At 38.9% G+C, this 144,179-nt stretch overlaps 1 protein-coding gene across 1 annotated transcript; it reads right to left on the reverse strand.

Annotated features, from left to right (window-relative positions):
- Positions 1-64,235: 64,235 nt before the first annotated feature.
- On the reverse strand, positions 64,236-105,403 carry BPNT2 (3'(2'), 5'-bisphosphate nucleotidase 2). Its single transcript, XM_007538830.3, has 5 exons — positions 104,762-105,403; positions 90,293-90,455; positions 83,313-83,408; positions 73,310-73,471; positions 64,236-71,562 (listed from the first exon to the last, which is right to left on the reverse strand). The coding sequence occupies exons 1-5, from the start codon at positions 105,146-105,148 to the stop codon at positions 71,291-71,293; spliced, it is 1,080 nt and encodes a 359-aa protein (XP_007538892.1). The 5' UTR covers positions 105,149-105,403; the 3' UTR covers positions 64,236-71,290.
- Positions 105,404-144,179: the final 38,776 nt, after the last annotated feature.

Here is a 144,179-nt window from a genome sequence, read left to right on the forward strand (position 1 = left end):
ATCCGCCGACCACAACCTAACCAACGCAATGATTGCCACCTGAACATGCTTCACCTCACACTGTGTCCAGAGACTTCAATTGTTGAATGACAACCCTTCAGCTTCATTACTCAGGTGAGACCTTTCCTTTTATAGTACACTCTAATTTCATCTCAGGTGGTTCACTTTCTAACAAAGTCCCAAAACCTAGATAAACACAGGTTTCTGTGAGAGAGAGCTTATGTTCACACGTATCCATAAACTACTGCAAAATATATACCTGAAAGCAGAAGTACACTAGAGTTTACACTTCCTCTCCACTATTCCAAGCTTTGGGTTCATGATTGCTCAACAATTTGTTTGGCTTTGTATGTTAACTCTCTTTTCAATCACCAGGTTCCAGATGCCATCAGGATGCTAGCCAGGCTTCCCTGGATTGAAGACCCCACCAATGTGTCCTGGAGCTCAGCTTCCCCAGAGACACACCCTACTAGGGAAAGAGAGAGGCAGACTGGTAGCATATACCAACCAGTCAACGTCCATGTTCAGCGGGGAAGCAATTACAGAAGCCAGACCTTCCACCTTCTGTAACCCTCAATGACCCTGGGTCCATGCTCCCAGAGGGATAGAGAATGGGAAAGCTATCGGGGGAGGGGGTGGGATATGGAGATTGGGTGGTGGGAATTGTGTGGAGTTGTACCCCTCCTACCTTATGGTTTTGTTAATTAATCCTTTCTTAAATAAAAAAAATTAAAAAAAAAAAAAAAAGCAGGATCTGACCAAACTGTAAGTAGGGCACCAAAGTAAAAACCCTGTGGTGAGGGGTAGACATGCTGCTTCCTGGGCCAGTGGGGGTGGGTGTGGGTGGAGGGATGGGTCTCAGTCTTTTGGTGGTGGGAATGGTGTTTATGTATACTCCTAGTAAAATGTAGTCATATAAATCACTAGTTAATTAATATGAGAGTGGGAAAATTAATTGTATGTCTAGAAGTTTTTTAAAACACAGACTGAATCTTTTTAATATATAGGCTGTGTATTTGATATGCAGACTCTCTCAAAAGCCTAGACCAAATAGATCAGAAGCAACAAATAGCACAGCTATATACAAGATACTGGGTACTGTACAGCAAACCCTAACAAAAGGACTTTTCAAAGTTAACCCAATTACCAAATAATGTGATGATAACATTAACTATCGATTGTCTTTTTGAACCCTAAGACAGCAGGAACCTCACATCTCCACTCTAGACCCTATATTTCCCCCAGGCCTGGAACCCTTGGATAGGGCCCTCTTTCCCGTATGCCTCTCCCAATCCAAATCAATTAATATTGCATCTGCCAATCACAACCTAATCAACCTAATGATTGCCACCTCAACATGCTTCACTTCAGACTGTGTCCAGAGACTTCATGTGTGGAATGACAACCCTTCAGCTTCATTACTCGGTCACCAGGTTCCAGATGTCATCAGGATGCCCACCAGGCTTCCCTGGACTGAAGACCCCACCAATGTATCCTGGAGCTCCGCTTCCCCAGAGACCCACTCTACTAAGAAAAGAGAGAGGCAGACTGGGAGTATGGACCGACCAGTCAACGCCCATGTTCAGCGGGGAAGCAATTACAGAAGCCAGAGTTTCCACCTTCTACAACCCACAATGACCCTGGGTCCATGCTCCCAGAGGGATAGAGAGTGGGGAAGCTAACAGGGGAGGAGGTGGGATATGGAGATTGGGTGGTGGGAATTGTGTGGAGTTGTACCCCTTCTACCCTATGGTTTTGTTAATTTATCCTTTCTTAAATAAATTTTAAAAAAGAATAATTTAAATGTCATTTTAAACCTTATTATACCCATTAATAAATTAACAAATTTATTAAACTAATAAATCTTTTTTAAGCTATTAGTCCATACTGAGCATTGTTTTCTTCACTTACACAATTCAAATAATAATACTATCCTGGAGGATCTTGAGATAATTGAATGAGGCAATATTTGTTTATAAAATGTTTGGCACAGTATTTGGTCCAAACACACAACAAATATTAAAATTTCTTCTCTTTTGTTCCATTTGTCCTTAAGAAATACCATACTATTCTTTCAGATTGCAACCTGAATAGGATGCATAAATGTCCATTTCCTCTTTAAGTTAATCATGGAGAAGAATAAGTAAACAGGGAAAGTTAAGGTGGAATAAATAAGATTCCTGAAAGTAATTGCTTTGCAGAATGGCAGTAATGTAATCCAGGAAGTAATTCCTCATGGTAAATGTCTCTAGAAATTTTGAACTGAATCCAGTAGCCTACATAAAAGGAAACCTGCCGAAAGTTTGTAGTTATGAATTAAAGACGTGAAGTCACTTTTAAGTTTCCTCTGTTCTTAGTAGTGTGTGAGAGGTGACCACACATTCAGAATACTTGGGAGGAAGATGCCTAGTATTCAACTTTGGCCTTTGACTTTTTTTTCCCACAAGAGTAATCACTGGGGCTCCATGCCTACACCACTTTCAGAGGCTACCTTTACAGTTTTCTTTTCTTTTCTTTTTATTTGATAGGACAAAGAAAAAAAATGAGAGGGAAGGAGTAGATAAAGAGGGAGAGATAAGGAGAAATACCTGCAGCCCTGCTTTACTGCTCATGAAGCTTCTCCCCTACAGGTGGGACTTGGGTACTTAAACCTGGATCCTTACACATGGTAATATGTGTGTTCAACTAGGTGCACCACTGCCCAACCCTAGTCTTTAACTTTTTAAAAACTTTTTTTGAAAGGAAGGGAATGGTAAAATGACTAGAATAATGTTCAGTTTTGGTACAGGGCAGTATCACAGGCTTCAGAGGCTTCAGACATATAAGTCCTGTGCTCTAGTGCCAAACTATAACCTCAGTGCTTTTCTTAAGTCAAATTCCAAATGTGCCTTTTCTCTTTTTCACATTAGTTTTTTCACATCACTTTTTTCTCTTCCTACATCTTTTTCTTTCTGTCCTTTTTTTTTTTTTTTTACTAGAGTATTACTTAGCTCTGGTTTATGATGCTGCTGAGAATTGAACTTGGGACTTTGGAGCCTCAGGTAAGAAAATCTCTTTGCATAACTATTATGCTATCTACTCCCACCCTTGTCTTCCAATAATTATCCTTTCAGCCTATTACTTCTTTATTTCTTTGTTTTTTTCAAGCATTCCCCAGCTTTTTCTCTTTGTGGATTTTCATTTGTTAGTCACTTATTATATCATCTAATGGCTATCCTTCAATATCTTCCCATTAATTATTGTGGATGCCAAGACTTGCCTAAACTATTAATTTTGCATAATTTCAAAATCCAAGATCACCTTTTGCCCTATACAGTTTCTCTTCCTCAAGTCTTTATAGGTGATCTTCTCTCCCAGAATCCACCAATGAAGAAAAACTTGCTGCAATATTTTCTTAATAGCACTGTTACAAAGATCTAATATTTGGAAATACCTTCACTATACCTGCTTTAAATTTACCCCCATACACAGATACACATGATTTTTGCTGAGCTGCATATACTGGAGACCTCTTTCCCATCACATTCTTTCAAATATTTGAAAATGCCCCATTATATGCCCCCTAAATCTCCCTCTGCTACTGATAATATTCTCTGACCCATGACTGTAGTCTGTCTGTATAAACATAATGCTCTTCCTAAGTCTGGATCTTGGTCTATTTGTCATGCCTATAACACATACGGAAAGAATACCTAATGCACACCTATCATCCAGGGAACATTGAAGGATTTCAGAACACAGATAACCCAAGCCCATTTCTCTCTGACTGCTCTCTTACCCCTGATGTAACATTACCTTATATATATGAGACACTGAATACACAAATGGACAATGGCAGACCACATATGAAAATCAAATCCACACCCACCATCAGCAGTAATCATCTCAAGAAACTGACCCATTAACTACGTCAGTCATTAACCAGTTTATTATCCGTAGGTCAACTACTTTTTCTGACAAAAATCTGAAAGATCAAACCGTTCTCAAGAGAAATTGACTCCAAATAGGTAGGAACTGATTTATAATTGATAGCCACCCTAATTGCTGTCCTCCCTTTCAATTTAGGACCAATGAGGAAAAGTCAAATATTCATCACAAAGCAATCATTAGGACCTACACTTTTAATTGAGCCCCTTCAAGTCCTTCAACCTCCAGTTGAGACACACTTAAGTCTTCCCTCGCCTCCACAACTAAGTCTTCCACCTTCTCTCTGCTTGCCTTTCATTTCTGCCAATCCCAAATGCTAGTGACTGATTACCTTGCTATTTAAGTCCTAACTAAACAAAGTTTACTCTTTCTCTTTTGGCTAATCTTCAGATGTTTCCATAGGTAACTTAATGGAATGAAGTAATGATTTTTTTATGGGAGAAACGTAGATATTTTTTTACTTAAGGTAAATAAAGCAAAGAGACAAAAATTCATTATTTTAGTTCTAAGTACTTTATAAGAATTATTTCTAGAAAGGACATTATTTCTAGTAAGTAGTTTCTCCATCAAGATCTAGACTCCCAGCAAGTCAAGAAAAACAAGACTAGTAGAGAAGAAAGATGATGAAGAGATCTTATTTTAATTTATTTAATTAATGTGTTTATTTATTGGCCACCAACAATATTACTGAGCCCATGTCTGTATGTTTCCACCATTCTCTATGGCAAACTTTCTCCTCTCTCTCTTTCTTTCTTTCTTTCTTTCTTTCTTTCTTTCTTTCTTTCTTCCTTTCTTCCTTTCTCTCTCTCTCTCTCTCTGTCTGTCTTCCTTTCTTTCTGTCTGTCTTTCTGTCTTTCTAGAGGTATAAGACACAAAAAGATAGAGAAGGAAAGAGGGAAGACACCTACAGTACTGCTCCAACACTCATGAAACTTCCCACCTGTAGATGTGGACCAGCTACTTGAGCCCAGATCTTTGTATATAGTGGCATGTGTGTTCTAGCAGGTGAGACACCACCTGACTCTGAGAATAATTTTTAGTCATTTTCAAGCTAAACAAACTTACATACATAGGCTATAGAAGACAGTGATTATGGGAAGGTAAAGAAAGGCTTGTACAAAACATGCAGAGATAAGCAGGATGGAGATGAAAGAACTTGACTTCCACTTTGGTGCTGTGGCCTCTTTCCCTCTCCCCCTTTGTCGCTCAGTCTCTATTGTAACCAAACAAGAGAAAATTAAAAATCATTGTTGAAAAATTCTAGTTAACATTCATATTGGTAAGATAGAAACTTATGTTTACATCTATGATTGTCTATTAGGGTGAAGGAAGGAATTTTAATTTATACCTATTAGCTGAGGCAAGAGAGGAACTCTAGTTTAAATAACATAAATGTGGAGAAAGGAACTACAGTTTAAATATCTATTAGGACTGGTGAGAAAAAGAAATTCTAGTTTACTATAGAGAAAGGAACTGTATTTTAAATATTAGTACCAGGAAGAGAATAGTAGTTAACCATTAAAACACTTGGCTTCACTTTTTACAAATTACTGACAACCTGGAATTCTGCACATAGACCAAATAGAGAAAAATTAAATAATTAAAGAGATAGGAGGAGTGTGCGAGGAGGAAGATGGAAGAATGGATATTTGAGAAGCATACCTCCCTTTATCCTCATTGGTCAATGGTGTTATTTAAAATAAAATTTTGCTTTTCTTTCTTCCTGAAAAAAAAAAAAGAGGGAGTCGGGTGGTAGCGCAATAGGTTAAGCGCACATGGCACAAAGCACAAGGACTGGCTTAAGGATCCCGGTTTAAGCCCCTGGCTTCCCACCTGCAGAGGAGTCACTTCACAAGTGGAGAAGCAGTCTGCAGGTGTCTATCTTTCTCTCCCCTCTCTGTCTTCCCCTCCTCTCTCCATTTCTCTCTGTCCTATCCAAGAACAACTACATAAATAACAACAACAATACTAACTACAACAATAAACAAGGGCACCAAAAGGGAATAAATAAATAAATTTTTTTTAAAAAAACTTAATTTCCTTCTTGAAGAACTTTTAAAGATATATATAGTACAGCAACTGCCCACCTATACTTATGGTTCAGTAGCTTTCAAGGTATTTGCTGTTTAAGACTGTGATAACAATAAATGGAAAAGGCCTTTGGACTTTTCACATTTATACTTAACAGCTATCAACTGTCTTACCATGTGCTAAACACTATTAGATAATTGACACGCTATCTTCTTTAGTCCTTATTTAACATCAAATCCACGAGCTCACTGCTATTAATAACATTCCATTTGGAAGATAAAGAAACTGAGGCTCAAGAAAATTACTGAACTTATTGACAGACTTGTCAGGTAATCACTGTGTTGATAACCACAAAATATAGCATGTCTTGAACTTATTCACACTGTGTGCAATACAGTGTTACTATGGGAAAGCAGACAACCCTGGAAATCTGTACAAGTATTGGCAAAAAGCCAGGTTGTAGAGGCTAATAAAAACTGGGAAAGGAAGTTTCATTAACACCGGTCTGAAAACCAATAAAGTAAATAAACAGTACTACAGGTCCTGATTTTAAAATCATTTTTTAAATTTATTCAAGGGTTAATGATTTATAGTATAGTCGTTAGCACATAAGCACAACCACTCATCTCTCCCTTGAATGATGACTAGGAGACACACCATGACCCCTGTGTCCCTTAATTTCATTCTTGTCTCTCCTTCCCCAGAGTCCTTTACTTTGGATCAATATGTCACACCTTCCAAATGTCACCTTGTGTCCTGCCTTACTGGCTTTTTTTTTTTTTTATTTCTTATCTAAGAAAGGATAAATTAACAAAACCATAGGGTGGGAGCGATACAACTCCACACAATTCCCACCACCCAATCTCCATATCCCATCCCTTCCCCTGATAGCTTTCCCATTCTCTATCCCTCTGGGAGCATGGACCCAGGGTCATTGTGGGTTACAGAAGGTGGAAGGTCTGGCTTCTGTAATTGCTTTCCCGCTGAACATGGACATTGACTGGTCGGTCCATGCTACCAGTCTGCCTCTCTCTTTCCCTAGTAGGGTGTGTCTCTGGGGAAGCTGAGCTCCAGGACACATTGGTGGGGTCTTCAGTCCAGGGAAGCCTGGCCGGCATCCTGATGACATCTGGAACCTGGTGGCTGAAAAGAGAGTTAACATACAAAGCCAAACAAATTGTTGAGCAATCATGGACCCAAAGGTTGGAATAGTGGAGAGGAAGTGTTGGGGGGGGGGGGTACTCACTGCAAACTCTAGTGTACTTCTGCTTTCAGGTATACATTTTGCAGTAGTTTATGGATACGTGTGAACATATGCTCTCTCTCACAGAACCTGGTCTATATCTAGGTTTTGGGACTTTGTTAGAAAGTGAACCACCTGGGATGGAATTAGAGAATACTATGAAAGGAAAGGCCTCGCCCGAGTAATGAAGCTAAAGGGTTGTCATTCCACATGTGAAGTCTCTGGATACAGTCTGAGCTGAAGCATGTTCAGGTGGCAATCGTTGTGTTGATTAGGTTGCAATCAGCAAATGCAATATTATTTGATATGGATTGGGAGAGGCATGCAGGAAAGTGGGCCCTATCCTAAGGTTCCAGGACTGGGGGAAATATAGGCTCTATAGTGGAGATGTGAGGTTCCTGCTGTCTTAGGGTTCAAAAAGACAATCGATAGTTAATGTTATCATCACATTAATTGGGTTAACTTTGAAAAGTTTTGTTAGGGTTTGCTGTATAGTATCCAGTATCTTGTATGTAGCTGTGCCATTGGTTGCTTCTGATCTACTTGGTCTAGGCTTTTGAAAGAGTCCGCATATCAAATACACAGCCTATATATTAAAAAGACTCAGTCTGTGTTTTAAAAGCTTCGAGTAGGGCACCAAAGAAAAAACCCAGTGGTGAGGGGTAGACATGTAGCTTTCTGGGCCAGTGGGGGGTGGGAATGGGCGGGAGGGATGGGTCACGGTCCTTTGGTGATGGGAATGGTGTTTATGTACACTCCTAGCAAAATGTAGACATATAAATCAGTAGTTAATTAATATGAGAGGGGGAAATCAATTGTATGTCTCAAAGGTTCTCAGGAGACAAACTGAATCTTTTTAATAGATAGGCTACGTATTTGATATGCGGACTCTCTCAAAAGCCTAGACCAAGTAGATTGGAGGCTTCCAATAGCACAGCTATATACAAGATACTGGGTACTGTACAGCAAACCATAACAAAGGGACTTTTCAAAGTTAACCCAATTAACAAATAATGTGATGATAATATTAACTATTGATTGTCTTTTTGAACCCTAAGACAGCAGGAACCTCACATCTTCACTATAGAGCCCCTACTTCCCCCAGTCCTGGCACCCATGGATAGGGCTCACTTTCCCGTATGCTTCTCCCAATCCATACCAAATAATATTGCATCCGCCGATCACAACCTAACCAAAGCAACGATTGCCATCTCAACATGCTTCACCTCAGAGTGTATCCAGAGACTTCATGTGTGGAATGACAACCCTTCAGCTTCATTACTCGGGTGAGACCTTTCCTTTTATAGTACACTCTAATTTCATCTCAGGTAGTTCACTTTCTAACAAAGTCCCATAACCTAGACATACACCAGTTTCTGTGAGAGAGAGCGTATGCGCACACGTATCCATAAACTACTGCAAAATATATACCTGAAAGCAGGATTACACTAGAGTTTGCAGTGAGTACCTCCCCAACACTTCCTCTCCACTATTCCAATCTTGGGATCCATGTTTGCTCAACAAATTGTTTGGCTTTGTATGTTAACTCTCTTTTCAATCACCAGGTTCCAGATGCCACCAGGATGCTGGCTAGGCTTCCCTGGATTGAAGACCCCACCAATGTGTCCTGGAGCTCAGCTTCCCCAGAGACACACCTTACTAGGGAAAGAGAGAGGCAGACTGGGAGTATGGACCGACCAGTCAACGCCCATGTTCAGCGGGGAAGCAATTACAGAAGCCAGACCCTCTACCTTCTGCAACCCTCAACGACCCTGGGTCCATGCTCCCAGAGGGCTAGAGAATGGGAAGGCTATCATGGGAGAGGGTGGGTTATGGGGATTGGGTGGTGGGAATTGTGTGGAGTTGTACCCCTCCTACCTTATGCTTTTGTTCACTAATCCTTTCTTAAATTAAAAATTTAAATAAAAAAAAAAAAAAAAAAAAAAAAAAAAGCTTCGAGACATACAATTAATTTTCCCACTCTCATATTAATTAACTAGTGATTTATATGACTACACTTTACTAGGAGTGTACATAAACACCATTCCCACCACCAAAAGACTGTGTCCCATCTCACTCCCACCCCCCACTGACCCATGAAGCTGCATGTCTACCCCTCACCACAGGGTTTTTACTTTGGTGCCCTACTTTCAATTTAGTCAGATCCTGCTTTTAGTTTCCCTTTCAGATATTCTTTCTCAACTTCCTTTGATGAGTGGGATCGTCCCATACTCATCTTTATCTTTCTGACTTAGCTCACTTAACATAATTCCTTCTAGCTCTGTCCAAGATGGGTCAGAGAAGGTGGGTTCATTGTTCTTGATAGCTGTATAGTATTCCATTGTGTATATATACCACAGCTTTCTCAACCGCTCATCTGTTGTTGGGTACCTGGGTTGCTTCCAGGTTTTAGCTATTATGAATTGTGCTGCTATGAACATATGCATACACATATCATTTATGTTGCGTATTATGGAGTTTTTGGGGTATATCTCTACAAGAAGAATTACTGGGTCATGGAAAGTCCATGTCTAGCCTTGTGAGAGTTTTCCAGACTGCTCTCCACAGAGGCTGGACCAATTTACATTCCCACCAGCAATGCAAAAGGGTTCCTCTGTCCCCAAAGCCTCTCCAGCATTTGTTGCTGCTGTCCTTTTTGATGTATGCCATTCCTACAGGAGTGAGGTGGTATCTCAATGTTGTCTTAATTTGCATTTCTCTGACAATCAATGACCTAAAGCAGTTTTTCATATGTTTGTTAGCTTTTTGGATCTCCTCTGAGGTGAATGTTTTGTTCATATCCTCTGCCCATTTTTAGATGGGGTCATTTGCTTTTTTGGTGCTAAGTTTTCTGAGCTCTTTATATATTTTGGTGATTAGTTTCTTGTCTGATGTATGGCATGTGAAGATCTTCTCCCCCAATCTGTGAGGGGTCTCTTTGTTTAATAGTTTCTTTGGACTGGCTTTTATTCTTAAAATTTGCCTATAAGTAAAATTATTCAGCATTGGTCTTTCTCTTTCTGGCTTGACTCACTCAACATACCTTCAAGTTCTAACCAAGATATTGCAAAGAAGATGACCTCATTATTTCAATAGCTGCATTGTACTCCATTGTGTATATGTACTACAACTTTCTTAGCCATTCATTTACCGTTGGATATCTGGGTTGTTTCAAAGTTTGTACTATTATAAACTGTGCTGCAATGAACATTGGTACAAATGAACATTGTGCACAAATCTTTGAAGATAGGTGGGTTTTTTTATATTTATTTATTTATTTATTCCCTTTTGTTGCCCTTGTTGTTTTATTGTTGTAGTATTATTGATGTTGTTATTGTAGGATAGGACAGAGAGAAATGGAGAGAGGAGGGGAAGACAGAGAGGGGGAGAGAAAGATAGACACCTGCAGAACTGCTTCACCGCCTGTGAAGTGACTCCCCTGCAGGTGAGGAGCTGTGGCTCTAACCGGGATCCTTACACCACCTGCACTTCTTCTTCTAGCGTTTGCCACCACCTGCGCTTAACCAGCTGCACTACTGCCTGACTCCCCGAAGACAGGTGATTTTTATTTCCCTGGGTAGAACCCTAGAAGATGAATTGCTGGGTCAAAAGGCAGGTAGGTCCATTTCTAGAGTTCTGATGAAGCTCCAGAATGTTTTCCATGGGAGTTGAATAAATTTAGTTGAATAAATTCTTTTTTCCCCCATAGCCTCTCCAAGAGTTGGTATTTCTGTCTCTTTTTTTTTAAGTTATCTGTATTTATTTATTAGGTAGAAACAGAAACTGAGAGGGAAGGGGGATATGGAGGAAAAGAGACAGAGACACACCTTGAGCACTGTTCTGCCACTTAAAAATCTTTCCTCCTGCATGTGTGTACCAGGGGCTTGAAGCTGGGTCCTTGCGCATTGTAATATGTACACTCAACCAGGGGTACCACCACCCAGCCCCAGTTTCTGTCTTTTCTAATGTATGACATTCTCACAGGTGTAAAATTGTCAGGCTGCACTGTGGAGGAGAGAGGTATGTTATTGTTGTTTTTCTTTGCATTTCCCTGATCATCAATGACCTTGAGTCTTTTTTCATGTCTGTTGGCCCTTTGGTTCTCTTCTTTGGACAAGATTCTGCCCATATCTTCCCTCCATTTTTCAATGTGGTTGTTTGTCTTTTTATAACTGAGTTTGATGAGTTCACTGTATGTTTGTTTATTAACCCTCTGTCTGATGTATGACACATAAAGATTTTTCTCCCACCCTGTGGGGATTTCTTTGTTACGGTGGTGGTTCCCTTTGCCTTACAGAAGCTTTTCAGTTTGGTGTAGTCTCATCGTTCTATTTTTTCTTCACTTGTTTTTTCCCTTTTGTTGGCCTTGTTTATCGTTGTCATTGTTATTATTATTGTTGTTGTTGTTGTTGTTGGACAGGGCAGAGAGAAATCGAGAGAGGACGGGAAGACAGAGAGAGGGAGAGAAAGATAGACACCTGCAGACCTGCTTCACTGCCTGTGAAGCGACCCCTCTGCAGGTGGGGAGTTGAGGGCTCAAACCCAGATCCTCATGACGCTTAGTGCATGTGCACTTAACCTGCTACACTACTGCCCAACTCCCAATTTTTGTTTTCCTTGCAGCTGGATTTGAAATGGTAAAGATATTGCAAAAATTTATATGAAAGAATGTACTGCCTTTGATTTCTGCTAAGTATTTGATGGTTTCTAACTTTACTTCTAAATCTTTTATCCATTTGAAGCTAACTTTTGTATCTGGTGAAATGTGGTGATCCAGTTTCATTCTCCTGCATTTTAACAGCACTTTAAAATCCTCTGGCATTCATATCATTGTTCTAAAGGCATGACTTACAGAATATTATTTGCATAAAGAATGTCATCAAGTTCTGGCTTGTTCCCTATCTTTTAGTCTTTGCCTCCCCCTATGAGCATGAAGCAGTTTTCAATCTGTGGTGGTGACAGAATAGATGCACAATCAATAGAAGAGCATGCAGTGTTTGTTGACAGTAGTTATCTAACTATTTTTCAGATACATAGGCAGAAAGTGGTTAAGTGAATTACCAGTTTTCATAAAATAAGTCAGAGACAGAATAAGAAAAAGAACTCAGACACTATGTGTGTCAGGCTGGTTTCATGTTTCCTAGGCTACGTAATCTATGTGACAGCAGATAACAGAATCAGTCAGAATAGAATATTAAATGGGAAAATTTTAAATATCTTTTAGATTTAAAAAGGAACTATCAGAAACCATCTCTGTGGCAGAAGCAAATTAAAATTATTAAACTAGAATAATGTTTATCTTTCTACAGAGCAAAACTCTAGCTTATGATGAGTATGTTTTGATAGTCTTTTTCCATTTAATATTTTGGTAACTTAATGGAAAAAGGTCATGATTTCAGTCACAATAGTATATAAAAAGATAATTAGAGAAGATAAATACTCAGACAATTCAAGAATGAAAAAGTGTAGCATTGTAAATTTTTCATAAAGCAAAACAAAGAATTATAAACACAAAGAGATAAAATTGGTTAATATCAATTGAAAGCATGTCAAATCCCACATTGGAACAAAGATCATAAAATATCCAGTTTCCAACACCGAAGAATGCCTACATCTATGGCCATACCATCCTAAGCACTCCCAATCTCCTCTGAAGAATGAGTACAAATAATCATTACCTGCACATGTATCCATCTCCTCCACTTAACTTGCAAGATACAGAATTGAGATGTAATTATTTTAAAAATACCTTGGAAAAGCACCTATCTTGGAAGTGAGAGTGTTTTTCAATCACCTGTTATGGGGAGATAAGAAACTTTTTTAAATAAACCTTTTTTGTGTTATTATCTTTATTTATTTATTGGATCAAGACAGCCAGAAATCAAGAGAGAAGGGTGTGATAGAGAAGTAGAGAGACAAGAGAGATACTTGTAGCCCTGCTTCACCAGTTGCAAAGCATTTTCCCTGCAGGTGGGGACTGGAGGCTTAAACTTGGGTACTTAAGCACTGTAGCATGTGCTTTCAATCAGGTGTGCCATCACCCAGCCCTGAAATAAATTGTACCCATAGGATTCGGCAATAGACCAGTGTGTTAAGCACACATGCACATGGCGCAAATCGCAAGGGCCAGCTTAAGGATCTTGATTCCAGCCCCCGGCTCCCCACCTGCTGAAAGTCACTTCACAAGCAGTGAAGCAAGTCTGCAGATGTCTATCTTTCTCTCCTCCTCTCTGTTTTCCCCACTCTCTCGACTTCTCTCTGTCCTAACAACAGCAACAGCTATGACAACAATAACAATTACAACAAGCTCAACAAGGGCGACAAAATGGGGAAAATGGCCTCCAGGAGCAGTGGATTTATAGTGCAGGGACCAAGCTCCAGTGATAACCCTAGAGAAAAAAAAAAAAAAGCTGTTGAACTCAGTTAAAAGTTAGCAGTCATGGGCCTCCTGGGAATATAACTGAGATAGACTTCCTAGTTTTTTCCAAAATGGAAATGCTAAATCTCATCTACTATAGCCTTACCTTTAAATTACTGATTATTAAACAATTTGTTCTGCTTTATATCTTAAAGGTTTTTCATCCACCCAGTTGCAGATGCTAACATGACACCAGTGTAACTATCCTGAGCAGATCTTAGCAATGTGTCCTGGAACCCCACTTCTCCAGAGCCCTGCCCAACTAGGGAAAGATAGAAATGGGCTGGGAGTATAGATGGACCTTTTAACATCCATGTCCAGTGGAGAAGCAACTACAAAAGCCAGACCTCTTACCTTTTGCACCCCATTATGATTCTGGGTCCATATCCCAGAGGGCTAAAGAATAGGGAATCTTCCAATGGAGAGAATAGGATACAGAACTCTGGTGGTGGGAATAATGTGAAACTGTACCCCTCTCATCCTACAGTCTTGTCAGTCATGATTAAATCAATTTTAAAAGACAATATTTGAACCACACACACATTCACACAAAAAAATGAATTTACCTATACTTTCAGAAGAATAAATAATAGGGAAAGTAAACCAGAGAGCTCTGTAACACCATTCCACCAGAACCTGAAGCATTTATCACCAAGAATCTCATTTTTATACCATCAATGAAATGGAAGCAAATCTGGAAAACACCAGAGGAAGCCTAGCATGAGTTTGCTTCTCTGAAAGAGAAGAGGAAAAAAGGAAAGACACTTGAAAGTAGGGTGAATTGGAAAGGAAGTAATACAATAGCTATGCAAAAATATTTTCATGCCTGAGGCACCAGATGTCCTAAATTCAATCCCCAGCATCGCCATAAACCAGAGTTGAGTAATATCCAAAAAATAAACAAATGCAAATGGTTAAAATAACAAAACAGAGTGATATATAGAAAACATCACAGTCTATAACCTTTCCTACCTCAAAATTCTGTGCCTGGGTCTGCATCATAATAGCAAGGTCAAGTGTGCAAAGAAAGGTAATAAAAGTAAATGAAACCACATATTCTGAATATTGAGTTCAATATTTAAAATATTTAAAACAATTTATAATTTTTGGTAGCACTATTTAGAGGCAGAGTGTCAGATTAAGGACCCTACAGAATAATGATGAAATTCTTTTTATTTATTTTTTTATATTTATTTATTCCCTTTTGTTGCCCTTGTTGTTTTATTGTTGTAGCTATTATTATTATTGTCGTCATTGTTGGATAGGACAGAGAAAAATGGAGAGAGGAGGGGAAGACAGAGAGGGGGAGAGAAAGATAGACACCTGCAGCCCTGGTTCACCACTTATGAAGCAACTTCCCTGCAGGTGGGGAGCCGGGGGTTCAAACCGGGATCCTTACGCTGGTCCTTGTGCTTTGCACCACCTGCGCTTAACCTGCTGCGCTACAGCCTGACTCCCAATAATGATGAAATCCTAAACTCCTAATTTATAAACCTTTCTAGTTTTCCACTTCTTCTTCTTCTAGCGTTTGCCCTTCTTCCGTAGCCAGTCAACAGCGTCAGGTTGAGCCTGATGTAAAGTGTCGAGACCTCCTTTGAATCTAGAGAGGTGGCAGTCGTTGACTATGTGGGTCATAGTCTGTCTGTAGCAGCAGGGGCAGTTCGGGTCGTCTCTGGCTCCCCAGCGATGGAACATAGCGGCGCACCGGCCATGGCCTGTTCGATAGCGATTGAGGAGGGCCCAGTCATAACGTGCTAGGTCAAAGCCGGGTTGACGCTTGCAGGGGTCTGTGATGAGGTGTTTGTTCTTTACCTCAGCTGACTGCCAGCTCTGTTTCCAAGAGACTGGAACAGAGAAGTTCAGTGTAGGCGTAGGGGACCAGATTGGGTGACGAGACGTCAAGCGTTGGACAGGGTGGGCGAAGATATCCATGTATATTGGCAGGTCCGGTCGAGCGTAGACGTGGGAAATGAACTTAGATGATGCCGCATCCCGACGAATATCTGGCGGGGCGATGTTGCTAAGAACTGGCAGCCATGGAACCGGGGTGGAACGGATGGTTCCAGAAATTATCCTCATGGAGGAATATAATTTGGAATCGACCAAGTGGACATGGGGGCTACAGAACCAACCTGGGGCACAGTATTCTGCAGTGGAATAGCATAATGCCAGAGAGGATGATCGTAGTGTGGAAGTGCTCGCGCCCCATGAGGAGCTGGCCAGTCTTGCAATGATGTTATTCCTCGCGCCCACCTTTGCTGCAGTTTTTATGAGATGTTTGTGAAATGACAGAGTGCGATCGAGAGTAACGCCAAGATAGACTGGCTGGGCTTCATGCCGGATTCTCATATCGCCAAGCTGCACATTAAGCTCACGTGAGGCCGAGGCATGGTGTAGATGGAAAACAGATGATACCGTTTTAGCAGTGCTAGGAATTAGTCGCCATTTTTTACAGTAATCAGATATCAGAGACATGTCTTTCGTGAGTGTTTCCACTAATATAGGATCACTCACTAATGACAACCTTGAAATGCAATGGCTAGAACTGAGGATCCCAGATAAGACTTCTACACTGTGTAGAACAGCAAGCTTTGGTGGACAGACTACATATGAATTATAATGCAGGCTCTTTTCTGTGTGTCTTTTTAATGAAAGAGAAAGAATAAGATAAAGAAAGAGACCAGAACATTGGTCTGAAAGGATATCTCCCTGATCTAAGGTTCTTTTATTTAATAGTTGAATGACATTGGTGAAGTGTGGTGACTGGGACTCCACATCCTTATCTCTCAAAACAGCAATAAATGTTGTGAAATACTACTGTGAACATAAGTAAAGTAATACGTAGTTATATTAAGTGTGTGCCACAAGATTTTATATAATCATAGATTTATAGCATGTCTAAGGTTATTATTATTAATCCAGACTGAAATACACCAAAATACATCATCTTTAGAATGAAAAGGAATTAGGAGGGGCCAGGTGGTGGCACACCTGGTTAAAAGCACACATTATAGTGCTCAAGAACTCAGGTTCAAGCCCCTGGTCTCCACCTGCAGGGAGGAAAGCTTCACAAGTGGTGAAGTAGGGCTGCAGGTGTCTTTCTGACTCTTTCCCTCTCTGTCTCCCCCTCTCTTCTCAAATTCTCTCTGTTTCCACTCAGTAATAAATAAATAATTTTTAAAAAGAAAAGGAATAAGGATAAAGAAAGGATCTTGAAGACTTCAAGAGAAAAACAAAGAGTCATCTACAGAGAAAAACCCATAAGATTAGCAGCATATTTCTCCACACAAACACTAAAGGCCAAAAGAGAATGGCAAGATATCTATCGAGTGCTCAGTGAGAAAGGCTTTCAACCAAGACTACTGTATCCTGCTAGATTGTCATTCAGACCAGATGGAGGCATAAAAACCTTCTCATAAAAGCAGCAGTTGAAGGAATCAACTATCACCAAACCTGCACTAACAAGAAGTTCTGAGAGGTCTCTTACAAACAATAGAAAGAACAGAAAGGAAAATCAAAGAAGAATCTGACTGAGTTTGGAGTGTGGCACCAAAGTAAAAATCTCCCAGGACAACCCCACCAATGTGTCCTGGAGCCCCATCTCTCACAGCCCTTCCCCACTAGGGAAAGAGAGAGATAGGCTGGGAGTATGGATCGACCTGTCAATGCCTATGTTCAGCAGGGAAGCAATAACAGAAGCCAGACCTTCCACTCTCTGCACCCCATGATGATACTGGGTCCATACTTCCAGAGAGATAAAGAATAGGAAAGTACTCCTCTTATCCTATAGTCTTGTCAATATTTCCATTTCATAATTTTTTTAAAAAAAAAATCTGGCAAATTAAAATAAAAAAAGACTAGAAAAGCTTTTGAGAGATGGGGTAGGAACTCTGGTGGTGGGAATTTTGTGGAATTGTACCCCTCTTATACTATGGTCTTGTCAATATTTCCATTTTTTACATTAAAAAAAAGGTATGGGACATAAACTCAACAGACTATTATTCAGCAATAAAAAAGATGATATGTGTCCTTTGGGATAAAGTGGATGGAACTGGAGAAGATTATGCTTAGTGAAAGAAGTAAGGAGGTAAAGTATAACTACAGATGGTTTTATTTATATGCAAAATATAGACAACTGAGTATATGAATGTGAAAAAAAACAAAATGTCAGTCTATTTCTAAGACTGTGGGAGAACTATTGTGGTTATCTCTGGGAGTGGGGATGGGGATACAGATCTTTGGTGCCATGAGTGGTGAAAAATAACAATAATAAAATAAAAATTAAATAAATAACAAAGCAATAGGTGTGGACCACCATAAATCAAATTATTAGGATGATTGCTAAAGTTATTAGTTCAATTGTAACTAAGAGTGCCTGATATAGGGGGAAAAAAAGCTAATAATTAAGTTCAGTTTGAGATTTTTCTGGAGATAACAGTATGAGAAGCTAGAGAAGAATGATTCTATAAGGACTAAAGAGACTTAACAGTACACATCTGAGTATAAAAAAAAGACAAGATGCTTAATTGTTTATGCTTTAGTAGAGTCAAGTACAGCAGATTCAAATCCCTTTTCTATCATCAGCTGCAAGATACTGAAACAGGGGCTTAAGTAGTCTTAACCTCCAGTTTTTTGTAGGTAACACTGACTTACAAATAAAATCAGCTTGGAACCTACTAAATATTCCATGTGTTAACTAATATTCATAAATATATTTCAATATTAAAATACCCTTATTATACTCCATACTGCATAGCTATAGTTAATTTGGCATGAGTGCTGACTCATAGGGGAGCCATACATATATATGTATGTATATAGTTATAGTTGCAGGCTCATGGATGCTTTTCAATAATAGCCTTACAACTTCTTAATTTTTCTTCATTCTATCAAATAAATAAAGAAAAAAGAAAACATTCAAGTGCAGACAAAAGGAAAAAAAGTGATAAGATGATTATGTTAAGAGGATCTCTTGATTAGGTAGAAGGCACAAGAGGTGAATCTTATTTAAGAATAGAAAGTGGCTTAGAGGCATGAATTAACTGTGAAGAAGGAGGTCCAACTCTTCAGACATTCTGTAAAAAAAAAAAAGAAAAGAAAAGAAAGAAAGAAAGTAGAGAATCTGAATTTTTTATTGACAATTTCATCTCAATGGGTAGAGGAAGTTGCAAGGCAAATTATTATTTTGTTCTTAATTCTAACCAACAAAAAGGAGTTTACTGTTAGAGTAAAAGTTACATGAACCTTGGGAGAAATCAAGTCATCCTGGAATTCATTAAAGTAGAGAAAGGAAACAGCATAGTCAGACATGCACGCTAGACTTTAGGAAAACAGATTTTTCAAAAGTTCATAAAAAGGCTGGCATGATTCCATGACTAGAGACTCTGGAAAGAAATAACAAGAGTAGAAGAGTTAGGAAGAATACTATTTAAAAGAATGTATAAAGGACTAGAAAAAAAATAGCATAGTGGTTTTTGCAATGAACTTTCATGCCTGGTCTCAGGTTCCATCCTCAACACCACTATAAGCCAGAGCGAAGTAGTGCTATGGCTAAAAATAAATAAAATGGAAAAATATAGAAATGAAAGTATTGAAGAGTTGAGGAAAAAAAGGGTAGAATAGAGACAGAGATGAAAAGAAGCATTAGACAAGAACCTCTCTCTCTCTCTCTCTCTCTTTCTCTCTCTCTCTCTCTACCAGAGGGAGATACTAAGTTCTGTGTCCCTAGCTTCTCAATGAAGGACACAATATCATCTTTTAACTATAGAGTAGTACTCAGTCCCATAGCTATTTACTTAGTCATCTTTTGATGTACATTTAAGGTGCTTCTATTCCTTGGCTATTGTGAATAATGCAGCTATATGTCCCTTTGAATTAGTGTTTTCATGTTCTTTGGATATATGCCTAGGAGTGATATTGCTGGAGATCATAAATAATTTCCATTCTTATTCATTTAAACCCTCTCCAAACTGTTTTATGAACCACTTTGCATTCCCACCAACAGTGTATCAGAGTTACTTTTCCCCTACATCCTTTCCAACATTTGTCATCTATTGATTTGGTGACGTGAGTCATTCTTATAGGTATAAGGTAGTATTTCATTGTGGTTTTAATTTGCATTTCTCTAATGATAAGTGAGACATAGCATTTCATCAAATGTCTGAGGGCATATGAAACTATAGGACACAGTTAACAGGCATAGAGAGCAGCACAAATAAATGGAAGAACATCCTTTGTTCATTAATTGGAATATTATTATTATAACAAATATTATCAAAATGGACATCTTTCCTAAAGCAGTATATAAACTTAATGTAATCACGATCAAAATCTTGATGATATTCTCCAAAGAAACTCAACAAATTATCCAAAAATTTGTAATTTGTGTGGAACCACATGTATGTGAAGTCAAACTAAAACACCACACACCAAAATTAATCCAAAATGGGTCAAAGACATGGACATTAAACCTTAAATGATACAATGCATCTAACATAACTTTGGTGAAATAGTTTGAGATCTTAACATCAAAGATGTGTTCAGAAATTTATCCCTATGGGCAAATGAAACTAAAGCAACATTGAGTAAATGGAACTACATCAAACTGAAAAGCTTCTACACACCAAAAGAAAAATCTACCAAGATAGAGACAACCCAGCAACTGGAAGCAAATATCTGCACATTCCATACTTGACAAGAGATTGATATCAAACATCTATAAAGAACTCAGACAACTCAACAACAACAGAATATAACCCAGTGAAAAGAATGAGCAAGACATCTAAATAGAGGTTTAGGAAGTATAAAAGGTATGTTCCAGTCCACATAGCTATTAAGTAAAAAGTACTCATCGGAATTAAGGATGGAATCCTTCAGGTATGGAAGTCTCTGTGATAACTTCTGGCTACTCTTGGCAGTAGTGATTCAACCTGGTGCTCATATTGAAACTTCAGGGCACTCTGTGAAAAAGCCTAACCTCTTCTTTTGTGGTATCTTGTTGTAGCTCCAGGCTATACTTGGAAAATGGGGCATAAATATTTCAAGAGGTGTTCAAGCTGGATAAGTGGTACTGTGTGAGCTGGCTGAGCCTGTGTCTTCCTCACCCCTTCCAGCTTTTTCCACCAGCTCATAAAATCTTTTTTTTTTGTTTGTTTTTTTTTTTAATTTTTTATTTAAGAAAGGATTAGTGAACAAAAGCATAAGGTAGGAGGGGTACAACTCCACACAATTCCCAACACCCAATCCCCATAACCCACCCCCTCCCCTGATAGCTTTCCCATTCTCTATACCTCTGGGAGCATGGACCCAGGGTCGTTGAGGGATGCAGAAGGTAGAAGGTCTGGCTTCTGTAATTGCTTCCCCGCTGAACATGGGCGTTGACTGGTCGGTCCATACCCCCAGTCTGCCTCTCTCTTTCCCTAGTAGGGTGTGACTCTGGGGAAGCTGAGCTCCAGGACACATTGGTGGGGTCTTCAATCCAGGGAAGCCTAGCCAGCATCCTGGTGGCATCTGGAACCTGGTGATTGAAAACAGAGTTAACATATGAAGCCAAACAATTTGTTGAGCAATCATGGATCCCAAGCTTGGAATAGTGGAGAGGAAGTGTTAGGGAGGTACTCACTGCAAACTCTAGTGTAGTCCTGCTTTCAGGTATATATTTTGCAGTAGTTTATGGATACGTGTGCACATAAGCTCTCTCTCACAGAAACTGGTGTATATCTAGGTTATGGGACTTTGTTAGAAAGTGAACTACCTGAGATGAAATTAGAGTGTACTATTAAAGGAAAGGTCTCACCCGAGTAATGAAGCTGAAGGGTTGTCATTCCACACGTGAAGTCTCTGGATACATTCTGAGGTGAAGCATGTTGAGGTAGCAATCGTTGCCTTGGTTAGGTTGTGATCGGCAGATGCAATGTTATTTGGTTTGGATTGGGAGATGCATACGGGAAAGTGGGCCCTATCCAAGGGTTCCAGGACTGGGGGAAGTAGGGGCTCTATAGTGAAGATGTGAGGTTCCTGCTCTCTTAGGGTTCAAAAAGACACTCAATAGTTAATATTATCATCACATTATTTGTTAATTGGGTTAACTTTGAAAAGTCCCTTTGTTTGCTGGACAGTACCCAGTATCTTGTATATAGCTGTGCTATTGGAAGCTTCTAATCTACTTGGTCTAGGCTTTTGAGAGAGTCCGCATATCAAATACATAGCCTATATATTAAAAAGATTCAGTTTGTCTTTTGAGAAACTTTGAGACATACAATTGATTTCCCCCTCTCATATTAATTAGCTACTGATTTATATGTCTACATTTTGCTAGGAGTGTACATAAACACCATTCCCATCACCAAAGGACTGTGACCCATCCCTCCCACCCACTCCCACCCCCCACTGGCCCAGGAAGCTACATGCCTACCCCTCACCACTGGGTTTTTACTTTGATGCCCTACTTACAATTTGATCAGGTCCTGCTTTTAGTTTCCCTTTCAGATCTTCTTAGTCAGCTTCTGTTGATGAGTGGGATCATCCCATACTCATCTTTATCTTTCTGACTTAGTTCACTTAACATAATTCCTTCTAGCTCTGTCCAAGATGGGTCAGAGAAGGTGGGTTCATTGTTCTTGATAGCTGCATAGTATTCCATTGTGTATATATACCACAGCTTTCTCAGCCACTCATCTGTTGTTGGGCACCTGGGTTGCTTCCAGGTTTTAGCTATTATGAATTGTGCTGCTATGAACATAGGAGTACACACCTCTTTTTGGTTGGGTGTTATGGAGTCCTTGGGGTATAACCCCAGGAGAGGAATTATTGGGTCATATGGAAGGTCCATATCTAGCCTTCTGAGAGTTTTCCAGACTGCTCTCCACAGAGGCTGTACCAATTTACATTCCCACCAGCAATGTAAAAGGGTTCCTCTGTCCCCACATCCTCTCCAGCATTTGTTGCTGCTGTCCTTTTTGATGTATGCCATTCTTACAGGAGTGAGGTGGTATCTTAGTGTTGTCTTGATTTGCATTTCTCTGATAATCACTGACCTAGAGCAGTTTTTCATATGTCTGTTAGCCTTTTGGATCTCCTCTGTGGTGAATGTTTTGTTCATTTCCTCTGCCCATTTTTGGATGGGGTCATTTGCTTTTTTGCGGCTAAGTTTGCTGAGCTCTTTATATATTTTGGTGATTAGTTTCTTGTCTGATGTCTGGCATGTGAAGATCTTCTCCCATTCTGTGAGGGGTCTCTCTGTTTGTTTAATAGTTTCTTTGGATGTGCAGAAGCTTTTCAATTTGATGTAGTCCCATTGGTTTGTTTCTGCTTTGGTCTTCCTTGCAATTGGGTTTGATTCATCAAAGATGTCCTTGAGGTGTATGTGGGAAAGTGTTTTACCAATGTTTTCCTCTAAGTATTTGATTGTTTCTGGTCTGACATCTAGGTCTTTGATCCATTTGGAGTTGATTTTTGTTTCTGGTGAGATAAAGTGGTTCAATTTCATTCTTCTGCATGTTTCAACCCAGTTTTTCCAGCACCATTTATTGAAGAGAGCCTCCTTTTTCCATTTAATCCTTTGGGCCCCCTTATCAAAGATTAGATGCCCATAGGTGAAAATCTTTTTTTTTTTTTTTTTGGTCTGTTAAGGTGAGAATTTGCTCATATATATGTCTCCCACAAATCTTTGTCTTCCTACTTACTACTTCCTACTTTGTCTTCCACACCCTCAGTGCTGAGATTTTCAAAACATGAAATTTAGGAAAACACTTCTTTCTCTTCATTCTCTGCTGTTACATTTATCTCCTGAGGTGATAAATTCAGGATGATTTATCTAATTGCATTGCTGGAAGAAAAAGACCATGTGAAACTGGTGAGACCCAAAGGGGTTGGGGGAAAAAAAGGGGATATGAGGAAGATTGATGAATATTTTCAAAATTAGCCTTCCTAGAACTCTGGGGAAAGTTATAACATTATGACTACATATCCCTGATCGAGGAGAGTGAGAACAGTATTTGCATTAATCTAGAAGAGAAAAATAATAGTGAACTGGATAACAAGATGAAAGGGTATGGGGGGAGGAAAATCATTCTATATCTACCATCCTTAGGATTAGCATCTCATTTATGCTAGTTTCTTTGATTATCCTGGAAGTAAATAGGGTTGTATATTAAATACGGAAGATTTAACACACTGCCTCTGTTCTTTCATCTTGTATTAAAGATGTTTACAATCTAAACTTACAGTCTAAAAGCTAAATATGAGGCCGGGTTATGGCACACTTGGTAGTATGTTTGTGTTACAATGCTCAAGGACCTAAATTCAAGCCCCCAGGTCCCACCTGTAGAGCGAAATCTTCAGGAGCCATAAAGCAGTGCTCCAGGTGACTCTCTTTTTCTCTCCCTCACTGTCTCTTCCTCCCCTGTCAGTTTCTCTCTCTTTATCCAGTAAATAAACAAAGTATATTTTATAGAAGATAGGTACACATTTTTCAATCACTTTCATTCAACTAATACCATTGAGTGACTTCTGTGTGCAAGGCACAATAGGTAGTCAGTCCTTATCATGTGAAAGGAAATGAGTCTGATAGAGCAGGACTTTCCCTGCTGCCTTTTCCATACAGTACAAGGCTCATAGGTAGAAGGAGCCTGGGTTATAGTATATGAAGAAGAGTGCAGTGTGCGAAGGGAAGGGGGTCACGCAGAGTCTATTATGTATATGGGGCATAACAGGTATAGTATGTTCATATAAGTATAAGTTTATTCTTACTGTAATGGTGATAATAGACATTGAATGATTTAAGTCTAGTCTAGTGTGATCTGATTTAGCTTTCTAAGACCTCACTGCATGGAGAAAGTAAATCTTCAGGAAATGATGAGTCAGGAGATAACTGTCTAAGAAAGAAGTGATAGAAGACTGTTAGAGAAAAGGGAGAGAGTCAAGTTACTAAGAAGATGAAATGTATAGTAAGGATATTGATAGACAGGTATGAGAAGTCTCTTTTTAATATTTTTATTTGTTATTAATAGTTACAAGATTATAAGATTACAATGTATAGTTCTAGACCACACCCAACACCAAAGTTCCATATCCTCACCCTCCAACCAAGAAGTCTATGATAAATGCCCCTTTATTGGGAGCTTTCCTTTCTGTAAATCATACTCAGGCTGCACAATGGCCAAACAAGCAAGCAAAAGAAGTTAATGGTTTATGATCTAGAAGAGTAATATAACATTAATTAAAAGCAATTACTAGAGTTTATTTAGGTCCTGGTGGTGGCCATCTGGCTGAGTGCACATGTTACAATGTACAAGGAACTGTATTTGTTCCCATCTGCAAGGGGGAAAGCTTTGCAAGTGGTAAAACAGTGCTTCAGATGTCTCTCTTTCTCTCTCACTATCTTTTCCTACCCCCTTGATTTCTGGCTGTATCTATCCAATAAATAAAGATAATAAAAATTTTTAAGAATTTATAAGTTTTATTTACACTTATAAGTTACTTATTTATAAGTTTTAAAAGAATAGCCTCCTTAAAATGAGCCTAGAAGGCTAATACTAAATTGCTCCATTTTACTCATTTTATAAATAAACTGAGACAACAGGAATTGATGTAACCTAGGTAGTGATGTAACCTAGTGATGTAACAGGAAGTGATGTAACCAGAATCTGTGATCACTGCAATAGAAGTATCTTCAGACTGGGGTGATAAAAAAAAAAAATAATGATTCTAGCTGAAACAAGTTGAGAAAAGTTTTTATTGTATTAGAAACCACTGAGTTCACTTTTGAAAGGTGAGTAAGTACTCCACAGGTTAAAACAATGACACCAAAAAAAAAAAAAAAAACAATGACACCTCAGTTAAAAAAAAATAACCAATTTAATTCACAAAGCTATTGGTCTAAACATTTTTTCTGAGCAGTGCTACTGGATAAATAAAAGCAAATAATAGAAGACAGAGATTCCCAATTCAATTTACCTCTAAATGCTATGTATGTTTGGGTGAGTCACAAAGCCTTTGTTAAATGAAAAAGTTCTTGAAGATTAATGAAGCTGACTACTGTAGCAGTGAACCAAGAGCTATATGTCCAAATGAGCTCCTTAACTATAGTTTTAATAATATCAGGAAAAAGACATGAAGAGGAAAATTATTTAGTTAAATATGACATGTGAGATAATAACTGTCGCATTAGGTCATATTAATTTACTTTCTAAAGACTGGAAAGGTCCAAAAGAGCAAGGAATCATTTGCAAATTCATTTCATTAAACTATATTAGTTTGCTAACTACCTCCTGAACATTAACCGACATTAGCTTTGGCTTTATAGAGTCCAATGAACATTGTAGTGCTATTTGGAAAGGATTCAATTATTTATTAAATTCCACAAATTTCTCCCCTGACAATGTTAACAACATTTAGTGCTGTGGAAATAAGATACACAAAAGAAGTTAATCTGAAAGAATACTAGCATGAAATACTTTTTCAAACTCATTTCCACCTTCACTGACTTCCCCATCATCACTTGTCCAATATGGTAATTTTACAGAAGGTTTTTCCTATTTTTTCTTCTCATCCCCTCTAAACTCTAAACAGTCTGCTTCGTAACAGGAACCTGCCAACTACTAAACATAATGACCCTTCTCAGACAAGGATCATTTGGTTTGTACTCTTCTACATGCTATTTACCAGACGTCCTGTTTCCTGAAATTCAAATCATCTCCTCAAGAGATGGTCTTTAAACTTCACTCTAAAATAGACCCTAGCCTGTTCCCAGGGCTATATCTTGGCTTTTAGTCACTTTCAGCTCTTTATTTTTGTAACTTTCCCTCTAGTAAAGATATTTTATTATATTTTATAGTTTCATTGGAAGAGAAACTTAAACACTATCTTTGACCTAAAAGTTTGTTTTCTTTCTGATTTTAAAATAAGTTAAAGTAGTAAGTGTTCTATACCAGTACATCAGAAACTATTACCTTTTTACTGCTCTGTTCCCATCACTCAAAAGAATTCCTGATAATATTGTAAAGTATAATAGCATATTATTATACTTTCTTTATCATGTCTGTGAGATACTCTTAGCTTTCTAGCTCTATTCCAGGTCCTTGCACAATGTAATATGTGTGCTTAATCAAGCATGCCACCGCCTGGCTTCTAACACTATTCTCAGCTCTGACACCATCTCCCCAGACAATGTGTTTAGTCCACCTTCATGTTAGCTAACAAGCTTAGGCAAAAGTTACTAAAGTTGTGGGACCCTTGGAATATACCTAAAATAGACTTCTTAGTTTCTTCCCACACGAAGACCCCTAATTTCATCTGTTCTATTCCTACCTTTTGGTTCTTGTCTATTAAACAATTTGTCCTGATTTATATCTTACCACCTTTCAACCACCAATTTTCAGATGCTAATATGATTCCATCCTGATTCCCTGAGCAGATGACCTCACCAATGTGTCCTGAAGCCTCACCTCTCCAGAACCCTACCCAACCAAAAAAAGATAAAAACAGGTTGGAAGTATGGGTTGACCTGCCAATGCATATGCCCAAGAGAGAGGCAATTACAGAAGTCAGAACTCCCACCTTCTATACCCCAAAAAGAATGTTGGTTCATACCCCCAGATGGATAAAGAATTGGGAAGTTTCCAATGGAGGGGATGGGACACAGAACTATAGTGGTGGGAATTGTATGGAATTATACCCCTACTTTCTTACAATCTTGTAAATCTTTATTAAATCACTAATAATAAAAATGGTATATATTGAATCATTGAACAAGGGACTTTTTCTCTTGGCTTCTATGACTATTTTTGTATTGTTTTTATTTTTCTCCCTTACATCACCCCTTCTTTGCTCATGTTCCTTTAAATACACCCTTTATTTCTCTAAAATTCCATACTCACTCTTCCAGATCCTTGACTTACTCATGTGGTTCTCCTCATACTACCATCCTCTTAATATACATAAAATAACCTCATCATTTACTCTCTCCCTCTCTCTCCCTAATATCATTACTATTATTAGGATCTCCATAAGGAGAATGTCATTATCATCTTTCAAGTTTCTCATGTCTTGTAGATAGAAGTTGACTTCAGATTCCCTTCTTCCTTGCACCAGACCCAATTTGTGCCCACTTTTGTAATACTACCTTTACCAGCCCTTTCCTAGACCTTCACTAGATATTTCTGGTACAAGCACACTAACTTCTCAACTAGTCTCTTGGTCTCTTGTCTTTCCACTCCTTTCTGCAGTAGTTACACGTCTTTCTTGATAATCCCCCTGATTACTATTTGGTTGATACATATTGCATGCAAAGAAAACTTCATACCCTTTAATTCAATAGTCTTTGTACAATTTAGATGTCTTGTCTTATTTCCATCACTCCAAATACACTATGGCCCCACCACACATCTCTACTTGATAGTTTCCAATATGAAGCCTACAATTTTCTGCAAGTTTTGTTCAAATTACTCTTTCTGGATTGAACTCGCCCCTACTCCAATGTATGTATCTGATGGCTCCACTAGAACAGGAAACGCTAGCAGGTAGCAATTAGATCTCAAACAATGTATTTCCCCTTCCCAGCACTAACACAGAGCTTTATATAAATGAGGGATTTAGCTAGCACATGTTTACTCACTTTAACATAAAATAAGCAAAAGGAAAATCAACAAAGTAGCATTAGCTCTGTGCCATAACATCAGATTTTATATCCAAAAATGACAGTTTAAACTTTTTAAGAAGAATAAAAGTAGCAAACAAACAACAACAGTCACATAAAACTACTTATGTCACTATAATTCTAAACTTACAACGATTTAGTATGACAAACAAGGGCAAAACTAATATCAACCTGGATGAATATTTCCATTTCAGTGCTTAAATCTAATCAACTAGAGTAAATTAATCAGAACCATCTGCCTTGTCTCAAGAAATGCCTTGATCACTATGTCAGCTTTAATGAAACAAGCAACTAATTATATTATCTCTCTAATATAAAACAAGGAAAGGTAAGGATGCGGGGGGAAATAAATGTGCTCTCTTATAAGAACATAGAGGTAATGTATGATAATAATGCAGTCATTTAAATATTTGGAGACACTATAATAAAATCTATGACAGTTCTCTTTTTGTTGAACTTAATTTTTTATTTCATGAAAATATGTATTCGTTGTGGAAGTTTTGACTATCATAGTCAAGTAAAACTAAGGAAATCAGTTTTACTCAAAGAAAAGCAGTTTACATTTTATACAGATCTTTAAGGTATTTGTTTTTGCCCTTCATGTGCATGTATACTGATATGTGTGTTTACATGTATAATTCATATGTTGTAATGAATATATACTAGAAGTTAGACCATAATGTACACAGCACTTTAATTTCTTTATATGTTTACACAATGTCACACATGTCTTCCCATGTCATTAAATATTTTTCTATAGCACCATTTTCAGCCATTGAATAGTAATCCAGTTCATTACTGTGCCATACTCAGAATATTTTGAATTTTCACATTGTTATAAATAGTGCCTTGAAAAAAATCTTAGAGTTTATTTTTTATATACACTAACTATTTTATCATTTCTTTAAGGTAAATTCCCCTATGGAACTTCAGGTTCAAAGATATACAAAACATAAAGTCTTTATTTTAATGAGAGAAAAAGCCCAAGGCACTACTCTGCATATGAAGTAGCACGATTGAACACAAGGCCTCAATTGTGAAGGAATATGTTACTATTTAGCAACTTCCACAGGCACACAATACATTCAGGCTTTTTACTTAGAGGAAAATATTGGCAGAACTCTTTTCCACATAAATTTTAAAGACATTCAATGAAATGAATCCAATTACAAAGAAGACTAAGGCAAGAATAAACCAAAGGGACTACATCAAATTAAAAACCTTCTGCACATCAAAATAAACCAATACCCAAATAAAGAGACCCCTCACAGAATGGGTGATCTTTACATGCCATACATCAGACAAGAAGCTAATAACCAAAATATGTAAAGAGCTCACCAAACTCAGCAACAACATCAAAAGTGAAATAAGATAAAATAGCCCAATCCAAAAATGGGACAAGATATGAACAGAATATTCACCAAAGAAGAGAGCCAAAAGGCCAAAAAACATATGAAAAACTGCTCCAAGTCATTGACTGTCAGAGAAATGCAAATAAAGACAACACTGAGATATCACTTCACTCCTGTGAATAATGTCATACACCAGAAAAGGTAGCAGCAACAAAGGCTGAAGAGGTTGTGGGGACAAAGGAATCCTCCTGCACTGCTAGTGGGATTATAAATTTATCCAGCCCTGTTGGAGAGCAGTCTGGAGAACTCTCAAAAGGCTAGAAGTGGGCCTACTCTATGACCCTGTAATTCTTCTCTTGGGGATCTATTCTAAGGGACCAAACACACCCATCCAAAAAGATTTGTGTATACCTATGTTCATAGCAGCACAATTTGTAATAGCCAAAACGTGGAAGCAACCCAGGTGTCCAACAACAGATGAATGGCTGAGTAAGCTGTGATATATATACACAATGGAATACTATTCAGCTATTAAGAATAGTAAATTCACTTTCTTTACCTCATCTTGGAAGGAGCTTGAATGAATCATGTTAACTGAGATCAGCCAGAAAGAGAAGGAAGAATATGGGATGATCTCATTCATAGACTGAAGTTGAAAAATAAGAACAGAAGGGAAAACACAAAGCAGAACTTGGACTGGAGTTGGTGTATTGCACCAAAGTAAAAGACTCTGGGGTTGAGAGGGGAGGGTTCAGGTTCTGGAAGACAGAGAAGGACCTAGTAAGGCTTGAATTTTTATGTGGAAAACTGAGAAATGTTACACAGGTACAAACTATTGTATTTTATTTTACTGTTGACTATAAACCATTAATCCCCCAATAAAGAAATAAAAAAAGAAATACCCCAGCTTCTGATTATTTGTACAAATAAAGCAGAGCTCCCTTAGTGCAACAGCAAGAGGGGCAGAATTTCACTTTCTGTAGCTCTAAGCAGAAAAGAACAAAACTTGTCCAATTTCAGAAGAAGCTAAGTGAACAAGAAAGTGTGGGAGTGGAGACAGGGCCTGAGGGAACCACCCACAATTCCCTGGTTTCCCTGGGCTCCTTGAGGGTGAGATGATCTAAATGCTAACACAGGACCCTGAGTCAGTGGAAAGAAGGGCTGACAGCTGACAGCTGACAGCTGGGGAACTTGTTGAAGAGCTGTGTATATGCACGCCAAAGGTTCCTGAAACTAATGTTGCAGAGTTGGAAGACCCAGTCAAGGTCCAAAGGACACAGCTGAGCGTTAGAAAATGAGCACACAATGCAGCCTTAGAAAATCAGCAGAACAAATCCAGAGAGAGCACAGCAACTCCCTGGAGCAGTCCCTATACCCCCCTTCATAACGGGAATAGACAGCAGGTTACTTTCACTGAGGGAGCTAGACAAGTAAGGTCAGGGATTACTCCCATAGCACTGAGGATGGATTGGGAGAAAGAGGCAAGGGAGGCTCTAGTGTAACTGCATATTTACCCAGCAGAGACCAAGTTTAAACCAGTCTGAGTTTTCTTGAAATAGCAGATTAAGAGTTTTGCCATCCAAGAAAATAGAAGCTTCTGAGCTGGATTCAGTTCAGTAACAAAGAAATAACAAAGTAACTAGTCTCTTTTACCAAGTTTTTACTCCATAAACTCATACATAACTATGCCAGATAAGAAATCTTTTTTCCTTAGTAGAAAGTAACTTTATGATCTTTCTAATTTGTTAAGCTACACAGCAAGTTTCAAAGAATTTCTCCATTGCCTTATTCAAATATTAATTACTGAGTAGCTGCTAAGTATCACAGTTCATGTCTTAATAAAATTAGTGATGTAGCCTGAGAGATGGCACAGTGCATGAAGTGTTAGGTGCTCAAGCATGAGGTTCCAGGTTTGATTCCTGGAATTGTATGTGCCAGAGTGGTGCTCTGGCTCTTGTTCTCTTGTTTTCTCAGTCTCTCTCTCTCTCTCCCTCACCCTTTCTCTCTTTCTGCATGGGTATGTGTGTCATAACTAGCAAAACCAATTAGTAAATCTTTCTTAAAATGTGAAATAGTGAAAAAGAGATTGGGAGAAGAATAAAGGGTAAAGAGAATGGTTCGTTTAATGATGGCCTATAATCTGGGGCCCTAGTCAGGAGATCCTTGGATTCCCACACAGGTATGATGGGCCTAGACCTTTAATAGGTCCCTCTCTCTACTATCATTTGTTATTCCCATAAGGAACAACACCATAAACCCTCTTGTGGGCCTCCTAGGACCTTGCCCTCAATGTAGAGCAGCCATGGTAGGGACTGCCTCACGCTTTGAAGGGAGAATGGGTCATCCAGCTCTGACAATCCAAGAAGACTGGTCCTTCTAACAGATCCCTCTCTCCACCAATATTGTTCATCTCTGTCAGGAACAATATCATGGACCCACATGTGGGCCTCTACAGGACCTTCCCCTCAATGTGGAACAACAATGGTAGAAACTGCCCCACTCTCCATAGGGAGGCTGGGTCAACATACTGTGTCACTTGACTGGTCCTGAAATGAATGCAGCCTAAAATGTTCCTAGCCAATGACCATGGGATGCAAGCTCAAATCTACAGAGATGCAGTGGTTACACAGGCTCCTGTGCTGAATATAAGCTCCAGATCAGATCAATGGGAACTGCCCTCTTCCATGATTCAGCTTTCTATTCCTATTTCTTGCTTTTTAATTTATTTAAAAAATGAGACATTAACAAAACCATAGGATAGGAGGGATACATCTCCACACAATTCCCACCACCAAATCTCTATATCCCATCCCATCCCTGATAGCTTTCCCATTCTTTATCTGTCTGGGAGTATGGACTTAAGGTCATTGTGGGTTGCAGAAGGTGGAAGGTCTGGATTCTGTAATTGCTTTCCCGCTGAACATGGGCATTGACTGGTCGGTCCATACTCCCAGTCTGTCTCTCTCTTTCCCTAGTAGGGTGGGTCTCTGGGGAAGCAGAGATCCAGGACACATTGGTGGGGTCCTCTGTCCATGGAAGTCTGTTGGCATCACGCTAGCATCTGGAACCTGGTGGCTGAAAAGAGAGTTTTGCCCTAGTTTATGGATATGTGTGAACATATGCTCTATCTCATGGGACCTGGTCTATATCTAGCTTTTGGGACTTTGTTAGGAAGTGAACCACCTGGAATGGAATTAGAGAATACTATGAAAGTTCTCACCCAAGTAATGAAGCTGAAAGGTTGTCATTCCACACCTGAAGTCTCTGGACACAGTCTGAAGTGAAGCATGCTGAGGTGGCACTCGTTGCATTGATTAGGTTGGGATCAGCAGATGCAATATTATTTGATATGAATTGAGAGAAGAATGCAGGAAAGTATACCCCACCCTAAGGTTCCAGGACTGGGGGAAATATAAGCTCCATAGTGGAAATGTGAGGTTCCTGCTGTCTTAGGATTCAAAAAGACAATGGATAGTTATTGTTATCATCCCATTATTTGGTAATTGGGTTAACTTTGAAAAGTCCCTTTGTTAGGATTTGCTGTATAATACCCAACATCTTGTATATACCACCGGTTGCTTCTATTCTCCCTGGTCTAGGCTTTTGAGAGCATCAACATATCAAAGACTCAGCCTATGTATTAAAAAGACTCAGTCTGTGCTTTAAAAAGTTTGAGACAATCAATTTTCCCCTCTCATATTAATTAAATAGTGATTTATATGACTACAATTTAATAGGAGTGTATATAAACACCATTCCCAACACCAAAAGACTGTGTCCCATCCCACCCACCCACCCCTGCGCCCCCCCTGCCACCCCAGGAAGCCAAATGTCCACCCTCCCCCTCACCACAGGGTTTTTACTTTGGTGCCCTACTCTAGATTTAGTCAAATCCTGCTTTTAGTTTCCGTTTCTGTTCTTCTTTCTCAACTTCTTTTGATGAGTGGAATCATCCCATACTCATCTTTATCTTTCTGACTTAGCTCACTTAACATAATTCCTTCTAGCTCCATCCAATATGGGTCAGAGAAGGTGGGTTCATTATTCTTAATAGCTGCATCTACTAGGGACAAACAAAAACAGTCTGGCGGTATGGATCAACCTGCCAATACCTATGTCCAGCGGAGAAGCAATTACAGAAGCCAGAACTCCCACCTTCTGCAACTGATAAAAAATTTTGGTCCATATTCCCAGAGGAGTAAAATAACAAGGGAAGCTAGCTAGAGGGCTCTGAACTCCAATTCCATCAAGACCCAGAGAAGGAAGAGGAAAAAATGAAGGACTTTTGGAAGTAGTAATAGATGTAGGTGTGACTTAGAAAGGAAGAGAAAAGGGGGCCAGGAAGTGGCCTACCAGGTTAAGCACTCATAGTACAAAGCACAGGGACCTGTGCAAGGATCCTGGTTCAATCCCCCGGTTCCTCACTTGCAGGAGGGGGTCACTTTACAAGCAGTGGAGCAAGTTTTCAGGTCTTTCTCTTTCTCTCCCCCTCTCTATCTTCCCCTCTTCTCTCAATTTCTTTCCATTCTATTCAACAGCAACAACAACAAAAATTAGAAAAAATGGTCACCTCGAGCAGTAGATTTGTTTTGCAGGCACCCAGCACCAGCAATAACTCTGGTTGCAAAAAAGAAAAAGAAAGAAAGAAAGAAAGAAAGAAAGAAAGAAAGAAAGAAAGAAAGAAAGAAAGAAAGAAAGAAAAAGGTGAAAGAGGTGGCAGGACCAAATAAAAAAATAGGCATACCCCCCCAAAAAAAAGGAATAATAGACAACCCATATCTGCTACCTTGGGAGAACTACTGTAGCTTCCAATGGAGAGAATGAGGCTACAGAACTCTGGTGGTAGTAATAGTGCAAAATTATACTCCTGTTATCTTGTAACTTTGTAAATAAATATTAAGTCACTAATAAAATTTTAAAAAGAGAATACTGGCACATACCCCCCAGAAGGGGAGCAATGTTAGGGAAAGATGACAGAGCACTCTGAACTCCAATTCCATCAAGACCCCAAGATCCAGAAAGAGAAGAGGAAAAAAGGAGGGACATTCAGAAGTAGTAAAAGGTAAAGGTGTGACTAAGAAATAAAAAGAAGGCAAGGCCATAGGAAAATGGGCAAATATATATAAATATAGATAGTGTTAGAGATGATAGTCAACCCATATCTATGACATTGGGAGAGCCACTGCAGTTTCCATTGAAAGGAATAGGGACACATAACTCTGGTGGTGGGAATGGTGTGGAATTCTACACCTTGTGTCTCATAATTTTGTAAATTAATATTAAGTCACTAACAAAAAAAAAATAGAGTACAAGTATATCCTACAGAAGAAGGTGTTATAAAGAGCCTAAAGAAAACGATTGTTAACCTCTAAGGAAAGAAGTATTATTTAGAGAAGACGTGACAGGATGTAATGTCACATGCTAAGTATGTGTCCTGGAGCTCCGATTTCCCAGAGCCCCGCCCAACCAGGGAAAGAGAGAGACAGGCTGGGAGTATGGGTTGACCTGTCAATGCCCATGTTCAGCGGGGAAGCAATTATAGAAGCCAGACCTTCCACCTTCTGCACTCCATAATGACCCTGAGTCCATACTCCCAGAGGGTTAAAGACTATGAAAGCTATCAGGGGAGGGGATGAGATATGGAGTTCTGGTGGTGGGAACTGTGTGGAGTTGTACCCCTCTTATCCTATGGCTTTGTCAGTGTTTCCTTTTTATAAATAAAAAAAAAGTTGTAGATGGAGGGGGTTAAGGAAAAAGAATATCGATAGTTAGACAACTGAAAAGCAGAGAGGTATCATTCTAAAATGGAAGAAGTGGCATGTACAACCACTAAGAGGCAGCAAAGGAGAAGCCAGGGTTGGATCCAAGTGGAGGAAATAGGAACATGGATATAGACATGGGCCAAAGAATGGGAAACAAGGGCTTAGTGGGAAACACTGTAGGAGGGCTGGTGAGAGAGCTGCAAGAGGCTGAGTGGGAAAGGAAGGATTAGGTCATCCTTACAAACACCACCAAGGACAAATGGAACTTTAAATAGAGGAATAAACTGATGAAATACACAAAGCATCACTTTTTTAAAAATGCAGACCACTTCCAATGTACTTTCAGAATTCACTGTACTCTTCACTAATTTTGGCATGAGTCTTTTTAAAGTTTTTTGCAGATAGATCTTTTCTTTTCTTTTTCAGAAAAATGACTTTCATTTAGTCAAGTTTAGTACATTTAGTCAATAATTTAAATTAACAAACTTATGCAGAAATTTTGTGCTTTATTTTGCTTTAAGTTTCTTCTAGTGTTCATCTTTTTAGAAAATTGAATCTACTTCTTTGCTTTGGGGAGTTCTGAGACTCTTAAAGTTTGCTTTCCTCCTTTCCTGTGGAGTATGGGAATGATTCCAAATATTGGGAACACAGTGGACATAAATGCCTAGCTTCTAAAATAGAGACCAGTTGGAAAATAGTCAAAAATTCTAGTGGAAAGTTTTTCCAGTTCTTACATCTCATAAACAAACACTTATTAATCATGGTGTGCTACAAGGTACTTGGAAACTCTTAGAATGTTTAGGGTTGTTTTTTTTTTTTCACATTGCTTTTTCCTTGAGAAATACATGATCTTAGCAAAAAGGAAGTCATACTAGAACAGGTGAGGGTTAAGTAAAATAACAAACTCTCTCAATTTACCCAAAATGAAAAAAGAATGATTAAAAGTGTGAAAGGAGTTATTCTACCTTATCTGGCACAAAATCCAAAGAAAAATGCAACTTATTTTCTTTAAAGTATTCCACAAAGTCTCGTTTGTTTTCAAGTTCCCTCTAAATCATAATTTGAAATAACTCTAGCTAAAATAGCTACCATGTATCTTTTACTTTTGGTGAAATAAGAGCTTACAAAGCAGTCTAAGTACCAGCAAGGGAAATGCTAAAGACTCAAAACTATTTGAGAGCAATTTAGAAAACCACTTTATATGTAAATTTTGTTCCTAACCACTGAATATACTCATAAATTACGCATTTATTATTTACTTGACGTAAGGGTTCCCCTTCCTCCCCATCAGCATCTTCAAAGTGTGCTGAATGCAGTTCAAAGAAATTTAATAAAATTTTTTGATGTTCTAAAGCCAAAATTTCCCCATATTACATCAATAGCTGTTAATTTACAGAAAATGTGCAGACAAGGCTATATATAGAAAAGTAAATTAAATCAGGATTGTAAGTGAAAAAGGTGTATGGTTCACCAAAGGACTCATTGTGCATGTAGGTCAGGGACATACCAACTCCAGTAAGGCATGTGACAGTCTTTAAAAAAAATAAATAATGTAACTCGAATATGTTATTCTTATTGTTGAAAATAACTGGGGGTGGGTTATGGGGATTGGGTGGTGGGAATTGTGTGGATTTGTACCCCTCCTACCTTATGCTTTTGTTCACTAATCCTTTCTTAAATAAAAAATTAAAAAAAAAAAAAAGAAAGAAAAGAAAATAACTACTGCTCAGGGCAGGAAGACCTGATAGCCTCAAGCCCCCATCCTGTTTGCCTCAGAACCTTCCTTCTCCCACTTCTATATGTGTAAATGTTCCCTGAGAAAAAGAACAGGCTTGAGTTGAGCTTAACACCTACTTCCATTTGTGTTCATTGAAAGTAACTGATCCTTTCCAATCATGAAGAGCTGGTGTGACATGGTTTGCCTTTCTGTGGCATTGAGCAGTGAAACCCAAGTCTGGCTTCAACATTGCTGATAACTATCTGTGGCTCCAAAACTTCTGGCCACAATTTAAAGCAAAGTGAAAGTCACGTCCCTTACGGTGATATCCATTAAGGTCCCAACAATTTTCTTTAAGAGAATAGAACAAAAATTACAGTCATTTATTTGAAACCAGAAAACACCCAGAATCACCAAAACAATCTTGAGAATAAGAAACAGAAATGGAGGCATCACACTCCCAGATCTCAAAGTATATTATAAGGCCATTGAAAGCAAAACTGCCTGGTACTGGAGCAAAAGTAAATACACAGAATTTCAATTCAGTGGAACAGAATTGAAAGCCCAAAAATAAATTCCCACACATACGGAAATTAATTTTTGATAAGGGGGGGGGAAACTATTAAGTGAAGGAAGAAGTCTCTCTTCAATAAATGGTGCTGAGAAAACTTGGTTGAAACATGCAGAAGAACTACAACAATAAAAAAACAAGGGCAACAAAAGGGAATAAATAAATAAAAATAAAATAAAACATTTTTTAAATATTTATTTTATTTATTTATTCCCTTTTGTTGCCCTTGTTGTTTTATTGTTGTAGTTATTATTGTTGTTGTTGTCGTTGTTGGATAGGACAGAGAGAAATGGAGAGAGGAGGGGAAGACAGAGAGGAGGAGAGAAAGATAGACACCTGCAGACCTGCTTCTCCGCCTGTGAAGTGACTCCCCTGCAGGTGGGGAGCCGGGGTTCGAACCAGGATCCTTATGCCGGTCCTTGTGCTTTGCGCCACCTGCGCTTAACCCGCTGCGCTACAGCCCGACTCCCAAAATAAAACATTTTTTAAAAGAAAGAAACACACAGAAGAATGAAACTGAATCTGTATCTCACCAGAAACAAAAGTAAACTCCAAATGGATCAAGAACCTGGATGTTAGACCAGAAACTATCAAATACTTAGAGGAAAACATTGGTGGAACACTTTCCCATGTAAATCTCAAGGGCATCTTTGATGATACAAGCCCAACTACAAGGAAGATTAAAAGAAAATAAACAAATGGGACTATATCAAATTGAAAAGCTTCTGCACGGCAAAAGAAACCATCATGCAAACAAAGAGACCCCTCACAGAATGGGAGATCTTCAGATGCCATATATCAGACAAGAGGCTAATAACCAAAATATATAAAGAGCTCACAAAACTTAGCAACAAGAAAAGTAAATGACCCAATCCAAAAGTATGGAGAGGATATGAACAGAATAACCACTATGGAAGAAATACAAAAGGCCCTACTGAAATACTATTGTGGACTAGAACCAGAGATACTGAGCCTAAGAAATCAACCTCACAAATCTGGTGAGACCTTTCCTAATACACGAGACTGCCTACATCTATGTTAAATGGCACATTATTTAACTAAGTAACAGATACCAGATTAGGCTAGGGTTTAGGGTACTGGATACAGGTGAACACATATCCACAAACAAGGGACAATTATATAACTCAAAGTCAATGTGCTTAATAATGGTTGAAGTGCCTATAGAAAGCATCATAAATTCTTTAATTGATTGGACTTAGACCAAATTAGCTGGGCAGCCTAGCAGAAAGGCCCAAAGAAGACAGATCCTAAAACCTAATCCTGGCTGGGCTCAACAAATGATACTCAATGCGTTCAACAACTGAAAGAAAATCTAAGATCATCAGATAAAGAGAGGACTACAAAAGGTGGATAAGGGCAAGAAACTGACCCACTTAATAATGGTCTGTTTGGTCAATATCACACTACCTCATCATCTGGGGCCCTAGTTAGAAAATCCTTGGATTCCCATACACATATGATGGGCCTAGACCTCTAAAGGGTCCCTGTCTCCTCCACCACTGGTCACTTCCATAAGGAAAGACATATTGTGGGAGCTTCCAGGACCTTATCCTCACCATAAAGCAATGATGGTAGGGATAGACCCAGTCTCTGAATTGTGTGGAAATGTACCCCCTCTTATCTTATAGTCTTGTTGATTATTATTAAATCAATTTAAAAAAACTTAGGACCAAGATAACTAGGCCCCAAATTTCATTTTGAGTGAAATAAATTACACTGGGTACAAGCAAGCACAAGAAGCATTTAGGTTGTTACCTCATTTCCCATTGTCCTCACAGCAAGTCCAGCATCCAAGTAAAGATTTCACACTCTGTCATCTTCCTCTGGAAATACTTAGTGAAGATTAATTTGTGTGTTACCTTCTTCCTTTTCCATATTGCTTAGCTAATGTCAATAGAAGGAAGTGTCCATTCTTATCAAGACTATATCCCTCAGTCAGTCCTGAGAAGATAGATTTTCCTTTTACCTCTCTTTCCTCTCACTCTTTTTTTTTCCCCACAGCATAAATTCTCCTTTTCCCCTTTGGTCAAAAAATAAAACTTTTCATTTTATGGTGGAGGAGTCAGCATAATGGTTACGCAAAAGACTTTCATACCTGAGGCACCAGAGTTCCCAGCTTAATTCCCCCATGCCACCATAATCCAGAGCTGAGCTGTGGTTTGGTTTAAAAAAAAAAAAAAAAAAAAAAAAAACTACTGCTCTGTCAATTATTTTAAAACTATGTTTAAACAAAATAACAATAATTTTCCCAACTTGTCAGTTCGGTTGTGAATAATTAAGTGTCAGCCCTGGAAAAGAGTGGAGGTTTGAGGGGTTTATTTATTTGTTTGTTTCTATTGCTACCAGTGTTATTACTGGGGCTCAGTGTCAGGACTATGAATCTACCACTCCCACAGGCCTTTTTGTTTTCAACTATGTCACATAATACATACAGCATACAGTCATAACTTGCAATGAGGGGCCAGGCTTTTTATTTCTCTTTGTGACAGTGAGACCCGGGGCAAATTATTATGATTTTTCAACTTCCGTTTGCTTTAGAATTATGAGTGTTCAACAATGCATGAAAAGCATTTAGTATGTACAAAAGGCATAGTAGGTGTTAAAAAAAACTGATAATTATGTGACTTTAATAACAATAAGACAAACATTATTTGAGTATAAGACGCACTTGTCTAAGTTCCTTCCTTCCATTACAAGTGAGCATTGCATAGAATGTCTAGGTGATAGTAATATTTTTTTCCCTTAGCTGAGATGTTTCATGGTTTTTGCTTTTGATTTTTTTCTTTTTATTTTCCCTTTTGTTGCCCTTGTTTTATTATTGTTGTAGTTATTATTGTTGTAGTTATTGATGTCGTCGTTGCTAGATAGGACAGAGAGAAATGGAGAGAGGAGAGGAAGACAGAGAGGGGGAAGAGAAAGATAGACACCTACAGACCTGCTTCACCACCTGTGAAGCGACTCCCCTCAGGTGGGGAGCCAGGGGCTAGAACCGGGATCCTTAAGCCCGCCTTGCGCTTTGTGCTACATGCGCTTAAACCGCTGCGCTACCTCTGGACTCCCGATTTTTGCTTTTAAAAAGGTACTAATTCTCTTTCCAGTCTTTAACTTATTTATTTTTTTCTTATTGGGGCATTAATAGTTTACAAGCAGTGAGAATACAAATCTGTATGGATCAAAATAATGTAACTCCCAGAGGGAGAATGGGAAAACTATCAGGGGAGGGGATGGGATATGGAGATACAGAGTTCTGGTGGTGGGAATTGTGTGGAGTTGTACCCCTCCTATCCTAAGGTTTTGTTAATGTCTCCTTTCTTAAATAAAAAAAATAATAATAATGTAGCTTTGGGCTAGTGAAGTAGCAGAATGGTTATGCCTGAAAAGACTTTCATTCCTGAGGCACCAAAAAATTCCAGATTCAGTCCTGAACACCACCAGAAGTTCAAGTTTAGTAGTACTCTGGTAAAATTATTCTACCTATGGATTTTTTAATATCTCTCTCTCTCTCTCAACCTCTCTCCCTCTGTGTGTGTGAAAATTTTAAATATATTTATATGACGGAACAAGTGATTAAGATCAAATTTGATTTGAGAGACCAAATACTATAATTCTCTGAGAGCACTTAAGCAAGCCTTCATTAAACTGTGATGCTTAATCTGGCTCCTAGAAAATAAAGCAGGAATGTTATCTATAATTGCTACTAACTGAAAAATACATCAATAATTCTAACAGTCTCAATAACCCAGAGTTGTTTGTTAAATATTAAATAATAAAAGTTAGAGATGTGATCGATGGCATGATTATGAAACATTTTTCATGCCTGAGATTCCAAGATTCTAGGTTGAATCCTGACACCACCATAAACCAGCCCTGAGCAGTGCACTAGTACTAAATAAATAAATAAATAAATGTTTTAAAGGACTTTTAAAATTTTTTCTTAATTAGTGATTTCATAATGATCGACAAGATTGTGGGATAAGAGGAAGACAGTTCCCACCACCAGAATTCCACATTGCATCCCCCCATTGGAAGCTTTCCCATTCTTTATCCCTCTGGAAGCATGGAGCCAGGATCATTATGGGGCACAGAAGCGCAGTGGATTAAGTGCAGGTGGTGCAAAGCGCAAGGACTGGCATAAGGATCCCAGTTTGAGCTTCCGGCTCCCCACGTGCAAGGGAGTCTCTTCACAGGCGGTGAAGCAGGTCTGTAGGTGTCTATCTTTCTTTTCCCCTCTCTGTCTTCCCTTCCTCTTTCCATTTCTCTCTGTCCTATCCAACAACAACAACATCAATAATTACAACAAGGGCAACAAAAGAGAATAAGTAAATAAATAAAAATTTTTAAAAAACACTCTTTAAGTGAGCATTTAAATTAGAGGATTATACCTCTCTGTGTATTACTAGCACTGAGGTTTATCACAAAACCTGAAATAATTTCTGCTAGTTTCAATTCTAACTTCAAAGTGCTAAAATTCAACCCTGAACTCAAAACATAGCTTTTCTAGCTGAGTATAGAAAGAGCAGTGCTCTGCTTCCCCTTTGTGGTGGACTTTGATATTTCACTCTCTAAAACCAGACTTATAACCAAAGCAAAAGCAGAAGCAAGCAGTCAAGAAAATCTGACTTTTTTACAGAGTCTATATCATAATTTTTTTAACAAACATGCTAAAGTTAAAAAGGTCAACAACTACTATAAAATATCCTTAAAGAAGTTTTCTTGGGAGTCAGGCGGTAGCACAGCAGGTTAAGCGTACATGACGCAAAGCACAAGGTACGGCATAGGGATTCTGGTTCGAGCCCCTGGCTCCCCACCTGCAGGGGAGTCACTTCACAAGCGGTGAAGCAGGTCTGCAGGTGTCTATCTTTCTTTCCCTCTCTCTGTCTTCCCCTCCTCTCTCCATTTATCTCTGTCATATCCAACAACAACATCAATAACACCAACAATAATAACTACAACAATAAAAACAACAAGGGCAATAAAATGAAATAAATAAATATTTTTTAAAAACTATGTGTGGCTAAAACATAGCTCACCAAGTGGGGCACATGTCCACACGTCTTGCCATGCACACAGCTCTAGTTCTAGTCCCCACAACATCTGAGAATAGCACAGCAACCAGAGGAGGCTCTGGAGCTGTGGTATCTCTCCTTCTCTATGGTGCTTCTCTCTCTGAATTAAAAGGCTGACCCAGGAGTAGTGAAATAATACGTGAACAAAGCCCTGACTCCAGAAACAAGAACTGTGGCAGGAGCAACACTTACTGTGAAAATCCAGGAAGAATCACTCAGTGATACCTGCCAGGCTAGTGTCTTGGGAGAGAGAGGATATCAGGAACTCGTGGTAGAGCAGGAATGCAAATCTTTATTCATGTGGATGCTCCAGAGTCAAGTGTGAGCACAGCGGGTTTAGGCCACATGGAGCTAGCAAAATGGCCACTTCCCGCTATGCATGCCAGCCCTTCTCCAGGTCAGGATGTGAAGAGAAAGAGAGAGAGAGTGGAAACAGAAGTGACTTTTATAGGAGAATTCCAGAAGTGGCAAGTTGGGATGGAATTGGCTAGGAAAGGGGGTGGAGAAAACAAGGCACTCTGGGAAGGTATAAAGCTTCCATAGCTGTTGCAAAGGTTCTAACCAGTGGGCGTAACCAATACCCTGCAGGCAGGGTGGGTCTCAAGCAAAACAATGATTATGTAAATAGACCACAGCATCAAGCAATCCTCCTTATATTTCTCCTTCTTCCTCTTCTTTCTTTCTTTTAATATACACTTTAACAGTTGAGAACCACTAGTCTATATCCACTGGAAAAGAGATGTGGTCAGAGAAGAGTGTGATTAAAATGTGCCCCCCAGCATCACCTGGAGCCCTAGTCAGAGAATCCTTGGATTCTCCCATAGATATGATGGGCCTAGACCTCTAGTAGATCCTTCCCCCACCATCACTTGCCACTTCCATCAGGAATGTCTTATGAGCCCTCTTGTGGGTCACTTCAGGAATTTGTTCTCCCTATAAAGTAGCAATGGTAGGAAGTGCCCCATTCCCCAAAGGAAGGCTAGTTCGCCCTACTCTGCCACTCATTCATGTGGTCCTGAAATGAGTGCAGCCTATAATGTTCCCAGCTGTGACCATGGACTACAAGCTCAGACTGACAGAGACTTAAAGGTTACACAGCTCCTGTGGTAAATATGAATATACATTGGCCCTTGGTCACATTGATGTAGTAAATTGTTAATTGTATTTATATATTATCTTCAAATTTAGCAGCTACTCTCTGCCCTAATCCAGTTATCAACTCTGACTACATCTTCCCAGACAATATTTTTAGTTCACCTGTGTGTTAGCTGTCAAGCTCAGACAAAAATTACTAAAGTCATGGACCCCTAGGAACAGGCTTCTTATCATCCTAAAATTTCTATTCTCATCTGCTTTATTCCTTTCTCTTTCATGTTTATTAAACATTTTGTCCTGTTTCATATCTTAACTACTTTTCAAACACGAAGTCACAAATGCTACTATTTTCTGAAAGCATTGCTCAGGTCTGGTTTATGGTGGTGCAGAGGATTGAATCTGGGACTTTGGAGTCTCAAGTATTAATCTGTTTGCATAACCATTATGCTATCTACCCCCACCCACAGATGCTACTATGATTCCAACCTGAACTCCCTGGGTTGACCGCCTCACCAATGTGTCACCTCTCCAGGGCTCTACCCCATTAGAAAAATATAGAAATAGTCCGGGGGTATTGATTGACCTGTCAACACCTATATCCAGCAGAAAAGCAACTACAGACGCCAAAACTCACCACCTTATGCACCCCAAAAATTATTTTGGTCCTTACTCTCAGAGGGGGATAAATGTTAGGGTAAAATGACTAGAGGGCTCTAGAATTCAATTCCAACAGGACTCACAGAGAAAAGAGGAAAAAAGGAAAGACATTCAGATATATCAATGGGTGTAAGTGTGACTTAAAAAGAAAGAGAAGGCAGGACCATAAGGACCAAAAATAGATGACAGATAGACAGACAGTCAGATTGTCATAGAAATAATAGTGCAGCTGGTTGAACACATATGTTACAATCAATGCACAAGAACTAAGGTTGGAGCCCCCAGTGCCCACCTACAGGGCAAAAACTTTGTGAGTGTTAAAGCAGTGTTTCAAGTATCTCTTTGTCTCTCTCCCTTTCTATCATCCCTTTTCCTCTTGATTTATGACTGTCTCTTTTGAATAAAGACAATAAAAAAATAAAATAAGTAAATAAATAATAGTCAACCCATGTAAGTAATCTTGGGAGAACCACTGCAGTTTCCAATGGAGGGAATGGAGTGGTGGGAATGGTGTGGAATTGTACCTTTGTTATCTTGCAATTTTGTAAACCAATATTAAATAGCTAATAAAAATGAAATTTAAAAAACAAATGTGAGCCCCAGATTACTAATGGTACCTGTTCAAACTGTAGGTGGTATTCTACACAGGAGACAGTGTGGTGACTTCCAGTATTGGTAAATATAAGAGAAATAGAAGCAAATATTTGTTTATAAAGTGATGATAATTAATTCTTTAAAACTATCCCAAATTCTGTAGAAATCATCCTAAGAACAGCAGTGGTAGAGCTAGCAAAATATCTTACTGGCTAGTGCACCCATTTGTGCTATACTTGTGACCCTGTCTAAACCCAGTTCTCACTACGTTGAAGGAAGCTTTGATATCTTTCTGAACTGGGTCTCTCTCTCTATTCTCTCTCTCTCTCTCTCTCTCTCTCTCATAATCAACTCAGAAGAATGAAACCCTGGTGACAACAACAAAAATGCACCAGATTGTGACTTTGTTAACAAAGTTGGTTTCTTAGTACATTTAAGCACTAATGAAAACTTAACTTTTCTGTTTTGTATCATTTTATTTACAGGTTAGTGGTTTACAGTTGTTGACACATGAGTTTTGCATCCTATTCTGATAGTTGTCTACAAAATGTTCTCATCCCCAACTTAGGTCATTTTCTACCATCATGCAACAGGATCCCAGTGCTTTCTCTACCCTCTCACTTCCCCCACTTTCCAAGAGCCCTTTGCTTTGGTGCAATACTCCATAGCCACTCAATGTCTTACTTTGTGTTTTCCCTTTCTGTCCTTGTGTCTTAAGTTTTGCCTTTGAGTGAGATCATCCAGTACCTGCACTTCACTTTCTGGTATATCTCATTTAGCATGATTCCTTTTAAGTTCTATCCAAGATAATAGAAAGGAGATGACTTCATCATTTTTAAACATTTGAGAAGTATTCCATTGTATATATCTACAACAGCTTTCTTATCCACTCACTTACCTATCATTGAATATCTGAGTTGCATCCAAGTTTAGGTTATTATGGGCTGTGCTGCTATGAACATGAAAATATAACTTTTCAAGAATCAAATTCTGAAATGGTCTTAAGCATGTTAATACCTTAAAAGGGAGATAAAAACACTCATAAAATATTATTTTAATTAAAAATACTCCTTAATTTAATAGAGAAATAATATCATTTAAGAAAATGCTATTTTAAAAAATAAAATGCTATTATTATGGACTTAAAAGTACTCCCTCACAGTCTCTACTGCATCCTTATACTCTTATCCTCAGTTTATTTCTCCCTAAGGATTTTGTTATTTGAGTTGTAGTGTCACAAAGAAGAAAAAGGAAGAGGAGGAGGAAGAAGAGGAAAATGAGGAGGAAGACAAGGAGGAGAAGACAGAGATGAAGACAAAAAAGAATAAGAAAAAGAGGAAGGGGAGGGGAGGGGGAAGGAAAGAAGATGGAGGAGGAAGAGGAGGAGAAGAAGGAGAAGGAGGAGGAGAAGAAGAAAAAGAAGAAGAAAAAGGAGGAGGAGGAGGCGGAGGAGGAGAAGGAGAAGGAGAAGGAGAAGGAGAAGGAGAAGGAGAAGAAGAAGAAGAAGAAGAAGAAGAAGAAGAAGAAGAAGAAGAAGAAGAAGAAGAAGAAGAAGAAGAAGAAGAAGTCCTGTATTATTAAAGTCCTAGTCTCCAATATTTCAGAATGTGACTTCATTTGAAGATAAAGTTATTGCTGCAGATATAGTTGGTTAAGATGGGATCATACCAGAAGCAGGAATTTTAGCACAAACACAACAACACCATGTAAAGATGAGGGTGATGCTTTTGCAGGCCAAGGAATGACAAAAGTATCCAGACTACTCCAGAAACCAGATGAGAGGCTCAGAACAAATTCTGCCTCACAATCCTCAGATAAAACCAACCCTATTGAGTTTAACTTTGGAATTCTGGCTTCCAGAGCTGTAGAACAATATGATCCTGTTGTTGAAGACAGCCAGTTCATGGCATTTTGCTAAGGGAATCTAGGAAGGTGAGATTCACTTACCTTGCTAAATTTAGTCCAACAAACTAAGGCTATGGATTCATGTTGATATCCAGTAGCTGAGTTCATAGAACAGGACAAATACTAACTTCCATGTAACAGAGGATAAGGACTACCTCCTTGGAATTTTCCATTACAGAGATGAAACCCAACTTTATGATCATAAAAAAATGGGTTGATGTGGAAATCAGGGATATTAAAGAAATTTATAAACAGGCTATTAAAAAATGCTTTTTTATTTCATTATTACAATAGAGAGTTATCATTGTAGTGTAGACCACTTTTTTAAGTCACTTCTAAATTTCAGTATTTTGAAAGCACATAAAATATTTAAGGGGTTGGGAAGATAACATAAAGTTAATGAAAAATCTTTTATTCTTGAGGCTCTGAGGTCCCAGGTTCAATCCCCAGCACCTTCACAAGCCAGAGTTGAGCCTGCTCTAGAGCTTCTCTCTCCCTCTCTCCGCCCCCCTTCTCTCTCTGTGTGTGTGTGTGTGTGTGTGTCCTATCTCTTTAAAAATAAATGAAATATTGGGTCTTCAGAAGTCATTACATGTTTTTCTACACAAAATTGCATCATGACTTTTCCAACAACCCAATAAAAAAACTTTAAAAGGGGAGGGAGCGCTAGATAGTGACACACCTGGTAGAGCATATGTGTTACAAAGCTCAAAGACACAGGTTCAAGCCCGTGATCTACAGGGGAGAAGCTTCACGAGTGTTGGAGCAGTACTACAGATGTTTCTCTGTCTCTTTCCCTCCCTGCCTCCACCCTCCCCCTTAGTTTCTCTCTGTCTCTGTGCAATAAAAAATAATAAATTATTAAAAACTGAAATGTTTTAAGTGTCTTAATCCTTTAATAGTTTCAAGCATTATTTTCTTCCTCCCTTTTAGCTCTTATGGATAACTTAATCAAGAACATCATTTCAGGGTCAAAAAAAAATTCAGTGGGTATAGTTGTGTGCCTTAGCATGCACATGACCCTATTTCAAACCCTGACACCATGAGGAAGTGCCACAGCATTTGGGGAGACTCTGGTACCACAGTGTTTCTCCTAAAAAAAAAGATCACTTTTTCTATTCCCACAGACCTTCACTATAGATCAAGTCCTCCCAGATGTGTGCTGATGTTTACCTCACAGCATTTATGTGCAAGTCTCTTACTCATAGTCACAGGGCCATCTTGTGCTCATACTTTGCCTGTTAGATTAAAAATTATCTGAACTATTGAGTCTCAGAAATTATTAAATCACAAGTATTTTTCTAGTATACAAACTTGAGTTTTCCCAATAGTTGATCTGAGTGTCTCATCTTCATTCATCACCAAGACAAATATTTTTCACCAGTTATTCTGAAAGAGATCAGACCTGGTTCAACTAAGTCTAAAGCTCTGGTTTATTTGTTTTATCGAGACTACATTCTTCCTTTTCCTCCCCAAGCAAAGCCTCCACGTTAAGAGATTAGGGACCTCACATCTTTCTTGTCTGGGATGGAACCAATCACTCATGACAATTTTTTTTTTTTACTTAAGAAAGGATAAATTAACAAAACGATAGGGTAGGAGGGGTACAACTCTACACAATTCCCACCACCCAATCTCCATATCCCATCCCCTCCCCTGATAGCTTTCCCATTCTCTATCCCTCTAGGAGCATGGACCCAGTGTCTTTGTGGGTTGCAGAAGGTGGATGGTCTGGCTTCTGTAATTGCTTCCCCGCTGAACATGGACGTTGACTGGTGAGTCCATACTCCCAGTCTGCCTCTCTCTTTCCCTAGTAGGGTGGGTCTCTGGGGAAGCGGAGCTCCAGGACACATTGGTGGGGTCTTCAGTCCAGGGAAGCATGGCCGGCATCCTGATGACATCTGGAACCTGGTGACTGAAAAGAGAGTTAACATACAAAGCCAAACAAATTGTTGAGCAATCAACTCATGACAAATTTAAGCAGAAGTCAGGGTCATGAATCACTGGGTGTCCAGTACTTGTCACACTCAAACCTCCAGTGTTTGAAGTTTTCCACTTGTGTCTGCCTTGCCCACTACCTCCACACAGATTCCTATACAGGGGCAAACAAAATAGAAGCAGATGCAGAGCTGCATACTTTGAAGACTAATCTTAAAGTATTAAGTAAAAACAAACCCTATCACCTTCCAGAACAACTGGCATTTGAGATAAAAGCTCACATGGTCTCCAAAATGATTCTTAAAGTTAAACATCTTAAGTGATTCTGATATAATATCATCTTCAGTTTTAACTCTTTGATAAATAGATCATTTATCAAAATCGGTTTTCTTTCTTTTTTAAATTTTTTTATATTTATTTATTTTCACTTTTGTTGCTCTTGTTTTTCATTGTTATTGTAGTTATTATTGTTGTTGTCATCATTGTTGCATAGCACAGAGAGAAATGGAGAGAGGAAGGGAAGACAGAGAGGGAGAGAGAAAGACAGACACCTGTAGACCTGCTTCACCGCCTGGGAAGTAACTCCCCTACAGATGGGGAGCAGGAGGCTCGAACTGGGATCCTTACTCTGGTCCTTGTGCTTTGCACCACGTGTGCAAAATCAGTTTTCTTAGGCAAGCAATATAGCATAATGGTTATGCAAAGAGACTCATGTCAAGTTCAATCACTAACCATAAGCCAAAATTGAGCAGTGATCTGGTTAAAAAAAAAAAAATCAGTTTTCTCTCTTCTTATCTCGGGAGGTTCTTCACTCCTGTCTCTGATGTGGCTCTATGATTACTTTATTATTTAGTTTGATGTGGATCACTGGTATAACAAAGCTATCCTGTCAGGCTCCAGGGGTCTGGTGCTGAGTGTGGCATATCACTCCTAGAAAATGCAGCTTACCCTGAGTGACAGTATCATCTTATTGTCTGACAGAATTTACCATTTTAAATGTCTCCTTTTTGTTGAGAAATGTAATCCACTGAGGTTTCCAAGACATATTTGGCTTGCCTTCCAAAACAACTGTTTGACACACTGAAGAATGTTTAATCACTTCCCCAGAGAATAAGAAGTACATTTGAGAAAGCTCATTTGCCTCTTACCTCATGCAGCTCCACTACTTACCTACCAATAGCTACATAAAGCAAAATTGCATCCACTTTTTAAAATGTCACCCATGACAGTATTCTCTTTGAAAAATTAGGTTTGGTCCTCTGCCAATCAGAGATTTGATGTAACCAAAGATCTTAATCCAACTAGAGAACTAAATTCACTGAAAACAGAAAGAAAAACTTGCACAAATGAACTGTTTGCATTCCTACCGTGAAATAAGATCTGACCCAGTACTTATCTGGGAAAAGTTCCCACCAGAGCTATGGAAATCTTGTTTTGTGATCGGAAATCTGGTTTGGGAAAGAAAGCACTCTATTTTCTGTCCAAAAAAGATGAAATCCTTCTTTCCCTGGTGTTCTCATGTTAATACCCAAAGCATGATTGGTTGGCAAACACTGAGGAAGGGATTATTCTACAGAGAAAATGGAGACCATGTGAGGTGTTGGATTCCATCAGGGAATTCACTGTGAGTCATGGTGTTTCTTCATTGGCTCCAAGTTTCAAACTTCTGGAGCAAGACAAATGAAAATTTCTGGACATGGTGAAAACAAAACAAACAACAATAAAACAGTCACTAATTGTGGTGGAATCATACAGGCAAGGAGCAGGGAGAAAAGAGAGTGAAAGAGTCTAGAGGGCCAGTGTTCTCTGTACCTACATAGCATTTTCCAAGAAGAGATGACACTAGCAGTGTGGGGATCTTGGGGCCAATGTGCTGACTGCTGGGGTTAAGGGCTTTTTCTCTGTGGGGCCCACTCAGGTTCTCACTATTGCATTCATAGAGTCCACACTACTCCCTGGTGTATGCAAAAAACACAGGTCTCTAGCTTGTGGAGGGTCTACACTACCCTTTCCACCACTGTCTGACAAGCTGCAAACAAGTCTGAGCCCCCTCCCCCAAAGGACCCACCTACCCTGCTTCCTCTCATCCATCAGAGAACATTTAGAGAACTGAAGAAGCAGTCATTTACAGGACTATGGTAAAAATTCAGTGGAAAAGTGTTGGCTCGGCGAGCCTAGGCTAAAAGATCAAATCCTGCCCTCTCCTATCCTCTGATATGACCTTGAGTGTGAAACCAACAACAAAATAGGAGAAACAATTTCTTTTTTTTTTATTTAAGAAAGGATTAATTAACAAAACCATAGGGTAGAAGGGGTACAACTCCACACAATTCCCACCACCCAATCTCCATAACCCACCCCCTCCCCTGATAGCTTTCCCATTCTCTATCCCTCTGGGAGCATGGACCCAGGGTCATTGTGGGTTGCAGAAGGTAGAAGGTCTGGCTTCTGTAATTGCTTCCCCGCTGAACATAGACGTTGACTGGTCAGTCCATACTCCCAGTCTGCCTCTCTCTTTCCCTAGTAGGGTGGGTCTCTGGGGAAGCGGAGCTCCAGGACACATTGGTGGGGTCTTCAATCCAGGGAAGCCTGGCCATCATCCTGATGGCATCTGGAACCTGGTGACTGAAAAGACAGTTAACATACGAAGCCAAACAAATTGTTGAGTAATCATGGACCCAAAGCTTGGGATAGTGGAGAGGAAGTATTAGGAGGTACTCACTGCAAACTCTAGTGTACTATTGCTTTCAGGTATATATTTTGCAGTAGTTTATGGATATGTGTGAACATATGCTCTCTCTCACAAAAACTGGTGTATATCTAGGTTTGGGGACTTTGTTAGAAAGTGAACCACCTGAGATGAAATTAGAGTATACTATGAAAGGAAAGGTCTCACCCTAGTAATGAAGCTGAAGGGTTGTCATTCCACACGTGAAGTTTCTGGACACAGTCTGAAGTTAAGCATGTTGAGGTGGCAATCGTTGCATTGGTTAGGTTGTGATCGGCGGATGCCATATTATTTGATATGGATTGGGAGAGGCATACGGGAAAGTGGGCCCTATCCAATGGTTCCAGGACTGGGGGTAGTAGGGGCTCTATAGTGGAGATGTGAGGTTCCTGCTGTCTTAGGGTTCAAAAAGACAATCGATAGTTAATGTTATCATCACATTACTTGTTAATTGGGTTAACTGTGAAAAGTCCTTTTGTTAGGGTTTGCTGTACAGTACCCAGTATCTTATATATAGCTATGCTATTGGTTGCTTCTGATCTACTTGCTCTAGGCTTTTGAGAGAGTCCGCATATCAAATACACAACCTATATATTAAAAAGATTCACTTTGTGTTTTGAAAAACTTAGAGACATACAATTGATTTTCCCCCTCTCATATTAGTAAACTACTGATTTATATGTCTACATTTTGCTAGGAGTATACATAAACACCATTCCCACCACCAAAAGACTGTGACCCATCCCTCCCACCCACTCCCACCCCCCACTGGCCCAGGAAGCTGCATGTCTACCCCTCACCACACGGTTTTTACTTTGGTGTCCTACTTACAATTTGGTCAGGTCCTGCTTTTAGTTTCCCTTTCAGATCTTCTTAATCAACTTCTGTTGATGAGTGGGATCATCCCATACTCATCTTTATCTTTCTGACTTAGTTCACTTAACATAATTCCTTCTAGCTCTGTCCAAGATGGGTCAGAGAAGGTGGGTTCATTGTTCTTGATAGCTGCACAGTATTCCATTGTGTATATATACCACAGCTTTCTCAGCCACTCATCTGTTGTTGGGCACCTCGGTGCTTCCAGGTTTTAGCTATTATGAATTGTGCTGCTATGAACATAGGAGTACACACCTCTTTTTGGTTGGGTGTTATGGAATCCTTGGGGTATAAGCCCAGGAGAGGAATTACTGGATCATATGGAAGGTCCATGTCTAGCCTTCTGAGAGTTTTCCAGACTGCTCTCCACAGAGGCTGTACCAATTTACATTCCCACCAGCAATGTAAAAGGGTTCCTCTGTCCCCATACCCTTTCCAGTATTTGTTGCTGCTGTCCTTTTTGATGTATGCCATTCTTACAGGAGTGAGGTGGTATCTCAGTGTTGTCTTAATTTGCATTTCTCTGACAATCAGTGACCTAGAGCAGTTTTTCATATGTATGTTAGCCTTTTGGATCTCCTCTGAGGTGAATGTTTTGTTCATATCCTCTGCCCATTTTTGGATGGGGTCATTTGCTTTTTTGCGGCTAAGTTTGCTGAGCTCTTTATATATTTTGGTGATTAGTTTCTTGTCTGATGTCTGGCATGTGAAGATCTTCTCCCATTCTGTGAGGGGTCTCTCTGTTTGTTTAATAGTTTCTTTGGATGTGCAGAAGCTTTTCAATTTGATGTAGTCCCATTGGTTTGTTTCTGCTTTAGTCTTCCTTGCAATAGGGTTTGATTCATCAAAGATTTCCTTGAGGTGTAGGTGGGAAAATGTTTTACCAATGTTTTCCTCTAAGTATTTGTTTCTGGTCTGAAATCTAGGTCTTTGATCCATTTGGAGTTGATTTTTGTTTCTGGTGAGATAAAGTGGTTCAATTTCATTCTTCTGCATGTTTTAACCCAGTTTTCCCAGCACCATTTATTGAAGAGAGCCTCCTTCTTCCATTTAATCCTTTGAGCCCCCTTATCAAAGATTAGATGTCCATAGGTGTGGGGATTTACTTCTGGGCTTTCAATTCTGTTCCACTGGTCTGTGTGCCTATTTTTGTTCCAGTACCATGCTGTTTTGATGATGGTGGCTTTATAATATAGTTTAAGGTCTGGGAGTGTGCTGCCTCCATTTCTGTTTCTTTTCCTCAAGATAGTTTTGGCAATTCTAGGTGTTTTCAGGTTCCAGATAAATGATTGTAGTGTTTGTTCTATTCTCTTAAAGAAGCTTGGTGGAACTTTGATGGGTTTTGCATTAAATTTGTATATGGCTCTGGGGAGAATATTCATTTTGATGATATTTATTCTTCCAGTGCATGAGCATGGGATATCTTTCCATTTCTCGGTATCAGTTTCTATTTCCTTGAGTAGCGACTCATAGTTTTCAGTATACAAGTCTTTCACTTCTTTGGTCAACTTTATTCCTAGGTATTTGATTGATTTTGCTGAAACAGTAAATGGGAGTGATTTCTGGATGTCTTCTTCTTCAGATTTAGTGTTTGCATAAAGAAATGCCACTGATTTTTGTACATTGATCTTGTAGCCTGACACCTTGCTATATTGCCTAATAACTTCCAGTAGTTTTCTGCTGGATTCTTTAGGTTTTTCTATGTATACTATCATATCATCTGCAAATAGTGAGAGCTTGACTTCTTCCCTTCCAATCTGTATTCCTTTGATTTCTTTCTCTTGCCTGATTGCTATGGCAAGAACTTCCAATACTATGTTGAAGAGTAATGGTGACAGTGGACAGCCCTGTCTAGTCCCCATCTGAGGGGGAATGCTTTCAGCTTCTGTCCATTGAGTATGATGTTGGCTCTAGGTTTGCTATATATAGACTCCACTATCTTGAGGAATTTCCCATCTATTCCCATTTTTTGTAGAGTTTTGAGCATGAATGGGTGTTGGATTTTGTCAAAGGCTTTCTCTGCATCTATTGAGATAATCATGTGGTTTTTGGCTTTGCTTTTATTGATGTGGTGAATGACATTGATTGACTTATGGATGTTGAACCAGCCTTGCATTCCTGGGATGAATCCCACTTGGTCATGATGAACAATCTTTTTGATATGTTGCTGTATCCGGTTGGCCAAGATCTTGTTTAATATTTTGGCATCTATGTTCATCAGAGATATTGGTCTGTAGTTTTCCCTTTTTGTTCTGTCCCTATCAGCTTTTGGTATCAGGGTGATGTTGGCTTCATTGAAGGTGGAAGGGAGTATTCCTGTTTCTTCAATCTTATGGAAAAGCTTAAGAAGTATGGGTACTAACTGTTTCCTGAAAGTTTTGTAGAATTCGTTTGTGAAGCCATCTGGTCCAGGACTTTTGTTGTTGGGAAGATTCTTAATAATGGTTTCAATTTCTTTGTCTGTGATTGGTGCATTTAGATTTTGTAGTTCTTCTTGGTTCAGTTTTGGAAGGGCATATGTTTCTAGGAATTGTTCCATTTCTTCCAGATTCTCTAGCTTGGTGGCATATAGTTCTTTATAGAAGTTTCACAGGATTCTCTGGATTTCTGTGGTGTCAGTTGTGATATCTCCTCCATCGTTTACGATTCTATTAATTTGAGTCTTCTCTCTTTTTTGTTTGGTGAGTCTGGCTAGGGGTTTGTCAATTTTGTTTAATCTTTCAAAGAACCAACATTTGGCTTCATTGATCTTTTGTACGGTTCTTTTATTTTCTATGTTGTTTATTTCTGCTCTAACTTTAGTGATTTCTGTCCTTCTGGTTGCTTTAGGGTTCCTTTGTTCCTCTTCCTCTATGTCCTTGAGGTGTGAAGTAAGGTCGTTCATTTGAGTTTCTTCTTGGTGTTTAATATGTGATTGTATGGCTATAAGTTTCCCTCTCAGTACTGCTTTAGCTGTGTCCCAAATATTTTGATAGGTTTTGTCTTCATTTTCATTTGTTTCCAGGAACATTTGAATTTCCTGCTTGAGTGATTCTCTGACCCAGTGGTTCCTAAGGAGTATTTTGTTTAGTTTCCAAATTCTGTGACTGTTAATAATTTTCTGTTTCTTGTTAAATGTTAGTTTTACTCCACTGTGGTCTGAGAAGATACTTGGGATGATTTCAATGCTCTTGAATTTATTAATGCTGTCTTTGTGGCCTAACATGTGGTCTATCCTTGAGTATGTGTTATGTGGATTTGAAAAGAAGGTGTATTCCAGTTTTTTGGGGTGAAGGACTCTGAAAATGTCCAAGAGGTCTAGTCTGTCAATCTCTTCATTCAATTCTCTTGTATCTTTATTGGTTCTCTGTTTTGTTGATCTGTCTAAGTGTGAGAGTGGGGTATTAAAGTCTCCCACTATTATTGTATTACTATTGATGTATTTTTGAAATTCTTTCAGTAGGTGCTTAATGTATTTAGATGGTCCCTCATTGGGTGCATAGATGTTAATAATTGTTAAGTCTTCTTGGCTGATTGATCCTCTAATCATTATGTAATGTCCTTGCCTATCTTGTATTACTTTATTTAATTTAAAATCTATCGTGTCTGAGATGAGAATGGCTGTTCCTGCCCTTTTTTGTGGTCCATTAGCCTATATGATAGTTTTCCATCCTTTCACTTTAAGTCTGTGTTTAACTTGTTGTGACAGATGGGATTCTTGCAAGCAGCATATGGTTGGGTTATGTTTTCTGATCCATCCCCCCACCTTGTGCCTTTTGATGGGTGAGTTTAAGCCATTGACGTTTATTGATATTATGGATTTAATGTAGTGCCATTGTTCAAAAAAAAATTTTTATTGCTCGGATCTATTGCAAGTATTATAGTGATGTTCTTGTTTATAAGAGGTCTTTTAGAACCTCTTTCAGGGCCGGCTTGGTGATGGTTGCCTCCTTTAACTGGTGTTTGTCTAAGAAGGTTTTGATCCCTCCATCTAGTTTGAATGAAAGTCTAGCAGTTTGAATGAAAGTCTATTATCCTTGGTTGAAACCCTTTTTCATTCAGGGCTCGATAGATATCTTGCCATTCCCTTCTGGCTTTTAGAGTTTGAGTGGAGAAGTCTGCAGATAATCTTATGGGTTTTCCCTTGTATGTGACTTTTTGTTTCTCTCTTGCAGCCTTTAGGATCCTTTCTTTATCCTTATTTCTTCTCATTGTGACTGTGATGTGTCTTGGTGTCTTCAGGTCTGGGTTGATTCTGTTTGGTACTCTCTGGGCCTCTTGAATCTTGATGTCCTTTCTGTTATTCAGGTCTGGGAAGTTTTCTTCTATTATTTCCTCTAGAATGTTTCCTTCCCCTTCCTCTCTTTCTTCCTCTGGTAGGCCAATTATACAAATGTTACTTCTTTTGAGATCATCCCATATGTCTCTGTTGTTGTTCTCAGTGTCTCTCAATCTCTTTTTAAGCTCTTTCACCTCTTTCTTCATTTTCTGTAACTCATCCTCTGTCTGACTAATTTGTTTTCTGCTTCTGTTAGTCTGCTTTCCCTTGCCTCAGCTTCTTTCTTCATTACAACTATTTCAGCTTTCAGTTCTCTAATTGCCTCAAGATAATCAGTATTTTCCTTGGGGGTCTCAACTGTTGTTTCCCTAATACTGCCATTCCTTTCCTCCAATGTTGTTTTCATTTCTGGGATTAATAAATTTATTATTGCTTGCATACTTTTCTTATCTATGGTTACTTCTGGCTGATTTGTAGTTTCTTCTGGGCTCTTGTCTTCATTCATTGGAGTAGCAGTTTTATTTGTTTTTTATCTACCCATTTTTTTGATTTATGTGTTTCTTTTTTTTTGCTCTGTTGTCCTCAGTTGTTGTGTCTTGAGTACAAGCAACACTGTACTAAATACCTTTATGACAATTGCACTCACCAACCTCATGAATTACAGTAGCAACTGAAGCAAGTATTGAAGCAGTTTAATCGTTACCAGTTAGCCAATTTCTCCAGTCCGTGAAAAAATAGTAACCAAATCCCAGTGAAGAAGAAAGAGAAAAGAAATAAGAGATAGCAAGAATAGACAGTTATGCAAATCTTTAAAAAAAAAAAGATGGGAATTCTTCTGCACCCCATAACAATCCTGGGTGCATACTCACAGAAGGATAAAGAATAGGAAAGCTTTTGTTAAGTCGCTGCTGAACAAGACCCTTTACAAAATACATCAGACACAGAGAATTGGTGAAGATGAAAATTTATTCACACAACCACACAGAGAAGTAGGCCAGTATCCACTTTCACACGGACAGACAGACTCACATATCTGTGCTGAGAGGTCCCCAAGCCGGAATGCCAAAGAGGCCCCGTTGCCTGAGAGACCCCAAGTTCTCGAAACCATGCCTTTTTATAATAGTCAGAGACAGGGTGGTCACTCTAAAGGTGTCTAAAGGTGCAGCGCGGCAAAGGGGCGTTTCGTGAGTACATTCCATACCTTTATCTAAGTAATACATTCCAAGCTCTATCTCTGTGCATGGCGCCGAAAGCAAAACGTGTAAACAGAAGCAGAGTGAGCGGGTGAATTTCAAACTTTCAAACACAAACAGCATCCCATGGTTTTGTAATACCACTCTTGGCAAGCATGAGCAAGCATGACTGGGTTATCTAAAAAGCAAGCTGGCCTTGGGCATTCAGCAAGGGGAAGTTTCTCAGCTGCCTCTTGCCAGAGGCTGCCTCCAAAAAAAAAAGAACTTTTAAAATGGGAGAGGTCTGAGAAAACCTATGAGAAAACCCACTTCCTCACACTTTCAAGGGAGGGGATGGGATAGGGAATTCTGGTAATGGAAACTGTGTGGAATTGTACCCCTCTTAGTTATGTTTTAGTCTTGTCAACATTTCCATGTTATAAAATAAACATTATAGTGTATTGCACCAAAGTAAAAGACTCTGGGGTGAGTGGGGTAAGAATACAAGTCCAAAAAGGATGACAGAGGACCTAGTGGGGGTTGTATTGTTATGTGGAAACTGAGAAATGTTATGCATGTACAAACTATTATATTTACTGTCGAATGTAAAACATTAATTCCCCAATAAATTAAAAAATAAAGATAAAAATAAAATTAATAATATACAATAACAAATGGAAAAAAGGTGGAAATAAATAAATGATCATCTATAAATTTGTTTAATACTCTAACTTCTACTTTAATCTTCCTTTCTTGGAGGCAACAGTTATTATATGTTACTTTAAAATATTTTCTTTTAATTTTGGTCCTTACTCCCAGAGAGGGACAAAGAGGCTTCCAATGGAGGTGATGGGACACAGAACTCTGATGTTGGGAACAGTGTGGAATTGTACCCCTGTTATCTTACAATCTTGTTAAACATTTAAATCACTAATAAAAAAAATCAGTTAAAAATATTTTGTTTTTTAATGAGACTCTCTCCTTCATCTCCTCTTGGATGGAACATGAAGGAATCATGCTATGTGAGATAAACCAGAAGGATGAATACCATATCTCATTCATAGGTGAAACTTAAGAAATAAGAAAGGAAAGGCAAAACAGGTGAAACTTGGACTAGGTATGGTCTTGGACAAGGCCAAGGTCTCAGAATGAGGTAGAAGAGAGTTGAGTGGGGGATTGAGGTCCTAGTGCATGATTGTAGAGGAGGTTTTAAGTTGGTGGGATAATGTGCAGACACCTGTCATGGTCAAATAAGAAATTGTGCCTATATGGCAGCAACTGTCTAGTAAGTCATTATTTCCCCAGTCAAACCACTTTTTATGAATAAATTCATTATTCTTTAATTTACCTAAAAGGTAAACCTTTCTGACATATTTTTTTTGCTCTTTTTCAAAAGATATGTGTAAGTAATGCATGAATGTAGTCTCACTGTAAGAGTTTCATAAAAGTTTGATTTTTAAAACTAAATAAAAGGAAATAACTTTTCTTCAGTTGGAAGGATACTTTTGTGGCCTCTTAGTTGGATAATCTTAACCTGTGGGGACAGGCTGTACCCCTGACATACATAAGTTTCATAAAGCAGCCCTGCATTATTGAGATGAAAGTCTTCTAAATATGTTCTTACTAACATCTGGCATCTTTCTCATTGTATGTCTTTATTCAGAATTCCCCTTTTACCTGACGGGATTGCTGCAGAATCAGAAGCCATCCAAAGCAAACAGTACTATAGGTAAAAATAAAACCCGTCTTGCTTTGCACCCATACATATGACTGAGGGCAAGGTTTGGTTGGGGGAGTTATTTTTGAGTAACTGTAGTTATAACTGTGTTATTTCTAATCCCACAAATTAAAATTTTCAAGGACAATATATTCTCTTGTGGCCATTGACTAACTGAAGGTAGCCGGGCTTTCTTGTGCATAACTTTTCTCCCAGGTAAGTGGTAGGCTATGTTTGCCTCACACTCCTTTTACAACTTTTATTTAATTACATATTAGTGTTTGTGATGAAAATATACATATATCCTTAGCTGAAAGAAATATGCTATGTGTTTAAAAGAAAGGCAGACACTTTATCTCTCTCCTTTACTTTTTCTCCCAGTAGGTGTGTTTCAAGCTTTGCTCTTAATATCACTTTTTATTTTGTGTGTAGGGCCTCACACATGTGTTAATTTCACAATTTAACAGCTCCTGGTGGGCACTTTTTCCCTTTTAACTTCAGATAGAAAAACAGAGAGTATAGGTTTCATTTCAGAAGCTAAGCAGAATCAGGATTATAAGAAAATGGTATTTTTCTCCTTTGCTGTGATGGATGGAACTAGTCACAGTCATATTGAGTTAAGCCAGCACAAGGACAAATACTGGGTGGTCACACTCACAGTTGGGGGTTAAGAAACAAAGCAAAGGATGAATCAATGGGTAATATGCTGTCACAGCAGATTCAGAGACTGGGGTGGTGGGGGGGAGAAAAGAGTACTAAGGAGAAGCTGGAGGCTCAAGCTCTTGTAGTGGAACAAGATGATTTTTTTTTTTTATCTTTATTGTATAGAGACAGAATTTTAGAGAGGAGATAGTGGGGAGAGGAGAGACACACACCTATAGCACTGCTTTACCGCTTGCAAAGCTTTCTTTCCCTCCTGCGGGTGGGGATTGGGGGCTCAAACCTGGGTCCTTGCACATTGTAACATGTGAGCTCAACCAGGTCTGCCACCGCACCAGCCCCCAAGATGATGGTTTGATAGAGAGGGTGGGTTGTACTGATACTTTGAGCCATTCTTGAAGAAATGTGGAAATGTACCCTTATGACAACAAAAGTTCTATAGACCAACACTTCCTCAATAAATTGACATTAAAAGAGATAAATAGTCAAGCACATGAGCCCCTTGGAATATACCTAAAATAGACCTACTACTAGCTTTTTCCGAAATGGAGACCCCCAAATCTCACCTGCTGTATTCTTGCCTTTAGATTCCTGATTATTAAACAATTTGTTCTGCTTTATATCTTAAAGCTTTTTCAGCCATCAAGTTGCATATGCTACCATGACGTCAAGCTAACTTCCCTGGCAGATGACCTCACCAACGTACCCTGGACCCACATCTCTCCAGATCCCTGCCCCACTAGGGAAAGATAGGGATAGGCTGGGAATATGGATCGACCTACCAACACCCATGTTCAGCAGAAAAGCAATTACAGAAGCCAGACCTTCCACCTTCCCTGGGTCCCTACTCCCAGAGGGATAAAGAATAGGAAGCTTTCAAGGGAGGAGATGGGATATGGAGTTCTGGTGGTAGAAATCTTGAGGAATTATACACCTCTTATCCTATGGTTTTGTAAATATTTTTATTTTATAAATTAAAAATGTTTAAAAATAATTTTAGTACAAGAGTGGTTCCTCTCTTTTAAGAAATGTGTTTTTTTTTTAATTTATTGAGTGCAGGTAGATAGCATAATGGTTATGCAAACACTCTCATGCCTGAGGCTCCAATATCCCAGGTTCAGTCTCCCACACCACCATAAACCAGAGCTGAAGAGTGCGCTGGTAAAATAATAATAATAAATTTTATTTATTTTTGAATATAGACAGAATTGAGAGGGGAGAGTCAGAGACAGAGACAACTGCAGCCCTGCTTCACCACTTGTGAAGCTTTCCCCTTGCAGGTGGGGACCAGAAGCTTGAACCTGGGTCTTTGCGCACTATGATGTGTACACTTAACTAAACAACACCAACACCTGGCCCCTTCATTCAGCATTTTATATATCCTGTTTTTTCTTCCCATCTTGTAATTTGAGAAACTACTGACAGTGTTATTGGGGGAAGGGCTCCCTAATATGTATCTCTTTGCTTCCTTCTTGCTACTTTCAGAAGTCTCTTTTATCTTTGCCATTTTAATAATGATCTTGTTGTACATATTTATTCTGTTTGAAATCCATTGAGCTTCTTGGATCTGAACCTGGATGTTACTATTCCTTGTTTGGGAAGTCTTCAAATAAAAATTCTGCCTTCTATCTTCTCCTTCTAGAGCCCTATATATGATATTTCTCTTAGTATCCCATAAATTTCTTGTTTTCATTCTTTTTTATCTTTTTATAGGTTGTTTCTACTTTCTCCTCTAGTGTACTGATTAACTTTTGACTTTTACCATACTGCTGTTGAGCCCATCTATTGTAGTTTTTAGTTGTTACTGTATTCCTTAGCTCTATGGTAGGTGTTTAGGTATTTTTCACATTTTTTCCAACCTTGTTGAGGTTTTCTTCCATCATGAGTGTTTGGCAGCATCTGTGTATCTAGTTCAGATAGATCTGTGCAAGACCAGGTGTTCACAATCAAATATGTGCAGCAGTACCAACAGCCCTAAAATCAAATGGGCCCAGACAGGATTTAACATTGAGAGTGCCTGATGGCAGTTGTGTGCCAAGATTGAACAGTTGTGTGCCAAGATTGGGCATGATGAAGAGTTCATGGTTTTGAATGCCTGGTAACAATTACGGTGCTCAAGTTTGGACTTGCCTAAATGGTGACTTGGTAACAAGAGTGTCTGGTTCCAGTGAGTCAAGCTTAAGCACATCTAAGCAAGAGTAGATGTTTGCAATCACAAATGCCAATGGTAGCTATGGCACTGCAGCCAACTGGACCTGGAGGTCACTTTGGGGTTCAGTCCTAGGTTAGACCAGGCCTTATGGTTACAAGAGCCCAGCAACAGCTATGGCAGTGGGATTAAGTAGGATCTGGTATTTGAGGTCACAAGAGTCCAGCAACACCTGTGAGCCAAAGCAGAGCTGGACTAGGCATGACCAAGGACTAGTCAGATCAATGAACCTCTGGGTTGTCATAGTTGCACAGATCTCAGCAGGGAAGGGAGGTGGGATACTAATGCCAGGGCAGATCTAAAATGAGGCTGGAGACTCAGTGCCAACAAGTGATGGGGTATGCACTCTACGACTGATTGGGGGGGAAGAGTCTGGTAGGTGACAGGACAACAAGGAAACAGAAGGCAGTGGAATCCCCTCTTCTGCTGGCTATGATTTGGGAGGCCCAAGGGGGGTTATGTTGACAGTAGCAGTGTAGATTGGTTACTAGCAGTGAGGTATGTAGTGGCAAGGTCAGGATTGTTTTGCCTGCCAGGAGCAATCACTCTTGACAAATGCCTATCTCTAACTGGCTTAGCTTTTGGCTGGAGGTGGGTAAGCACTACTCAGGGATTTGACCCCAAGATCTATTACTACGAAAAAAAAATTCAATATAGCATCAACCAGCGGCCCCCAGCAAGGTTGCAAGACAAAACATCTGCCAATGACTTCCAACAAATTCATACACAACCATTTCAGTATTATAGGGTCATAAAACTGGGAGAGGGTGTTGGAGTTCAGTGCACATCTTCCCCTTCTCAAGGAATGTTCCACACTTTAGAATTTTTCCTGATTGACAGCTGGCTGCCATGTAGTGGGGTTTCTTTCCTGGCATAGGTGTCTCTTTCTCTTCACAGTTTCAGAACTGTTTTTGTGCAGATCTTGGGTTTAGTTTTGTTGTGCCCACAAAGGGAGTACACAAGTTATCCCTTTTCAGCCAGTTCTACCTTGACCCAAAACCAAAAGATCTTGTAGGAGCTAGATGTTATTTTCTCACCCTTCTACAAGACTTGGGGAAGACAAAAGTCTTGGACTTCTTTTCATCATCCTTTTCCTAATACCATCGCACTGCAATTCCATTGTCTTTAGCGCTTTTTCTGTCATTTTCAAAAAAAAAAAAATCTAGGTGGGGCTCAAGAGCATAATAGTTATGCAAAGAGACTCTCATGTCCCAGGTTCAATTCCCCACACTACCCTATGCCAGAGCTGATCCGTGCTGGGGGGTGGGGGGAGGGCAGGGTGACCACTGTAAAGAGTTCAAGTTGGAGTTTTGTTACAGCTAGGAATGTCATATACATACATCCATTATCCAGTGTATAATTTTACATGCATAGCGAGAATTCGGTAAAAATATTACATTCAAAAGTAGCTATATTCAGAGACAGAAATTGGGATAATTACCAGGGCTATTGGGGGGGGGTAGATTGATAATGAGTAATGGACACAAAGGATCTGTTTGGGATGATGGTTTCTTCAGGTGGGTAGTGCTCACAGCTACACAACTGTGTGAATGCATTTAATTCCACTGAATTGCATACATAAAAATTATTAAAATTACAAATCTGTGGTATATCTTCCCCATAGGTTAAAAAAAAGAGAGAGAAGCAGTGTGGCACGCCATCTCTTTCAGACATGACCAATTTATTCAGAAAATTAAATTTCCAGTTTCGCAGAGAACAGTTTCCAGGAACAGAGAATTTGGGATAATCTTTTTTTTTTTTTTTTTTTTTGAGAAAGTCACACTTTAGAGCTAACTGGCCATGGTGTAGTATGTAAAAGAAAGCAAAATTTTAAAAACATATTTAGTGTGTACGGCATGAAAATCTTAAGTATTTATAGAGGAAGCAACCAGTTTACACAACTGAGGCATGAGAAATATGAGTGCTAGTAGTAACCCTTTATTCCATTTAGTTCACATATATTAAGCACCTAATTTGTTCAAGATATTGGGCTAGCTGCTAGAGTTGAGGTGAAAAATAACAAGTATCGCCAAGATGTAATCCCTGTCCTTTAGAAGTATACAAGTTACAAACAGCACATATAAAAATGAGTGCTCTCAGTGAGGTACACAAAGACTGCTCTGAAAACATAGAGGGAGGAGTTTACTTCCAACTAGACACTAACATCATGACCTCCTTTAAGTTTGTTGGTATGGGTGAGGCAACTTATAGCATGTCTACTAATAAAACTGGCATCTATATATAACTTGGCAACAGAAAACGTTCTAGTTTGTCTAGTTTTACATTGCTGAAAGACATATGGATAGTCAAAAGTAAAGAATTAATCTCTCATCAATCCAGCATGAGAGATTAATAGGAACTGCAAAAATAATAACAGAGTTTGAAGAGACATATATAGGAACACAACCTCATAATTTCATTGTAAACTCTACATCTAATAGCTTAAGTAACATCATCAAGGTGGGGTAGGGGCAGTGAGGTGAACCTACTAGCAGCACCACAGCTAATCATAGCAGAACATGGTCTCACCTGCTAGACTATCAAACCAGTACTGGTTACTACCAAAGGTGGACAGTACAAGTGCATGGAAATTAAAGTTGTCATTTTACACATGAATTAAAGTCCATAAAGGCTCATTCCTAAGTTCAGTGTGAATCACAGGGATCTAAAAGATAATTTGGAAAGATGAGGTCTTTATAGGCTAATTAAAGATGAGTTGATCTGTTCTATTTTCTATTTATTCAACACAGAAGAAATATTTCCTGAATAAAACTTCACTATATATCACATACTCCTCAAAAAGAATTTTATCAGCACATACTACACACCTCAAAAGGAATTTTAATCAAACATACTATTAATGAAACAATACAATTTCTGCCTTAGCAATTGATATCAAACATGCTAATTATAATGGTTTCAGGAACTCTTATAGACATAATATATAAATTGTTTTAAGAGCCACTGTTCTGAACTTCTGAAAGTTTGGGTCATAATATTTTATTCTCAAAGGAAACTAAATTTCATTTTCCTACAGAATGTACCACTCAATTTCTTTTTCTTTTTTTTTTTTTTAGGGAGTCAGGCAGTAGCACAGCAGGTTAAGTGCATGTGGCACAAAGTGCAAGGACCGTAGTAAGGATCCCAGTTCAAGCCCCCAGCTCCCCACCTGCAGGGAAGTCACTTCACAAGCGATGAAGCAGGTCAGCAGGTATCTACTATCTTTCTCTCCCCCTCTGTCTTCCCCTCCTCTCTCCATTTTTCTCTGTCCTATCCAATAATGATGACAATAACTACAATAAAAAACAAAGGCAACAGAAGGGAAAATGAATAAATATAAAAAATTTAAAAAATATTTTTTTTAAAAATAGGGAATTTTTTTCTGTAAAACACTTTACTAATGGTAAACTGGAATGCAAACACTTGTCAGGCTTTGATGAAATAAAAATAAACTACATAACCAGCACCTCATAAAACCCAAATCTCTTTTTGAAATGCAAAATCCAACTTTTTGCCCTCTCAGTAAAACCAATTATCTCCTTCTAGGAACTGCAGTTTGTTATGTTATACAATATGTAGTATTTTAAAATATGAACTACTTTAGTTTTAATAAAACCTTGATATAGTATCATTAAGTTATTTTTTAAAACCAAAGTGACTCAGAGGATGAAAACAGACAGTAGTATACTGAAATCATGTAAAAGTAAACATGTTTTTGAAACCTTAGGGTGAGGCCCACTTTTCTGCATGCTATTCTCAATTCAAATCAAATATTGCATCCACGGATCACAACCTAATCAACGCAACGAGTGCCACCCTAACATGCTTCACTTCAGACTGTGACCAGAGACTACACATGTGGAATGACAACCCTTCAGCTTCATCATTCGGGTGAGACCTTTCCTTTCATAGTATATTCTCTAATTCCATTCCAGGTGGTGGTCAGTCCCCAAACCTAGATATAGTCCAGGTCCCCTGAGATAGAGCATAGGTTCACACGTGCCCATAAACTAGGGAAAAATATATACCTGAAAGCAGAAGTACACAAGAGCATGCAGTGAATACCCCCCAACACTTCATCTGCACTATTCCAGTCTTTAGGTCCATGATTGTTCAACAATTTGTTTGGCTTTGTATGTTAACTCTCTTTTCAGCCACCGGGTTCCGGATGCCTGCAAGATGCTAACCAGACTTCCCTGGACAGACGACCCCATGAATGTGTACTGGAGCTCCGCTTCCCCAGAGCCCCACCCTACTAGGGAGAGAGAGGCAGACTGGGAGTATGGATCAACCAGTCAACGCCCATGTTCAGTGGGTAAACAATTACAGAAGCCAGACCTTCCACCCTCTGCAACCCACAAGGACCCTGGATCCATACTCCCAGAGAGATAGAGAATGGGAAGGCTATCAGGGGAAGGGATGGGATATGGAGATAGGGTTATGGGAATTGTGCGGAATTGTACCCCTCTTACTCTATGGTTTTGTTAATGTCTCCTTTCTTAAATAAAAAAATAATCACTAGTAAAAAAAAAAAAAAAGTAAACATGTTTTAAAGGTAATATATCCAGGCCTTATATTATTTTAAACAAACAAACAAATATAAAGGTGTCATTTCAGACCTATATACATCAAGGTGCCAGTTCTTATAAAAATGTACTTTAGTTGTAAATGCTAGATAATGCAAAAATAATTTATATTAGTTTCCTTTGACTTTAATGAATTTTCCCCAGCTCTAATACTGAAAACATTAAAAGAACTTAGATTTTGATGGCAAAAGGTCTGTTTTCCTCATGTAAAAAAAAAACAAAAACTTGATTTTTCCTTAACATATAATGCCCTACTGTTAAGGCACAACTTTTTTTTTTTAAGGATAAAAAAATGAAACCAGAGATTAATTTTTTACACAACACTTAAATGACAGACTTTTTGAAGGCATATGCTGAAAATAATATGCCTTAAATTTAAACAAAATCAAAAATGAAAAATCATTGTTTCTATCCAGGACCAGTCAACACCCAATCATGCAGTTGCAACTAAAATAACCCAAAGTTTTTTTAAACCAGTCAAAGATTGTCTCCATAAAACCATTTTCAAAGCATTATCAACAAGAGACAAGCTGGATGTTATTTTCTTTTTCAAAGGAATAAGGTGTGACTTTCCTGTTTTCTTTAGTTATGTATGCTTAAATCATTATCAACAGTTGTCACCTTCAAAGCATGAGTGAGCTCATCTTTTTTTCACTAAATGTTGAAACAATAGCTCAATTTTTGATCCTAATGGTCAGAGCAGATGTTTGCTTTGCATCCTCCCTCCTTTCCTAGCCTCTTCTTAAGACACATAACCCTACAAAGGTAGCATCCAGTAAGTAGAAAGGATCTGTACAACCATTACTTAAAACACAAAGAGATGCTTGTTATTCCATTATATAAGCCATAAGTAATTCATTTGAACATTGCTGTCAACTTTTAAAATGGGGAGAGGGGACAATTGCATACCAAATACAAATATGAACAGTGTTTTAGACTCTTGCAATCTAAGCTGAAATAGTGATATAGGTTATAATATTAATTTTAAAAGATGCAGATTTTTCTCCAGTAGGCTTATATTCTCACTCTCTGTTTTCTGTATTTCATTCTTTGAAAGATGGGTCAGATGAAATGCTTTGTAAAGACAGAAGCATCAACCTAGACTTGGTAATGTAAATTTGTATAGTTTTGAAGGTGACTTTCCTGTACCTTTTTGAGGAGAGTCTTTGAATAGTAATGCTAAACTAAAGCTCTGTCAGAATTGACTTTCCCCACTAGGAACTTGATATAATTCAAGGCTCAGTCAGTTCTCCCATAGGATTCGAAGTCAATTTTGGAGAAACAGGTCTAATAAGGATTTCACTCAGAGGTGGAGCTAAAGAAACAGGACGGAAACGGAAAACACAAAGTAAAACATGGACTGGGTATGGTATAATGCACCAAAGTAAAGGGATCTGGGAAGGGTGTACAGGGGCATGATGACAGTAAATGACCTAAGTTGGAGGTGAGTGTGTTTTGCAGACACCTATCACAGGGAGATGAGAAATTGTACCCATGTGTTAACAACTGTTCTGTAAACCATTAATGCTTAACAAAGTGACAGGAAGGAAGGAAGGAAGGAAGGAAGGAAGGAAGGAAGGAAGGAAGGAAGGAAGGGAGGGAGGAAGGAAAATATATATACTATTTAAGACTAGGAAAAAAAAGCCACTAATGGGTAAAGAAGTTAGAGTAGGGTACAGAAGTAGAAGAGCACAGAAAAAGGGAAGAGTTGCTGGATACTAGCGCTAATAATGGCACTACTGTTATTGACTATGATGTATCAAATTCACTTTTAAGAGGCAAGTGCCCTCTAAAAGCAAAGATGAGGGGGAAGACCAAAAGTCGATTATGGTCACTAAAAGTAAATTCTAGTTATTTGCTATAGTTTAGAAATATTCTTCTTTATGTAATTCTGAGAAATACTGCATGCCTTAGCATTCTTTAACTGGTATGTTCTGGCACAATGTCTCACATAAATAAGTATAAATACTGTTCACTGTACTTATACTAGTTTTGTAATGTACGTTGACTTTTAGAAACAAAAATTTAAGTGAACTTTCTATAAAAGCACTTAAAAATCATTAGTAACTAGACTATACTCAATAATTATTAAAAAATGATGCACTTAACTGTCAACCAGTATCTTCAATTTTGCACAAAATACGAATCCTTCACAGTCATTATCTACATGCAGATTAATAAAAAAAAAGCATAAAGATAAAACCAAAGCAACTATGTTTGCTAAGAAGAATTAGCTTCACTATTATTACATCAAGAAGTTTCAGTACTGAGAAAAAAAAAAAACCCCTCCAATTAATTCATTTCTTACTAGGCCAATCTTATTTCCCTATGATTAGTATACAATAAAGTCAAACACTTATACCAGAGGACTCTGGAAAGAGTATGTGTCATCTCTCCTGATTAAAGAGGATTTCCTCATTTCACGGCAAAGTACAAAAAATGAAGTCACCAACATTTACCAGGATCCCAAAGTTCTGTTTAAAATAATCAAATGTATCAACTACCAAAATTTTTAATGAAATTTCACTAAACAAAAGCCTGAGAGGTCCACTACCCTATCACATTTGTGACCAGATGTCAGAGACTGAGTGAAAATATGTGTACCCTACTAGAGTCAATTTCTTAATGAGAAATTAAAGGGCTCTAGCCAGTTTAAGATGCAAGCCTATAGATTTATGCACACTCTACCAGACTGGAGATGTCCATTCTTTGGTCAATTTTTATCCACAAGATAGGAAAATAACTGGAAAATTGCTTTAGGACAAAAAAATTTTTTTTCAAATGAAACCGTGAAAAAATTCCCTCAACAGTTTGTTATGGAATACAAAAACAAAAGCATCAATGTCATGATGTAATAATATTGTTTACATTAAGTTTCCAACTATCACTGAGAAAAGTCATCCAAATGATAATTCACAACACTAAGTTCTAGTTATGACACGAGTCTGTCATAACCTTTCTTCCAGTCAGATTCTGTGTGCCAAGAAAATCATCACAAAGGAACTTTAACCCTCATTATTTTAATCTGAAGCAAAATTAAATTATCTCTAAATTACAACTTTGAGAATCTGGTTAGGCTAGATTCATGTGTTAATGGTAAAAGCAAAAATAACTGATCCTTGATAATAAGAGAATTTCTATATCCAAACCTGGCAATTTTATTTAGAGTACAGGAACAAACTTTTTTAATGTAATGAAAGCTATCTTAATTTGTGTAATGTCAAATAACTCATATTAATAACAGAACCATTAATATTCTCATAATGCTTCATAGCATATTTTATCCCTAATCAGAAAATGTCCCAAAGTCCTAGTTCTAAGCCTGAATCTTTAGTACAATCCTTACAAGTTAAAGACTAAGTGTTGGTCAAGAGGGGAAGGATGAAATTATGTACTGTCCATAGGGTAAATGAAAATCAATAGCAAAATGGTAGAAATAAAGCTTTTAAGTACAAACATACCTTCCTTTAGAAAAGAAAATAAAACACACAAAGAGAAATTATAATTATAGTACTACTGTATGTTTATATTTTCTACTAACTGGTGAAGCTGTTATTAAAATTTCAAAGAAAAACAATTTAAGCTTTTTCTGTTTTAATGTGTAAGAAATACTCAGTAACAGAGCATTTAACGCAGTATCAATAAGTGTGTGGATTCTTGTGCTTTCCATCTGAATTAGCAGTAAAAATATAACCAATAACTTTATTCCCAATGAAATAGAACTGTAAAGCAATATTAAATATCTACATAAAATCAATCCTTTCTTCAGATCAGTTCTGTATGAAAATTCTAACAAATAGTGAAGAGTCATGTCATGTGAAAATGGTGACTTATAACAAGGTAGACTCAGCTATATATTTTAATTCACAAATATATATATATATAGGTGTGCCTTGTGTATGACAACTGTACGAAAATAGTCTCAAAAATAAAGACAATACTTGAGACACGAAGCAAGTCACTTTCTTTGATCTTGCATCCTATTACAGGAAAAGTTAGTCTTTGATGCTTCATAAATACTTTTAAAAGTTTAGAGGATGGCCTTAGCCATGCATAGTCTTTGAATGCTTTGAAGCCTCAAGCGTTTCAAGTTAAGTTCTGGATGTACTGTGACCAATTTGCTTTGCTTTCTTATTTATGCCCTGTCTTCTCTAGATCTGGAAGCTTTCTGACCAGTGCTTGGTGATTCATTCTGATGCTAGCAAGGAGTCCTCCTTCAATACCATCAGAACCAGTGTAACTGATTTCTTCACCATTCAAGGTAGTCATATGCCCCCCAAGGGCTTTTAAAATAGCATTGCCAGCACATATATCCCACTTTTTGATGTACGTGACGTGTATATATAAATCAGCTTTTTCTTGACTGCTATCAGGCACATCCAGTAGTGCTAAAACTTTATAACCTAAAAGAAAAAGGATTTAAAGAAACAGTTAAATTTAAATACATTATTAATAATAACAGCAATGGGTGTACAAGATTCTGTGCTATCTTTACAACTGCAAAAGTATAAAATCATTTAAAACTATCTTTTAATAAATAGGCGTTAATTCCTATTGGCAAAAAATATATACCATGAAACAAATTCTAGCTCCTCTCAAGTCTAACCAAATATATGCTTGTAATTTTTTAATACTAAAATCTGCTTTGTAGTTATTTCCTGTGGAGTGATATACACAGTATCTCGTATTTACCCACAAGTAGATATCCACAGACATCATGCAAAAATATATAGGAAAATTTAATTTGAAAAAAGAGACCTGGGCTGGGTAGTGGTTGACCTGACAGAGCACACATGTACTATGCGCAAGGACTAGGGTTCAAACCCCTGAATCCTACAAGTGTCTCTACTATTCTCCTCTTGCTCCGTCTCTGTCTCTATCTATTACCTGTGATACAAAATCTAAAAACAGGGGCTGGGTGGTGTCGCATCTAGTTGAATGCACATGTTACCATGCGCAAGGACCCAGATCCTAACCCCTGGTCACCACCTGCAGGGGAAATGCTTTGCGAGTGGTGAAGCAAGGTTGCAGGTATCTTTCTGTCTCTCTCCCTACCTCCCCATCCCCTCGATTTCTGGTTAACTCTATCCAATAAATAAATATACAAATATTTATGAAAAAATAAATAAAATAAATACCTAAAAACAGTAAAACAAACACAAACCAAACTGGGTCTAGAGTCTAATTTACCTCATTTCTACTAGGTAATTTTGGACACTAGTTCCTTGACCAACTAACAAAGAGCCTATAAGGAAATAATCAGATTTAGGAAGGCAAATATATGTAGTCAGAAAGTTAAAACTATTCTTTGCTTAAAAGTTAATATATGTTACTTCAGCTTTTATTACTGAGCTGAAAGGGTTGTTTTTGTTTTTTTTATATTCAGCACACAAGTTTCTCACTATTTGAATTTAAATGCTTTTGGGGCCAAAGACATAACTCACCAGTTAGGGTGAGTGCCTTGCCATGAGTACAGACCTGGTTCACTCCAGTACTGTGGTATCTCTCCCTTGTCTTTTGCTAATTGAATGAAAAAGTTGGAGAGCCCAGTTTCGCAAAAATAAAACAAGGGTAGGTAAATCATCAATGAGCCAAATCCAGGTAACAATTTTTGTACAGTCCTTAGGTTTAAAATAGCTCCCCCCCCTCATGTTTGAAGGGTAGTTATAAATAAAAAACTTAAACAGAGACCATATATATTGTCACTCTAAAATATTTACTACCTATCATACAAAATCTATGCTAAGTTAGGTAAGCACTAAATTCTCCAGCTCATCCCAGTCAAGCGAGCTGAAGTGTTGAAGCTTTTAAAAGTGAGGCAGGAATCAGCCAGCCTAGTAACATTTCTGTTGGCATCTTAATGTACTCAATCTTTCTCTCCCCTACAGTTAGAATGATAGGACAATTATTTCTGAAATCAGGTTATATATAAACAGTCTTATCACTGATGAGACAATAGTTTGTTTCTCACAAGAAGGCACATGTGGCTGATATACTACCCTAGAGTCTAATAAGTAGGAGACCATGTCTATATTGAAAGTTCACTGTCCATTCTCACTTTCCTCCCAAGAAGACACCAAATCTCTCCTTACATAAGTACTGACCCTGCTAGGAACACTTCACAGGGATTGCAAGGCAGTAGGGCCATACCTGCACCACCAGCCGGGATAATTGTAGTCTGGTTTCCAAAAGTCTGAAGAGCAACCTGCTTGACCATTCCTGAATGGGAGCGAGACACAATAATCCTTGGGGTCTTCTCATTGTAGGAAGTGCGAGCTTTCACATTTGACCCACCATCCACCATTGCCCATGCTGAAAAACAAATACAATTCTGTTAGCAGCAGAACTGGCAGTTTTCAAATCAGAATTCAAAGTACTGAGTTACCTAAATAAAAAATTTGTTTTAATTTAATCTTCCACAATATTACTTGTCATTTTTCCAAAACAGAAGGTTTTTTCCAAGTACAAGAGAAATATGTTTTTAACAAATATATATATGAAAGAAAAAGAACAACTTCCAGGTTCCAAAGTTCCTTCTTCTGGAGACAGGCAGTGAATCTTCACTGGCACTGCACTACAATTCAACTTCTCCCTCCACCTAATCCTACTGCCTTCCTGATCTTTCTCAAGAGTATTCCCTAGGAAATACCATTCACCTGAAAGTGATATTATTCATCTCAAGGTCTAATTCCTAAGGAACCCAACCTGTGATAATCTAAGACATAAATACAACTACCTACCCCAGATAATTCACATTTTAAAGCTGATTTTTCTCCTATACCACCTCTATGTCTTACTTACTCATGGCTTTAGTTATTTACATATTAACTCAATCCCCTGAGGAGCTCTACAAGCATAAAACAGTGAGAGGCAAGTGACTTAGATCTACGTATCATCTTTACTAAAGACTATTTTTTAAAAAAAATTCTAGATTTCAAAATAGAATACAAATTTTTAAGAAAGTGAGGAATCCCCAGAGATGGTTTGAAATGTCTTTTGTTTGTTTGTTTGTTTGTTTTGGTTTATAAATTTTCTCCACTGACTATTAAACTATACAAGAAAGCAAACTTACTCAGAATTATCCCAAATAGATTGTTGTTCTAGCAGGCACTCACTATGGCATAAAATATAGTCCACCATGGCATTAGCAATGAAAGCAGCTGCATTACCATGTATTCCTGGCTGGAGAAAAAAGTCAAGAAATTAACAGAGTGGGTTTCTGAGTTCCCAAAGGCTGATGGCATTCTCTTGGACAAACCTCACACTTCTTAAAAACACACAAAGTAAAAAAGAGCCACTATTAACACTCTAATCACTAGTGAAAAATTAATTGAAGAAAGAGACTCGCTTTAAACACAAATTTATGAGAAAAATGTAAAGTAAATACTAAAGATCAGCAGAGCAGTGCTGCAGGAATCCCCTGTGGGATAACTTCCAGTAGTGGTAGAACCCAAATAACGTCAGTCACTATTAATCATCTCAAATGAGAACTACTAAAAGTATTTCTGAAACAAGGCAACAAAGTGAGAAAAACTGGCTTGGAGAAGACATGGAACCAAAAGCACAGTCTCAAGAACATACTGGTTGACATATGACATCTTTTAGAAGACCTCTTGTAAAGAGACAATGCAAAAGAAAGCAAATAGAACTATAAAGTAAAAGAGAGAGTTGAAGATAAGGGCCCCACTCAGGGTAGCATCAAACAAGAAGTAAGAATACAAAAATGATGCCTACTAATCGAAACAATGATTTCCTCATGCTAATAGAAAATAAAGTTCGTAAGGTGAGAATCATTAAAATTTTTTGTCACTGCTCTCCCACCAAAAAATATATATGCAGAATGAAGAATATAACATTTCAGCCTATTTGAAAATACCCATAAAACAGAGCAAAACTACAGTGTAACATTCTTATATGATTAAAAATCAAGCAACAGGGGTCGGGCAGTAGCGCAACAGGTTAAGTGCATGTGGCGCAAAATGCAAGGACCTGCATAAGGTTCGAGCCCTGGCTCCCCACCTGCAGGGGAGTTGCTTCACAGGCGATGAAGCAGGTCTGCATGTGTCTCTTTTTCTCTCCCTCTCTGTCTTCCCCTCCTCTCTCCGTTTCTCTCTGTCCTATCCAACCACAACAACAACAATAAAAAAACAAAGGCAGCAGAAGGGAAAATAAATAATAATTAAAACATTTTTTAAAAATCAAGCAACAAAAAAAAAAAACAATATGTGATGACTTCCTTGGAATCTCAACCAATACTAAATAAATAAATAAATAAATATAAAAAGTTAAGGAGCAAAAAAACTGCTCAGAAAGGATGGATAAATAATAGGAATATATGGAATACGAGCTATTATAGCACAGGAAAGAAATAAAATGTCTAAAACCACCAAAGACTAGCACTATACTGTATCACAGGACACAGATAAGACAATGGATTTGTCCAAAAGCATAACAAGCACAGAAACAAAAACTAAGTGAAACAATTAAGCAGGAAAAGAGGAAACAGAATGTGGCATATACAGAAATCAGTAAAAGAAGAATCAGCAGAGGCCAGGCAGTAGCAAGCCTAACAGTGCACAAGTTATCATATGAAAGGACCTAAAGTCAAGTCCCTAGCCCCCACTTGCAGAGGGGTAGCTTCAAAGGGGCAAAGCAGTACTGTAGGTGTTTCTCTCTCTTCCTTTCTATCTCCCCTTTCCCTCTCACTCTAACAAAAGGAGAAAAACAGGGAAAGAGGAAAGGAGGGAAGGAGGGAGAGAGGGAAGGAAAAGAAAGCGCAAGCCACCAGGAGCATTTCCCCAGAGAAAGCTATGATGGCAATTAAAAAAAAAAAAGTTTACAATCACCAAATGTACATGTACAGAAGTTGCTGAAAAAAATTCAATAAACTCAAACTATTTTAATTTGGGGCTTTTTCCCTTAGCTTTCAGAAAGAGCATGGCTTCACTGACACCTCGATACTAGACCTCCAGAACTTCAAGAGAATAAAAACATTGCTTTAAATCAGCCTAAGAAACTTGCACATTCGGTAAAAATGAAAATCAAGAGATATTGCAAGTAATAAGACTAGTTTTTTCAATGTGTAAGAAATCAGGTAATATCACACCCATATTCTAACTCTTCTGAAGTAATCTACAAGACATGTCTTGCCAGCAAAAGCACTCTTAGCACCAAATAAAGTTAACTATGGGTTTAAGAGGAAACCAAAAATGGGAATAAAATTTGAAAATTATAATGTGTTTATATTATCTCATAACTAATTGATGAGAGTGAAAAGAAGCCATTTAAATCTGAAGAGACAAAAAAGGGCAAAAATATACAACTAAAATGGGACAACAGTTGAAAACTAAAATAAGCTTTTTTGTTGTTGTTGTTACCAGGAACTAATTCCATTGTTTCTGGTGGTTGTTTTCAATTTCTCCTACATAGAAGGTAAGAAAACAGGGAGGGCTAGAGAAAGGAGATACCACAGCACTACCTCACCACTCACGTGGCTTCCTCTTACAGTCACTCCCATGTGGCAATGCAGGGCTCAAACCTGGCTCCTCATCGGTCATGATAACATGTGTCCACTATCAGATGAGCCACCTGCTGACCTCTCCAAATAGCGAATTGGATTGCTGCTCATAGCAGAAAGCCAACAAGTAACACCTATAGAAAAGGACTATATAGTAGTATATGAAGAAAAAATTATATATTAAGGTGTCATTAAAAGTAAGAAACAAAATTTTAAAGTTAAAAGATAACTAGTTTGAGCTATATTTAATATATAAAATTTCCCTGTGACTACAGGAACTTAAAAAATAATTATAAAGACAGGAGTGGCAAGATGGCTCAGCTAGGAAGGCACCTGCTTGTTCTGCATGTGACCCAGGCTTGAATCCTGGCCTCCATGGTACTAGAGGAAGCTTCAGTGTTGCAGTTAACTTCTCTCTGTCTCCTTTTATCTGGGAAAAAAGGGAAAAATCCATAGCAGTGAGGACTTGGTGATGCAAAAACAAAAACAATAACAAATGAGAGGAAAGTCTGTTCTTCCCCAAGAAAATAACACTAGAGGTAGTTTACTCTAACTCCTTTCTTGAAGTTGGGAAAAGAAAAAAATAAAAAGCAGATAACTCACTCAGTAAAGGATACACTTTATCATGTGTAAGGACATAGTTTTAGGCCCTGCCCACCGCATGGGAGCATGATGCAAATGGAAAGCTTCACATGCAGTGAAGCAATGCTATATAGTGTCTCTCCTTTCTCTGTTGCTCACTCTCTATTAAAAAAAAATGTCTGACAGGAGTGGAAGAATCATGTAGGCATAGAACCCTAGTGAAAACCCTGGAGGCAATAAAATAAAATATTAGGTTGTCAAAAAGTTACAACATATTTTGCACAGTAAAACAAAGAAATATGTCATGACTGATTATAAAAATGTCAAATTCAATGAATTAATCTAGTCAGTTCTAACAAGAATTCTGATCAGCTTTTCTGACTGTTGCCAAAAACAATAGTATCTAGCTCCCATTATATTCAAGTGTAGCTAAACTCATATAAACATAATACTTTACAGTTGGTACTCTGCCAACATCAATATACTCTGGAGAAAAAGAAAAAAAAAAAAGAAATCAAATGAACTTTCAATCTAAGAATGGAAGGTCAACACCTCCCACCAAATTAAGGACTTATTGGTTCTTCAGGAATGTATATTCCAGCATGACAGACAAATTTGCTGCAAGTTATTACTTACAAATACATTTAATACAACTTGTTCCTAAGTTAGAAGATTTTTTTGACTTTTTATGAAGGGTAAGCCAATGTGGAAGAGAGAGCTAATCCTATGAAATACAGATTTTTTTTTTCCCTGTCAACAGGGTTATTGCTGGGGCTCAATGCCGGCACTATGAATCCACTGTTTCCAGCAGCCATTTTTTTTCCTTGTTTTTATTTGTTTGTTTTGTTCTATTTTTTAATTGGATAGGACAGAGAGAGAAACTGAGAGGGCGGAAAGATAGAGAGAGATACCTGCAGACCTTCATCACTGCTCATGAAGCATACCCCCAACAGATAAGGACCAGACACTTGAACCCAGGTCCTTGTGCATAGTAATGTGTGCAATTAAGTGAGTGTGCCACCACCCAGCCAGAATAAAGATCTTTTATATGGCTGCTAACCCTATTTTCCTTCCTTAGATGACCAAACTACATTATTTATATATATATATTATGCCTACGAGACATAAATTCCCTCTGTATTTCCTTTATTAGTTTTAATTCTATTAAAACTATTAATGTTCTATTAAATTAATATTAATATTCTATTAAAACTAATTATAGCAGTTCTATTTGTAACTAACTAGATCATATGCAACATTTGGTCAGTAGGATGAAGCAGAGGACTTCAAGCTGCTCTTTCCTAAAGCACAGAATATACGGAATAGATCTTGTATTCCTTTTCCCAACCTCATTTATCCTTAAGATAGTCTCAGTAACCAAAAGCACCAATTTTTGTGAGCATACTAAAAAAAAGTCACCTTATAATTACAAAAGGAGATAAGTCAAATCCCTAACAATATCAAGAAGACACTGAACCAGTCACTTGACAGCCTTATTAAGTAAAGAAAATAAAGCCCTCATTTGTTTAATCACTGTAATCAATTTTGCTATTTAGTGGCAATGAGGGAATCTGTCAAAAAGGATGAAGAAGAGCTTCAAAGACTTAAGCCCTATACTTAATTTGTGTATGTCTAGCTTTTCAGTTATCTAGAGACTGATCTGAATTTTTGCCACGACATTTTACGAAATGTGGAAATAAAAATGAATATAAGGCACAAATAATGAGTGATTAGCTCTTATAGTACTTTCAACCAAATGTTATTCTTTTTAAAAGTTTTATTTATTTTTGAATGAGAGTGAGAGACCAGAGTACCACTCAGCCACATGTAGTGGCCTAACTTATGCAAGGCGTCCAGTATGCCCACTGAACTACCAATGGGAACTGAAGTGATATATGCAAATTAAAAATCAAACCCTTAGTGTGAAATGTCTTCCATGTTTCCCTTTTGCCCTCTCCTAGAATGTGAGTGTAGCCGTAGAATCTTCTACTTTATCTGTTTTTTGAACAAGAGTTCAAAACAAGAGTTCTAGTTTATGGTAGTGAGGGGATTGAACCTGTGACTCCCCAGCCTCAGGCATGCAAGTCTTTTGCATAATCATTATACTGTCTTGGAAGAAATTTTATTATAGCAAAACAGCTATGTGAGTAAGGACAGTCTGGTATCAGGGAGCTGGCATGGCAGTCCTGGTCTGCTCACATATAGACTGTCCTGTTCTGCTCACTTACAGACTATTGTAACAGAGAATTAAATTATTCTGTTCGTGTTACAACAGTCCAAATTACCAGGGTAACTTCCATTCTAAATACCTTGGCAAGGATTAAAAGAAATATGTGAAAGTAATAAAGCAAATATATAAATAATTTCAAAGAAAATAACACAGTAACAGCATCAATCTTTTTTAGCTCATCAAATTAAAACTGTTAACTTTAAAATCTATCTGAATTAGAAAAAAAGAGATGAATGACCAGGGGCTGGTAAGATAGCTCACTTGGTGGCATAAGTGCACTGCCATATGCAAGATCTAGGGTCAAGGTCCAGCATAATATGAAATGTATTATAGCAACAGAAGAAGCTTTGGCACTGTGGTATTCCCCACCCCATCTCTATCTATCTATCTATCTATCTATCTATCTATCTATCTATCTATCTATCTCCCTCTCCCTCCTCCTCTCTTTCTCATGAGAGCTATCTGAATGGGGGAGGGAGTGGCCCAGAGCAGTGGTAATGCTTATGTGCAAGGCTCTAGTTAAATCAATCATGAAAATAAAATATATTTAGTTTTCAAAATGCAAAATCAATACTCAACTGCATGTCCAGCTTATCTCAAAAAAGCTTCATTTAACATAGTGATTCTACAAAGCAAATTATTTTTTTTTATTTATTTTTCAGAGAGGTAATTCAAGAGGGGAGGAGAAGATAGAAAGGGAAAGAGAGAGACCTACAGCACTGAATGGAATGGGATGAATGCAATGGAATGGGGTAGGGAGAAAAAAATGAAAGGAGAGGAGGGGAGAGGGAGGGGAGGAGAGGAGAGGAGAGGAGAGGAGAGGAGAGGAGAGGAGAGGAGAGGAGAGGAGAGGAGGGGAGGGGAAAAAGAAAAGAGAAAGAAGGGGGAGTAAGAAAAAGGAAAAAGAAAATACTAATATCTGTTTCTCTTTGTCAGACCAGTTTTTTATATAGTGTCAGCCATACCAAATAGATACAATAGAGATGGCTAGAATATATGACAGAGATGAAAGGATGGACGGATGTCCAACAGATTCGTTTCCAAGGACTGCTATAACAAGCTATTAAAATTTGGTGGCTTGGAGGCTGGGTAGTAGCACACCAAGTTAGGTGCACATGGCAGGGAGCACAAGGACTGGCTTAAGCATCCAGGCTCAAGTCCCCAGCTCCCCACCTCATGAGGGTCACTTCACAAGTGATGAAGCAGGTCTGCAGGTGTCTATCTTTCTCTCCCCCTTTCTGTCTTCCCCTCCTCTCTCGATTTCTCTCTGTCATATCCAATAACAGTAGTAATGGCAACAATAACGGTAACAACAAGAGCAAAAACAAATTGAGAAAAAGGCCTCCAGGAGCAGTGGATTCATAGTGCAGGCACTGAGCCCAAGTGATAACCCTGGAGGCAAAAAGAAATTGGGAATGGCTTGTAATAAGACAAATTTACTTTCTCACAAGTGAATGTCCAAAACTCAAAATTAAGATCTTGGCAAGATATGTCTCATCTGGAAGCTCTATGGGATTATCCACTGGATACTCCCTCACACACAACTGCCGTGAGTGCTGGCAATCTTCGTTGTTCTTTGGTTTATCTACATCACACCAATCTCATGACTCTACCTTCACATCATCTTATTTATTGTATATGTGTGCACTCTCTGTTTCTTATAAGCATATTCACGGGGAGTCGGGCTGTAGCACAGCGGATTAAGCGCAGGTGGCGCAAAGCACAAGGACCGGCATAAGGATCCCGGTTCGAACCCCGGCTCCCCACCTGCAGGGGAGTCGCTTCACAGGCGGTGAAGCAGGTCTGCAGGTGTCTATCTTTCTCTCCTCCTCTGTCTTCCCCTCCTCTCTCCATTTCTCTCTGTCCTATCCAACAACGACAACAACAATAATAACTGCAACAATAAAACAACAAGGGCAACAAAAGGGAATAAATAAATTTAAAAAAACTAAAAAATAAAAATAAAAATAAAAAAAGCATATTCACATTGGTTTAAGGGTATACCTAATCCAAGACGATCTCACATTGATATTTTTTTTTCTTCCAGGGTTATTGCTGGGGCTCAGTGCCTGTACCATGAATCCACTGCTCCTGGAGGCCATTTCCCCCCTTTGTTGCCCTTGTTGTAGCTTTGTTGTGGTTATTATTGTTGTTGTTGTTATTATTGTTGAGAGGGGGAAAAAAAGACACCTGCAGACCTGCTTCACCGCCTGTGAAGTGACTCCCCTACAGGTGGGGAACCGGGGGCTCGAACCGGGATCCTTACGCCGGTCCTTGTGCTTTATGCCACCTGCACTTAACCCGCTGCGCTACCGCCTGACCCCCCTCACATTGATATTTACCTCAACTACATCTGCAAAGACCTCACTTCCAAATAAGGTTACATATGCTCTGAGTTTGTTCTACATTGTTTTATGTACCCCTTGCCCACAAGCCACAAAAGGTATACTGAAATCTTAACTCCCCAGAATTAAAAATGTGGTCTTACTTAGAAATAGGATCATTGCAGATGTAATTAGTTAAGATGAAGTCATGTTAGGGTACATTAATTATAATACATGGTCATAATAAACAATATGACTGGTTTTTATAGAAGAGACAGAGAAAATACCATGAGGTGACAAAAACAAAGTCTAGAATGATGTTTTTATAAGTCAAAGAACACCATGGATTGCTTAGCTTAACAGAGCTAAGAGAAAAACATAAACGACTCCTCACACACACATTTCTGAGACATTTCTATGACACCACCTTAAATTTGAACTTGTTGCCTTCAAAACTGAAAAACTATATATCTGTTGTTTAAAAAACAGACCCTGTGAGTTCCTTTTTTTTTAATGACAGTTATACGAAATTAATATAAGAATAAACCAATGATACATAGCTACTAGGGTTGCTTTGAAAACTAAATACTGTCATCAATAACTGTGCCATCTTAGGGACTATTGGAGCCAAAGGGGACACCTTTCTTGGCTTTACTAATCAAAGTTAAGGCAAGTACCTTCACCATGTCAGCACAGTCACCTGCACAATTGTTTCCCTCCACTTCACCACCATTCCTATAGTATAGTCAAGAACTTGTGACCGTAAGTCAACATCAACCATTTTTGATATTGAGGTTAGCCTTCCTTTTAATGTCTATACTATCAATATCAAGTTCCCTTATTTACTTACTCATTTTTTTAGTGTTAGGGCCTCATGCCTGTTCCATCAACCACAGAATGATTCATTCATTTATTTAATTTAATTTAATTTAATTTAATTTAATTTTAGACAAAGCAAAAGACACCACAGAACTGCCCATCACCTTGAGCTGTCCTTGATGCTGTGGTGTACCTACCTATACAGAGCTAGGTCTCAAACCTCATGCATGGGAGGGTATGCACTCTACCAATTAAGCTATCTTCCAATTCCAATACCTCGAGCCCTTTTTTGATATGACAAAAATTTGCTTAGGCCCACTGCATTTTAGACATCAGAATACAAAATTCAATAGCCCTATACCTTATCCCCAGAAACATGGAGGAAACAGCATGGAAGAAACAGACAGGACCTCGATTTCTGGAAAGCCCATGCCCCACTATATTCCCAAGAATACTAAGACTCTCTCATCTCTATTCATCCAGTTTCTATCCTCTATGGAGAATAGAAGGTTGTCCTTTGTCAAATATGTTCAGCAACAATAATAAAATCTTCACTACATCTAGTGAAAGGAAGAGAGAAGGTAGGAAATTAACTAGATTACTGAATTGTATCTGAGATTCTGAGGATGTTAAAAGTTGTAAATAAATGTCGTAACAATAATAATGACAAATCTTTCTTACCTGTATATTTAGAAAATGGCTTATGTATCACTCCTAGCACAGGTTTACCGTTTACAGCTACACATACCATAGTAGTGACATACTGCCGAAGATCCTCTGAGGGGAAAAAAAGACACAATTGTCATAGTAACATACAGAAATTCAGAAACTCTGAATATGCTACAGTTTATTTCATTAAAAGTTCTTGCATGAAATGGCTTTCTGTCTTTTAAAAATTATTTATCTTATTATTTACCAATGAAGGAGAGAAAGAGAAGCAAAGTATCACTCTGGCACAGGTATGCTGGAGAACCAAGTAGGGGCCTCATGCTTGAGAATCCAAGGCATTGTCCAATGAGCCATCTCCCAGGCTTCATAAAGATTTTTAGACAACAGTCCCCTCAAACAGAAAGAGTACAGTAAAAGAAGGTATCTCACTGGGTAGGGCGCAAGTCTTGCTAGACGTGCAGCCCAAGTTTAAGTCCTGGTGCTGTGCACCAGGGGGAGCTCTGGTGCCATGGCATCTCTTATTTTGTATTTACATGGAGGGAAAAAAAAATAATAATGATAAAAAGCCCAAAGTAATGAAATCACAAGTGCAAAGACACCATCACCCCAAAAAAAAAAAAAATCAACAAGGAAATAGAGGCCTTCAATGAAGTCATAGATGAGATGAGCTTAACAGATAATTCAGAACCTTTTGTTCCCCCATAAAAGAATATACATACTTTTCAAGTACACACAGAACATTCTCAAGTATCGACCTTATGTTGGGACACAGACAGTCTTAAAAAATGTATCTTTTCTAGGTACTGTCCAGCAAACCATAACAAAGGGACTTTTCAAAGTTAACCCAATTAACAAATAATGTGATGATAATATTAACTATTGATTGTCTTTTTGAACCCTAAGACAGCAGGAACCTCACATCTTCACTATAGAGCCCCTACTTCCCCCAGTCCTGGAACCCTTGGATAGGGCCCACTTTCCCATATGCATCTCCCAATCCAAACCAAATAACATTGCATCTGCCGATCACAACCTTACCAAAGCAACGATTGCTACCTCAACATGCTTCACCTCAGAATGTATCCAGAGACTTCACGTGTGGAATGACAACCCTTCAGCTTCATTACTCGGGTGAGACCTTTCCTTTAATAGTACACTCTAATTTCATCTCAGGTAGTTCACTTTCCAACAAAGTCCCATAACCTAGATATACACCAGTTTCTGTGAGAGAGAGCTTATGTGCACACGTATCCATAAACTACTGCAAAATATATACCTGAAAGCAGGACTACACTAGAGTTTGCAGTGAGTACCTCCCTAACACTTCCTCTCCACTATTCCAAGCTTGGGATCCATGATTGCTCAACAAATTGTTTGGCTTCATATGTTAACTCTCTTTTCAATCACCAGGTTCCAGATGCCACCAGGATGCTGGCTAGGCTTCCCTGGATTGAAGACCCCACCAATATGTCCTGGAACTCAGCTTCCCCAGAGTCACACCCTACTAGGGAAAGAGAGAGGCAGACTGGGGGTATGGACCGACCAGTCAACGCCCATGTTCAGCAGGGAAGCAATTACAGAAGCCAGACCTTCTACCTTCTGCAACCCTCAACGACCCTGGGTCCATGCTCCCAGAGGGATAGAGAATGGGAAAGCTACCATGAGAGGGGGTGGGTTATGGGGATTGGGTGTTGAGAATTGTGTGGAGTTGTACCCCTCCTACCTTATGCTTTTGTTCACTAATCCTTTCTTAAATAAAAAATTTTTTTAAAAAAATGTATCTTTTCTGACTATGAGGCAGTGAGGTTAGAAATCAACCACAGTGGTCCAGGAGGTAGCGCAGCAGTAAAGCTTTGGATTCTCAAGCATGAGGTCCCGAGTTCAATCCCTGGCAGCACATGTACCAGAGTGATGTCTGGTTCCTTCTCTCTCCTCCTATCTTTCTTCCTTCTCATTAATAAAATAAATAAATTCTAAAAAAAAAAAAAAGAAATCAACCACAAAAAGAAAGAAATACTCCCTAACTATGAGGTTTTACAGTATACTTCTGAATAATGCCTGGATCACTGAAGAAACCAAAAAGAAAATGAAAATTACTTGAGAACAATGAAAATGAAGAGATCAACTACCAGACCTGTGGGATGGAGCAAAAGCTGTCCTAAGAGGAAAGTTTATAACAATACAGGCCATATTAATAAACATCGAGATCTAAAATGAGCTACCTAACATCACAACTAAGCCAACTAGAAAAGGAGCAACAAAGAAACCCAAACATCAACAAGAGGAGGGAAGTGCTCAAAACGAGAGCAGAAATTAATGAAATAGAAACCAGAAAGACAACTCAAAATATTAATGAAACCAAGAACTGGTTCTTTGAAAGGACAAGTAAAACAGATAAACCACTGGCTAGATTCACAAAAAAAAGAAAAAGAGAGAAAGCTATGATTAAGATGATCAGTATGAGAAAGATGAAATCACAACAGAAGATGGGGAGATACAAAGAATCATATAAAATATGATTATAATGAATTTAATGAATATAATATAATGAACATAATGAATAGTGAATATAATGAACATCTCTCTATGCAAATAAATTGGACAACCTAGATGAAATGGATGCATTCCTAGAAACATACCACCTGCTGAACCTAACCCAAGAGGAAGCAGATAGCTAGAACAAGCCATCACTAGTATAGAAACTGTATCAGTCATTAAAAATCTTTCCAAGAACAAAAGCCCAGGCCCAGATAGCTTTATTGGGGAATTCTATAAGACTTTCAAAGAAGAACACCTATACTCAAACTTTTCCAGAAAACTGTAAAAGGGTGAACACTACCAAGCAAATTCTATGAGGTGACATCACTTTGATCCCCAAAGCAGCAAAGGCTCTACCAGGAAAGAAAATTAGATTCCCTGATGAACACTGATGCAAAGAACCTGAACAAAATCTTGGAAAATAGAATCCAATAACATATCAAGAGAGTAGTAATTCACCAAGACCACATGGGATTCATCCCTGAGAAATAAAGATGGTTCAACATCCGCGAATCAACCAATGTAATTCATCATATCAACAAAAAGAAAGATTATAAAACCACATGGTTTCTCAATGGATGCCAAAAAGGTATTCAACCAGATCCAACACACACTTATGATAAAGACCCTCCAGAAACTGGGACTAGAAGGACCATTCCTAAACATAATAAAGACCATTTATGACAAACCCACAGCTAACAGTATTGTCAATGGGAAAAAGCTGAAAGCTCCCCCAAAATTAGGAACTAGACAAGAATGTCTACTATCTCCACTGTTATTCAATATAGTTCTCAAGGTCCTCACCATCACAATCAGAAAAGAAAGAAATATCAAAGGCATACAGATTGGAAATGAAGTAATTAAACTATCACTATTTAAAGATCAAAGGATATTATACCTAGACCACCCCAAAGACTCCACCAAAAAACTACTAGAAACAAAAAATTCAGTAGAGCAGCAGGATACAAAATCAATACATATAAACCTGGCATTTCTGAATACAATCAAGGAATCAGAGGCAAGATAAATAAAATATTCAATCCCACTGACAATAGAACCCCCCCAAAAAAAATACCTTGGGGTAAATCTCACTAAGGAAGTGAAGGGCCTTTACAATGAAAACAACAGGACGTTGCTAAAAGAATTAGAGAAGGACACACAGCAGTGGAAGAACATTCGTTGTTCCTGGATTGGAAGAGTATACATTATTAACACAGCCATTCTACCGAAAGCAATCTACAATTTCAATGCAATCCCTATCAAAATTCCATGGGCATTTTTAAAACAAATTAAATAATGTGTCCAAATATTTTGTGGAACCACAAAAGGTCACGAATTGCCAAAGCACTTCTCTGTGAAAAAAAAAGATTATGGAGGTATCACTCTCCCCAACTTCAGTTTATACTACAAAGCAATAATAATCAGAATAGCATGGTACTGGAATAAAAATGAACACTTAGATAGATCAATAGAGCAGAAGACAAAAATCCAGAAGTGAGCCCACACATCTATAACCACCTAATATATGGCAAAATGTCTGCAACCACTCAATGGGGTAAAGAAGGTCTCTTCAACAGATTGTGCTGGGGAAACTAGGCAGCCATATGTAGATAAGTGAAACTAGACCACCACCTAACACCATACACCAAGGTCAATTTAAAATGGATTAAAGATCTAGATATTAGACCAGAAACTCTAAAATGTATATAAGTAAATTGCTGGTATGCTCCTAGTTCTGCTTCTGGGATCCCTTCTGTTACATTGCTTGATGTTGTGGTCTATTTACATGGTCATTCTGTTACATTGGTTTGGTCTCACTCCCCCTGCCTTCAGAATTTGGTTTAGTCCTTGCTAGTTCCGTGCTTCTTCCTTCTCTCCGCCCCCATCCTACCTACTTCCTTGGTTCCTGACTCTTCTGCGAGAGGAGAGAGAAGCAGGACAGAATTGGGTTGTGATTAGATTAGTTTTTTGAATCGTTCGCTTGTGAATAAAGAAATACTGCTTCTCCGCTCAGCCATGTGTCCCTGGTCGTCTGTCTCCCGCCGTGAAGCTAGCCCGGCATACTGGCGCCCTAAACTTTGACTGACATATGGCGCAACAACGTGGGACCTAACCTGCCCATCCCTCAGATAAGTGAAGACGTTTGGCTACCTATCCACTATGGGCTGCTTTTCTACTTATGAAGAGGTTTCCAAAGGCCTCTGCCCTTTCTTCATGAGACAGCTTCTCTGTCTCTGGAACATTTCGCTCTGGGCCACACTCTGGTTTCTGCCCACCACCCGCCCACAGGAACCAGCTCGCAGGCGCAGGGTGGCGCTGGGTGTTGGGCGCAGGCTCCCTCCACGCTGCTCCGCCGCTGGGGCCAAGAAGGCGGGCAAGGCAGGCAAGGCGGGCAGGGCTGCAGCCCATCCTGGCCCCCGCCGCAGGGCACCTATACATTGTAATCTTAAAATCTTGTAACAAACTATTAATAACCAAAAAATAGTAAAATGAGACCCATTGGATTGCTTTGGTGACTTAAATCTTTCCTTACTGAAGAATCAGACATAGTAAGTCACCATTACTGATACGTAGCATGCCAGAATATAGTGGTCTAACAAAAAATTTTAAAGGCTGAAAATAACTGATCTAGTTCAAAAGTTACATACCACACTTAACTACTCTAATTGCAAAAATCTAATTGTAAAAGCAGTCTCAAAACAGTAAAGCATCTACCACTTTGTACAGAGCACTTGCTCTCATTCTGCTTCTATAGTTAAAAACAATGGCAATCCAAGACCAGTGAAATACCTCACTTGGGTAGTAGAGTGCCCATGTGAGTAACGCAGGCTTGAGTCCAGCCCCCACTTCAGCAAAGGAAGCATAAGTATTGTCTCTTTCAGTCTTTCTATCAAAAAAAGGGGGGGAGGGAGATTAGAAAACGAGGTCTGTGGGGAATTGTGAGAATATAGTAGAACTTGGTGGGACCCCCCCCCCATTAAAAAGTGAGGGCCTGAGGGGCACGGCCAATCCTATCAGTCGCTCTCTACTAAGAGGTCAAATAAGGAAGGACAAGGCCTCCAGGGTCTGCCTATCAGTCTCCCTGCCTCACAACAGCCCACTCCCTTATTATCTACATAATCATTGTTTTGCCAGAAAGTCCCCTCCCTACTTCCCCACCCATTCCATTCCATTGATCATATCTGATCTATCTTCTCTCTGTCCTCAGGATCCCGCTCTGGCTGCTGGTTACCGATAACCCTGCATTCTCTTAACCAATTAAACCTCTTCCTCAACAATTACTGGAAAAGTCCTGACCCTCCCCCAGAGCCTTTGCCTCCCTACCATATATGGTATACATACATGTCACTTCCTCCTGTGACCCTTTCCTCCCTTCCATATATGGTATACACATGTTACTTCCTCCTGCAACCCCTTATAAACCATACTTTGCTGTTCAATAAAGGGATTTTTGTGCACGACAAATCCCCCTGGTGATCTCTGGTGGTGGCTCTTGCTACATAGGGAAAGACCCAGTCACTCACCCCTGCTGTGCCAGGACATTGCTTGTGGGCCCCCCTGCATCTGGTGCACAACAGAGCAGGTAAGCCCTAAAGTTTTTGCCCGGGAAGAGGCCTCCCCACCAAAGAGTCCGACAGAGGTCTCACATTTTTTAAATGGGCTAGGGAAGCAGCTCAGTGATTTCCTGCATGTGCAAGACCTTGTTTACTCCCCAGAATTGCATAAATTGCATTAAAGTAAATAAACAAATAAATAAAAGCGATAAGGGAAAGGACAGTGACAAATCTGCCTGAGTATACATGTTACATGCTACCATGCAGAAGGATCTGGGTTCAAGTCCCTGGTCCTCATCTGCAAGGGCTGGAAGCAATGGAGCAGTGATGTAAGTGTCTCTTTCTCCTTTTCTCTCTCCCTCTCTCTCCCCTCCCCCTTCTCAATTTTTCTCTGCCCTAACAAATAAAAATTAAGCAATTAATTAAAAAACTAATAAATCATAGAGATAAATTTTAATAAATCAACATTATTTTAATTAAGTAATATTGGTTTTTAAAGACTGTATAATATATGCTTCCAGTGTACAATTTCATACCTCTTCAAAATGTGTTGTTATGCCATGCCCACCACTTTTTGTTTTTTAATAGAGGATCTTTTTCAGAAAATATTTATTTTTATTTATGTATTCCCTTTTTGTTGTCCTTTTTTGTTGTAATTATTACTGTTGTCATTGTTGTTGGATAGGGTAAAGAGAAATGGAAAGAGAAGGGGAAGACAGAAAGGGGGAGAGAAAGACACCTGTAGACCCACTTCACCACTTTTGAAGCGACTCCCCTGCAGGTGGAGAGCTGGGGGCTCAAACCAGGATCCTTACACTGGTCCTTGTGCTTTGCGCCACCTGCGCTTAACCCTCTGCACTATCACCCGACTCTCAACCTCAGTTTTAACTTTAAAATTACCTGTATATTCCTGTGTAGCATCAAGTGGGTCAATCCACACAGTAACACTTTCTGCTGGCACTTCTTTAGGAGTGGTTATTTCCTTCAGGATTTCCTCTGGAATCTTACGATCCCATGAGATAACCTCCTGATCAGTTGCATCCACGTGCTCCTCTGTATTTATCTGCATCAAAAATTGTTTACAGTTTTAAAAAAAATGTAAAAAGAAAAACAATCACTATCTGAGAAAACAAAACAAAATCACATAAAATCAAAGTAGACAAATTAATATTGTTGATAATTTCAAGGCATGTCACTGTAAAACCAAAATATACTATAAAATGAAATTCTAATGAAGATATGAAAAGAATCCTGTTGAGACACTGCCCAAGAATAGGACTTTGGGACTTGATTAGCATACAGCTAAGGCTGAATTGTGAGAATGTAATTAGCATATGGCTGTCAGGGTGATAGACTTAGGGAAACCAAGTCATTTAACTTCCAGGTGGCCAGAAGTCCAGCCTTTTTTTCCCCCCAGCTCCTTCTGCTCCTGCTCAGGCCAACTTGGCTTCCCATGCTGCCTATCCCAGGAGACATGTGGAGCTGAACTTTAATAATTTATGGATTTGTGTGCCTGACCTACTCTTAACTTGTGCCCACTCCCAGCCAAACTGCCCCTCTAATTCTTTTATTTTATTTTTTATTTTTATTTATAAAAAGGAAATACTGAAAAAAAAAACCATAGGATAAAAGGGGTACAACTTCACACAATTCCCACCACCAGAACTCCGTGTCTTATCCCCTCCCCTGATAGCTTTCCTATTCTTTACCCTCTGGGAGTATGGACCCAAGGTCATTGTGGGATGCAGAAGGTGGAAGGTCTGGCTTCTATAATTGTTTCCCTGATGAACATAGACATTGGCAGGTCGATCCATATTCCCAATCTGTCTCTCTCTTTCCCTAGTGGGGCAGGGTTCTGGGGAATCAGAGCTCCAGGACACATTGCTGGGGTCATCTGCCTAGGGAAGTCTGGTTGGCATCATCTTAGCATCTGGAACTTGGTGGCTGAAAAAAAAAGAGTTAACATATAGAGCCAAAGAAATTACTGACTAATCATGAACCTAAAGGCTGGAAAAGTTCATATGAAGAGTTGGGGGGTAGATAGAGTAGATAGCTAGTAGGCATATTTTAGTTATATTCCATAGGGCCTGTGGCTATACTAGTTTTTTTTTTTTCTTTTTTTTTGTTTCTGAGCCTGACATCTGATACGCAGAGGGATCCAAGTCATTGTCTGGGGAGATGATGGCATGGCTGGAAAGAGGACTAGAAAGCTGGATCAGGGAAGAGAGCAGCTCCCAATATGGGAAAGGAGTATAAATACTGTTGACTATAAACCCCGTCAATTTGATCTGATCCGGGGCCCATATTCAACTTAGGAGCCTATGTGACTTCTGCATCCCTGCAGATATGAGCTCACATTCTGTGGTCATGAGTAGAAATGTTCCAAGCTGCCCCAATTTCAGAGCCCATCTTCCTCAGGTGGAACATACGGTATGTTGTCCAGCCTCCCTTCAGAGGATGGAAGAACATTCATTCCCTGCCGTTGTTGATCCAAGTTGAGGGCAAGGTCCTATGGGGGCCCACAAAGGGGTCTATTGTGTTGTTTCTGATAAAGAATAACCAGTAACAAAAGTGAGATGGATTTATTCGAGGTCTAGGCCCATCATGTCTGTTTGGGAATCTCAGGATTCCCCAACTAGGGCCCCAGCTGATGGGTGGCCTAATAGTGACTAAAGAGTCATCGTTAAAGTAAGCCAGTCTCTTGCCCTTATTCTGCTTTTGCAAGTCCTTACTTTGATAAGATTAGCTTTGGAGTGAGTGAGGAAGTATAATAGGAGGTAGGTGAGGTGACCCTTCTAATTTCTATAAATAATTACAACAGAATCCATATTGGAAAGGAAGAAGTTAAATTAGCATTATTTGAAGATGACATGATCATATATCTAAAGAATCCAAAAGACTACCAAAAAACTACCTGAAGCCATCATTAATTCAATAATAGCAGGATATAAAACCAATATCATAAATCTGTGGCACTGCTATGCACAAGTTATTAGTCAAAGAAAAAGGAAATGAAGGAGAGAGTCCAACTTATAAGGGAAGCAAAAACAACAAAATTCCTAGGCGTAAATCTACCAAAGGAAGCAAAAAGATCTCTAAAATGAAAACTACAAGATATTATCCAAGGAAATAGAGGTGACACAAAGAAATGGAAGAATATCCCTTCTTCATAGATCAAAAGAATAATATTATAAAAATGGCCATCCTACCAAAAGATATCTATAATTTCAAAAATCCCAAAAACATTTTTCAAAGGAACTGAACAAGTAATCCAAAAGTTCATGTGAAAACACACACAAAAAAAAAAAGTTAAAAGAAACTCCTGAGAAAGAAATTATTGTTTTAATACTACATGTGATACCATGCCCAGAGAGGACTATAAAAATTGGATAAGGGCAAAAGACTGGCCTACTTAATAGTGGCTCTTTTGGTCAACTGCACACCACCTCATCATCTGGGGCCCTAGTTAGGGAATCCTTGGACTCCCACACAAATATGATGGGCCTAGACCTCTAATGGATCCCTCTCTCTCTGCCACTACTGGTCACTTACATCAGGAATGGCATCACCATAAAGCAGTGGCGGTAGGGAAAGCCTCAGTCTCCGAATGGAGACTGGGATATCCTGCCCTGCCACAAGGAAGACTAGTCCTGAAACGAGTGCATCCTAGAATGTTCTCCAGCTGTGACCATAAGCTGTCAAGCTCAGACCAATAGGGAACTCAGAGGTTACACAGGCATATATATGCATGCCCTGGGTCAGGTGGATGGCTGTAAATTAGTTAATTGTATTCAGATTTTGTTTTTTCAAGAACGGGAACTATTCACTGCCCTAATCCAACTTTCTAGCCCTTATCTCTACTCTGACACCATTTTCTCAGACAACATTAATATCCAACTTCAGGCTAGCTATATACTCAAGCGAAACCATAACTGTGTGTCCCCAGGAACATGCCTAAAATGGGCTTTCTAGCTTTCTTCTACCCCAAGATCCCAAAATCTCATCTTCTCTATCCCTACTTTTTGGCTCCTATTCATTAACCATTTTGACTCAATTTATGTCCTACCACCTTCAACAATTTGCAGATGCTACCATGATGCCATCCTGACTTCTCTGGGCAGATGACCTCACCAGTGTATCCTTGAACCTCCCTTCTCCAGAGCTCTGACCTACTGGGGAAGGACAGAAACAGGCTCGGGGTACAGATCAACCTGCCAATGCCCATGTCCAATGGAGGAGCAATTACAGAAGCCAGAACTCCTACCTTCTGCACCTCAAAAACAACCTTGAACCATACTCCCAGTGGGAGAGAAGTGATAGGAGGAAGAAAAAAAAGAGGGCTTTGAATTCCAGGCTTCATCAGCACCCAGAGAGAGAGGAGGAAAAAAAGACGGACATATGGAGGTAGTAATGTTGTCATGAGTGGCTCAGAAGAGAAGAGAGGATTGGATCAGGAAGAAAAAGGGTGCAATTATATATAAATGTAGACAGAAAGTTGGAGAGATAATGGCTGGGCCATGTGATGGCTTGTAGTTACTCTACAGGAGCAGGGGTAGATAGCATAATAGTTATGCAAAGAGACTCTCATGCCTGAGGCTCCAAGGTCCCAGGTTCCATCCCGGGCACCACAATAAGCCAGAGCTGAATGGTTCTCTGGTAAGAAAATAAATAAATAAGAGTAAACACAAAAAGTTATAGAGTAATAATTTCCTAATTATCTCTGAAAAGTACTCTGAAATATCCCAAATATAGAAGAGATAAAACAGTAATAACAATATTCTAGAAACATCAACATGGGATGATCTCAGTCACAGACAGAAGTTGACAAACAAGATCAGAAGAGAAAACACTAAGCAGAACTTGGAATAGAGTTGGTGTATTGCACTAAAGCAAAAGACTCTGGGGTGGGTGGGGGGCAGGGTTCAGGTCCTAGAACATGATGGCAGAGGTCCTAGTGGGGGTTGTATTGTTATGTGAAAAACTGGGAAATGGTATGCATGTACAAGCTGTCAAATGTATAAATGCTATGTATGTACAAACATGTATTTACTGTAGAGTGTAGAACATTAATCCCCCAATAAAGAAATAAAAAAAGGACAAAAAGGATAAATACAAATTTTTTAAAAGGGGGGGATGTCTAGAACTATAGTCCCAAATTAAAAACCAAATGTTCTCCAACTGAGAAATGGATAAACAAAATGCATTTACATTCATTCAATAAAGTACCATAAAAATAAATGAAGCATTAATTCATATACTACAGCACAGATGAACTCCAAGAAAATGATGCCAAACAAAAGCAGCAAGACACAAGAGGAAATGTACTAGACAATTCCATTTATGTAAAATAGCCAAAACAAGTAAATTCACAGAGACAGTAAATAGTGACTGCCTGGGACAAGGAGGTAGAAGCAGAGTCGCAATGGCACAGGAACATTATTAAGACGATGAAAATAGTCTAAAACTGACCAGTAACACGGTTACACAACTTGGTAAGTCTAAGTGAGACTATCAGGCATCTAAAGAAGCACATTTCAGTGTATGGAATGACAAATACAAAGGCAGTGGTGGGAGTGCATCTGGTATATTCAGAACTCAGGAAGAAGGCAGAATGTCTTGAACAGTGAGCTGTGAAGAAAGGCACTGGAGTTGAGGTCTGAGGTCAGTCAAGTAATGGAAACCAGATGGTGAAGTACCCTGCAGGCACAACAGAGTCCGTTGTCCTCCATCATGACCTTTATAAACAGTGTGTGAAGGAGTCTGTTGCAGAAAGCTAGAATGGGGACATGTAGAGAGGTATAAAAATAAATTAAAAAGAAATTAAAATCACAATATGCAACAGACAATTAATTACCAAGAAAAAAAAAAAAACCTCATAGGTAAATTATTAAATAACGAGGCAGAGCAACGATGCTAGATATAATATCAATATCAAAGCAATTGAGCTTTTTTATCATAAGCAGCAAGTATAAAAAAATTCAACATTTCGACTCTCTTAAAAGTTTAGACCAGGGAGAACAGAAACAACCAGTGGCACAGCTATATACAAATAATGTCAAAGTCATAAATTATGGTGATGTTGTGTATGATACAGCAAATCGTAACAAAGGGATTTTCAAAGTTAACCCAACTGCCAAATTTGATTACAGCAATAACTATCTATTGACTTTTTAAACCCTAAGACAGCAGGAACCTCCCACTTCCTCTATAGAGCCTATACTTCCCCCAGTCCTGGGACCTCTAGAGTGGGGCTCACTTTCCTGCATGCCTCTGTCAATTCATACCAAATGATATTGCATCTGCTGATCCCAACCTAATCAACACAACGAGCACCACCTCAGCATGCTTCACTTCAGACTGTGTCCAGAGACGTCAAGCATGGAGTGTCAACCCTTCAGCCTCATTACTCGGGTGAGACCTTTCCTTTCATAGTATTCTCTAATTCCATTTCAGGTGGTCTACTTCCTAACAAAGTCCCAAAACCTAGATACAGACCAGGTCCCATGAGATAGGGCATATGTTCACAAATATCCATAAATTAGGGCAAAATATATACCTGAAAGCAAAAGTTCACAATAGTCTGCAGTGAGTCAGTATATGCAACAAGCAAGTAGTAAGACCTAAAAAGACACCATAAAGTTCATAATGATATAGTGCCTACTTAGACTTAGATACCCTCCTCACCTACTTCCTATTATACTTCCCTCAGTCACTCCAAAGCTAACCTTATCAAAGCAAGGACTACAAAAGCTGAATAAGGCCAAGAAACTGGCATACTTTAATGATGACTCTTTAGTCACTAGCAGGCCACCCCATCAGCTGGGACCCTATTCAGGGAGTCCTGAGATTCCCAAACAGACATGATGGGCCCTGAATCAGATCAAACTGACAGGGTTTGCAGTCAACAGTATTTATACACCTTTTCCATATTTGGGAGCTACTCTCTTCCCTGATCCAGCTTTCTAGTCCTCTTTCCAGCCATGACATCATCTCCCCAGACAATAACTTTTTTGCCCATAAAATCCTTTTAATGTGCAATTGACTTTGATTTGCTAGAAGTTTACTGAAAATTTCGACATTTATGCTCATTAAGAATAAGAGTTTGTAACTCTTTTTCTTGCAGCATCCTTATAATGCAATGGTATTTCAATTTAAAAAATTATTGGGGTGGGGGTAGATAGCATAATGATTATGCAAAAAGACTCTTGGTGCCTGAGGCTTAGAAGTCCCAGGTTCAATCCCCCTCACACTACCCTAAGCCACAGCTAATCAGTGCTCTGGTAAAAAATAAATAAATAAATAAAATAGTAAAATAAAATCAAATTAAAATTCTTAAATTACTTTTTTATTTTGAACATAATTATTTTAGATCCTTTCATATTGTTTTTTAATCTCTTTATTGGGGAATTAATGTTTTACATTCAACAGTAAATACAATAGTTTGTACATGCATAACATTTCCTAGTTTTCCAAATAACAATACAACCCCCACTAGGTCCTCTGTCATCCTTTTTGGACCTGTATTCTCCCCCCCTCCCACCCACCCCAGAGTCTTTTACTTTGGTGCAACATGACAATTCCAGTTCAGATTCTACTTGTGTTTTCTCTTCTGATCTTGTTTTTCAACTTCTGCCAGAGAGTGATATCATCCCATATTCATCCTTCTTAAATTACTTTTAATTATTTTTCAAGTAGTTTGTAGGCCATAAATTATTTTGGGTCAGGAAAATTACCCTGTCATATTGATAGTGGTGTGTTTCCCTGATTATTCATATTGCCTGAAGTATTCACAATTAACATGATTATTTTCATATTTGAAGAAACAGTCACATACCTTCATTAGTCTAATAACGGTTTTCTCATGCATTATCTATACTTTATTGCTTCTTAAAAGGTAACTCCTAACACTGTATAACTTATCTCAATCCAACCAAGGTAGGCCAGATGTTCTGAGCATCCCAAATGTTTTCTCAGAGGCAGTACCCTGAAATATTTAAGTTTGTGAGCTTGTTCCCAATCACGCAAAGTAACTTAGCAACTTACTCAACTTAAGTTACAGCAACTTAGGTGAGATGACAAACAGGTGGATTTCAGGCCAGTCGGTGGCACACCTGGTTAAGCGCTCACATTACATTGTGCAAGGACCTGGGTTCAAGCCCCTGGTCCCCAACTGCAGGGGGGAATTCTCACAGGTGGTGAAGCAGGGCTGCTGTCTCCTTCCCTCTCTATCTTCCCCCACCCCTCTCAATTTCTCTCTGTCTCTATTCAATAATAAATAATTTTTTTAAATGTGGCAGGGTAGATGGCATAATGGTTATGCAAACAAACTCATGTCTGAGGTTGCAGAGTCCCAGGTTCACTTCTCCACACCAACATAAACCAGAACTGAGCAGTAGTCTGGTAAAAAGAAAAAAAGAAAAAAAAAATCATTCCATTTTTAAGATATAAAAAAATTTTTTTTTAAAGTAACTTTTGGGGCTGGTTGGTGGCATACCTGGTTGAGTGCACGTGTTACAATCCACAAGGACCCAGGTTCAAGCCCCCCAGTCCTCAACTACAGAGGGAAAGCTTTGTGAGTGGTGAAGCAGTTTTGCAGGTGTCTCTCTCCCTCCCTATTTCCCCCTTCCCTCACGATTTCTGGCTGTCTCTATCCAATAAATAATAATAAAAAAATAGATAATAATAAAAAATAGATAATAATAAAAAAGATAATAATAAAAAATTTTTAATATGTGAATTTCTTGGGTAGTGTTCTGCACAGCTTACAAAGTCACTCAGTCTACTCTTTCTTTCTGAATACTGCTTTCTGTCTCTCACAAGTCCTGTCACCAAGTGTGCTGCCTTGAAGAAGGTATGCTGCAACTATAATGAAATGTTCCTCTCACTCTCCTTATTTTTGGATTATTTGCTTGCTCCAGTGATGTTAGAACTCTGCTGAACTGTATAACTTCCATAAATAAACTCTCATCCATGGGTGACTGCCTAAATTGATGTGCTTGGAGGGATTAGAGAAATGCCATTCTGCCATTTTGCTGACTTGACTCTAAAGTATTCTGACTTTCAGAGCTTATATTCTTAGTTTATGTTCTTAGTGACAATGCTAAATCAGTACTGTAGAGCAATACTATGCAAAAACCACATTCTAGATGTAAACAAATAGAGGTGACTTCCAAAAAACACAAAGAAGATGGTCCAGAGGTGGCATAGTGGATAAAGCATCGATTCTCAACCATGAGATCCCAAGTTCAATCCCCGGCAGCACATGTAACCAGAGTGATGTCTGGTTCTTTCTCTCTCTCCTCCTATCATTCTCACGAATAAATAAATAAATTTAAAAAAAAAAGACAAAGAAGTACCTGGGTCTTGACCACTACAGCCTATAAAAAATGCCAAAGCCAAATCTATGTGGCAACTACTGAACCTTTTGAGTTAGATTTATGACTACAGTTTAGGTCATCCTCTTCATAGACTTTCTTTTTTTTAGTTTTTTTTTTTTTTCATAAACTTTCAATATAGTTTGTGCTAAAACTGTATTTGAAAAGATCTTCACTGATTAGGGAGAAATAAACACAGTAAGAGAACAAAAGCAGCTCTGCTTTCGCACAACTGTCATAGAAAACTTACACTGAGGAGTCATGATAATCATTAAATTACTACTTATTGTTATTTTACAGATAAAAGATATTTATCTTCTACAATCACTAAACATCTATAATCTTTTTTTTCTTTTTTTTTTGGCTCCAGGGTTATCGCTGGGGCTTGGTGCCTGCACTACAAATCTACTGCTCCTGGAGGTCATTTTCCCATTATGTTGCCCTTGTTGTAGCATCTATAAATTTAATACCCACCATTATAAACATCAGACATATAAAACAATCTTTTAACATAGGATGTCCCAGATGCCCCCCCCACAAGTTGCACCTTTATGTTTTTTATCCTCTTCCCCACCAATAAAACACCAAATGTGCAAGTCAGAACAAAGGAGTCATTTTTTACAAAGCCCTAGAAATTCTCTTGTATCTCTCCTTCTACAAGTATAACCTCAACTCACAATGTACCCTCCTAGGTTAGAAAGATAGCTCAGCACTAAAGCACAAGACTAGCATGTCTGAAGTCTGCTGGCCACGGGTTTAACAGCCCCACTGTAAAAAGTCAGATCTGAGCTAGTCATCCTCCCCCAAAACCCAATAAATGCAAACTTAAAAAAAAAAAAGGGACAAGCTCAAAGGAAGGAAACTTTTGGGGTAGAAGATGCAAAATCTAACGAGAATACTCCTATATTGCTTTCTAAAGGAAATTTAAAAAAACTTAGATGATCCTCAGGCTATTAGGTGAGTATGCAAACCTAAGACTATTTTCCAGTTATATAGCCTATGACAAATTATTTAACAATTTCTTTATCTGCAAAATGGAGGCACCAGTACTCAAATTTCCTATATCATTATGAGCAAATTAGCATTGACCAGAGAGCTTAATTCAATGCTTCATTTACTGAGGACTAAATACATGTTATTAACAGCAACTAAAATAAGATGAGTATAATTTCCCACAGACTGAGTTCTAGTCTTCATCTTTCACAATGCCTGTCTCTTAACTGGTCTCAACCATCTCCAAATGGCCATGGCTCAAACAAAATTTTGCATACTGCAGGCTACAAGAAAAGTCAGGAGGGCTGACAAAACAACTCACTTGGATAGTATAGTATACTGCTGTGCCATGCGCACAAGCCAGGTTTGAGCCTGAGCCCTACAGATTTGAAGGAAGCTTAGGTGCTACAGCCTCTTTCACTCTCTCACCTCGTTCTATGGGTCTATCTAAAAAAAAAAAAGTAAAGCTCCCTTCAATACTCTAGTGTCAAACTATCGATCAAGTTCTAACTCCTCTGAGTTTGGCATGTCTGTCTAATCTCTTCTATGATATTTCTCCCAATGCATTTGATTCAGATTCATCAGGTTACTTGAATTCACTATACTATGACCTCTCTTGGGTCTGCTCATCTGAATTTTCCTTATCTACAATGCTTGTGTCTACACAACTCATTAAATTACTATTTATTGTTATTTCCAGATCAAAACACTAGCTAAAAGAAGTTAAATGACTGGCCAGAATCTCATGTGTTGGTGATTTGGCAAATGTCCTTTCCATTATATTAGCATTTCTCAAATTTTTCCAGTGAGCATTCCTATTGAGAGAGGAGTTTAACCCTCAACTTAGAGATAAAGGAAGACACACAAACTACTCCTACTAGTTTGGAGTACAAAGCTTTTTTTTTTTTTTCATGCAAGGGTATTGATACACAAGTGATTCCACTGCTCCCAACCATTTTTTTTTTTCATTCTTTTTATTTCAGATGGAGAGATGTTATAAACAGACAGAAAGGTGGAGAGTCACACAAAGACAGTGGAGTTTCGACCACATGGTCCTCTCACATGGCGCTGGAGCTTGAACATGGGACTTAGCTTATAAAAAGGCAAGTGCTATACTAGGTGAACCATCTCCCTGCCCATGATGTATCAAGCTTTATCTACAAGTATGTCATTGTCCAAAACTGTAAACAATTCAAATGAGCACAGGAGTCCAATACAGAGGTCTCTGCACATTAATTCAAAACTTTAATTCTAAGTTCTCTGTTCTAGAGCTGGAAATCCCACTCTCAAAAAAACTATCTTCAGTCTTTGTTTTCATTATCTACAAGAGTATAAAAGACAGTGTTCATACAATTGGCTAGTTATTATTTTCACACAATGAAATCAAGCACTGTCATTTAGGAAAAGAAGAAAGGCAACCCTTAGGACTTTCCCAAAACCCCTAACATGATAAAAACTGAACAAAGAAATCCAAAAATCCTAGACCAAATATGATTTACTTTATTTTTCTCATCTTCATTTATTTATTGGATAGAGACAGCAGAAATTGAGAGGGAAGGCAGAGATATAGAGGGAGAGACACCTGCAGCACTGCTTCACCATTTGCAAAGCTTTGCCCCTTCGGGTGGGGACCTGGGGCTTGAACCCAGGTCCTTTCACATTGTATCATGTGCACTCAACCAGGTGTGCCACCACCTGGCCCCCCCAATATGATTTTTTTTTTTTAGAACAGCACTCAGTTCTCTAGGGTGGGGCTTTTCAGCTTGGGCATAAATGAAGAATTGGGAAAGATAATTCTTTGTTAGAAGGGAAGTTCCTGTGCATTCTGAGATATATGTCCTCTATCTTCTTCCAGTAACAAAGTGTGCAGTCATTGCAAAATATACATGAGGCAAAATTATTCCCCAGCTAAGTGCTCTAAAGTTATACATATTCTTTTTCTGAGGAGTGAATATTAGGGAAGTTTAGGGCTCCTGCTCTAGACAGGAAAACTGTGGGAGAAAAGAGATCTCTCTTACTAATAATTTGCACTGGATAAATAAGAGGGAAATCCATGACTCTTCAATGTAAATTTTCCATAAGGCAATAAATTAAGTGGGATATAATTTATGATCCTAGGGAAAAACAAAAAAAAAAATCAAATGGCTCTTGAGAAACAGCCAGACATTTATGACTAAACTTCTGGATGTATGGGGGGGGGGGGGGCAGATAGGAACAAAGGAATCTAAGTTTCCACTTAAAATGGCTGTTTGAATCTCTTCTTAGACAACTACATTTGGCTACTAATCTTACAATAAAGTAATAAAAGGAGACAGCTCAACATAACACTATTCTACTTTGACATTTTTAATCAACATATCTGCTATTCCATTAATCACCATCCAAAATGAACACTGAAGTTTTGCTTGTGACTATTCAAACACACACACACACACACACACACACACACACCAGAGAGATCTCAACATCTGAAATTCTGAAAGCTTAACTTTTGTGTTTAATAAAATGCAGCCTGCTACCATCAGCAGCTATTTCCTTAGCCATCCTTAGTAAGTGAGGAAACAAATACAGTCCTGTGGCAGTTAACCATGAAGGATGGAAATCACATGTGAACACATATGCACACATCATGTCTTCAATTTTTCAAAAAGTTTATTTTTAAAAACTCAATTGTTAGTTGTATTTCACTATTAATGTGCTAAGCTCCTACAATTGTGTTTCCCTAAGAAATCATATGGCTGTGTAAGTTTGTTTTAAGATAGCCTCCTGGAGACTCAGCTTTAGACAGCTCACATAAACTGAAATGGAGTGTCAAGAGCCTCAAGTTGCCTAAATGCAAAGCAGACATAAAAGGTACTTTTAAAGTTGCTTTGAAGATTAAACGAAGTCTTTATGTGCTATCTGAGCACCTACAATGCGTATTCTTCAGTAAACAGTTACTGTTACTACTGTTCTAACATTTTTGTTCCTTTTTTTTTTAAAAAACCAGAATACTGCTCAGCTCTGGCTTATGGGGGGACTGAATCTGGGACTTTGGAGCCTCAGGCATGAAAGTCTTTTTGCATAACCATTATCCTATCTACCCCCGCCTACTATAACATTTTTAAAAGATGTACTTATTAACTGACATGGACCAGAGCACTGCCGTGCAGCAGAATATGCAATACCAGAGATCACAAAACCTAACATAGGCAAGTCCTGTGTTTTACTGAGCCACTACCTCTACAATTGTTACAACTGTCATACCTCACCTTCTCTGTAACTATTTATTTATTCCATAGACCCTAAATGGAGGAATGTTTTTCTGAAAAAGAAAGGTATTTTGCAAACACATCTTACATCTAGACGTACTCATAAGATAGTAATTATGATAAAGCAAGACTAAGGCAAAAGAAATGGTCTACGTTTTGTTTGAGTAGACATTTGAAAGTAATTCTACTGTCCATTACATCTGCTATCCAGCAGCTCATGATATGAAAGTCAATGTTCCTTCTTGTGCTTTTCCCCCACAAAAAAGTTAAAGGAAAAGAAAGACATAAAGAAAACCAATAATGACGACAGGGGGAAGGGCTACAAAATATATGTAATGCTATAATGGCAATACTTTCCCAACCCTTTCAAGAACAGTAAAAGATCAGACACTTTGCAAAGAAGTCAGGGTTTAGATTTCACTGTTTATCTAATTAATAAAATTCCACTGGAAATAATTCTTTCTTCCCAGTAGCCAAAACCTGATGCTAGATAAATTAAGACATAAGCTTTGCTGTACTATGTTGAGCTCTTGCTCAGGGAATTAAAGACTCTTTGGAAAAAGTGTTATTCAATCAACAACAGCTTCACTTAAATGAATTCAGAAAATATCAACAACAAATCCAAGATGCTCTAATTTTTCCCATAAAAATGCTGATTCTTTCCCAAGAAAACAACACACACACACACACACACACACACACACACACACACACACACACACACGCCCAGTCCCAGGGAGACAAATGTTCAATTCCTAGTCTCTGGAGTAAACCCGGGATTGATGGTTGAAATGAAGTTGCTGATTAAAATACTTTCGCACACTTCCTTGAAGAACCCTCAAAATAAGTGTCATTAAAAGGGAACTGATAACACGATGGGGAAAGCAATTCATGAGCATATGGTTCCCCAAGCCCCAAAGACCACAAATGCCCTGCAAACTCAAGAGCTCCGGAGCAAGACTTACAGCTCTGGCCTTCAAACTGGTTCTGAGAAGGCCTGCCAGGAAATGTGCGTTTTACTATCATAACCCCTCCAGGGAGTAAATCAAGTCTGGAGATGAAAAGAGAATGTTTGGCCGATCCTCGGGGTGTGTGGGTGTGGGTGGGTGTGTGTGTGGGTGTGTGTGGGTGTGTGGGTGGGTGGGTGTGTGTGTGTGGGTGGGTGGGGGTGGGTGGGTGGGTGTGTGTGTGTATCACAATCCCTCCCTCCGGTGATTAAATCAAGAGTCTAGAGGAAGAGAGTGTTTGACCTAACTACCTCCAAGTGGTAGTTGTGTGTGTGTCTAAGTGTTTTACAATCATAACCCCTCCTGTGATAAAATCATTAAAACAAAAGAGTATGGAGATGGAGGAGAGTATCTAGCCTAACCTCTGGGTGGTAGAGTGTGTGTGTGTTATTATCATAATCCCTGGGGGGGGGGTGTTGTGTGTGTCTATCATAATCCCTCCTGTGATTAAAAAAAGTATGGAGGAGGAGGAGGAGGGAGTTTTAGCCCAACCTCTGGGTGGTGGGTTTGTGTGGGTGTGCCCGCTGTCTCTCTCTCAACAGAAGCGCCTAAGGTGTGAAAGTCAAGCGTCTTTCTCAGCCTTTTCCCCGCTAGCACGGTGCCCTGGAGGAGCGGCCCGACACCTGAGCCCCCGCTCGCCCCGGCTGGGAGCAGGGCCTCGGCGCACGTAGCACTCGTGCATTTCGGTCTCCGGGCCTGCAAAATGGGAGCCAGACCCGCCAGCCCCGGGGCTCAGGCACGCACCTGCACGTTGGGGAAGGCGGTCTTGAGCAGGTAGAACATCTTGCGGTTGGACAGCACGTCCCCGCTGGTCATCTTGTCGTCGGCCCCCTCGCGCGTCTTCCCCTTGGACTTCTCGTGGAGGACGTTGCTCTCGCGGACGCGCCGCACCTCGTCGCCCCCGCGCATGGCCGCCAGCACCGACACCGCCAGCATCTCGCGCAGGTCCACGCTGCTCCCGTCGGCCGCCGCCACCGGCCCCGCGGCGCCTGCCCCGAGCTCGCCGCCCAAGCCGAACAGGCTGAAGCGGCCGGCCATGAATCCCGAGTAGAGGTGGTAGAGCACGCCGAGCCCCAGCAGGCAGAACACGGCCACCCCCAGCGGGGACAGGCGGATGCCCATAGGGGCCATGGCGCCAGGGGCCGCGGCGCACCTAGGCCTCCCCTCGCCCGCCGCCGCCGCCGCCGCCGCCGCCTCCAAGCTCCCGGAACCACAGACTACAACGGCGCCCGCTTCCCCGCGCCCCCGGACCCCATCGCTCCCTCCCGAGCAAGGCAGATCTGCGCCGCGGAGCCCACCGTGGTCGCCCCCACGCGACGCCCCACTAGCTCAGGCAGCGCGACACCCAGGAGGCTCGCGGGTCTGGCTCCACGTTACCCAATGGCCGCGAGGTGAAAGGGGAGCATGGGTGTGTATCCGGGTTACGCGCGGGGGGCGGGGCAACCGGCCTCCGGGGCTCCTCCCCCCAGGCGGGGCGGTCGAATCAGAGCTCCCTCTCGGGGGGGGGGGGGGGGGGGGGCGAGGACTAGGGGTCGGGTTTGTCTTGGGGTTTTCAAGTCGCTTGCCAAGTGACACAGCTACTTTCCCTGCAGGGAGAGCGGCTGGAGTGCTTTGTGAAAATGTCAATCTCCGTTAAGCAATACTTGCCTGAAATAACAGCATCGAGGACGATCGAGATTTCTCATCACTCTCACATTAAAGATCAAGAGAAAAATACACAAGCCATTTTTAGGCGTGTTTTCTCTCCAGCCTGTTCGAATGTGGCTGGAGATGATAGCCATGAATCACCTGCTTTCTTGCTAGCGGGAGAGTCAGGGCTTAACCACAGGAATTTCACCTGGCTTTTTCTTTTTTTTAATTTTTTTATTTGTTATTAATAGAGGATTACAAGATTATAAAATGACAGTAATGGTTCCACACTACACCCACCACCTAAGTCCTGTGACCCAGCCTGCCACTTCCCAAAGATAACCACCATAGTTCTCACGTAGTCTTTTGATGTGTTGTCGATTTCGATTTGCTAAGATCTTGTTCAGGATCTTTACATCTATGCTCATCAAGGATATAGGTTTATAGCTTTCTTTTCTGGCAGAGTCCTTTCCTGCTTTGGTGGTCAAAGTGAAGTTAGCCTCAAAGAACATGTTTGGGAGTATTTGTCCTTCTACAGTTTTCTAGAATAGCTTGAGAAAATGTTAGTTCTTCTTTGAAAGTCTTGTAGAATTCCTTAGGAAAGCCATCTGGGCCTGGGCTTTTATTTTTGGAAAGATTTTTGATGACTGATTCAATTTCCATACTAGTGATTAGCTTCTTTAAGCTAGCTACTTTTTCTTGGGTTCAGCTTTGTGATATGATTCTTAAGATGCACCCATCACGGGAGTTGGGCTGTAGTGCAGTGGGTTAAGCGCAGGTGGTGCAAAGCACAAGGACTGGCAGAAGGATCCCGGTTTGAACCCCGGCTCCCCACCTGCAGGGGAGTTGCTTCACAGGTGGTGAAGCAGGTCTGCAGGTGTCTATCTTTCTCTCCTCCTCTCTGTCTTCCCCTCCTCTCTCCATTTTTCTCTGTCCTATCCAACAACGACAACAACAATAATAATAACACAACAATAAAACAACAAAGGCAACAAAAGGGAATAAATAAAATAAATATTAAAAAAGATGCATCCATCTCTTCTAGATTGTCCAATTTATTTGCATAGAGATGTTAATAATATTCAAGTATTATCCTTTGTATCTCCCCATCTTCAGTTATAATTTCATTTTCTTTCATTCCTGATTGCTTTTATCATAGCTGTCTCTCTTTTTCTTTTTGTAAATCTAGACTGATTTATCTATTTTAGCAATGCTTTCAAAGAAGCAGTTCTTGGTTTCATTAATCTTTTGAATTATCTTTCTCATTTATACTTCATTAATTTCTGCTTTGATTTTGACTACTTCCCCCTGTAGACGTTTGGGTCTTTTTGCTGCTATGTTTCTAGTTGGTTCAGTTTTCAGTTGTGATGTTAGATGGCTTACTTGAGATCTCTGCTATTTGTTAATGTGGGACTGTACTGCTATAAACTTCCTTCCTTTTTTTAATATTTTATTTATTTATGAGAAAGACAGGAGGAGAGAGAAAGAACCAGACATCACTCTGGCACATGTGCTGCCGAGGATCGAACTCAGGACCTCATATCTCAGAGTCCAAAGCTTTACCACTGCGCCACCTCCCGGACCACTAAACTTCCTTCTTGAGACAGCTTTTGCAACATCTCAGAGTCTGATAGTTTTTATTTTTGTTGTTCTCTAAGTAATTTTTAGATTCTCTTTTGAATTCTTCAGTTTTTCAGAAGAGTATTGTTTAGTCTCCATAGTCTGGGTGTATTTATTTTGTTTTGTGGTAGAATTCTAACCTCACCACCTCATGTTCAGAAAAGATACATTTTATGATTTTAATATTCACATATTTATTAAGGCTATCTTTCTGTCTCAGCACATAGTCAATCTATGAAACTGGTCCATGTGCACTTGAATTTATATTCTTTTCTTTCGGGATGAAAGGTTCTGAACATAACTGTTAAGTTCATCTCATTTATGACTTCATTTAAAGCCTGTCTTTACTTGTTGATTTTATTGTCCTGATCATCTGTCTCTTGCTGTGAGTGGTGTGTTAAGGTCTCCTACTATTATTGTGTTGGTGTCTATGTCTCCTTTGAAGTTAGGAAATGCTTGTTTCATATATCCCGCTGCACTCATATTGAAAACATATTTTATTGACAATGGTTTTATTTTTATGTTGGATTGATCCTCTCACCAATATGTAGTGTCCATTTCTGTCTTTTCTCACCTTCTCTGCCTGGAAGTCTATTTTATCTGATAGCAAAATAGCTATTCCTGCCCTCTTGTCTGCATTACTTTGGAATACCTTGTTCCAGCCTGTCACTTGGAGCTTCTGTTTGTCTCTCTTTTGTATGTGTGTTCCCTGGAGACATAGACTAGATGATTCTTGCTTTTTAATCTGTTCAGTCACTCTGAATCTTTTGATTGGTGAATTTAAGACATTCATATTTAAGGTGATTATTGATAAATGTGGGTTACTTATAGCCATCCTGATTTCTGTTTCACGATTGTTCTGTATTTTTGTTAATTATTTTCCTGTTTGCTTCTGCTTGTTACTTTTTTTCTTTTTTTGCCTTCAGGGTTATCACTGGAGCTCAGTGCCAGCACTATGAGTCCACTGCTCCTGGTGGCCATTTTTGCTTATATTGAATAGGACAGATAGAAATTGAGAGAGGAGTAGAAGGTAGAGAAGGAGAGAGAAAGACAGATACCTGTAGACCTGCTTCACCACCTGTGAAGCAAACCCCACAGGTTCAACTGGGGGTTCAACTGGAATCCTTCCATGGGCCCTTGCACTTGGTGTAGTGTGTGCAGTTAACCAGGTACACCACAACCCAGCCCTCTTCTGCTTATTACTTTGTGTGGATAGTTTCCATAATGGTATTGCCTATTTCATATATGTTTTCTGTTTGTTTCTGTACTCCATTTTGTTTTGTGGTTACCATGAGTACTATGTATACCTTACAATATCTATAGCAGTCTTTTTTAAGTTGGCCTTGAGTCACCAAGATTTGACTGTATCACCTTGTCCATTTTGCTTTCTCCTTTCCTGTGTCAATGTTTTCCCTGTTGTTGTTGTGTTCCTACTTCGATTACTGATAATCTCATTAAAAGTGGGGGTTCCTTTGTTTCTTTGTATGTGGGATTCCTCTCAGTAATTCTTGCAAGGCAGGACTGGAAGTGATTAATTCCTTCAGTTCTGAATGTTTGAAAATATCTTTACTTCTAGTGGTCTCGGAGATGGCTCCGTGGATAAAGCATTGGACTCTTAAGCATGAGATCCTGAGTTTGATCCCCAGCAGCTCATGTACCAAAGTAATGTTTGCTTCTTTCTTTCTCTCCTCCTGTCTTTCTCATCAATAAATAAATAAAATCGTAAAAAAAAAAAAAAAAAGAAAGAAAGAAAGAAAGGAAAATATCTTTGCTTCTCCCTCATAATTATAGAATATTTTAGCAGGATATTCATGGCTAGCAATTCTAATGTTAATATTTTGAATATCTCATTCCACTCTCTCTTTGCCTTAAGGGTATATGATGAGATGTTGATGGTTCTACCTCTGTATGTCATTCTATTCCTTTCCCTAGCAGGCTGCAATATTTTTTCCTTGTCTTTGTTTTTGGATAGATTTACTGTGATGTCTCTTGGTGTGTGCTAGTTTGAATTCAGCAACTTAGGCATTTGTTCAGCTTTCTAAATATCTATGCCTTGCATGTTGCCCAGTTAATAGAAAAGTTTCTGCTATGCTTTCTTCAAATATGTTCTCTGCCCCTTTCTCCTACTCTTCTTCTTCAGGGATCCCAATACCTTTCACATTCATCTTTCTGATGGAGTCTGATACTTCACAAAGAAGTGCTTCATTTTCCCCAAACCTTTCATTTCCAACAACTTTAAATACAGAGTGTGGTGGTTATGTCCTCTAGTGTTAATATTCTCCTCTTCTCTACCTGATTTAGTCTACTTCCTAGGCCTGAATCTAAATTTCATTCAAACTGTCTCTCACACCCTGAAGCTCTGTTTGGAGTCTCCCCTTTGCCCCCCTCCCATGATTTTTAGCTTTGTAGTTCTTTGGTTAAATGATATCTGAGTTCTTGAATTTGTGTATTATATTTAGTCTTGAACTGTCTTCATCATGAGTTTTCTGAATTCTATCTAAGTTTTTTTTTTTCTGGAGTTACATTTCTCTGGTCATTTGTGGTTTCAGGCATCACTGAATTTCTAGGCTTGCACATTTAGAGTTTCTATTGTTGATCTAGCAGGTGGTGTTGTGGTTATGGTGTTGAGTTTCTCTGTTTATATACTGTGATGGGAGAGGCTGAAGGGGAGAGTCTATCAGGAGCCACTGGGCTGGTTTAATGCCTATGATGTTAATATAGGGTCTTGCTGCTGTGTTTACAGTCTCTGGGGAGTAATAACATAAAAGAATTTTTTTTTTCTCCTGAGTTCGCAAAGATCAAGCAGAATTATTTTCCTACCTATACATTGGGCCCTAAACAGCACTTTCACCTCATTTCCATCTACCTGTGACACATGCCTGCACCCACCTTTGGCCAAGTAAGTTTTTGAAGAAATCCCAGTTGTAATTTTGTGAGTTTTCAGTTTGCTTTTCGTTGTTTTAACTAGTTAATTAGGGGAGTGACATGTGTAAGCTGCTACTTCATAGCCACACCTCCAGAAGTCTCTCACTTGGTTCTTCATTCTGTTGGCATCAAATGCTTATTAATATCTGTTTGTATGTGTAGTGTTATTTTTTTCCTAGTTACTTCCACACAGACAAAAATAAACCTTCCCCTGTAGAGCTGAAAAACATGCCTTGATCTTAGGCTTTTGTAATTAAAAAAGGATCCCAGTCCTCTCTCACTCCCAAGCATCCACCTCCTCATCACCATCCCCCTTCACCTCCATCTCATAGGTTCTATAATCAAGATCTGAGGCTCGAATCACAGTTACAGATGAGAGGTTAGAGTTCAATAAAAACAACATGCGAGTGCCTCCTACACTCATTACATTTACCACAACTGCACGTGCTGATGCCAAATTCAAACCAATCTGTTTTTTAACTTGCACAACACAGTCAAGTACATTTGAAAGATATTTCCAATTCAATTTAATTACCGCTGGGATTTTACTGGGACAATAGTTCTTTGAATTTACTTTCAGGCTAGAGAGATAGCATAATGGTTATGCAAATGACTTTCATGTCTGAGGCTCTCGGGTCTCCAGCACTGCTATAAGTCATAAATGAGCAGTTGTGCTATGGAAAAACAAAAGTTAATCAAATTAACTCTCAACCAAAGAAACTATAGGAAGTGCTTGAATCAGCACCAAATATAGGGAGCTTGCTGATACACTAGGTCATTGCTGTTCACAATAGGTAAATTTATAGGGAAAAAAGCCAAAAGACCTTTCTCATCTCCAGATTTCAATATATTCTGTAAGCAGAAGCAGTAAGCAGAGTTGGGAGCACATTGTAAAAATCATCTAGTTCAGCCACTCATCATGTATAAAAGGGGACTGATCTAGAAGATGTTTTGTGATTTGCTGGCATTTGTGATTTATATCATCAGATACTCCTCAACAATGATTTCCATAATTGTGCATAAGTGGATGTAGCATATAATAAGTTGTAACAAGTATAAGTGCACCCATAAGCTAGTAGAGCCCTTTTAAAACAATGTACTTCTTCTCTTCACCTTAAATAACAACCTTGTATTTCTCAGTGCTCTGGAGCCTAAGAGTCCTAAGTCAAGATTCTAACAGATTTGGTGTCTATGGAGGACCCACTGCCTTTTTAACAGGTGGCTGTCTTCTGTTGTGCCCAAATCTATAGAAAAGGGTTAGCTTTATAGTTCTTTGAATGCTACCCTAGAATTGGCTGTGCTAACTAATCTTTGTGTTCTCTATCATCAAGCTACTCTTTTTTATTTTTATTTGTTTTTATTTATTTATTTATTTATTTTTGGATAGAAATTGAGAGATAAGGGGAGAAAGTGAGAAAGATACCTGCAACTTTGTTTCACTGCTCATGAAGCTTCCTCCCTTTAGGTGGAGAGTGGGGGCTTGAACCCATATTCTTCTGCACTGTAATGTGTACATTCAACCAGGTGAACCACCACCTGGGGCCCAAAATACTCGTTAAGTATATAAATCTCTACAATTTTGACTCTGCTATAATATTATGGTTGCTTTGAGAATAAACGCATAGGCAGCCAGGCGGTAGCACATTGGGTTAAGCGCACAGTGAAAAACCCTGGGCCTCCACCTGCAAGGGGGTCGCTTCACACTGTTTTTCTCTCCCCCTTTCTGTCTTCCCTGCCTCTCTCAATTTCTCTCTGTTCTATGCAATAACAGCAGCAACAACAACAATGGGAAAAAGATGGCTGCCAGGAGCAGTGGATTCATAGTGCAGGCACCAAGCCCCAGAGATAACCCTGGAGGCAAAAAATAAATAAACACATGACCAGTGTAGAAAAATGTAGACTTCCCAGAAAAGCAGAAAGAAACACGAGTATGGCACACTTCACTTTGTCATGGGCTTAGATTCAGAGATTCTATGCAGGCAAATACAAAGAGCAAAGAACAATGAATCTTAACTTTTATACCTAAAAGAAATAATTGCCTTTGCTGTTACTGAGCAATAATGGTGAGTACTGACTAGATATAGTGAGTTTTATATTAAGTATTAATGTTCATTTTCAATTTTATAAATATTAAGGTGTGCAATACTGTTCTTAAATATTAGAATATCAATATACAATCTACTTAAAATGTAGCCTGTTATACAGTTCATAGCCAAAAATCATTGGTTTAAAATGGGCTTTATTGTTTACGACCTCAAAAAACTACAAGTATACAGAATAAAGTCAGAACATCCATTGATAACAAGTCATTGGAAAAAGCCTGACCTTTATTATTTCCTTGAAGTTCCAAGCTTCCTTTTAACTTGCACATGACAAAACAGAACCAACTAAAAAACAACCATTGATTACTTGGTTTCCATGCTAACAATCTAATAAAAAAAAAAAACTCATCACAAAATCAAGTACAAATATAAACCAGTGAATGAACAGTCCCTGAAGTATTGACAGCATCAGATTTTAAGAAACTAGTGCTGTCTCTGTCTGTTTTAGAGACTCACTCCTAAATTAAACAAAGCTCCTTTCACAATCCCTGCACCACCATAAGTCAGAGCTGAATAAAAAAGTGCTCTGGTAAAAGGAAAAAAAAAAAAAAAGAAAGTAAAGTGAAGGTCACAGGAAAATTATGGTTACCAAATCCAGGGATGAAAATAAAGATCAAGGGTAAAGTACAAAGGCTCAACAGAACTGCTTCAAACTGAACTGAACTTTCAAGTGAAATCAACAACAACAAAAACATTAAGTTACATAGGACTGGGGAGATGGCATAATAGTTATGCAGAGCCTGCTTGAAGCTCCGAAGTCCCATATTCAATCCCCAGAATCACCATAAACCAGAGGTCAGCAGTGCTATGGTAATAAATAAATAAATAAATAAATAAATAAATAAATAAATAAATTTAAGTTGTGTAGTTGTTAATGAAATAATTAAAATATCGTTGGAAATTTTTATTGTGTTTTGTTAAGCTGAATAACATATTCCAAGGACACTAGAAAGGAATATCTAATCACATTGCATCAGTATGGCCACAGAGAGATACTAAAAGCTCCAGAGCATTTACACTTCAGGGAAGGAATTTAAGAATTGAAGGAGAAAATGCAAAGGTACATGAAAAGAATAAGAGTGAGTTTAAAGATTATAGCCCAAGAAGCGCTCCAGTCCTCAGGTGACAATTGATGGGAGAAGTACATGTTGATACAAGATGTACCATGTGAACAGTAATATTCTATGATAGGAAGACAAATTTTATAATAGAAAAATACTAATTAACTGCATGTGGGACAGTGATAGAATGGTCATAGAATCTTCACAGGAATTTAACAGGAAACTTTTTTTTCAGTAATAACTTATTAGAAGCTTAAAATGCATTCATACGAGTGAAAATTACATGAAAGTAGATACTAAGTAATAATGTGTGAATTTAGGACAAATTGGTCTTTCATAAATGACCTTTTATATACACATTAAAGAAAATAAGGAAAATTTAATATTGCTTCTGTCAGAACAACAAGAGTTGACTTCCAGTGAAAACTTCTACAACCAACTTCCACTTATTCAATTTGCCTAATCAATACTTCCCATGATCCTGGTGCCCACATGAAGTAAATGCTTTTTGGAGTATCTACTCCATTTCAGTCTCTCTAATAGAACTATATATCTTAAGAATTTTATTCATTACATCTCATTTTCCCATTGTTGTCATTATATATATATTTAAATATTTTTCCATCAATTTAATATAAATATGAAGCAGGAAGTTTTAGATGACTTGATAAAGGTAAATCTCTAAAAGAGTGCCATCAAATTTGGTGTTGGAACAAAAACTGAAGATGATTATAAAGACAAGGAATCATAAAAATTCAAGCAGAAACTGAATTTGATTGATTGCCTTTAAATAAGCAAAGCTGATGACCCCAGATGATGAACACATTACTTCTATGTTTGAAACATCAACTAATGAATGAATGAACGTAAAGAAACGACTGTAACTTATATGAAAAGATAATTAAGTGAATATATATTTACATTGTAAGAATTTAAGATACTAAGTTTTTTCAGTAATTCACCTCTTTACTTGAGCTTTTACATCTGACCAATGTCATCCCTGATTACACCAAAGATTTCCTCCTAAATACCTTGCAAAGCACCTTTCTTTATGATCTATGTTATGTGTAGAATAAATACTTCTGAAAAATTATTAACAAAAATGTAAAATTCAGTCTACTATCTGAAATAGCAAAATGAAATGATAAATTTATGACATTTCTTTTTTCTTTTTTTAAATCACTTGTTATTTGTGATTAATAATGGTTTGCAAGATTGTAAGATTACAGGATTTTAAAGAGAATGGGAAAAGCTTGTAGTAGTATAAGGAGTCTAATATGGGAGAGTTAATTATTATAATCAGGTTAGTTGGGTGCTTATTTATTTGTGTGAAAACCCAATGCTTAGAATTTAGCACAATATATTCAACCTTATTTTGTGCAATTTTAGGATATCTTTTTTTAAAAAATAATTTATTTCTTTATTGGGGAATTAATGTTTTACATTCAACAGTAAATACAATAGTTTGTACATGCATAACATTTCCCAGATTCCCATTTAACAATACAACCCCCACTATGTCATTCATCATCTTTCATGGACCTGTATTCTCCCAACCCACCCACCCACCCCAGAGTCTTTTACTTTGGTGTAATACTCCAATTCCATTTCAGGTTCAACTTGTGTTTTCTTTTCTAATCTTGTTTTTCAACTTCGGCCTGAGAGTGAGATCATCCCATATTCATCCTTCTGTTTCTGACTTATTTCACTCAACATGATTTTTTCAAGGTCCATCCAAGATCGGCTGAAAACGGTGAAGTCACCATTTTTTACAGCTGAGTAGTATTCCATTATGTATATATACCACAACTTGCTCAGCCACTCATCTGTTGTTGGACACCTGGGTTGCTTCCAGGTTTTGGCTATTACAAATTGTGCTGCCAAGAACATATATGTACACAGATCTTTTTGGATGGATGTGTTGGGTTCCTTAGAATATATCCCCAGGAGAGGAATTGCAGGGTAATAGGGTAGGTCCATTTCTAGCCTTCTGAGAGTTCTCCAGACTGTTCTCCACAGAGGCTGGACCAATTGACATTCCCACCAGCAGTGCAGGAGGGTTCCTTTGACCACACACCCTCTCCAGCATTTGCTGCTGTTACCTTTTCTGATGTATGACATTCTCACAGAAGTGAAGTGATATCTCATTGTTGTCTTGATTTGCATTTCTCTGACAATCAGAGACTTGGAGCATTTTTTCATGTGTTTCTTGGCCTTTTGGATCTCTTCTGTGGTGAATATTCTGTCCAAGTCCTCCCCCCATTTTTGGATGGGGTTATTTGTTGTCTTGTTTTTGAGTCTGGCAAGCTCTTTATATATGTTGGTTATTAAACTCTTATCTGATATATGGCATGTAAAGATCTTCTCCCATTCTGTGAGGGGTCTCTTGGTTTGGGTAGTGGTTTCTTTTGCTGTGAAGAAGCTTTTTAATTTGATGTAGTCCCATAGGTTTATGCTTGTCTTAGTCTTCCTTGTAATTGGATTTGTTTCATTGAAAATGTCTTTAAAAATTATGGGGAAAAAAGTTCTGCCAATATTTTCCTCTAAGTATCTGATAGTTTGTGGTCTAACATCCAAGTCCTTGATCCACTAGGAATTTACTTTTGTATTTGGTGAAATACAGTGATTCAGTTTCATTCTTCTGCATGTTTCAACCCACTGTTTCCAACACCATTTGTTGAAGAGACTCTGCTTTCCCCATGTAATAGTCTGGGACCCTTTGTCAAAGATTAGATGTCCTTAGGTGTGGGGGTTCACTTCTGGGCTCTCAATTCTATTCCACTGGTCAGTGTGTCTGTTTATGTTCTAGTACCAAGCAGTTTTGATGACAATGGCCCAATAATACAGTTTGAGATCTGGGAGTGTGATGCCTCTGGTTCTGTTCTTTTTTCTCAAGATTGTTTTGGCAATTCTAGGTCTTTTCTGGTTCCAGATAAACATTTGTAGCATTTTTTCTATTCTCCTAAAAAATGTGCTTGGGATCTTGATGGGGATAGCATTAAATTTGTAGATGGCTCTGGGTAATATATTCATTTTGATGATGTTAATTCTTCCAACCCATGAACATGGAATATCTTTCCACTTCTTTGTGTCTTTTTCAATTTCTTTGAGTAGTGACTCATAATTTTCAGTATACAAGTCTTTCACTTCTTTGGTTAGGTTTACTCCTAGATATTTTATTGTTTTTGTTGCTATAGAAAAAGGAATTGATTTCTGGATTTCAATTTCTTCTAACTTAGTGTTTGCATAGAGGAATGCCACTGACTTTTGAATGTTAATTTTATAGCCTGACACATTACTGTATCGCCTGATGATTTCCAATAGCTTCTTGCTGGATTCCTTAGGTTTTTCCATGTGTACTATCATGTCATCTGCAAATAAGGAGAGTTTGACTTCTTCTCTTCCAATCTGTATCCCTTTAATTCCTTGCTCCTGCCTGATTGCTATGGCAAGAAATTCCACACTATGGTGAATAGTAATGGTGATAGTGGGCAGCCCTGTCTAGTACCTGATCTGAGTGGAAATGCTTCCAGTTTTTCACCATTGAGTATGATGTTGGCAGTAGGTTTGCTATATATAGACTCCACTATCTTCAGGAATTTTCCATCTATTCCCATTTTTTGTAGTGTTTTGTTCATAAAGGGATGTTGTATTTTGTCAAAGGCTTTCTCTGCGTCTATTGATATGACCATGTGGTTTTTGGTCTTGCTTTTGTTGATGTGGTGGATCACACTGATTGACTTACGTATATTAAACCAACCTTGCATGCCTGGGATAAACCCCACTTGGTCATGATGAACAATCTTTTTGATGTACTGCTGTATCCGGTTAGCTAGAATTTTGTTCAATATTTTTGCATCTATGTTCATCAGAGATATTGGTCTGTAGTTTTCTTTTTTGGTTGTGTCCCTGTCTGCTTTTGGTATCAGGGTGATGTTGGCTTCATAGAAGCTGGCAGGGAGTATTCCAGTGTCTTCAATCTTCTGGAAGACTTTTAAAAGTAGAGGTATTAGTTCTTCTTTGAAAATTTTGTAGAATTCATTTGTAAAACTATCTGGTCCAGGACTTTTTATTTTTGGGAAGATTTTAGATAACTGTTTCAATTTCATTAGCTGTGATGGGCCTGTTCATGTTATCCACTTCCTCTTTACTTAGTTTTGGAAGTTGGTAGGTATCTAGGAAATCATTCATTTCTTCCAGGTTCTCTAACTTGGTGGCATATAGTTGTTCATAGAAGCCTCGCATGATATGTTGAATTTCTGCAGTGTCTGTTGTGATATCTCCTCTTTCATTTACTATCTGATTTATTTGGGTCTTCTCCCTTTTTTGTTTTGTGAGTCTGGCTAAAGGCTTGTCGATTTTGTTTACTCTTTCGAAGAACCAACATTTACTTTCATTGATCTTTTGTATGGTTTTCCTATTCTCAGTGTTATTTCTGCCCTAACTTTAGTGATTTCTGTCCTTCTGGTTGCTTTAGGATTCCTTTGTTGTTCTTCTTCTAGGTCTTTAAGATGTGCAGTCAGGCTGTTTATTTGTGCCTTTTCTTGTTTCCTAATGTGTGCTTATATAGCTATGAACTTCCCTCTTAGGACTGCTTTAGCTGTGTCCCAAATATTTTGATAGCTTGTGTCTTCATTTTCATTGAACTCTCAAAACATTTTGATTTCTTCCTTGATTTCCTCTTTGACCCACAAGTTGTTAAGAAGTGTACTGTTGAGCTTCCACATTTTGGGACTGTTACTAATCTTTTGTTGATTGTTAAGTGTTAGTTTAATTCCACTGTGGTCTGAGAAGATGCTTGAAATGATTTCAGTGCTCTTGAATTGGCTGATGCTGTCTTTGTGGCCTAACATATGGTCTATCCTTGAGAATGACCCATGTGGATTTGAGTAAAATGTGTATTCCAGTTTCTTGGGATGAATGACTCTGAAAATGTCCAATAGTTCTAGTTTATCTATCTCTTCATTTAGCTCCCTTATGTCTTTACTGATTTTCTTCCTGGATGATCTGTCAAGTTGAGATAGTGGGGTGTTGAAGTCCCCTACTATGATTGTGTTACTGTTAATATATTGCTGTAGCTCTTTCAGTAGAAATTTGATGTATTTAGATGGCTTCTCATTGGGTGCATAGATATTAATAATTTTTAAGTCCTCCTGATTGACTGATCCTCTGAGCATTAAGTAGTGTCCATTCCTATCTTTTTTAATCTTATCTATTTTAAAGTCTATCATGTCAGATATGAGAATAGCTGTCCCTGCCCTTTTTTGTGGGCCATTGTCTTGTATGATAGTTTTCCATCCTTTCACTTTAAGTCTGTGTTTGTCTTGTTGAGTTAGGTGAGTTTCCTGTAGACAACATATTGTTGGGTTGTGTTTTCTAATCCATCTTCCTACTCTGTGTCTTTTAATAGGTGAATTCAGGCCATTGACATTTATTGATATCAAAGATTGAAGATATTTTAACGCCATTCTTGTAGAGTTTTAGAGTGTTTTGTATATGTCCTATTTGTGGTGGTCTGGTTGTTTATAGGAGACCTTTCAGAACTTCTTTCAGGGCAGGCTTGGTGATGGTTGATTCCTTCAACTGTTGCTTGTCTGAGAAGGTTTTGATGCTTCCATCTAGTCTGAATGACAGTCTAGCAGGATATAGTATTCTTGGCTGAAAGCCTTTCTCATTGAGCACTCAATAGATATCTTGCCATTCTCTTCTGGCCTGTAGTGTTTGTATGGAGAAGTCTGCTGCTAATCTTATGGGTTTTCCTTTGTAGGTGACTCTTTGTTTTTCTCTTGCAGCCTTGAGGATCCTTTCTTTATCCTTATTCCTTTCCATTCTAAGTATGACATGTCTTGGTGTCTTTAGGTCTGGGTCAATTCTGTTTGGGACCCTCTGGGCTTCTTGAATCTTTATGTCTTTGGTGTTGTCTAGACTAGAGAAATTTTCAGCTATTATGGCCTGGAGAATGCTTTCTTCCTCTCCTTCTCTTTCTTCCTCTGGTAAGCCAATAATGCGTATATTGTTTCTTTTGAAGTCATCCCATAGGACTCTGTTGTTGTTTTCAGCATCTCTTAATCTCTTTTTGAGATCTCTTACTTCTTTTTTAGTTGTCTCTAATTCATCCTCAATCTTGCTAATTCTGTTTTCAGTCTCATAGATTCTGTTCTCTCTGCCCTCTACTGTTTTCTGGAGTTCATCTATTTTTTTGCCCTGCTCTAATACTGTTTTAGCTTGTTCAGCTAGTTGCCTTCTTAGCTCAGCGATTTCAGCTTTCAGCTCTCTAATAACCATGAGATAATTAGAATTTTCTTCCATATTCTCATTTGTTGTTCCTGCATTTCTGATTACAATTTTTTCAAATTCTTTACTCACTCCTGTTATTATTTCCTTAGCTAATGTTTGGATGTTGAACTCGTTGTTTTGTGCTTCACCCTCTGGAGGACTTTTAGCTGGACTCTTGTCCTGGTTTGAGTCTCCAATGTTTTTTCTTGTTGTTTTAACCATTTTATATATTATGTTATGAGTTCCCTTTATCAGTACTTTTCAAATTATTGATTACCATTGCCTGGATTGACTTGTGTCTAAGTAATTTAATTAAAGGGTTTACTGTGGTGGAAGTTAACAGTTTTTTCAATCCCTGAGTTGGAGCTCAGTGGTGTAAAAGCCTCTTTTTTTTTTCTTCCCTGTAGGCTATGGGAGCCTGAGGGCTTTTAAACTATCAATAGGCTTCTTAGCTTAATCACTGACTCCTGACCAAGAGATAAAGCAGGGTGTGGCAGAGATAATCCAGTGGTTATGCAAAGAGACTTTCACAGCCCCTCAGCTATGCCACCGAGGTATAGGTCTTCTCCTGAGTTTCCTGGTTAGATCTCTGTCCCCTGGTGTCCCTCCCTGTTGCTGCTCCAGATTCTGAGGGTAGTAGCAATGGAGACTCAGAGTTGCACTTGGTGAGTCTCTGGGGAGTCCTTTCCTCCCTTCAGCTGTCCCCTTGTTGGTGGAGCAGACTGGAGGTGGTGTCTCCACTGATAAACTGTTGAACTGTTAGCAGTCACTTAATCTCTCCTTAGGCCCCTCTCTCCTCTCTGTCACCAGCCACTCATGTTTGTACTCACGGATGATTTACTGGGTTCCTGTGGTCATTCTAGTCCTGTCTTGTTTCGGTCCGGGTGGTCTCCTTTGGTATTCCTAGTTGATCCGAGAGAGGAGAGGAGAGGAGAGGAGAGGAGAGGAGAGGAGAGGAGAGGAGAGGAGAGGAGAGGAGAGGAGAGAAAGCTATCTGCTGCTCGTAGCTCCGCCTCCGGAAGTTGAATCTCCTAAAAATCTATTTTTGATAGATTTAAATCATCTTGTCACAAAAGTGATCAACTGAAGATTTACAATCCTATTGCCAGTTCTATTAGTGTTGCCACTTATAGTTGATTCCCTGAGTCCTCCCACCACACACACACAAAGAATTACACGATATGTAGCTTTGAAGAGCTCTAAAACATTAGACTGTTAAAGCACAGGCATATTATATGACTCGAAACTTTTACCATAGAAAATATTTCCCCCACCCTAGGCATACAACGCTCAACTTTGTAAACTTGCTTGCTCTTCAAAGTTTACAAGTTCAAAGGTGTGTAAAGTGTTCCTATCCTGTTCATGCTGTGAATGACCTCATCTTTTAAAATAATCAGACACTGGGGTATGGATTGATCTGCCAACTCCCAAATCCAGTGCAGAAATCCTGGGCAGACGACCTCATCAGTGTGTCCTAGAATCCCACCTCCCCAGAGTCCTGCCTCACTAGGGAAAGATAGAAACAGATTGGGGGTATAGATCATTCTGCCAACACCCATGTCCAGCAGAGAAGCAATTACAGAAGCCAGATATTCCACCTTCTGCTCCCCATAAAGATCTTTGGTCCATACTACCAGAGAGATAAAAAATAGGGAAACTTCCAGTGGAGGGGAGGGATATGGAACTCTGGTGATGTGGGATTCTCTTATCCCCTCTTATCCTAAAATCTCATCAATCATTATTAAGTCACTAATAAAAAATTACACACACACAAGGAAGAAATAAGTTATAGACAAATAGTCACTGCCAATCACGCACATACCACCTGTTAGTGGATTAAGCAAATTCAAACAAATAGAATCTTTTCTGTGTATCAAGACTTTGGGTAAAGTACATTTATTAAGTGTATAAAATATTCACAAGTACTAAGTCAACCTGAAAAAAGTGACCTTGCATTAAACTCTTTTAAACTCCCAGGAAATCTTAGAATTAATGCAGTTCATTCTTCTGTTTGATGAAGCCATTCTGATCCTAATCTAAATTCTTTCCATAGTGAGGAAAATACTGTCTACTAAGGGAACCTATACAATTTGAAACTCTTCCTTAGCCATTGCTAAAAATAATTTCTCTGGTGCTGATTATCTTAGACTAAGTGCAATATTTCAGAGTCCCCAAATCTAATAACACCTTAGCCTTGAAAGGTCTTAGAAGATTTGATGAGAACATTGATAATTTCCTGAGTTAACATCTCTTATTCCTTCAACTATTTCCTGCACTAGAGGCTTTGTGGGATTCTCACCATCCTGGTCAGATATCCTTTTGTGCTTTTAAGTACAACACGACCCCTTTCTATTTATTTGTTATCTTTATTTTACAAAATTACATGCCAATAGGGGTTTAGATCCACACCATTTCCACCACCAGAGTTCTGAATCTTTAGTCTCCCCACTGCAATCCACCAGTTCCCCTAAGGTTGTAGACATAGGCCAGCCATCATCTCTACAACTGTCTGTCAATATTTATACATAATTGCCCCCGCTTTTTTTCTGATTCAATCCTCTCTTCCCCTCCAAGCTACTCATGACAATATAACTGCCTCTATATGTCCCTCTCCTTTTCCTTCTCTCTCTCCGGGTGCTGATGGAGCTGGAGTTCAGAGCCCTTTTATCTTTATCCTATCACTTCTGCCCCTCTGGCAGTATGGATCAAGGTTGTTTATGGGGAGCAGAAGGTAGGAGTTCTGGATTCTGTAACTGCTTCTCCACTGAACTTGGGCATTGACAGGTCTATCCATACCCCCAGCCTGTTTCTATTTTTCCTAGTGGACCAGAGCTCTGGAGGTATGAGGGCATGGCCCATTTCTTTATATATATACACACACACTCAGGTGAGAACATTGCTTTGACACATGTGCTTTAAAATATTTTATATATTTACTAATTTATTAGGTAGAGACAGGGCAAGAAACTGAGATGGAAGGGATAGAGAGGAAGAGAGAGAGACCTGTACCCATGCTTTATACTTGCAAAACTTTCCCCCTGAAGGTGGGGGACTGGGGGTTTGAACCTGGGTCCATGTGCATTGTAACATGTGCACTCTACCAGGGTGCTACCACTTAGCCCCAGGTATTATCTTTTTTAGACTCAACAGCAAACAAACTTGCTTTCTGCTCCAGTGGAGTTATTATGTCTATGTTCCAAGGCTGTTCATTAAAAACATCCTTGAAAAGGGACTCAAGAATAAAAGTACAGGGAGTCAGGCAGTAGCACAGCAGGTTAAGTGCAGGTGGCACAAAGTACAAGGACCGGCGTAAGGATCCCGGTTCGATCCCCTGGCTCCCCACCTGTAGGGGAGTTGCTTCATAAGTGGTGAAGCAAGTCTACAGGTGTCTATCTTTCTCTCCCCCTCTCTGTCTTCTCCTCCTCTCTCCATTTCTTTCTGTTCTATCCAGCAATGACAACAACAATAATAACTACAAGCATAAAACAACAAGGGCAACAAAAAGGGAATAAATAAATGAATAAATATTTTTAAAAAGGGAAAAGATAAGAAAAAACAATAAAAGTACAACATCCTTGCTCAGGAAATATGCAAAGCAGAAGACTCATGGAGGATAACATCCCTGTACACTGTGGAAAAATTTTTTTTGTATGTGGGGGGATGAATGGGAGGGATTTCTCTAGAATCTTAAACCAATCAATCTCTCTCTATATATATACATATATATGTATAAGTATATGTATGTGTATATTATTTATTTACTTATTATTTATTTATTTTTGTCAGAGCACTGCTCAGCTGTGGCTTATGGTGGTGCAAAGGATTGAACCTGAAATTTTAGAGCCACAGGCATGAAAGAGTCTCTTTGTATAACCACTATGCTATCTCTCCTACCCAGTACATATGTCTTGAAGGATCACTGTGAGTTCACCTTTTCTCTATAGTATGTGGTAGATAAAAGCCTATAGTCTCTAGATTCATGGACCAGGAACTCCTTGACCAACAACAATAGGGAACAAAAAAACAAAACAACAACTACAATAACAACAACAAAAGCTAAAGTGAAATGAGGAATTTACATGAATAAATATTAAAAGATTAGTATGAACATTAACATTTATTTAGTAATGACTAGAAGATAGGCACTAGTCTAAGACCTTTACACATGTTGAAATAAGCATATGGAATAAATTCTAAGATTGTTCTAATTTTACACATACGGCAATAGAGGTAAAATGTACTAAGTAGCTTATCCACACAGCTAGGAAGTCACCTTTGCACCCAACACTGACTCTAGAGACTTATTCCAAACACCACACTACTTACTTTGGCACAGATACGGATAATAGCAGGAAGCCTGAAGCTGTTTTTCACAGAGTTTATGATCTACTAAGTGAAACACTTATCCATGGATACTTGATGAAAGGGAGGGGTTCACTTTTGCCAAAGCAATCACAATAATCTAGACAAGAAGAGATGACAGTGTGAACTAAAGAAAGATAGTGGTGTGGGTAGAGGTAGTGGTGAATTTAGAAGAGTAGGACATCAAAGAGAGAAGATGTCAGAAAGATATTTCACCAGGTAAGATGCTTGCCTTGCAGTGCATGCAATCCAAGTTCAAACTCTGGCACCAAACTGCAGATGCTATGGCACTGAAGCAACTTTGGGGCTGTGGCCTCCCACCCCCCTTTCTCTATCTGAATAAAAAGGCAGTCTGAGTGTAGTGAAATCATGCACACATGAGGCCCTGACTCAATAAAGAAGAAAAGAAACATAGAAAGGAAGGAAGGAAGGAAGGAAGGAAGGAAGGAAGGAAGGAAGGAAGGAAGGAAGGAAGGAAGGAAGGGAAAAAAAAAAAAAGAGAAAGAGAGGGAGACAGGGGTCTGGGTGGTGGTGCACCAGGTTGAGTGCACATGTTACAGTGCGGAAGGACTTGGGTTTGAGCCTCCAGTCCCCACCTGCTGGGGGAAAGCTTTTTGAATGGTGAAGCAATGTTGCAGGTGTCTCTTTCCCTTTCTATCACCCCATTCCCTCTTGATTTCTGGCTGTCTCTATTCAATAAATAAAGATAATACAAATGAAAACTAAAAGAAATAAACATTAAATAAAAAAAGAGAGGGAGAGAAAAAAGATAGGACTAGAATTAAGATGTAGACTCAATAAGAGATCAGATGTAAAAAAAAAAAGTAGATGCAGGGAGCTGGGTGATGGCACACCTTGTTGAGTGTGCATGTAATAATGTGCAAGGGCCCAGGTTCAAGCCTCTGGTCCCTATCTGCAGGGGGAAAGCCTCACAAGTGGTGAAGCAGGGTTGCAGGTTTCTCTCTATCTCTCTCACTCTCTATCAACCCCTTCCCTCTCAATTTCTGGCTGTCTCCAATAAATAAATAAATAAACAAAAAACAAATAAACAAATAAAGACAATAAACAAATTTTTTAAAAAGATGTAAAAAATGTAAAAGAAAAAAGGTGGCAAAGTCCACATGCCTGCTATGTCACTGGCTAAAATAAGTTAAAGTTAGAAAAAGAAGAGATTTTGAGGGAGAATGGGATCCTGTCTTGACAGGATGCTCAGATCAAGATGTCCTGTTCATTCAGAACATGAACGGTTTTACCACCAGGCATGTAAGGATTTGTCCCAAGATGAGTATGGAGTCTTCAGAGCCCAACTAGAAATCAGAAAGACACTTCAGGGATAACAACAACAACAACAACAACAATATATTCAGGAGTTTAAATTAAGAAGTCAAATGGAGGTCAGGCGGTGGTGAACTTGGTAGAGCAAACATGCCCATGAGCAAGGCCACAGGTTAAAATCCTTGATCCCCTCTTGTAGTGGTGGGAGTAGGAGTGGGGTTGGGGAGGAAGAAGCTTCAAGCACAGTAAAGCAATAATGCAGGTGTCTTTTCTCTTTCTCCTTCTCTACCACTCCTTCCTCTTAATTTATATCTCAGTAAAAAGAAAGAAAGGAAGAAAGAGAGGGAGAAAGAAAGAAAGATGACCATGAGTGGTGGTGGTACAGGCACTAAGCCTCAGCGACAACCTCAGTGATAATTGAAAAGAAGATAAAAAAAAAAAAAAAAAAAAAAGAGGTGGGGCAGGAAGGAAGAGGAAGAGAAGAAGAAGTCAGGCAAACCCTCAGAGGTCAGGAAAAGCCCATGGAGCAGGATTTGGGATAAGTTCTGATATGAGGGCAGATTGATGAGTGGCAAACTGAACTGGGAAATGGGAAGAGCCTTTGTGAACCTGAATACATACTACATTGTAATTCCAGGCTCTGGTAACTGTTTTTCTATATATTCTGAGGGTACAGATGTGAAGGTAGAAGTTAGAGATTTTCAGGTGTGGAGGTATATCAGAGTGTTCCTAAGAGGGGGAAGTTGGAATCTGACCCCACCACATTGAAGCATTCTTTATCCTTCTTTGCCTCTCTGTCTCAGTCTTGAGAAATCAGCCTGGAGTAATGAAACCCAGAGAGAGAGAGAGAGAGAGAGAGAGAGAGAGAGAGAAGAGAAGAGAAGAGAAGAGAAGAGTAGAGAATAGATGGAATCGAAGAGTTTGCTCCAGCATATATAGCTAGTCTCTCTATTCATACCTCACCCGTGCCATATTATAAGGCTTTTATCTACGAGTCTCACATTACATCCCAGATTATACTACCATCCTGGTCACAATCCAGACATCCTTGTGACTGTCAACATGTTGGTGAGCACTGCAAGAGTTAACTTTAAATTGGAGATGCTTTGACAATCCCTGAAGTCAAGAGTTTTTGCAATAACTGGAAGTTGCTGACCAGTTTAGAGCATAGTACAGGAACAGAAATCCCAGACTGGACTTTTGAAACGAGTGGCGGGAGCTGCTGCATGGGGGGCGGGGAGGGGGGGGGGTGGCCCCGCAGTCCCCGTAGACTTGGTGAAAGCCGCCAGCCATGATGATGCAGATCGCTCGAGAGTAAGGTATCACCCCATGCGGGAGCGTGGAGATCGTGGCCGAGTTCTCATTTGGCATCAACAGCATTTTATCCACTAAACCACCTTCCAGACCACATCAACAGCATTTTATACCAGCGTGGCATATATCCATCTGAGACCTTGACTCGAGTGCAGAAATATGGACTCACCTTGCTTGTAACTACTAATCCTGAACTCATAAAATATCTAAATAATATGGTGGATCAGCTAAAAGATTGGTTATACGAGTGTTCAGTTCAGAAACTGGTGGTGGTCATTTCAAATATCAAGAGTCACCTACAAAGGAAAACCCATAAGATTAGCAGCAGACTTCTCCATACAAACACTACAGGCCAGAAGAGAATGGCAAGATATCTATCGAGTGCTCAAAGAGAAAGGCTTTCAGCCAAGAATACTATATCCTGCTAGATTGTCATTCAGACTAGATGGAAGCATCAAAACCTTCTCAGACAAGCAACAGTTGAAGGAAGCAACCATCACCAAGCCTGCCTTGAAAGAAGTTCTGAAAGGTTTCCTATAAACAACCAGACCACCACAAATAGAACATATATCAAAACACTCTAAAACTCTACAAGAATGGCGTTAAAATATCTTCAATCTTTGATATCAATAAATGTCAATGGCCTGAATTCACCTATTAAAAGACACAGAGTAGGAAGATGGATCAGAAAACACAACCCAACAATATGTTGTCTACAGGAAACTCACCTAACGCAACAAGACAAACACAGACTTAAAGTGAAAGGATGGAAAACTATCATTCAAGCCAATGGCCCACAAAAAAGGGCAGGAACAGCTATTCTCATATCTGACATGATAGACTTTAAAATACATAAGATTAAAAAAGATAGGAATGGACACTACTTAATGTTCAGAGGATCAGTCAATCAAGAGGACTTAACAATTATTAATATCTATGCACCCAATGAGAAGCCATCTAAATACATCAAACTTCTACTGAAAGAGCTACAGCAATATATTAACAGTAACACAATCATAGTAGGGGACTTCAACACCCCACTATCTCAACTTGACAGATCATCCAGGAAGAAAATCAGTAAAGACATAAGGGAGCTAAATGAAGAGATAGATAACCTAGAACTATTGGACATTTTCAGAGTCATTCAGAGCAAGTTGTGGTATATATACACAATGGAATACTACTCAGCTGTAAAAAATGGTGACTTCACCGTTTTCAGCCGATCTTGGATGGACCTTGAAAAAATCATGTTGAGTGAAATAAGTCAGAAACAGAAGGATGAATATGGGATGATCTCACTCTCAGGCCGAAGTTGAAAAACAAGATTAGAAAAGAAAACACAAGTCGAACCTGAAATGGAATTGGAGTATTACACCAAAGTAAAAGACTCTGGGGTGGGTGGGTGGGTGGGGAGAATACAGGTCCATGAAAGATGATGAATGAAATAGTGGGGGTTTTATTGCTAAATGGGAATCTGGGGAATGTTATGCATGTAAAAAAAAAAAAAGAAGAAGTAGAAACGCAAAGCAGAAATTGACTGAGTTTGGAGTATGGCACCAAAGTGAGAAAGCAGAAGTATACTAGAGTTTGCAGTGAGTACCTCCCTAATACTTCCTCTCCACTTTTCCAAGCTTTGGGTCCATGATTGCTCAACAATTTGTTTGGCTTTGTATGTTAACTCTCTTTTCAGTCACCAGGATCCAGGTATCATCAGGATGCCGGCCAGACTTCCCTGGATTGAAGACACCACCAATGTGTCCTGGAGCTCAGCTTCCCCAGAGACCCATCCTACTAGGGAAAGAGAGAGGCAGACTGGGAGTATAGACTGACCAGTCAACGCCCATGTTCAGCGAGGAAGCAATTACAGAAGCCAGACCTTCTACCTTCTGCAACCCTCAATGACACTGGGTCCATGCTCCCAGAGGGATAGAGAATGGGAAAGCTATTGGGGGAGGGGGTGGGATATGGAGATTGGGCGGTGGGAATTGTGTGGAGTTGTACCCTTCCTACCCTATGGTTTTGTTAATTAATCCTTTCTTAAATAAAAAAAAAGAAAAAAAAAATTCTCAAAAGTGCTTTTCCTGAAACCAAGTCAACTATAGTTCATTTTTTTATTTTGTTTGTCAGATGGGAAAATTTTAGATAATACTTTGCTAAACTGTACATAATTGTTACATTTTGGGTGCTTATGTGACTTTCCATAAAGTTAACATAGGGAACCCATTGCATGCTGTCCACAGGGAACCACTAGGTTATGTCAACGTTTTGATTTCAAGTCCTTTGACAACTGTAAATAGAAATGCTATAGCTGTAGAGGTGAGTAACTTTTTGTCAAACTAATTGACTCAGCATAGCTAGGGAAAGATTTAAAAAGGAAACACAGCAAGACTTAGTCTGAATATTCATAAATCTTTGGATTCTGAATTAAATAATTAATGATAATCCATAAGTAATATAGTATTGCACCTACTAGGTTCCTTTGCTATTCCATTTGTATAGTTTCCGTATTCAAAGAGTTTGCAATTTGATTTCATGTATATAAACTGGAATCTTCAAATCTACTGATATTTCTGCCATGTAAGTTCCTATAGTTAAGAATTGTGGAAAATGTATTTTTTATAAAATCATGCTTCAAATGACTGAAATAAAGTTCTGTGTGTATGTTTAAAGAAAATAAGAAATCTCAGACTGGGTCAGTCTTGGGCAGCTTCATTGGTGCTTTTAAAATCTGTAGGTGGGAGATGAGTTAGTAGCAAAGTTCACAGACTTGCAGGCATGAGTTTCCAAGTTCAACCCTTGGCAGTGCATATGCCAGAGTGATATTCTGGTTTTCTCATTAAAATAAATAAACCTTTATGAAAATAAAATTGATGAATCTAAGAAAAGCCCTTGGGAAGTGGTAGGGCTAGGATTGGTGTTTAGTCAAGTCTCAAGAAAAGTTAAAAATAATATTTTTTAAAAAACCAGGGTATTGTTTAGCTCTGGCTTATGGTGGCGTGGGGAATGAATCTGGGACTTCGGGGCCTCAGGCATGAGAGTATCTTTGCATAATGAATAGGGAAACTTCTAATTAAAGGAATGGGATATGGAACTCTAGTGGTGGGAATTGCGTGGAATTGTACCCCTATTATCCTACATTCTTGTTAATAATTATTAAATCACCAATAAAAAATAACAATTATCATCTCATGAATCTGCTAGTAGGTCACTGTTAGGAGACAGTTACCAATGCATCTCTGTGCTTCTTTTTTATCAAGTAAAGTCTCTGATTCCTCTGTCATGGCTGTTATCTAACTTGAAGGTGTTAAATCAAAAATAGAAGAACAAATACCAGATGACCTCACTTATAGGTGGAACTCAAGAAACAAGACCAGAAAAGGAAAACATTAAGTGAGCTTTGGCTTGGGCAGGGTGTAACTGCATCTAAGCAGAAGATTCTTGGGAGAGAGTTCTTGGGAGGAGTTGAAGGGTCTTAGAGTATTAATGTGCCCATATGCCTACAACTGTACTGTAAACCACTAACTCCCCATAAAAAGAAAAAAACAAACATATATATTTTTTAAAAAGGGTTTCTGGCATGAGTGACACACATTGCACAACTCATTGTCTCTACATGCAGAATTGACATCAAGGCTGTTGTTTTCTTAAGGATATTTGCACAGCCTTTTTAAAAAAAGAGAGACAGAGATGAACTCTCCTTCCAAAGAATAGCACCAATTTGTTTATGTACATAGAATATTATAATAAAAATAATGATGGGCAGATCTGTTGTCTATTATAACAGATTCATTGTCCCTAAGCTCAGAGTTCCACTCCTATAATGCAACCGGTTGTGCGTGCCTGAGTTTTCATCTTATTAGTGTCATCATGTAGGAACTGGGATTTAAGGATCAAGTACAAATGCTGACATTCTCTGGATGGCACAACTGCTTTGTGCCTGAGCCAGGATCTTTGTGTCTTGTATGAGCATCCATGAAACTGACAGGCTATCTACAAGTATAGTGAAATCTTGAATCCTTTGTGTTATTTGAATAGTCCTAGTCCAATACCAATGTAATCATAAAGCCAAATTTCCCAATTTATTTCTGCATCTTAGTCCCAAAGCAAATAAAATACAATTTTTGGCAATAACAACTTATAATACTGGATTAAGCTACAAGACACCTTCCAGAAGCAGCTTTTGTTATATCCCACCTTCTGCACCCCATAATACCCCTGGGTCCATACTCCCAGAAGGATAAAGAATAGGAAAGCTACCAAGGGAGGTGATGGGATACGGAGTTCTGGTGGTGGGACTTGTGCGGAACTTTAGCTCTCTTATCCTATGGCCTTGTCAATGTTTCCATTTTATGAAAAAACAAAACAACACAAAACTCTCTTATACTGGTGATACCTTATTTCCAGCTACTTGTCATGCTATATATAGTTGTCACATTAATCTACATGGGTGTCACTGGCTCTGTGTCATTTCAGCCAGGGTCACATGTTTACTCTTACTTTTATTTGATATTCAAAGACATAGCAAAAGTCATAACTGTTATATCTGAACAAAGTTTCTTACTCATCTTTCTTCACCTAAGAGTCTCATTTAGACACTGAGCTTCCTGTCTGTCCTTGAGGTTTTTATGGCTAACAAAGATGAGAAACATCTGATTGTTCTAGGTGATAAAATCTATGGGTTATTATCTACAATGTTGCCATTGTCATCAAAACTGCTTGATACTGGAACATGAATAGACATACTGACCAGTGGAATAGAATTGAGAGCCCAGAAGTGAGGCCCCACACCTATGGACATCTAATCTTTGACAAAGGGGCCCAGACTATTACATGGGGAAAGCAGAGTCTCTTCAACAAATGGTGTTGGAAAAAATGGGTTGAAACAGGCAGAAGAATGAAACTGAACCACTATGTTTCACCAAATACAAAAGTAAATTCCAAGTGGATCAAGGACTTGGATGTTAGAACAGAAACTATCAAATACTTAGAGGAAAATATTGGCAAAACTCTTTTCTGCATAAATTTTAAAGACATTTTCAATGAAACGAATCCAATTACAAAGAAGACTAAGACAAGCATAAACCTATGGGACTACATCAAATCAAAAAGCTTCTGCACAGCTAAAGAAACTACTACCTAAACCAAGAGACCCCTCACAGAATGGGAGAAGATCTTTACATGCCATACATCAGACAAGAGGCTAATAACTAGAATATATAAAGAACTTGCCAAACTCAACAACAAGACAACAAATAACCCATCCAAAAATGGGGGAAGGACATGGACAGAATATTCACCACAGAAGAGATCTACAACATCTACAATAGAAAACAACAAGAGCAACAAAAAGGGAAAAATAAATATAAAAATATAAAAAAACAAAAAAACACCCCAGCTTAATGTTGCTTTCCTATATGAGACTCATGGCAGGCATAGCATTGCCCATCTATTGCAGTCCCTCAAGTAACATGTTAACATATCAGTTTCCAGGACAAAGCTACAAACACCTGCAAGTTGAACATTAGATCAGAAAATATTTGAGATGAAAGTACTAGGGAAATAATTTGGCTCTATCTCTTGACATCATGGGTGAATAAATGAATTTCCCCAAGCAGATTAGAGAGCCCTCCTCTTCCATTTCCTATTCAACATGATTACCACAAGTCCAATGTGGGTTGCATAACCATTTTGGGGAAGGTAACAAGAGGATCAGCGTCTCAGACATGAAACTTGGATCTTCAACTTCACAATGGTGCCCATTCTATGGTGTGACTCCTCTCTCTCTTCCCAAATTTAATTGATTTCCTTTAGGACTTATAAAGGATCTGATTCAGATTGCATTTCTAAGTTTCTTCCCCCTCACCTTTTAAAAAAGTTATAAGTGATACCACTTAATTTTAGCACTTCCTTATTTCTACTTATGAATCACTTCCAAGAACACATGTGAGGAACAAATTGTCAGGTTTTATATTCTACATATTTTTCAAATTTGCTGTAAGATATCACAGTCCCTAGGTGGCTTCAAAGACCAAAGACTGCACTTTGTGCTCTTTATATGTGCTACGATGGCAAGAAATATGTCACTGTCACGCTGGTATCTCAACATATAATCATTCCCTGATTTCTTAGCTGGCTAGCACCCCAATTGTGCAGACAAGACCCACCCCTTATTCAGGGTTACTATGCCAGAAGCTGGCAGTGTGCTTAACTAATGTTCAACAAGTTCTTTCTTTTCTTTTCTTTTCTTTTTTTTAGATTTTCAATAAAGAATTTCATTTTGTAATAGTTTTAGATTTATAAAAAATTTGTGATAGTAGAGTTCCATCTACTTTATTTTTTTTTAAAATATTTATTTATTTATTTATTAGATAGAGACAGCCAGAAATCAAGAGGGAAGGGGGCAATAGAGAAGGCGAGAGACAGAGAGACACCCGCAGCCTTGCCTCATCATTCACAAAACTTTCGCCTTACAGGTGGGGACTTGGGGCTCGAACCTGGGCCTTTGCACATTGTTAACATGTGTGCTCAACCAGGTGTGCCACCACCCGGCCCCAAGTTCCATATACTTTATATCCACATTCATTAACATCTGACATGTAACATATGTTTATCTCAGTTAGCCACTGTAGACTTAATTCATCCCATTTGCTACTGGGATTTCTAGCTAACCCCTTTGTTTCTAGGATCTCTCAGATAATGTCCCATTTTAACAGTGGGGAACTTGTACTCTCACCATCTACCATGCATTTACTTTATTGTTTAGTTCTAGCAAGCATATGCAATGTTTTTAGAGATGCTAATACATACCACTGATTTGGGGTCAGCAAATGCTTTATAATGCATTTTGTTCCCACCACAATCACACATCCATTAGATTCCTTTGAAAGCCTTGCAAACTATTTTGTTCTCCATTTTCCCATATTGTAATAGAGTGAGACTAACAATCTCTAAGAAACTTATCAAAATCTAGTAAGTAAATTAAGTGGAAAAGAGGTAGGAGATAGAGTTTACTATATTTAATTTTAACTCTCTCTTTCTCCCTTTCTTCCTTCCTTATTTTCTTTCTTTCTTTCTTTTTTAATTGCCACCACAGTTACCACTGGGAGTCAGTGCCAGCACTAGAAATTCACTGTTCTCAGTGGCTATCTTTTTTCTTCCTATTTTATTGGCTAGGACAGTAAGAAATTGAGAGGGAAGAGGTGAGGTAGAGAGGGAGAGAGAAAAAGAGATACCTGCAGACCTGCTTAACCACTCATGAAATTTCTCCCTCACAAGTGGGAGAAAACCCAGCAAAGGCTCAAACCCGGGTCCTTGCACTTAGTAATGTGTGAGCTCAACAAGTTGCACTACCACCGAGCCACTCCCCCATTTTTTATTAGTGGTTTAATAATGATTTGCAAAATTATAAGATTACAGGGGTATAGTTCCACACTGCATCCACCACCAAAGTTCTGTGATTTCTACCCCCACAATAACCAGCATAGTTCTTATAAGGCTTTAGAAATAATTTTGGGGTTTTTTTTTGTGTGTGCAAGTTCATGTGTTTCAGTTCCCTATATTTCACATATGAGAAAAACTATCCAGTAGTTGTTTCACTTCCATACTTACCTCACTAAGCATAATCACCTCCAGTTCTATCCATTTTGTTCCCAAAGATGCAATATCATCTTTTTTAATTGCTGAGAAGTGTTCAACTGAATATATGTCCCATAAACTTTTTTCCTCCAGGGTCACTGCTGGGGTCTTGGTGCTATGTCACTAAACTATTGTCCTAAAGAGCAAATGGGTTTCCAATAGTCTCCCAATGAACTGAAATTGTGTGTTAACCCCCTGAGATTTCTCCCATCCAAGTACTAACCAGGCCTGACCCTGCTTAGCTTCCGAGATCAGACAAGATCTGGTGTGTTCAGGGTGGTATGGCCGTAGACAAACCCATGAGATTTCTACACATTTATTATAGTAAATTCCTTCTAGATCAGTGGTAGAGCAGTGCTATAGGTAACTCTCTCCTCCTTTCTCACTCCATCCTCTCTCAGTTCTATCAGATAGAAGAAGTAGGAAGAAGTGTTTTGAGAAACATACTATTAATAAGTTCTATGTACAGTACCAGATCTCCATGAAAGAAATATGCCCTGTGACTGGGGTTATAGCTCAAATGTAGAGCACTGAACATTCAAGTCTGAGGCTCTAGGTTCAATCCCCAGGACCACATGTCCTGGAATTGGTGCTCTGACTTGTATGTCTCTCTCTTTCCTTCTCTCTGCCTCATGTGAAATTCTCTTTCCCTCTCATATGTAATAAGTAAATAATTTTTTAAAAGGGAAAGAAATGTGATGTCCCCTGCTCAGCAATATAGGTCAAAGTCAGCAGAGAAATGTAAAAATATTTTTGAAGTAATGCACAAAGTTCAGGGATTTTTCTTTTTTAGTCTGGATGATCTACTGCTAACGATATGTCTAATAAACATGAAAGAACAACGAGGAGAGCTGAAGTAAACTAACTATAGCTAAAGTAAAATACTAGATTAGCCTATAAACCTCTCATATGGAGAATGTTTTTGTCTTCTCCATAGTTAAGAGACATACCCTCCAACCTGCAGGGGGAAAGTTTTGGTGAGTGGTATAAAGCAGTGCTGCAGATGTCTCTTTGTCTCTCTCCCTTTCTATCTCCTCCCTCCCTCTTGATTTTTGGCTGTCTCTATCCAATAAATAAACAAATATAATACAAAATAAAAAGAGCAAGATACACACTTTCACAAGGTCTCTGCCATCATCCTTTTACTTATGGAGACATTTATGCATCTGTAATAAACAGTCTTCTAAAATATTCAAGTGACTTAGACAAATTTTAAAGTATATTTATCCTTAATATAGGGACATCTTTTGATGCTGTCTTTGCTCTGGTAAATTTGCTACTGGTAGCACTGCACTGGTAGTTTTCAGGTATTGTGTGAAAAGGACAATCTCAGAGGACACAATTATAATGAGAGAGATCTCAGCGATCAAGAGTTCCTGGACCAGGCGAGTGATTTCTTTCATTCACTGATGTGGATAGGGAGACATAGAGAAATAGATCTAGGGAGAGAAAGAGAGATACCTACTGCACTGCTCTACCAGCTGTGAAGCATTTTCCACTTCATGTAGGGATCAAGGACTTGAACTTGTGTCTTCATGCGTGATAATATGTGTGTTGTATTGGGTATGTCCCCTACTTTTCCCTGGGATTTTTTTTTTTTAATTGCCACCAGGGTTATTGCTGGGTCTTGGTGCCGCCATTACAAATCTACTGCTCCCAATGGCCATTCTCTCTCTCTCTCTCTCTCTATTCTTTTCTCTTAAACTAGATAGGACAGAGAAAAATTGAGAGAGGATGAGGAGATAGAAAAGGGGAGACAAAAACAGACACCTGCAAATCTGCTTCATCACTTGTGAAGCCAATCCCCAGCAAGTGGGGAGCAGGGGATTGAAACTTTGTGCTTGGTAATATGTACTCTTTTTTATTATTATTTATTTATTCCCTTTTGTTGCCCTTGTTGTTTTTTTATTGTTGTAGTTATTATTGTCGTTGTCGTCGTTGTTGGATAGGACAGAGAGAAATGGAGAGAGGAGGGGAAGACAGAGAGGAAGAGAGAAAGATAGACACCTGCAGACCTGCTTCACCGCCTGTGAAGTGACTCCCCTGCAGGTGGGGAGCCGGGGTTCGAACCGGGATCCTTCTGCCGGTCCTTGTGCTTTGCGCCACCTGCGCTTAACCCGCTGCGCTACAGCCCGACTCCCAATATGTACTCTTAACCAGGTGCACCACCGCCCACCTCTGGGAGACATCTTTATTAAGAATGGTGAAAGTCACTTCCTTGTGGTTGGATTGTTGGCAAATCTAACATTTACAAAAATTGTGTCTATATGCTATGGAAGGTCTGGTAAGGGAGATAAAATTTCCTGAAATTCTGTTCTTTAACTCTATTTTAGGATCTGTAATTATTTTTTTAATCCCCAAGAATGAAGTGAGAAAGTGACTTTTTACCATTCTTTAAAAAAAAAATTCTCCCAGGGAAAAGTAGGGGCCATACCCAAAACAATATACATATTATCATGCATGAAGACACAAGTTCAAGTCCTTGATCCCTACATTAAGTAGAGAATGCTTCACAGGTGGTAGAGCAATGCAGTAGGTATCTCTCCTTCTCTCCCTAGGTCTATTTCTCTCTATCTCTCACCTTCCACTCAAAAGGAGGAAGAAGGTGAGGAAGAGGAAAAGAAAGGAAGAAGAAAGGAAAGAAAGGGATAAAGAAAATATGTCTCCTATTTCTTCCACATTGGAGGAGATTCATAATCAAGACAAGTTGTGTTTACCTCATGCATCCAGAAGTTAAGGAGTATTAGTGCAGTAAAAATAACACAATGCCATGTCAAAAGAGTGTTGTTAAAATTTTCGGAGGCTCCAGCTGGCCTGGATAGCTTCACGGGCGGGTAACAGAGACGCGGAGACAATGGCTGGGCAGGGAAGCTGTATTTCTTTATTCAAGAACAACGATTCATAAACTAAGACAAACTAATCACCAAACAGAACTCTGCTGTCTCTTTGCGGCGGTGCAAGACTCTCCAACTCTGGACTCTGGAACAATCTCTCTCGAACTCTTCAACTCTCCAACTGTGTAACTCTGACACTCTCCCACTTTGGAACCCTCTCTTGGGGTTCCTAGGGGCGGGGCCAAGCGGCCTGCGAAACTAACTGGACTGATCCAATTCTCTTGGGGGGGGGGAACTAGAACCCAATGTAAAGCATACAACAAAAGAGTTTCTGTTGGGGAAATTTATAAACACATATATGTGTTTCCACAAGTATTTAGCAAACTTTTAGCACATAGCCCATGTGGCATGGATTATAAGAACCTAACAATAGGAACTGGTAAAGCTCGGCTTCATAGTAAAATGTCAGACTATTTTATTCCATGTTCACCAAGCTACTCACCACATTTTTGTTGTACACCTCCATTGAAGGAGTATTGTTTAACTAGAGTCATCCTAATTGGTAGTGTTAAAAATGGAGGTGCAGGGGCAGGCAGTGGTGCACCTGGTTAAGCACACACACTACAGTGCGCAAGGACCTGGGTTCAAGCCCCTGGTTCCCACCTGTAGGCGGAAGCTTCACAAGTGGTGAAGCAGGGTTGCAGGTGTCTCTCTGTTTCTCTTCCTCTTTATATATCCTTCCCTTCTCAATTTCTTTCTATCTCTATCCAATAAATAAATATTTTAAAAAATGGAGGTGGGGGCAACTAACACTATGCCAGGGCAACAGGCAAATATATATATATATATATATATATATATATATATATATATATATATATACACATATATATGTATATACATATATATATATATATTGTCCTAGGTTAACTGGAATACTTGGTCATTGTACCTTTTATTTTTTATTAATTAATTTTTTTAACCAGAACACTGCTCAACTCTGGCTTATGGTGGGGCAGAAGACTGAATCAGGGACTTTGGAGTCTCAGGCATGAGAGTCTCTGCATAGCCATTAAGCTATCTACCCCAGCTACCATTGTACCTTTAACTTCAAGGTGGTCCATATCAGATTGAGGTAGTTTCTTTTTGACCAAGATTGAAGACCTCTCCTAACTCTTTATAGTTGGATACTTTAACCACAGGCTTTACCAGTAGCAGTTTTTTTTTTGTGATTTTTTTTATTATAGGGGAATTAATATTTTACATTCAACAGTAAGTACAATAGTTTGTACATGCATAACATTCCCCAGTTTCCCATATAACAATACAACCCCCACTAGGTCCTCTGAATCCTTCTTGGACCTGTATTCTCCCCACCCACCGACCCCAGAGTCTTTTACTTTGGTGTGATACGCCAATTCCATTTCAGGTTCGACTTGTGTTTTCTTTTCTGATCTTGTTTTTCAACTTCTGCCTGAGAGTGAGATCATCCCATATTCATCCTTCTGTTTCTGACTTATTTCACTCAACATGATTTTTTCAAGGTCCATCCAAGATCGGCTGAAAATGGTAGCAGTTCTTTATATAGAATTACCACAATGTTTTTCTTTGTGAACCCAAAGTCAATCCATGAGTTCTAATCCTTTCTTTCTGAGTTATACGAAGCCAATTTAAATCTCTCATACACATTCTGCACACTTAATATTCATTTAAATACTTGTGGGTTGGGGGGGAATCATCTGGCTCTTTAATTTTTTATATGAGTGATTTAATAAATTACAAGATAACAGGAGTATAACTCTGCACTGTTTCCACTAACAGAGATCTGTATCCCAATTCCCTCCATTGGAAGTTACAGTAGTTCTCCTAAAGTTGTAGATATGGGTTAACTATTATTTCTACAACTACCTGCCTATATTTGTATATACTTGCCCATCTTTTTCCATGGTTCCATCTTCTCTTCTTTTCCATATCACACATACACCTATTACTACATCCAAATGTTCCTCCTTTTTCCCTCTTCTCTCTCTGGGTCTTGATGGAGTTGGAGTTCAGAGCCCTCTGGTCATCTTCTCCCTGTCATTTCTCCTCCTCTGGGAGTATGGACCAAAATTCTGCATGGGGTGCAGAAGGTGGAAGGCCTGTCTTCTGTAATTGCTTCTCTGCTGGATATGGGCATTGGTAGCACGATTCATATGCCCAATCTGTTTCTATCTTTCCCTCTTGGGATAGGACTTTGAAGAGATGAGGTTCCAGGACATACTGGTGAAGTTGTCTGCCCAGGGCAGTCAGGATGGAATCATGATAACTTCTGCAACTTGGTGGCTGGAAGGCAATAAGATATAAAGCAAGATAAAATGACTGATGAACATCACCTGGTTCTTTCCTTCTTGAAGGAAAGAAACCCAGGTATCTGCTCTGACATCATCCTGTTTAAGAGATTTTCCTTGACCTCCACTCTTCTAGTTTCTCTATTGCCAAGCAAACCCTCACTGCACAGCACGCAGAGAAATGAAACATAGAGCACTTTCTTTTAAAATTTTTTATTAACTTTATTTATTTATTGGATAGACACAGCTGGAAGTTGAGAGGGAAGGGGAGATAGGGCGAGAGAGGCAGAGAGACAACTGCAGCACTACTTCACCACACATGCAGCTTTCCTCCTGTAGATGGTGACTTGGGGCTTGAACCTGGGTCCTTGTGCACTGTTACGTGTGTGCTCAACTAGGTGCACCACCACTTGGCCCCAGCACTGACTTTCAAGAATAGGCTTTATTGCAAAATTGACAAGCAAGGAAATTGGAAGCAAAGTTCAAATCTGTCTCCTTGATCTTGAGAGTTGGGAGAGAGTTTTGTGAAGTTTCCTATTTGATAAATAGGAAAAGTTGACTTAGGTAATGCTAAGTAACAGTTTTGAACTGGATTTTTCTTGTGGATGAAAACCCTTGCTTCAAAATTAATTCCAACAATTTCTGCAGATAGGTGAGTTTTGGTTCCACTGGTAGACCAAAAGTTAGTCTTTGACCTCTTTTACATACCTGACTTGCTGCACCTTCTACTAAACAATTTCAACCTGCAAAACAACTTAATCTTTTGTCAGTGATAATGATCAGAATGGAACATGAACAAAGGTTATTTGGATGTTTGACTTGATTTGATCTTTTCATTCTCTAATTTCTTATCCTTGTTTGTTTCCTTTTAGCCATAATGAGACTTCATTCACTTGCTAGCTTACTATATGAGGACTACACTAGAATTTGTAAGATGATTAAATTCATGAGGTGGAGCACCTAGCTTCTCATTTTGGCTCCATTCCTTATTGATGTTTAACTTTTAAGTGCAATTAGCTATCTCCCTGGTCCTGGAGTGTGAAAATTTAACCTGACCTTTGGACAAAACAAGACAGAATTATAGATCTGAAAATGTGGAGTAACTTCTTTTAGGGCACAGTTTAATCCAGATAGCCTTTTATTCTTGGAACTCCTTGGCCAGTATGCCACGTTGGTGTATACCAGGCCTTCACGTCCACAGTTTTGTCAGAGTGAGGTTGATGTGGTTACAGTTAGAGTGACTTGCTAGTTTCTTTGAAGAGACATTAAGTATTTCTACACAGTTATTCGTTCTCTAGGACAAAGACCGAAAGATTTCATGTTATTGTTGTGTTATAGTTCTTTCCTATGATCTGTCAAGTTATGATAGCTAAAAACTAACAGGAATACCCAACTAAGCAGAAATAAATGGAAAAAGAATCTATGAAATGTGTCTTGTATGAGACATCAGAATAGTAGCTAAGTCAGCATTATTAGAGACTTGCTTCTGTTCTTTAACTGTTTAAATAGTTCTTTTTTTTTTAAGATTCATCATGTAGGCACTAAACTCTAGCAATAACCCTGGTAGAAAAGAGAGAGAGAGAGAGAGAGAACTGCAACACAGCTCCACCACTGGTGAAGCTTCCCCCGTATAGGTGGGGACCAGGGGCTCAAACTCAATTCCTTGTGCTTGATAATGTGTGGGATCTACTGGGTGCACCACCAATTGTCCCTTTGTCGTTGTCTTTATAATAAACAAAATATGTGTGAGCTGATCAGTTTAATCTCCAGCACTGCATGTGCTGCCAGTGATGCTCTGGTTCTCTCCCTACATTAACTAATGTACAAAAAAAGATGAAACTCAGAATTGGACCACTGGATCACTTGACCCCTCTCTCTCTCCCTCCCTCCCTTCCTTCTTCTTCTTCTTTTTAAAATAATTTATTTCTTTATTGGGGAATTAATGCTTTACATTCAACAGTAAATACAATAGTTTGTACATGCATAACATTCCCCAGATTCCCATTTAACAATACAACCCCCACTATGTCATTCATCATCTTTCATGGACCTGTATTCTCCCCACCCACCCACCCACCCCAGAGTCTTTTACTTTGGTGTAATACTCCAATTCCATTTCAGGTTCAACTTGTGTTTTCTTTTCTAATCTTGTTTTTCAACTTCGGCATGAGAGTGAGATCATCCCATATTCATCCTTCTGTTTCTGACTTATTTCACTCAACATGATTTTTTCAAGGTCCATCCAAGATCGGCTGAAAACGGTGAAGTCACCATTTTTTACAGCTGAGTAGTATTCCATTGTGTAAATAAATGGAAATAGAATAAATAAATGGAAATAAATGGAAAAAGAATCTATGAAATGTGTCTTGTGTGAGACATCAGAATAGTAGCTAAGTCAGCATTATTAGAGACTTGCTTCTGTTCTTTAATTGTTTAAATAGTTCTAAAAAAAATTGAATAGAGTCAGAGAGAAATTGAGGGTGGAGAGGGAGAGAGAAATACCTGCAGCCCTGTGAAGCTCCCCCCCCTGCAGGTGGGGATCATGGGCTTAAACCTGTGTCTTTGCACATTGTAGTGCATGTGCTTAGCCAGGTGCACCACTACCTGGCCTTAAATAATCTTTTTTTTTTTTTTTAACCTGAGCACTGCTCAGCTGTGGTTTATGATGGCGCGGGGGATTTAACCTGGGACTTCAGGCACAAGAGTCTCTTTGCATAACCATTATGCAACTTCCCTCGCCCCTATATAATTTTTTAAATACCTAAATTAACTATAATCTCAGGCTTGATAGATCAAAATCATTTGGGGTTGTCAGTGTCTCGGATATTGTTACTTATAGATATCCTAAAATTGGACTTGAGTTTAGCTTAGCTCGTCTTAGATTGTGCTGCGTCCTGCATGAATAAAGAGATACTGCCTACAGCTCAACCATGAGTCCCTGGTCATCTGTTACCCGCCCGTGAAGCCAGCCCATTGAAAACAACATAGCCCGCACAAAACAACACACCTCACCCTCGCTTTCCTGCGATTTGGACTTGGAGAGGAGTCTTCAGGGAGCCTCGAGCCTGGACAGCCAATGCCCGCACAACAACAACTAGCGCCCAACATGTCCTGCACTCACGTACAGCCTGAGGTCCAGAAAAGCCGCCCAGACACAGGCAAGTAGTTGCATGTCTGGAAGTTTATAATCACCTTGGGGGAAAAACTAAAAAGAAGCAAAACACCAAGCCAAGAATCTAGGCATTTTGTCAGCTCAACCATGAGTCCCTGGTCGTCTGTTACCCGCCTGTGAAGCCAGCCTGGTGAAAACAATATAACCCATCAAAAACAACATCTTCTGTGGCATACCAAAGGAGAACACCCGGACCGAAACAAGACAGGACTACAATGACCACAGGAACCCAGTAAATTACCCGTGAGTACAAACACGAGTGGCTGGTGACAGAGAGGAGAGAGGGGCCTAAGGAGAGATTAAGTGACTGCTAACAGTTCAACAGTTTATCAGTGGAGACACCACCTCCAGTCTGCTCCACCAACAAGGGGACAGCTGAAGGGAGGAAAGGACTCCCCAGAAACTCACCAAGTGCAACTCTGAGTCTCCATTGCTACTACCCTCAGAATCTGGAGCAGCAACAGGGAGGGACACCAGGGGACAGAGATCTAACTGGGAAACTCAGGAGAAGACCTAGACCTCAGTGGCATAGCTGAGGAGCTGTGAAAGTCTCTTTGCATAACCACTGGATTATCTCTGCCACACCCTGCTTTATCTCTTGGTCAGGAGTCAGTGATTAAGCTAAGAAGCCTATTGATAGTTTAAAAGCCCTCAGGCTCCCATAGCCTACAGGGAAGAAAAAAAAAGAGGCTTTTACACCACTGAGCTCCAACTCAGGGATTGAAAAACCTGTTAACTTCCACCACAGTAAACCCTTTAATTAAATTACTTAGACACAAGTCAATCCAGGCAATAGTGAAAAATAATTTGAAAAGTACTGATGAAGGGAACTCATAACATAATATATAAAATGGTTAAAACGTAAGAAAGCAGAAGTATACGAGAGTTTGCAGTGAGTACCTCCCTAATACTTCCTCTCCACTTTTCCAAGCTTTGGGTCCATGATTGCTCAACAATTTGTTTGGCTTTGTATGTTAACTCTCTTTTCAGTCACCAGGTTCCAGGTGTCATCAGGATGCCGGCCAGACTTCCCTGGATTGAAGACACCACCAATGTGTCCTGGAGCTCAGCTTCCCCGGAGACACATCCTACTAGGGAAAGAGAGAGGCAGACTGGGAGTATGGACCGACCAGTCAACGCCCATGTTCAGCGAGGAAGCAATTACAGAAGCCAGACCTTCTACCTTCTGCAACCCACAATGACCCTGGGTCCATGCTCCCAGAGGGATAGAGAATGGGAAAGCTATCGGGGGAGGGGGTGGGATATGGAGATTGGGCGGTGGGAATTGTGTGGAGTTGTACCCCTCCTACCCTATGGTTTTGTTAATTAATCCTTTCTTTAATAAAAAAAATAATAAAAAAATAAAATAAAATAAAATAAAAAAAAATAAATAATAAAATGGTTAAAACAACAAGAAAAAATATTGGAGACTCGAACCAGGACAAGAGTCCAGCTAAAAGTCCTCCAGAGGGTGAAGCACAAAACAACGAGTTCAACATCCAAACATTAGCTAAGGAAATAATAACAGGAGTGAGTAAAGAATTTGAAAAAATTGTAATCAGAAATGCAGGAACAACAAATGAGAATATGGAAGAAAATTCTAATTATCTCATGGTTATTAGAGAGC

This window comes from Erinaceus europaeus, chromosome 1 (assembly GCF_950295315.1).
Source record: "Erinaceus europaeus chromosome 1, mEriEur2.1, whole genome shotgun sequence".
NCBI lineage: Eukaryota > Metazoa > Chordata > Mammalia > Eulipotyphla > Erinaceidae > Erinaceus > Erinaceus europaeus.

Bases quoted from the DNA above. Each gene is read 5' to 3' on its own strand.
- BPNT2 (XM_007538830.3), bottom strand. From the start codon at position 105,148: ATGGCCCCTATGGGCATCCGCCTGTCCCCGCTGGGGGTGGCCGTGTTC. The intron at 90,456-104,761 runs GTGCGTGCCTGA...TTTTTGATGCAG, and splicing joins CCGCCTTCCCCAACGTGCAG to ATAAATACAGAGGAGCACGT. The intron at 73,472-83,312 runs GTAAGAAAGATT...TTTGTTTTTCAG, and splicing joins GCCATTTTCTAAATATACAG to CATGGGCAATGGTGGATGGT.